The sequence below is a fragment of the Ictalurus punctatus genome, chromosome 3 (genome assembly GCF_001660625.3).
Source record: "Ictalurus punctatus breed USDA103 chromosome 3, Coco_2.0, whole genome shotgun sequence".
In the NCBI taxonomy this organism is placed as follows: Eukaryota; Metazoa; Chordata; class Actinopteri; order Siluriformes; family Ictaluridae; genus Ictalurus; species Ictalurus punctatus.
The window spans coordinates 15,660,660-15,804,838 of record NC_030418.2 but is presented as its reverse complement, the minus strand read 5'-3'; the positions used below and the strand labels follow the sequence as shown (position 1 = coordinate 15,804,838).

At 39.1% G+C, this 144,179-nt stretch overlaps 4 protein-coding genes and 2 long non-coding RNA genes across 16 annotated transcripts in view; 2 read left to right on the top strand and 4 right to left on the bottom strand.

The window, feature by feature from the left end:
* The window catches only part of lzts2a (leucine zipper, putative tumor suppressor 2a), a 49,840-nt gene extending 10,255 nt beyond the window's left edge, over positions 1 to 39,585 (bottom strand). Inside the window, exon 1 of one of the 2 annotated variants that reach the window (XM_017464854.3) lies at positions 39,433 to 39,585. The gene's annotated coding sequence lies outside the window, so the exon portion shown is untranslated. Of the gene's footprint in view, positions 1 to 10,323; positions 10,596 to 39,432 lie in introns of those variants that run through there. The other variant, XM_017464853.3, reaches the window with a different exon arrangement.
* A 26,690-nt stretch (positions 39,586 to 66,275) lies between these two features.
* Positions 66,276 to 99,615, bottom strand: sema4ga (sema domain, immunoglobulin domain (Ig), transmembrane domain (TM) and short cytoplasmic domain, (semaphorin) 4Ga). 3 transcript variants are annotated; one of them, XM_017463741.3, is made up of 16 exons: positions 99,282 to 99,615; positions 89,752 to 90,017; positions 82,676 to 82,821; positions 82,042 to 82,104; positions 81,863 to 81,961; positions 81,642 to 81,735; positions 80,876 to 80,989; positions 80,516 to 80,670; positions 75,712 to 75,887; positions 73,394 to 73,541; positions 72,706 to 72,928; positions 71,842 to 71,957; positions 71,324 to 71,478; positions 70,996 to 71,057; positions 68,018 to 70,031; positions 66,276 to 66,833 (listed from the first exon to the last, which is right to left on the bottom strand). In XM_017463741.3, exons 2-15 carry the CDS (start codon positions 89,882 to 89,884, stop codon positions 69,142 to 69,144), a joined length of 2,574 nt encoding a protein of 857 aa, XP_017319230.1. In that variant the 5' UTR covers positions 89,885 to 90,017; positions 99,282 to 99,615; the 3' UTR covers positions 66,276 to 66,833; positions 68,018 to 69,141. The 3 variants fall into 3 exon arrangements, with proteins under 3 accessions (XP_017319230.1, XP_017319231.1, XP_017319232.1); XM_017463742.3 differs by lacking the exon at positions 99,282 to 99,615 and adding an exon at positions 92,097 to 92,561; XM_017463743.3 differs by lacking the exon at positions 99,282 to 99,615 and adding an exon at positions 90,449 to 90,618.
* Positions 83,316 to 89,743, bottom strand: LOC124627709 (uncharacterized). Its single transcript, XR_006982194.2, has 2 exons — positions 89,322 to 89,743; positions 83,316 to 89,203 (listed from the first exon to the last, which is right to left on the bottom strand). It is a non-coding gene; the product is annotated as an uncharacterized LOC124627709 (long non-coding RNA).
* Positions 99,616 to 101,336: 1,721 nt separating the features above from the next.
* slf2 (SMC5-SMC6 complex localization factor 2) lies at positions 101,337 to 125,076 on the bottom strand. Of its 7 annotated transcripts, none has more exons than XM_053679648.1 (22): positions 125,012 to 125,071; positions 118,476 to 118,557; positions 115,644 to 115,731; positions 114,806 to 115,230; positions 114,279 to 114,497; positions 114,140 to 114,173; positions 109,980 to 110,815; positions 109,112 to 109,191; positions 108,914 to 109,018; positions 108,667 to 108,834; positions 108,430 to 108,532; positions 107,250 to 107,337; positions 107,011 to 107,152; positions 106,834 to 106,921; positions 106,539 to 106,715; positions 105,491 to 105,585; positions 105,310 to 105,397; positions 105,077 to 105,199; positions 104,803 to 104,880; positions 104,173 to 104,259; positions 103,997 to 104,065; positions 101,337 to 103,057 (listed from the first exon to the last, which is right to left on the bottom strand). In XM_053679648.1, the coding sequence occupies exons 3-22, from the start codon at positions 115,678 to 115,680 to the stop codon at positions 102,584 to 102,586; spliced, it is 3,516 nt and encodes a 1,171-aa protein (XP_053535623.1). In that variant the 5' UTR covers positions 115,681 to 115,731; positions 118,476 to 118,557; positions 125,012 to 125,071; the 3' UTR covers positions 101,337 to 102,583. The 7 variants fall into 7 exon arrangements, with proteins under 7 accessions (XP_053535623.1, XP_053535621.1, XP_017319233.1 ...); XM_053679646.1 differs by lacking the exon at positions 125,012 to 125,071 and adding an exon at positions 123,500 to 123,631; XM_017463744.3 differs by lacking the exon at positions 125,012 to 125,071 and adding an exon at positions 119,843 to 119,982.
* Positions 113,622 to 123,503, top strand: LOC108263190 (uncharacterized). The gene is made up of 3 exons (XR_001812106.2): positions 113,622 to 113,837; positions 119,361 to 119,452; positions 122,873 to 123,503. It is a non-coding gene; the product is annotated as an uncharacterized LOC108263190 (long non-coding RNA).
* A 5,582-nt stretch (positions 125,077 to 130,658) lies between the features above and the next one.
* cpxm1a (carboxypeptidase X (M14 family), member 1a) lies at positions 130,659 to 143,790 on the top strand. Of its 2 annotated transcripts, none has more exons than XM_017464839.3 (13): positions 130,659 to 131,114; positions 132,978 to 133,087; positions 133,355 to 133,494; positions 135,507 to 135,591; positions 135,681 to 135,858; positions 135,964 to 136,052; positions 136,639 to 136,762; positions 137,279 to 137,475; positions 138,839 to 139,018; positions 142,164 to 142,458; positions 142,574 to 142,713; positions 142,798 to 142,900; positions 143,014 to 143,790. In XM_017464839.3, the coding sequence occupies exons 1-13, from the start codon at positions 130,853 to 130,855 to the stop codon at positions 143,322 to 143,324; spliced, it is 2,214 nt and encodes a 737-aa protein (XP_017320328.1). In that variant the 5' UTR covers positions 130,659 to 130,852; the 3' UTR covers positions 143,325 to 143,790. The 2 variants fall into 2 exon arrangements, with proteins under 2 accessions (XP_017320328.1, XP_017320329.1); XM_017464840.3 differs by having other exon boundaries at positions 130,660 to 131,114; positions 135,681 to 135,831.
* The last annotated feature ends 389 nt before the right edge of the window (positions 143,791 to 144,179 follow it).

The window sequence follows — 144,179 nt, the reverse complement described above, 5'->3', positions numbered from 1 at the left end:
CCCTTTTTGCATCAGATGGCCTGCTCTGGGGCTGAATTTGCTGGAACGGCCAGTCTTGGACAAATTGGCAGTCGTTTGAAATCTGCACCACTTGAAGATGATGTTCCTTACAATGAATGATGTATTTCAAATAATTTGGAGATCTTTTTAAATCCCTTGTCAGACTCACAGACATCCACAACCTTTTTTTTCTGAAGGCCTTACAGAACTTTTTAGTTCTTGGCATGATGACATCACACACCTTAATAGCAAAGGGAACACCAAACTCTAGATGTGAACAGTTTAAATAAGACAGGTTCCACCTGCACTCCCTGAGCAGGTTCTAATTGCAATCTCCACCTTAGAATTCGTGCCCCCTTATACATTCTCACCACCCCTACCCAAACAGTCTCACTGAGTCTAGAATAATAAGATTAGTGGAACCACAAAGACTGGCTCCTCTCACTGCTTTTTCCTGATTTGACCTCAGGCTCCCGCTTCTGTTACTGATACTCTCATGAAAACACTCTGCTCCATCACTCTATTTGATCCTCCTTAACATGAAACCACCCCAATCAAATTAAAGAGACCCATTTCCAACAATGAAAGCATCAACCTAAACCAAGGGCTGTGCTATTCGTGAAACAGCACATTTTATACACAAACTTTTCAATAGGACAGAGCAAATTGGCAGTATGTTTGGAAACCGAAAACCAGAGCCATCCATTACCTGGCTGAATACCTGTGTCTCCCATCATATAACAGCATCCATGAAGGTAGGAAGAATTCTCTGGAGATTGTGGGATAGTGACATCATTTTCCAAATTACACTAGTAATAACAGTAAGTGGCTTTAAATCATGATTCTACATTATGTCCCTGTTCAGTACTCAGGTACCATGGCAAAAAGGGTGACCAAGGTCCACATGGGTACTTAGCGATGGTATGGGTCATGATAAAATGACCCAAGTTGGTTATGATAAAATGTGGAATCACATTACCATCCTATACTTTATCTTATTGTATCGTCCGTACTGTACCATACTGTCGAAGGGTGCTATTAGATAGGCATTGCAGTATTATTGCACCCAATGGACTCTCATTAGCCAAACAAAACAAGTCAATTAAAGTCATCCAGTGTGCATTTTTATCTCTAGTGTTACAACAGTGAGTTTGCTGAGAGGAACCATTGCAGGTGTTTCTAATCAAATCCACAGCGCCAGCCAGAGCTGTCCACAGAAATCTTGTTATTATAAGTCTTAATAGCTGCAGCGCTGCCGGAAAGGATTAGCTGCGAGGCGTGAATCTCCCAGGAACCATTCAGCTTCGCAGTGGAAGCTGGGGAAGAATGTGTGGAAATGCCGAGGCTGAGCATGAAACACAGCAGAAGTCTCGATCTTGGTGTTAAAATCCCCACAGCTTTAATCCCATTTGGTCACAGTCACTTCTGCTGAGCCAGGTTGTTTGATGTGTATTCAGATCCTGATCAAAGTTTCTTCCCATGGAAACGTTGGCCATGACAGTGTACTGTCCCATACCACTGTTTGCTCTCTAAACAGGATTCTTGGGACCTTGCTTCTTCAGAGTGGTGCATGGTGACTCATCTACATCTAACAATTAATTTCTCCTAGATAACATTAATGAGAGCACATCCCAGAAACTATAACACTGAGTACTGTTATGTAAGTAACTCAGGCATACCATCACAAATAAATGATGCTTAATTTGATTTTCAATGTATTAATTCATCAGATTTTCAGTGCTAACATCACAAAAAATACAGGTGTGGAAATGCCGTAAACACATTGTGTGCTTCTTATATACCATAAACAGAGAGTTACTCTTAATTATTCATTAAATTGGGATCAATAAGTAAACTGGTCATCTGCGAGTGTGTGTTTTACAGCACTGTGAGGATACTTTGACACTTCGACCTCTTCTAGCATACCAGTTTGTCACTCTTTTATTAATTTACTGTTCCTTGGAGTTCAACTCTGAGTCCTTTTGTTTATCACACTGCCTGTCTATAGGTGATGTTTTCCCATTCTTACCTCACTTTCTTTAATAATTAATTTGTTCCCTATTTCCGTTACTTGGAAATCTTCTTTCACACCTGGCTGCCTATTTCCTGCTAGCCATGTCCTTCTTCTGACTTTCCCACTTCCTATTCCGGTAGCATGCTGTTTTTAGACCATTTGATTCTTCACCACAAACATACACACTCCATCCTGCATTCTACAGCATCCTCTTGCTCGCTTTATCATCTTACTCTATTCTCTGAATTTCTGCCCCTTAAAGTCCCCACTGCTGTAACTAGCAGGTGCTTGGTGTAAATCAGTGACAGGAAGGGATATGAATCTGTTGTTATAGTCCCATGCACACCTCTACATTACACCAACTGCTCCAGAGAGCTCTGACTGGACATCCAGCACTGCGCCTCTTTGCTGCGACTTCCTGCCAGCTGCTCCCCTATTGTCTCCCTCCAATGGATAGCAGCTCTATCTAGGGAGAGTCTTGTTATGATACATTAACAATCTTTGGTTTAAACACACAAAGACCCACACGCAGACAAACAAAGATTTCTTTGCATGGCTATAAACATGCTGTCTCATGTCTGTAAGATTAAACATTGCTAGTGATCTCAACAAAAGGTAATAAAACACAGAACAATGCTGCTTGGTATGCAGAAGGAAATGTGTGCACAGAGCACTACTGAGAGTTACTATGTTTGCTCATATACACTATGTGGCCAAAGGTATGTGGACACCTCATCATCACACCCATATATGTTCCTTGAACATGCTATTACAGATTTAGTCCCCCTTTGCTGTTATAACCACCTCCACTTATCTGAGAAAGCTTTCCACTAAATTCTGAAGCATGGATGTTGGGATTTGCCCATACAGTAACAGGAGCATTAGTGAGGTCAGGCTCTGATTTCGGGTCGAGCAAGCCTGGGGCACAATCTGTATTCTAGTTTATCACAAAAGTGTTCAGAAGTTAGGCCTTAAGCAGCACAACTGTATGAAATATACAGCTATAATACTGATCTTTGCACATTCTAAAAGAAATGTACATCTACTAAGAGTAGACAACATCTACACAACTGCATGACTTCTCATTCTGAATCTACAGCAGATAACCTGGAGCAGTATCGAAACAATCTTTCTACTCACAGTGCTATACAATAACTTTGAGATGCCTCTCTGACAGCATTAAAATTTCACCATTTCTACACTGTGGGCCAATGAATTCATTAAGACAGCACAGTGTGTCCTAATCTGAGAGAGGTCAGGAGTCATACTGTGCTCAGAGCACACACTGCTGCTGTTTCCATGACACACAACATTGTGGAGAATAAGCTGCACACAAAATGTAGAACGAAGCTTTTGGACTGCCAGAGAGCTTTGGATTGACTTAAGCTGTTTAGTTTCGGGTAGAATTCATAGACCCAGATACTCAATTATTAATCAGTTTCACCTAGTCCCAGTGTTCTACAGACCACAACTATGGTTTGCATGCTTTATACACACTAATACAAGAATTGAATGTCAGTTTTCTTAACAGTTGAAATCTCCTTGTAGAACAAACTCTCAGTAGAGAACTCTGACTGTCATGTATCCCACGTAATGAAGGTTAGGACGGATGCAAGTGCAGAAAAGAGCTTTTAATAAAGAGGGACAGGCAGACAAATCCAAATCATGAGACAATAGTGTGGTCGAAAAAACAGGCAATGAGTCAGGCGATCTACAAACAGGCATAAACTAGGCAAGGCAAGAAACGAGAACGAGTAACAAGAAACTAGATCAAAGAACATGAATCAAAACAAGGAACAAGGTACAAACGCTCGGTATGGTGATAACACTCAGTACTTTGCCCAGAGTGAAAGTCTTGAGAGTCCTTTTAAACCGTGGTGTGATTGTGTGTGAGATTGGATGCAAGTGTGCGTGATTAGAATGAATGAGTGTCCTGGGAATTGCAGTCCATGATGGCCATGTTTGTAGGCCACAGTGCAGGATGGGAAAAGTAGTCACTGGTTTGCTGTGACATGGACACTGACAGACTAATACTAAACATCAAACAATTTATGGGTTCTGGGTGGCCTAAGAGGAATTATACAACTTTCATTTCATAAATGAAAAAGTCAGTAAGTCATTGCATGCATATCAAAACTCACTGACAGTAAATATTACTTTAGTGGCAGATGTGTAGTGAATGTATCTTTACTTGAGATTAAGTGAATAACAACATAAAAAGCAGAGCAATATCCAAAAATGCACTACTGACTTCAGCAGAGATGAGACATCTGCAACTAGCTGAACTAAACAGAGAGACACAAAAATGATCTCCATTTAGCATAAATGAGCTTCATTGAGCAGCTGGAACTTGGATCACAAAACTCAAGGAGCAGATCCAAATGTTCAGCACAATAACATTACATTTACCTGTTCCAAATCGACCCTTAAAGATTGAACACAAATAACCTACCATGTATATGAGTGACGATATTATTGGATGTTTCTATTGTAAACAAAACAAAAAGAAAAAAAAAAATGTTGAAATGGAGGTCACATCCTTGATTTTTTTTATTATAAATCCAAGCTAAAGGGCAAGCTTCTGAGTCACAAATTCTTCCAGTGTCTGTTCTGTTACAAAGCTGAAAAAACACATTCAAACTTCTCAAACTCCGCTGCCTCTAAAATGCAGCCCCGAAACCAAAAAAACAAGGAGAACATTTCAAGCTGAACACTATAAAGCTCCTAACTTTTCTACATCCCTCTACTATGAGACTTAACCCTGAACAGTTTCCACTCCTCTCTGTGATATTCCTGTATCTCAGTAAAGAAGCACTGGATTAAATTAAAAACCTTGCCTGTAGAACAAGAGTAATTGGTTGACTGTGTTTTATCATTGCCACCCTGTTGCTTTTGCAAGCTTTTGGCTTGTGGCTGTTTGGGGATGTTGCCATGGCATTTGAGGCCTACATGTGTATAACCTGGGGATGAATACTACACCAGAAGAAAAAGGTGGGGTTCAGTAATAAAAACAGTCGGAGTAACAAAATTTGAGTCAGTGAGAGCATTCAAGAGATAAACACAGAAGAGAGAGAGAGAGAGAAGGGAAGAGACTGAAAGAACACTGTGACCCTTTGACCTCATTCCATCGTACCATTTCCTCACTCATTTATTTACTAATTCACTAATCAAACTCCCTATAATCTGTTCATAATCAACTTTTCTCTCTTCTTCAATTTTAAAAGACTCATTCCCTTCTATTTTCTTCTTTTTGCTATGTCCCGAACCCCATACTTAAATCTTCTTTCACACCTGGCTGTCTATTTCCTGCTAGCCATGTCCTTCTACTGTGTCTCTCATTTCTCATTCCTCTATTGTGGTGTTTTTAGAGGCGGGGTGGGGGGTGGGGAGGATAACGTGCGAGACATACAGCGTCTCGTGGTGGGTGGGATGAACAAAAGGGTGTGCGAATACAACACGAAGAAGGGATGTGATAGGGGGTGAGGAGGCTTTTTAGCATCTCAAAGCATATGAGTACTCTGGAGATGCCACACAATTTTCTCACAGACACGGTTTCTTCACTCCATGTCGTATTCTGCCCTCCCTGGGCCTCCCAAAACAGAGCCACCCTGCCACCTTCTCCTATCCAATGCAGCCGGTGACATCCTCTACACAATGCCAGCAAGACACTACCCGTCAGTCAACATAATGGATGGAGCTTTTTCTGCTGTGTGTAAAGCACTACAACCCCAATTCCAGAAAAGTTGGGACAGTATGGGAAATGCCAAAAAAAAAAGCAAAAAGAGTCATGTGAAAATTCAATTCACCCTCTACTATATTGAAAACACATTATTAACAGATTATTTGATGTTTTACTTTGTGAATTTAATCAATTTTTGAAAATATACACTCATTTCAAATATGATGACTGCAACACACTGCAAAAAAGTTGGGACAGTCAACTGTTTACCACTGTGAAACATCACCTTTTCTTTTAATACCACTTAATAAGCATTTGGGCACTGAAGACACTAGTTGGTTAAGTTTAGCAAGCGGAATTTTCCCCCATTAATCCATTATGCATTTCTTCAGCTGAACAACTGTACAGGGCCTTCATCGCCTTATTCTGCGCTTCATAATGCGCCACACATTCTCACTCGGAGACAGGTCAGGACTGCAGGCAGGCCATGCTAGCACCTGTACTCTGCTTATGCAACCATGCACTTTGAAATGTTGACTCGTTGGACCACAAAACACAATCTCAGATGTCCATCTCGGATGAGACCGAGCCCAGAGAAGTCGGAAGCACTTCTGGACAGGGGTGATGTATGGCTTCTGCTTTGCATAGTAAAGCCTTAACTTTTACTAAGAGAGATCATGTGCAGTCAGAAGTGTTTTTTGGCCTTGCCCTTTACGCACCGAGATTTGACCAGATTCCATGAGTCTTTTAATTATATTATGCACTGTAGAAGGTGAAATGCCCAAAATCCTACCGATTTTTCTTTGGGGAATGTGGTTCTCAAAGTGTTGGATAATCTGTTGGCAGATCGGCGAGCCTCGACCCATCCTTGCTCTTGAAGGACTAGGACCTCTTGGAGGCTCCTTATATACTATGATTAGACGATTGCCTCACCTGTTTCACATCACCTTCTTATTTCAACTTTTCACACCGCTGTTAGTCCTAAATTACCCCTGTCTCAACTTTTTTGGAACTTGCTGCATGCATAAATTTCTAAATAAATGTTTATCTTAAAAAACTATGCAGATGATTAGGTAAAACATCAAATACCTTGTCTTTATACGTATTTAAACAAAAAATAAGTCAAAGTACATTTACAAATCACTCCTCTTTGTTTTTATTAGCATTTTCCATACTGACCCAACTTTTTCAGAATTGGGGTTGTACTTGGCCCCAGCTGGCTGTCCCTGTCCAGACTTGTGGCAGGGAGATGTCCAGGATGTGCTTAAAACTGATCACTCTGAATGCACCCAGAGGATCTGTTGTCAACAAGGTGTGATTATAAAGGTCTTATTATGAGTTTTTTTTAAACAAGGGTTAAAGAAACTGTGACTAGAGGTGTGCGCCAGTGTGTTATTAAATAAATCATAAAACCTTACAAAACCAAACACTATTCAACATTACAATTCTATGTGTTTGACATACAGTCAAAAATACATTAGCTAAAACTTTCAGAATTTTGATTATAGTAAAAAACATGTTTTTGTATACCTTTTTTATTAATCAATGTGCATTTCTGGCAATATGTTCAGGATCCAGAAAGGTTATAGTCAGTACGTTTACATGGACAACAATAATCCGATATTACCCCGATTAAGACAATACTCTGATTAAGAAACTATCATGTAAACAGTGATTATTGATGACCTTAACCCGGCTGAAGTCATACTCGAAGTAAACACAAATCGAATTAAGACATGAGGAGTGTTCCTATTTTAGTCGCATCATCGAAGCGCATTACAGACATGTACACACCATAATCGCACTATTACAATTGTGTTGGAGTTTTCACCGCATTTTGCGACAGGACACAATCACACACGGCAGAGCTCAACCGTTTTACAGCAAACAAGAGAGCACGGCTGCGTCCCAAACCGCATACTTACCTACTATATAGGCAGTATTAGGCAAAATACATGTACTATACAGTAGGTATGTACGTTTCGGACGCAGCCCACGGCTTCAAGCAGTCGTCTATTTTCACGTGTAGCATGACAAATAATTAACTGAACTTTAAAATTTTGTAAAATGAAAAATGAAAACACCCAAAGCTGTATCCAGTACCACAATGAAGACGAAATGTACATTGACGTGAAATTCTGGAGGGAACGTCGGACGGCGTGGCGTGGGGACGTAATGACGTGTGCCGTTAATCGATCTATGTTCTATAACGTGTAAAATGGGAACATGAGAGGAATTTCCTAAAAGAAACTCATGTAAACACCTTAAACACAATATTGTCTTATTCAGAATAAGGTCAATAAATAGATTACTGCTGTCAATGTAAACATACTGAGTGTGAACAGCGTGAAAGCAAACTTATGGTAGTGAAAAGTCCTCAGTTGCTCTGTTAGAGCCATTGGAAGCACTGGCCTCAGCTATTCCTGAATACCGCAGCATGAATTTCCAACCGCTAATGATTATTTATCCCAGGCCAGCGGTCAGACAGGCAGACACTAGGAAGAAGAACAGCTAGGAGAGGAGCTGTGGTCACGCCACACTAATGCCCCTTTCCTTGCTCGCTGCTGAGTGGTCATTCTGCTAAGATGCCAGTGATGGGAGGGTAATGAGGCAAAGGAATGCTCTCTTTCAACACAGGGCATTCAAAATGGTCTGGATGGGTCAGTGAGCAGCATTTATTACCGTATTAGATATCAGCTGCAAACAGCAAGAGTGAAAGCAACAAGCAGACCCAAATCTGACCATTATTACTACCAGAGAGTCATAATGGTGCTGTTCATCCATTTTGTCTCTAAAACAGGTATGGACAAAGCTGAGCAAGAGCATGGTTAATATGTGAGGGGGATTAATATCTATTGCACATTACTTAGCTTTTCCAGGTCCTAAACTTGTGCTTATGATGACCCATGATCTTCATCAAGCCACAAGACATCAACAAAGGTTACAGACAATGCAATTTTGCTAAAGCAATTTCAAGTAGCTTACTAAGCCAGATTGGTGTGCTGTGCCTAAATATAAGTCATAGAACAGTAGCACAGAGGAGAGGACCCTGCGGCAAATAAATTCCAGTGTGACCTAAATCAAAAATATGTTGGCATGAATATACAATTTTCAAAGTGCATACACAGTCAAGAATGCGGAAGCCACAAACAACAGGGGGAGAAAGAAAAAAAAAAAACACAGGTTTGGCGTTTGAAAATATGCAAATAAGCCACAGAGCGAACAGCCAAATGGGACTGTGGACTGTGTCACTTCAGATTCCAGGCGAGCTCAGACAGAGAGGAAAAGTATGGCATGGAAAGTTCTGATTCAGCGCAGTCAGCTGGGTCCAAGACAGGGCTAATGAGCTCTCCTTCCTCACACACACACATATCTATATAAATACCTGGCATCTCCTCAACAGGAGAGGAGAGGTTACAGAAAAGAGGAGAGGAGAGGAGAAGAGGAGAGGAGAAGAGAAGAGAAGAGCCAAAGCTTCCATCATCCTACAAGCAGTGCCACCCAAATCGATCATGAAACTTTCAGGGGCCATTTTGAACTCCGTTTGACTACTTAAAACCATGGCCATGTTCTGTTGACCATCAAATTTCCTTAAAAAGACAATGGCAAAGTGAGCATATAAGGGTCCAATTCTCAGCCCTCTCACATACGCGAGTGATTTAACACATCTATTATTTTCCAGCAGAGTGACGCAAGCACCTTCGCCTGGTGATCTCATCTGCTTAAAGCAATGTTTGCAGACTTCTGACTTGTCACAGGCTATGCTATTTTCAGCTCAATCTGTACACAGGTCTACCACTAAGCTCAGTCAGACCACAAAATCCAACTCTTCAATATCAATAAAATCAGGAGGCCCCCAACGGGGAAACTTCATAGCAAGACGTCAGAGTAGACTGCTACCATCACCAGAATAAATACCTGTCAATAGATTGTTAAACACTGTGCTTTTTTGGCATTCTTGTCAAAAAGAATGTCTAGCCTTAAATTGTGTGTGCGTGTATAGTGTCAAATTGCCCTATTTACGCCAGCTGTCCAGAGGATTATGTTGTCCTAGTACTTTACACTGAGTAACGTATACAGTACAGTAAAATAACATCTCGAACCTCGGCTCTTGCCGAGATTATTCAGTTCAGCTCTGTACACTTCCACAAGCAAATCCAACATGAGTATGACCATTACTGGAGATTGGTCCACTTAGAGGATCGGTTCATAACAGCAGACCTCTAACATCAAACTCCCTCTCACAGAAACACACGACAGTCGCAGACAGCAAACACACACAAGCAAGCTGCAATGCCAATACACAGAGAGTGTAGCTAGCACACCACTTTCTGTAACTTTAACGTGCCTTTGTTTTTAGTGTAACACACACCAGCCAATAAACACATGCATCTCATCAACAGAGAACACGGTGCTGCTAACACTCTGCTGTTCTTCATTGTCTTGTAGATGCCCCACCTCCCTGTGTTCAGAAAGTTAATCATTCATCTGGATCACTTCAAAGCACTCAGAGCTTTGTGTCTAAAAAAACCAGCGGTAATCTGAACTCTGCAAAAGACAGAGAGAGAGTGTGAGTGATTTGAGTGAGTGTCTGTGTTTGTATGTGTGAGAGCAGTAATCCCGTACATACCCATAGTGTTCTTCATGGTAACTTCCTCCTGTGTCTGCTTTCTGTCCTGAAGCCAAACTAAGAACACAAACCTAGCCTGCTCATTCTGCTCTTCAGCTTCACTCCCTCTCTTTCTCCTCGTCTCGCACACTCACATGCTCCCGCTCGCTCACATACTCTCTTGCACACACACACTATCTTCCTGCTCCTCCTCCTGCACTCCTTCTCCTCTAGTCAAACTTTCCTCTCTTTGCCCACTGCATAGCCCCTTCCTCTCCTGCACTCTTGCTCTGCTGTCCTAGCACCTCCCCCTCTCCCTGCCCCCTACCTCTCTCACTTTGTGTGCAAGCTCCCCTCCCTCCTTCCCTCCCTCTCTCTCTCTCTCTCTCTCTCTCTCTCTCTCACACACACACACACACACACACACATATATAATCCCATCTCATGCTGGGGCTCAGTCTCTCTCTCTCTCTCTCTCTCGCTCACATTCTCTCTCAGTTTTCAATGTCTTTTTTTCTGGAAAGTGGGGGGCTACATGGATAAACTCACTTCCTGTTTCAAATCTGACACACAGCAGTTGCTGTGATGTAACTAAATGATGTTGACTGATGATGACGTTTCTGTTTCACTCCCTCACAAACTCCTCTCTATGCAATTTCCCACATACTCCCATAGAAAGCCAGGTCATGCTAAAACATACAGGCCACATTACAAAAAAACTAAAATTCAGTCATTCAGATGAGTGAAAGACATAGTGCTGTGAAAAGGTATCTACCTCATCCTGATTTCTTCTGTTTTTGTGTATATCTCTCAGTAAATTGTTTCAGAAATTAAAACAAAATCTAGGCAAAAGATAATCTAAGTAAACACAAACTACAGTTAATGATAAAGTAAATGATAATGTTATTTATTGAAGCAAAAAAGTTATCCCCATGAAAAAAGTTATTTGCCCCCATAGTTACTAATTCCAAAATCTATGAAACTGTATTCATAATTGGGTTCTGCTGGACTAGACACAAGCAGGCCTGATTGCTGCAAACCCTGTTCAATCAGATCAACACTTAAATAGAACTTTTTCAACAGCATGAAGTTGATCAAAAGGTCTTACCCAGTAACACACTATGCCAAAAATGAAAGAAATTCCAGAAATAATGAGGAAGAAGCTGAGTGAAATACATCAGTCTGGGAAGGGTTACAAAGCTATTTCAAAGGTTCCGAGACTCCAAAGAACCACAGTGAGAGCCATTATCTCCAAATGGAAAAACTCACAGAAGTGAACCTTCCCAGAAGTGGCCAACCTTCCAAAATTCCTCCAAGAACACAACAATGACTCATCCAGCAAGTCAAAAAAAAAAGCCAACGACAGCATCCAGGGAACTACAGGCCTCTTTTGCATCAATAAAGGTCACTGTTCATTACTGCACTGTCAGAAAGACACTTGGCAAAAATGGCATCCATGGAAGAGTGGCGAGGCGAAAACCACTGCTAACCCAGAAGAACAGTAAGGCTTACTGCTGCTAAAGGTGGCACAATCAGATTTTAAGCTTAAGGTGGCAGTTAGTTTTTCACATGGGTGATATGTGTTTGATAACCTTTTCTGCTTCAAAATAAATAAACAAACAAACAAAAGCTGTATTGTGTGTTTACTCAGGTTGCCTTTGTTTTATGTCGTACTTTGTTTGAAGATCTAAAACTATTTAGTATAAGATATGCACAAAAACATAAGAAGTCAGGATGGGGCAAATACTGTTTCACAGCACTGTACAGTATATTCACTGTATTACACTATTACTGTATACATGTAATAAAACACACATAATCTAAAAGCAGAACCATGATTTGGCATGACAAGCTTCATCCACAAATGCAGTGCACATTTTCTCTGAACTTTGTCCAATCTAAGCAGCCCACAGGCCATGACTTTTTGTCTAAAGAAGTTTGTAAGGAGGGAAGAGTACATTCATGTGCAAGTTTGCTTTTCAAAGGGCCCCAGTCTCCCTATGTTCCGGCTGTTACCACTCCTCTCCCTCAATTACGGCCTATCGCTGAACTGAACAAAAGCAAAGGAAGCACAGCATGCTAACCTGAGCAGAGAGCCATAAAGCCAGGAGATGCGATGGGGGCATTAAAGAGGACAAGAATACCAGACAAGTAGAGAACTGGACAGATGAGTATTTGAGTGATTAATGGACATCTGTGTCCTCCAGGGAAGTTATCATATAACCATGAACTGCCCATAAACACACCAGGAGGCTTGAGCACATAAAGTGGTGCTTGAACATTTGTGAACCCTTTAGAATTTTCTATATAGCTGCATAAATATGACCTGAAACATCATCAGATTTTCACACACGTCCTAAAAGTAGAGTTTGGACTCCACCAATCCACAGTCAGATAGACTGCATTCAAATGGACGAAATTCAAGATGATTGGTACCCTCACCAGGAGTGGTCAACCAACAAAGATCACTCCAAGAGCAAGGCGTGTAATAATGCACGAGGTCACAAAGGAACCCAGGGTAACTCCTAAGAAACTGTCAATGTTCATGAGTCCACCATCAGGAGAACACTGAACAACAAATGGTGTGCATGCCAGGGTAGCAGGGAGAAAGCCACTGCTCTCCAACAAGAACATTGCTGCCCTTCTGCAGTTTGCAGATCACATGGACAAGCCAGGAGGCTGTTGGAATAATGTTTTGTGGATGGATGCGACCTTAATTTTTTTTTTGTTGTTGTTTAAATGAGCATTACGTTTGGAGAAAGGAAAACACTGCATTCCAGCATAAGAACCTCTTCCCATCGGTGAAACATGCTGGTGGTAGTATCATTGTTTGGGTCTGTTTTACTGCATCTGGGCCAGGACGACTTGCCATCATTGATGGAACAATGAATTCTAAAGTATACCAGAAAATTGGAAAGGAAAATGTGAGGACATCTGTTCATGAACTGTATCTCAAGAGAAAGTGGGTCATGCAGCAAGACAATGTCCCTAAGCACACAAGTTCCAAAAAATGGTTAAAGAAGAATAAAGTTAATATTTCGGAATGGCCAAGTCAAAGTCCTGACCTTAATCCAATAGAAATGTTGTGGAAGAACCTGCAGTAAGTAGTTCATGTGAGGAAACCCACCAACATCCCAGAGTCGAAGCTGCTCTGTACTAAAGAATGGGCGAAAATTCCTCCAAGCCGATGTGCAGGACTGATCAATAGTTACTGGAAATGTTTAGTTGCAGTTGTTGCTGCACAAAGGGGTCACACCTGATACTGAAAGCAAAAGTTCACATACTTTTGCCACTACAGATATAAAATACTGGATCATTTTCCTCAATATATAAATGACAGCGTATAATATTTGTGTCTCACTTGTTTAATTCAGTCCTTTTTTCTACTTTTAGGACTTGTGTAAAAATCTGATGTGGTTTTAGGTCATATTTATGCAGAAACGTAGAAAATTCTAAAGGGTTCACAAACTTTAAGCTTTACTGCAGGTTTATTTTTGAGTAGGGCTTTTATGGAAAGTAAAACAGACTTTTAACTCAGTCCCTTTAATCCCACTCTTGCCTGCACCTGAAGAAATTCTGTCTAAGCCTGCCTGTTCTCCGAGTTATTCTTGCATATACCTGCCCATGGAATTTTCTAATGAACTTTGTTGGTTATGATTTCCAAAATACTGTGTAAACTAAATCATAATTTTAAACCAAAAAAACTCAGATCAGGACAAAGCATTTACTGAAGATGAATGAATGAGCGCCATAAATGGGCACTCAAACAATTCACCATATCCACAGCCAGAATATCATCCTGCAGCCTTCACAACTACTCACCTGTATAAAAGTAAAAACCACCTGCTACCTCAAATACACTATATGGCCAAAAGTATGCGAACACCTGACCTTCACACCCATATGTAGGCCTTCCCCAAACTGTCTTGGGCTCTTGTGGCGGAATGGGCAGAAACAACACTCCAAACTCTTATGCTAAGCTTTCCCAGAATAGTGGAGGCTGTTATAGCAGCAAAGGAGGAGCTATATTAATAGAACGCAATATTAATGTCCATGGATTTGGAATGGGATGTTCAAGTGTCCACATACTTTTGGTCATATAGTATATTTTGTTGAGTCCAGGAAGCTGACCCCAACAAACCTGGAGTAAGAAAAATTATATATGCTTTGGTTATTATATATTTTTACTATCCAGTTAATAATAGGTAATAAATGCCTTGCATAAACAGGATGACTTAGCCTGTGCTTATAGATTCAATATTCAAGATTTAATGTGTCACATACACAATTATATACAGTATATAACTTGCAGTGAAATGAAAACCTGGCCTACTCCTCTTTAGACTGTGCATTACTAAACAGAGTGACCAGGAGTATTGACAAGTGGGCCTCAGAGAGAAAAAAATATGGATGAAGTTGGTTAGAAAGTGACTCAGCAAATGTTCATTTCTATTTTATGCTTTGTTTTAACGACTGTCCACCAAACAGTGCGGTTCGCCATGGCTCAGCCGCAATTGTGAACCCACGACTACATTATTGTATGTCACTTCCCCACAACATAACATTACTTGTGAAAGTAGAAGTGTTTGTTTGGTGCTTATCAGGCACAAGTACTAAAATATCATTCAAAATTCATGAATTTCATTTTAAATGGAACCAAACACATCTCATTTGATTTTAAAACGTGTGAAAGTAGGCACAAGACTCGGGTTTGTTTTAATGGCAACAATTGAATGTGACCATACTTGTATTATTTTACTTTTTTATTTTTACACTGTTTATTGAAAATAAAAATTAATCATTCAAACTTATGCTTTTCAACACAGCCAAGCCAAGGAATTTAAGTGCAAAACATAGCAGACAACACAATTTTCGGGAGGGCATTAGGTAGGTTCAGTAGCTCCATTATGTTTTTGTTATGTCCTAGATTGGAAGCAAACAAAGTGAATAGGAAGCCATTTGGAATTTGCCTAAAGTAGAAGATGAAAAAATGTCAGATCAAGCTACACAGTTATAAGAAAATGTTATTGGGGGAAAGAAAGAAAAATGAATCAGAAACCTTCAACTGTAGCTTCCATTAATGTATGGCTATCTCCATTAAGCCTGTCTGTTTATATATGTACTTTATTTGTACTCTCAGAGTCAGATACGGTCCAATAAATGGGAGAATGCTTTTGTGTAGATTCAGTTACTGAGGCGGCTGCTAGAATGCGTATGTCTATGGCTCAGCTGATAGAGTATGTGTGACAGTACGTTATTGCACACTAATATACATGTGCGTGTATCGGCTGAACATCAACAAACACATACAGCCTGGTCATATGCAAATAACATATCACATGACTGATAGATAGTTTGTTGAAGGTGTTTTTTCAAAATCATACATACAGGCTCAGGGTAACCTCTCCTAACAACTTTCAAGACAAATCTATCCCGTGACTGAGTATAGATATAGGAGGGAGGCCTATAGGAGGCTGTTTCTCAGCGCTCTGTTCCTCTTTCATGGGCTGAACAGACATGAATGGAACTGCTCCAGAAAAACAAATGAAGTGGCTGGTAGAACAAGAAACTTAGCCGTGCTCTAATCCAACATACAACCAGTGATCTGATCAAGCACACAGACTCGCACAGTGGCACAAAGCGAAACACTCGGTCCTCTACAAGACACTTAACCTGTCGTCTACTGGGGGTTGGGGGAATGCAGGAAAGATAGAGACAAAGAGCTAAAGAGAGTGGTGGAGAGTGTAAGGGGGTACTGCAGTAGTAATGAGGTCCACATCACACTGTGCATGTTCCTCCTTTCATGATTTTTATTTCCTCTGCAAACTTTCCCAAAAGATGCCCAAAGATTCAACTGATGCCAGAATTGGATGTGGATCAAACAACACTGGTGGGCAGTAAAGGTGCACACTGTCTAAATTATGGACAATGCTCCAGTTTAGGGGTCAAAGCTACAGTGTGTTTGGTCAATGACTAAACACACTGTAGTAATACATAAACATGTACTCAACATATGGTAATACAGTATATACATGCATATTGCACACATAGAAGTGTGATGACATGTAATGGCCCTGAACTATCTAACATCTGTGTATATATGGCAGCAGGTATCAACTGAAAAACAAGAATTTGGCAGCTTGCCAAGCAACAACACAACAACAGAGAGAGAGAGAGAGAGAGAGAGAGAGAGAGAGAGAGAGAGAGAGAGAGAGAGAGAGAGAGTGTGAAAAGAAAGATTCCCTTTTGTGGAATCACCCTTCAGTCTCCAGAAAGACAAATTGTCCTGAGGCTTGCACAGTTAATGTACATATGACTTATCTGCATACTGGATGAGGAAATAAACATCTTCATTTGAAACAAAGCACGTAATATAGACTTGCTGCTGTGTGAAATGACAAATACCTATTACAAAGCCAGAAAACAGCAAACAAGGTCCAGCTTGCTCCTCAGGCCTTGTCCCCATGTGCTCTTTTCCCATTGCCCTTCAATTAGAGCTTGTATTTAACTAATGAGATGAAGGTGAAGCTCTTTCAGCACGTAGTATACCTTTTCACATCAAGTTTGCTGATGACAATACAGTCGTGGGCCTCATCAGCAACAATAATGAGCCAGCATACAGTAAGGAGGGAAACCAGCTCGCAGAATGGTGTAGAGACAACACTCTATCTCTTAACTTTGATAAGTCTAAAGAAATGATTGTTGACTTCAGGAGAACCCAAGCAGACCACTCACCACTGCACATCAATGGAACAACTGTGGAGAGAGTCAAAAGTTTCTTGATGTGCACATGACAGAGGACCTCTCCTGGACTTTCAACACCACCTGCCTAGTCAAGAAGGCCCAGCAGCATGTCCACTTCTGGCACAAGCTGAAGAGATCAAAACTTCCCCCTCCCATAGTCACCTCCTTCTACAGAGGGACGATAGAGAGCGTCCTGACCAGCTGTCTCACTGTGTGGTAGGGGAACTGCACAGCCTCCGACCACAAGACCCTACCGCGGATGGTGAGAACAGCGGAACAGATCATCGGGCTCTCTCTACCCTCAATCGACACTTCGTTCAACGACCGCTGCATCCACAAAGCCATCAGTATTGCAGACGGCCCCTCTCACCCTTTTCATGGACTGTTCACCCTCCTCCCATCTGGCAGAAGGTACAGGAGCAGCCGTGCCACTACCAGCAGACTCCGCAACAGTTTCTTCCCCGAGGCAGTCAAATTACTCAACACCCTGCTGCCTCCCAACGCTCACCTGGGCTATCCGAACACCAGTAACTTAGTACGACTGATATCACTGCACACACAACCTGCTTCAAACCCACTGCGCACACAACTGCTTCAAACCCGGTGAACTTCAGTACTACTGCACACTGCACTTTACAAACAGTAGCTGCGTCAATCAGTTTATACCATAGAACTTATTGCTGCTGTACTTGTGCTGCTACATTAAAAAATAGCAACAAGTCCATGTTTACAATTACGGTCCATGTTCTGTGTATCCTCTGTCCTGTGTATTTATTGTTTTGTTCTGTGTATTTATTGTTTTGCACACTGTTGTGTATTTGCACTTTATGCAGTCTTCCATACTGTTCCATGTTGTACCATGGTCCTGAAGAAACGCCATTTCGTTCCAATTTATACAAGCTATATAGAGGAATGACAGTAAAAACACACTTGACTTGACTTTTCCACTGATAAGGTGCCAGTACTTGATCTGGAATCATTCCATCTCAAAACGTCCTTAGCAAGCAATATTGGTTCCAAACAAAGACACTGCTGATCAATATGACAAGCAGCTCAAGTTATGTATATGTCATTAAGGCATGAGTATTGATGTGGGTTTTGAAGAACAGTTGGGGAGAAAAACTACATTAAACAATGAGACAACAAATCTGTTATCCTGGGAACAAACACAAATTTGTTTTTGTGGCAATTCTAAAAGTACTTAATATGAGCTACCTTCCTAATATTACATGCAAACATAACTTGCTTTGTGCTGCTTCAAACACAGAAGCAAAAACAATCAAAATGTGTCGGTCATCTTACATGTAATTATTGTTTGAGATACATTTCTGTAGTGTACAGATGCTAAAGGATATGACTTTAGATCTTAATCTGAAGTAATAACTGTAAAACCCCTTTTGGTTATCATTATCTTTATACAATACAGCTTCTATATCTGATTATGTAATGCTTGAGCCCTTAGATCAGTGGAAACAAGGACAGGTTTGTTTGTTTTTGTTTTGTTTTTTTTAAATGTGTGCTAACTTCCTGAAGAATGCCTTGGCCATGCAAAAAGGACCATGTAAACAGACAGTACGGCTGATGACATAAACCATAAGGATGAAAATTAGTCCCGGTCTAGCCCAAAAACTTTAACTAGTGAAATATAAGATAATAGCAAAATATACTATTTGATATAAACCATTAAAAAAAAAAAAAAAAACTACTAACATTACAATTAAATGAGAAATTACAGTAAATACTTATAACCATCTATAGGACAAGTTGTACCCTCACCTCATTAAGCATTTTCATCTATCCTCATCAAACAACCATGGTGGTCATGTGGGCCAAAATAAATGCTCTGTATGGCTGGCTGAGAGGGGAAAGAGCATAAGAGATAGGAGGGAGAATAGAGAGAGATCTGCAGCCGTTCACCACAATGGAGGGAAACAGGTTGCAAATCACTCAAGGACACAGTATCGGCATCAGCTTTCTACTTTTATGGGATACAGCAATGAGGTAACACGTGGCACCTATTAAAAAGCACACACGCACACACAAACTCACATCTGCTCTTTCAGTAAATCTTGAGAACATTGGTAGCAAGCAGTATTTCAGAGCCGGCTTTCTCTACTCCACTGCCCATTCATTTTCCATTAACTCCCAGCATGCACTGTGCTTTTGTTCCTCTGACATATAGTAAGGGGCCAGGGCCACTCTGTGTGCCCGGCCTGCCAGTAGCTAACAGCATGTAAGCATAAGGAGAAGCTTAAAATCAAAAACCCCTAGACACACATGCAGATACATACAAAACCATGCCAAATTCATAGATACATTACACATAGCCAAAATAAGTAAGTCTGGAAGACAGATGTCCTCATACTACTTTCATCACAGCGGCAAACTAGCAGAACCACTTCTGAAGTGTCCTTGATCAAGAATATTGTACCTGTTGTTTATTATAATGTAACGTTGGGTGATTTATTATCAGCACTAGCCTCACAGTGGAGAGGAGAGATAGAATTAAAGAATGTCAGCATTAGTCTGCTGAAGGAAAGAAACAGTTGTGTGGATGGACAGAGCAGCTGCCAAGCAGACCACACACACTCACTCACACACTCCTGGGGAGCTACTGTCAATCATGTGCAGTTAGGGGCTACACACAGGCACTGGGCAAAGCCTCAAGGGCCAGACGTGGACAAAGAAGCGGAACTCCTAGGAGTACTCTGGCAACAAACTTTATCTCTGCAAATGGTGTCTGCATGTTTACAGATGATGAAGTAAAAAATATCTGAGCATATAATGTTTTATGATTTGCTTTACAGGAGGTAACGTGGTGGTAAAAACTTTACCTCTAAACAGCCAGAATGAAAAGCTTCTATGTGAATACTAAAGAGTGTTTGGTTCTTTTGTGAGTATCTGGCTCTGACACGCTCTTCACACAATCTAATTACCGTGTCTCCATCCTGCCCCCTCCCCCTGTCAGTAACAAAACTGTTACTCCAATCACTGAACTCTGACCTCCCAGCCCCTCCTACTTGCCTTAAAGCCCGCCCAAAATTCATTCTGGTTGTCACACCCTGCTCTGGTCATCCATCACCATCCTGACCCCGCAAAAAAAAAATATACTTCAAAGTGCTAACTGGGAGCTTTATTTAAATTTTTACGACGAGGTCTGATTTGACTCGTGAGACCAACACATACTCATGGCATTAATCACTGTCCAGAGCGGGCTGCTTATAATCGGCATACAGCAAACATGCTGGTTAGTTCTGCACATTACCACCATGCTAGTGCATCACATAACCGCTTTGACCTGCCTTGGCTCATAAGCAGATTTTCCCTCGATTTCAACTCCTTTCAGCATTTCCACATTGCATAGAACATTTTAGAGTCAGTGTGGGAACCCATTTGAAATCATGTTTCATAAAATATTTATTTGACTAATAGCATCTAATGAATACTTGCATGGTCAGTAATGAAAGTTACAACAGTCTCTGAAGCATGTATAACACTTATTTGAAGGGATAATACAGGACAATATTGTTAAACTTCATAAACATGACAGTGTTACTTGTTAAATGTCAAAACAATTTATAATAATTTTAACATACATTTAACAACAGTAATACACTGTATTGTGGCCAGACATTTGTGGACACCTGACCATCACAACCATATGTGGGCCTTCCCCAAACTGTTGCCACAAATTTGGAAGTACAGAATTGTCTAGAATGTATTTGTATGCTGTAGCATTAATATTTCCTTATGATGGAACTAAGGGACCTAGTCCAAACCTGCTCCAGCATGACAATGCAACTGTGCACAAAGTGGTCGATAAAGACATGATTTGCAAAAGTTGGTGTGAACTCGAGTGGCCTACACAGAGCCCTGAGCTCAATCGCATTGAACACATTTAGGATGAACTGGAATGCCGACTATGTGCGAGGCCTCCTTGCCCGACATCAGTGCCTGACCTTGCTAATGGTCTTGTGGTTGAATGAGCACAAATCCCCATGACCACATTCCAAAATCTAGTGGGAAGCCTTCACAGAAGAGTGGAAGTTATCATAACAGCAAATGGGGACTAAATCTGGAATGGGATGTTCAGCAAACACATTGTTGTGACTGGTCAGGTGTCCACATACATTTGGTCATTTTATAAAATGATTAACATTTTAGACTATATATATAAAATTTTATATAAGGTGCAACAACTAATCTAAAAAATCGATAATAATCGATTATGAAAATCGTTGTCAATGAATCTCATTATTGATTAGTTGGTCTGCGCACGGTACATTTACTCATTACGTTACTTCTGTTCCGAAAACACGCATCGAAGAGTAAATACTAAAGTTGTGTCCCAAATGACGTACTGTACACTTACACTATGTATTTTATACTCTACGGTCTAGAGCAGTGTTTCTCAACCAGGGTCCGCAGACCCCTAGTGGTCAGTGGTGTAATTGAGAGGGTCCGTAGGAAAGTTTTTAAAATGTTTAAATAAGAGATTATATGCACATATATATTTTAAATTTATCAAAATATTCAAATGGAGATGTTTTAAAATTAATCAATTTGGTTATTCGCAAATATCACGTTAGCTGAGCTGACGATAATTCACGGATGGATTTATTTTAAATTTATTTACAATAATTTGCAAAAACCTACGAGTGGTAGACAAGTTCAAGTGTCGCATTGATGGATAAAATAAATAAAGGATAATTCAGACAGTCAAATTAATTGTCACACCAACAATAAAATGTAAAAAATTCAATCGTGAAATGTTTTGATCAAATTTTAATGTTAATATTATGAATGTTAAATATTAATAAAATAAAGTAACATATATAGAAATGGCTGTTTAATATATAGCCTATAATTGTTGTGGAGAAAGGGGGTCCCTGTGGATTGTTCGAAATATGCTAGGGGTCCAGAGCTCACAAAATGTTGAGAAGCACTGGTCTAGTGGATGAATTTTAGAAAGGAAATATCGTCTCAAATGGAACACATTAGTTTTTCACTAATCCGAAAGTTCGGCCCCAATCCGATTAATCGATAAATAAATAAGTAATAAATCGTCCAACTAATCGATTATGAAAATAATCGTTAGTTGCAGCCCTAATTTTATATATGTATGTGTATGTATATGTGTGTGTGTGTGTGTGTGTGTGTGTGTGTGTGTGTGTGTGTGTGTGTGTGTATATATATATATATATATATATATATATATATATAAAAAATTTTCCCCCAGACAGCTTTTATGAATGCCTTTGACAAAAGAACAACATATTGAAATCATTCTCATGACTGGATTGGGAAGCCGTCATAAGGTTGCAATGGACTTTAACAGGAAACACTGTAAGCACTTTACACAAGACACTGTTCCCAAACTTAGTAATTAAAAATACTGGACATGTTCTGAACTAACCGAGAAGTGGACATCCATGACGATCCACTGACTAGAGCTACTTATTAACACTACATTAGCTATGACAGGTACAAAATAGCAACATTTTGGCTCAGCAGAAAATGATGTCAATTTGATTTTCGTCACCAAACAATTCCCTTAAGTGCTACCTGAGCACTTGCTGAGGAGACTCAGGGCAGGAGGACCTGGAGGAGGAGTATAAACATCCCTAGAATACAACCACAGACCCAGCCTTCTCTTCACACACCTGCAGTGACACACACACACACGCTGGATGATACAACTTGCTGAACACTGCTGAATTGACAACTGCAATACAACAGACAAACACTGTAGCTGGAGCATAGAGGACAGAACAAACAAACACTCAGTCCCTCAAATAAACACACCCATGCACACGCACACAGCAAAGCATTGTGTATCTTCAATGAGCGATATCAAATATCAAGGGCATAGGAAAGCAGAAATAAAAGCTCCAGGGACACTCCCATTACATTTTTTCCTCATGTTATTTTCTAAATGTATGCAAGTTAGATCTAACACACCTGCTCTTGAGTGTTAACCACACAGCAGTGAGATGTAAAGGCTATAATTAGGTTATAGAGAGAACATGATGAGGTCATGGCTGTGGGGAGGCAGCATGTCTGAATCAGTTTCAGCATTTCCCCCGAGGACACAGACCAAGAGTGGGATCAGAGGCAATAATGGACAGAGGGAGGGAGGGAGGAGTCCACTGGCAAACAAAGGTTTTGCCCCGGATAAGCTGCTATGACTAAGTTCCTCAGCACATCTGTTCCTCACTCTAAGCACTAGCAGAGGAGGAACACACTGCCACCCAGTGGACACTTACACACACACGCACGCACTCTCTCTCTCTCACACACACACACACACAAACTCCATCAGTGTCACTCTGAAACCTGAAACAGCCTCTAATATGCACAGATAAGCACTTCAGCAGGCCACAAGGGACAACAGCTATGCTTTTATCAGCAAGAGTGTTGTGCATAGCACATGAGGCAAGAGCCTCTCTCTAACTCAGCTGCATACTCATCCAAAAACAAGCAAATTCCAATAGGGACACTGACTAGCTCTGCATTATGTGTTTGATCTATTTGCTTATACAATGAGAAAGACATGTGGCTTGTGCTTATAAGACACATGTGACCATCTCACTGGTCACTGCGACTGGTTACAACAGACCTGTCTAGCCTGTGAGGTGTGAAAAATCAGATAAAGCCTAGTTCACAAAATCAGCAAAGAAATAAAGACTGGAGAGATAAGTCATTCATCCTTAGTAATTGCTTTATCCTTATCAGGAATCTGGAACCATTGGGAACATGCAGACATGGGGAGAACATGTGAAACTTTACACAGACAGTAATAGGAGCTCATGATTGAACCAGGAGCATCATTATATACAACAGTAGTAAGTTTAGCTACATGCAACGTGTGGTTTGTCTGTTCAAACAAAAACCATTACAGGTCAAACTCTCCAAACTCTGAATTTTTTTTTTTCCTTCTGTTTTTCTTCTCTCCAGAGTGCTTTTCAGACTTCTAGGAAGCAGAAACCATCCTTTACTGGGACTGCCTCCTGTCCCTTCATGTGGGCTATAGAAGCCCGGCACTTTTGAGAGATGAAGACGAGCATAGGAATGTCTGTTAGCTTACCTGTGATAATATCATCTTTGTGCTCAAGCTGTCTGACCGTAGAATGAACATCCACACACACACAAACTGGAGTAAGCGTGCTTGTTAAGACAATTAAAAAAACACACATAGACCCCAGTGCTCATTAGAGCATCCAGTCTGGTGCAGCACAAACACACTGTTGAAAAATCAATTAGTGTCACTGCATGTAAACTGATAAACTACTGCCCATAGATTCTGATTTGACGTCATTGGACTCACTGCATGGCGGTCAATTGGAACAAACCTCAGGTGTTGACCTCTTCAGGACACATATGCTTATTCAACTTTTAATTCTGGTTCTTTAAGAAGAACATGCTGAAAGTTTCCTGAGCTCTGAAGCCCATTGCAGATACAGTGGGTCAGTAAAGAGCTACAATCTAGACTGCCTTTTTTGTCGTTTTTTTTTTTTTTTTTTAAACCCGCCAGCCTTCATTGTGAACCACTAAAGCACAAACCTAATTACAGCTTAATCATAATAAACCGCTTTCACCAGTTTTCTCATGGAGACTGTGGGTTAAATCCATCTGGCCTACCATGTTGACAGAGTTCCTGCTGGGGGACAAATGGTAAGCATCACACTTTAAGGACTCTAGAGAAGGAGCACAAAAAGGAGGAGCAGAAATGAACTCCCTGTTTCCTCATTCCCCCCCCCCCCCCCCAGTGCGGCGAGCTTCTGTGCAGGGCAGCAGGACAATATATACTTCATTACTAATACCCTGTCTGCTTTTAACTTGTAATTAACCTCTTGATTATGTAACACCCTGGACCAATCAGTGGATCCAGATTTATATTCTTCACTCTCATAAATACATACCTCCCATTATAGCTTTACGGTAATTACAGAATAATTTAACCTAGATCAGACAAATAACTGAATTTTTCTATAAAAGACTACTATGCTACTGAGAATTAGCGAGCATAAATGAACCTCATTTAATAAAGATGTGATGATCATTCTCAACTATAGCCATGACATTTATACCAGGACAAACATCTGCTCCTTTCTAACTTGGCCTATTATAATGAATGTGTGAGATGGAGAAAGTGTAACAAAATGTAACCACAGCATTGCAGATCTGTGAGAACCAGATTACCTGTTAACTTACTCAACCCAATTTGTGACCTTCATTGTGGCTTTAGTATTTCAACTAGAGATGGCATGGTATTACTTCTTTTCCGATACAGAAACCTTGAGTATCAGCTAGTAGTGATCACCGCTGTTCACCTTCCAAGCTCTCCTGTCCATCCTCTCTTTCTGCCTCTCCACCATAAAATTTCACTAAACTCTTCTCATTTTGCTCCCTTACATAAATCCATTCTGCTGTGATCTGAGCCCAGTATGTCCGTCATTATTTCATCGGTTATTTCCAGTTTTCCACAGTGCGGGCCCAAATAACAGAAACATTGGCTTCACTGTTATGAATGTAGATTCATGATGATGAATTTAGGAAACTGTAATGCAAGTTAAATCGATTCCCGGTGTTACTGCTGCTGCTGAAACGTATACAAAGACATTACAGTGTATCATTTGAAATAAACTCCGAGTACACGAACCAGAGAACAATGTGAACATGAACATTTCATGGTTTACATTTCCAAATTATCTAAATACAAAGCAAGCAATTATTCATTCACCACTCAACTAAACCTTCTGTAAAGGTTCTTTTTCTTTTAGCACCTAGGACTCAGAAACTCTAATTCAACCTTTCTGTATTGCAAAGTGTACAGATTAAGTGAAAAAATAAAAGAAAATAAGCATGTTGGTGTTTATTTCTTCACCATTTTAAGGCCATTTCTGTTTTGAGCAGTCACAACTATTATTTCCATTTTTAAAAACAAATGTATATCTTTTTGATAAAGTATGTGCAGTATTCCCCCCCTGCATGGGCCAGTGCCTCTGGTTCTTTGATAAGCTTCTGGAATTTTGAAATGCAGATGCTGAGAGTTACATAACCCATAACACCAACTGGAACCGTTTCAATGTGGCCTGCTCACACTTGGAGCTATTTATAGCTTTGGCAGACCTAATGATGCCACAAATGTAATTCCTCTTAATGCCATTTTCAACTTCAGTGTCCTTTAGATTGTGATTCGTTTAAATTCTCTGACTCCATTTATTATTTAACATAACAATAAAGCAAAATAACACTTACAAGAAAACAGAGCAACGCTTTGTCTTACTGTCCCAGTTTCTTGTGGCTTTGTTATGCATGCCACCATACATAAAATATGATGTGCTACTTTATTTTCTGACTTGTGTTCAAATGGAATTTGTTGGGAGACAACACTGGGAGCCAGGAGAGTAAATGAACATGACACTGTCTGTGAGTTGAGAACAGGCTTTAAAAGACTCAATGATCAACACAAACCTATCACAGCTTATGTAACAAGATACGATTTGCCTCTGAGACACCAAACAGTGCAAATGAATGAGCTAACCAAGAGTACAATCTTTACATGGGCCTGGACTGCATTTCTGTTTCATGCCACCAGAGGGAAGACCAATAACGATTTGTGAGCTGTCACTCTTTTAACTACTTTCACGTGAATTTTTTTTTAATAAATTATTTTTGCTCCAAATACATTATGACTTTTGAAACACTTTTTTATTTCACTGTTATTTCTAAACCGTAAAATTATTGCTCAGTTTCTATGTGCTAATATTGTGAATTTAGAAATGCTTTCAGGTAGACAGCATTGTCCCATGTGAATTTTACATTAACAAGCTAATAACCTCTTAAATTTATTATGTGTAATGTTGTCTATGTTTGTAAAGTAAAGTACAGGAGGTGCCAACTCTGCTCTGTGTGAAAAGGATGCCGGGTCAAGGAGGCTGGTCATCTCTCTGCAGGGCCTCTGGGGCTTTCACACACATTCCCTGTTTTACTTTAGTTAGTGTGTGAGAGCAGAAGTATGGAGAAAACTGCTTTGTTATGCACTCCCTTAGACATTCGGCTCGTTTTTCTCAACAGTGCCTGCTTGGTGGGTTGGGACACTTGGTCTGTTTGTGAAAACTGTCTGAATACAAGAGGCTCATACAGAGCAGCTGTTGATGGTGTCCGTGCCTGCCAGACAGCTCTGAGATCATTCTCTCTGTGTGTTTCTCAAACTCTCCTATTTGAACCCCTCCCAATCAAACATTTTCCTGACAAATTTCAAGTAGACAGAATCAAAATCAAATTCACAACGGCACAGTCAGTCATCACAACCCAGTAATGTATAGCCTATACCTTGCTTTCACTAATTAAAATGTACACAAAGGTTGCAAAAATAGGAACAATCAATAGAACAACTGTCATTTAACATTATAAGCACGAGTTATAAGACATAATCATCATGATGTTCTGATGCTTTTATACTGTGCAAAGGGAGCCATAAAAACAGACATGACAAGAGAGAAACAGTAAAAATGAAAAATATTCACCTGGACTGAATACAACAATAACAAAAATCCAAGGTGCATGACTGGCAGAACAGGCCAAGTGAGCAGGGTTTGGCGACTGAGCTCTGTCCTGTACACTGCTACACAGAGAGATTGATTCACAGCAGCCTGCCAAAACTGAACAATCACAGCCTTGTAGAATCCATGACTAGCACATTACACTGTCAAGCTCCTGACAAGTGTCAAACAGGTAATGACTTAACTAAGTTTTTGCTGGAGGAAAAGGACCCAGATTGGCTTCAACCATGACTTATTGGCCGAGATTTATTAAATCAAATACAGTCACTCTGACCTCTGTGTTGAGATTGGTGAAGCCCATGTTCTGCAGTGTGAACTATAAAAACTAGTGGCTCAGTGGTTAAAGGCTCTGCGTTACTGATCAGAAGTTCAGGAGTTCAAGGCCCAGCACTGACAAACTACCACTGATGGGCCCTTGGGTAAGACCCTCGACTGCTCAGTTGTATAAATGTAAGTCGCTCTAGATAAGGGCGTCTGCCAAATGCCATAAATGTAAATACATAAACTTAAGAAAAAAATCTCTCAGAATTCTACTGGGCTTAGACCAACTTGTAAATGTTGGCATTAGCCTCCAGCTGTCATATTGAACATGTTAGTGTTAGAACTCTAAACTCATGTTAGTTCTTGAAGAACTCTAGATAATCTGAAGTGACACACTTGAATATATAAGCAGATACAGAGGTTTGCAGAAGATGAGCTTGCAGTTCATAATAAATAAGATTTGTATAAATAAATGAAAGCTTTACTTTCCGCTGCAAATATTACACCCTTCACCCATTTTTACTATCCAAAGTTTATGCTCTTTTGTCCATGTAGTCAGTTCATCATTGTGGTTTATACCGAATAGTGGGATGGTTTTGTCTCAGCAGAAAGAGGAATGTCTATTGGTTGTTGATTATTTATAAATTCATTCTCCATAAAACTGACGGAATATACATCACTTTCCCATTGCATTGGAAGTCAATGAATATAATACCCAGCCAATGCGGTCACTCAGTATAACTTACATTTATTCTGATCTGGGATAGACATGGCATCCTTAAAGATATGGCGTCCATACTATATAGAACATTGAAACTGTTTAATTATCTAATAAAAAGTCTTAAAACATTTCGGTTCCCCTAGATTTAAATAAATAAGGAGAAACATTTACATATTCACAGAACACAAAACATTCATTTAGCAAATGTCTAAAAGAAGACATCTCAAGAGAAAACAGATACTGCCACACACTAGGCCATTAAACTGCCTGAAAACCAAGTTACAATGCTGCAAACATGCAAAATTAGCAAAGTCTGGGCCATATTGATTTATTAGAATAGTCAAGAGTGCCTTTGCTGTCCTGTATTTCTTTGTATTGAGCACTCATTAGCACTATGCTTTGGTATTAGCATCATCAGCACAGGACTGCACTGGGGTTAGCTAGCGTTACATACAGTGCTGTGAAAAAGTATTTGCTGATTTCTTCTATTTTTGTGTACATCTCATAACTCAGCTGGACTAGACACAAGCAGGCCTAATTACTGCAAACCCTGTTCAATCAAATCAACACTTAATCAGAACTTTTTCAACAGCATGAAGTTGGTTAAAAAGGTCTTACCCACTAACACACTATGCCACAATTGAAAGAAATTCCAGGAATGATGAGGAAGGTGGTGATTGAAATATATCAATCTGGGAAGGGTTACAATGCTATTTCAAAGGCTCTGGGACTCCAAAGAAAAACAGTGAGAGCCATTATCTCCAAATGGAAAAACTCGGCCCAATACAGAACCTTCCCAGAAGTGGCCGACCTTCCAAAATTCCTCCAAGAGCACAACAACGGCTCACCCAGCATGTCACAAAAGAGCCAAGGACAACATCAAAGGACCTACAGGTCTCTCTTGCATCAATAAAGGTCACTGTTCATGACTCCACTATCAGAAAGACACTGGGCAAAAATGCCATCCATGTGGAGAGGTGAAAACCACTGCTAACCCAGAAGAACATTAAGACTCATCTGAATTTTGCCAAAACACACCTTGATGATCCTCAAACTATTTGGGAGTATGTTCTGTGGACTGATGAGTCGAAAGTGGAAATGTTACATTGTTACATCTGGTGTAAACCAAACACAGAATTCCACAAAAAGAACATCATACCTACGGTCAAGCATGGTGGTGGATGTGTGATGGTATAATGTATATGCCAGAACGAACTCGGGACTACGATTCTCAGCACCCACTGCGGTGTCACATGACTAGTTTCACCTGATTCACCTTATGGGTAATGAACACGGGTATTTAAGTCACGATTTGTACAGCACTTAGGGTCTTGCTTTGTTTGTCTTTCTGTGTCACGGTATGCTTTCTTGTCTCTGGTTATTGCCTGATGGTTAGGTTTCTTAGTCCTTCTATCTCTGCCTCATGTTCATAATACTTGTTTTATGTTTGTTTGTTCATTAAACTTTAAATCTGCACTTGCATCCGACTCGCCTGCTCGCCCATTACATGACAGATGGTGTGAGGATGCTTTGCTGCTTCAGGGCCTGGGCAACTTGTAATAATTGAGGGAAACAAATTCTGCTCTCTACCAGAAAATCCAAAAGGAGAATGTCCAGTCTTCAGTCCATCAGTTGAAACTCAAGCGCAACTGGATTATGCAGCAAAATAATGATACAAAGCATAGGCGTAAGTCCTACACCTAGAAGTAACTGAAAGACTGATCGGTTACCAGAAGCATTTGGTTGCAGGTATTGCTGCTAAAGGTGACACAACCAGATCAAGTTTAAGGGGGCCACTAGTTTTTCACATTGGTGATAGGGGATGGATAACTTTTTTTGCCAGGCTAACAGCACATTTCACTGCATATAAATGCCTCTCCTTTGATTTCACTCTCCACACGTTCTCCTTTATCAAAGCACCAAAAGCTTCAATGATCAAATAAACAAAAGAATGGAAATGATTCTATAAACATGAGCCACAATAGGATTCTTAACCAGAGTCACTGTAATACAGATTCCTGTGCATAAGCACGGCAATGCGGAATGTTTTGTAACTGATCAAAATAGTATGCTTCTCTATGGAAGGCCAGGTCACTGTTATTTGAGTCCAGTCTTATCAATTAGAAGCCTCCATAGCAGCCATTTAAAAGTTAACAGGGTCAATGTTCAGCCAATAGGATTCATTTCTCTTTAGGAAAACTGGTGAGGTTTCTGTGGTCTCTCTCTCCCTAACATTTTGATTTATAACAAGCAGGAACAGAACTGTAATGAGATCCTCCTTTCTAAGTCCTATTTATGTATGATTCCCAACCCCCCCAAAAATGATGACACTGCCACATCCCAGATATTTAGCGTATCCACACTTTGTGGTGTGGTGTGTATGGTGCACACTGGATTATTTTATACAGAGATTCCAAATTATTAGATTATTTGGGGTCAATACTCTGTAAAACACTGCGGAGATGAGATAAGTCTCCATATACCCATAAAGCGGCATTTGGCCTGGCAGCATTCCCAAAGACATCTGTCCTGATTTGTACTCTATATTTTATGACTGATACTCCAGTCAGTATGTGATGCTCACATAAACCCTGACCCATTTCTCTACCAATCCCGTCAGACATATTAAGTCAGATTAGCACATACCCTCAATGGAGGGGATATTAACATATTGTTGCTCATTTAGATGATGTGATTAACAGATTCATTACACTTAACAAGAGAAAGCAAAAGTATAGTTTATATAAAAACTACACGTACCGTCAACTTTATTAGGAACATCTGTACACCTGCACATTTATGCAGTTATCTAATCAGACAATCATGAGGCTAGAGCACAATGCATATATTCATGCAGATACAGGTTAAGAGCTTTAGTTAATGTACACATTAAACATGAGAATGAAGAAAAAGTGTGATCTCTGTGACTTTGATCGTGGCATGGATGTTGGTATCAGATATGCTGGTTTGAGTATTTCAAAATCTGCTGATCTACTGGGAAATTTGCACATTATTATTTGCAATTTGCAATCATCCTGTAAGAGGAGGCTGCAGGCTGAAACACCTCGATGATGAGAGAAATAAGAGTAGAATGACCAGACTGGTCTGAGCTGACAGGAAGTCTATAGTAACTCAAGTAATCACTCTTTACAATCGTGGTGAGCAGAAAAGCATCTCAAAATGCACAACACATCAAACCTTGAGGTGAATTTGGCTACAAGAGCATAAGACAACATCAGGTTCCACTCCACAAGAACAAGAATCTGAGGCTATAATGGGCACAGATTCACAAAAACTGGACAGTTAAAGACTGGAAAAAGACCAGGTGAATTTTTTTTCTAATCTTCAGTTTCAACGAGCCTGTCCCAAGGTAGACTCAGATTCTTGCTCTTGGCTGACAGGAGTATAACCTGATGTGGTCTGCTGCTGTTGTAGCTCATCCATCTCAAGGTTTGATATTCTGTGTATGCTGAGATGCTTTTCTGCTCACCATGGATGTAAAAAGTGATTATATGAGTTACTATCCTTCCTGGAAGCATGAAACAATCTACCCATTTTCCTCTGACCTCTATTATGAATAAGTCATTTCCACCAAAAGAACTGTCACTCACTCAATGTTTTTTAGTTGTTGTTTTTTTACTGTTGTGTATGTATAAAATTCCAGGAGATCAGCAGTTTCTGAAATACTCAAACAAGCCCATCTGGCACCAACAAGCATGCAATGGTTAAAATAACAGACATCACACTTTTCTTCATTCTGATATTTAATGTGAATATTAGCTAAAGCTCTTCACCTATATCTGCATGATTGTATGCATTGGGCATAAATGTGAAAAATTTCACCTTTCTTCTTATCAGTCACACACCGATATCTTTAATTCAGACTTTCAGGCCCTCATTCCACACACACACACACACACACACACACACACACACACACACACACACTCATTCCTGGCATATGTAGAAGCCCTCAACAGAACAGCAGCATCATCCAAAACCAATCTTTCAAAAGTACACAGAGGAGCCAGAATGTCAAACAGCAAGAGAGAAAAATAAACCAGAGATATGGTTCCGGAAATCTGCTTTGAGCTACTCTGTTTATTATTACAACTACGACATGGTGATTTGAGCCTGGGAACTCTCAATTTCACAGAAACTCTATGCTGTAAGTCTAATCTTCAGAAAGTGTAATGTGGACACGCTGAGGTGAATCGCCTGCATGTGGATTTTCAGTATAGACCAGGCCAGCTGTTTGGATGAAGAGAGTTACTGCTAGAGCTAGAACTAAACCTTGGAGCTTTCAAGCATAACTGTAAAAACATTGCTAGTAAAAAAAAAGGGGGGGGATTGTGTGAGAGAGGGATGCAGCTGAGGGGGAAAAAAATCTATTTCACTACATTCTTCATATCCCTACAAGTCTGATAAACATGATTAATCTGTACATCTGGGCATTTCACATTTTTATCTGTAAGTTTCCGGCTCCAATTTCTAATAGCTAGAGACAGAGTGAGAGAGAAGTAGGAACTGAAAAGGAGGTGTTATTTGCAGAGCTGTGGGTCAGTTGGTAGCACCTATTGGACACAGGAGGAGGGTAGAGCACTGCAGGCCATCTGACAGTCTTCCATTAACTTCCATCCACAAACACAGAGTGCTCGATAACCCCCTAAGCTGTGTTAAACTAATCTACAGACACTAATCACAATACACGATTTTATCCTTTTAAATTCATTTGACTTTCTTGAGGGTGTAAACAGGAAAATTACCTTAATTTTCCCCGGTTCATGTTTTACAGCGACAGCGATTTACAAAGCACATTGGTGTATCAAAGCTTTGTTCATTCATTCATCTTCAGTAACCACTTTATCCCAGTCAGGGTCAAAACCTATCCCGGGAACACTGGGCACATGGCAGGAATACACCCTGGATGGGATGATTATGGCTTGGCAACAGGTCTTCTGTTATTTTCAGGATTATCCCCACGTTCATTTAAATCAACATTGCAAATGAACTGTAATAGGCAAAAACATGAAAATAACACAAATTTACTAAATCTGATACCAGATTGAAGACCCTTTAGCATAGCCTGGGCAGTTTTTTCAGTGTTAATTCATGCTTTTTTTAATCATTTGAATTTCACCAGAAATGCATTTATAAGTCACAGCAGACAAACCCATGTGAGTATTTTATCTGTACTGGTGCATGCTTTAGTGTGGTGTAACCAGTACTGGAAATTTGCAGTACTGGAAATTTGTAAAGGTATTGTGAGCTACATGCAGACTTAACTAGTCAACAGAAACTACTGCTGCAACTGGGCATATTAAAATTACAGTGGCTTGAATTGTCTTTGTATGGGCCGCATTTGTCCAAAAATGACAATATATATGTTCCTGTCTATATACAATGTCTGAGTGTGAGCCAGAGGAATGTTCGGAAACATTTAAGTTTCATTTATTTCATTGGCATTGTCTCCCACTCATTACACATAAACACTGCCAAGTCTGTGTTGCATCACAGCATTCTTCTCTGAAAGCAGGATAGTTACAGAGAGAGATGTTGTTCTGAGACAGAGGCATGTGCTATGTTGTTATAAATGGAGCACACTAAGGGCCCTGTTCGTCTGGACCACCTTGACCCTGGGAGAAATTGCCCGCTTTGACACTGTGACCTTTGTCCATGACCTTGTTAAACATCCACAGTGGCTTGTGTGAAGCTGTCTCACAAATGGGAACAGCGATGACGTCAATAAGATCAACATCATCATCCACAGCCACTGTGCAGGCATTTGGACAATCGTGTGAACGCAGTGCGTTCACACACATCAGGTTCACACTGCACGTTAAAGCGGTCACCCTTTAACCCAGACAGCAAAGACCATGTTAAGAGCAATGTTGAGACAGCAAGCTCATTTTACAGCACAGAGGAGGAGATCAGTTAGACACTTTGTCCTCAATCAAATTATAATCATATTAACCATATGCCACGCACCTGCACCTAGTCACATGATGTTTAACATTCAAGCATTATTATTAAATGTAACTGAACACAAACACAAATCACATTTGGATGGAATAGGACAGAATGCACTATTGCACAGTAACTTACGATAAGCAGTATGTAATACGTTTGATAAACGTGTATTTTCCTGGTAAAAATGCTGTTTGACGGCTGCAAGTATGATTGACATAAAGCTTAACCTTTACCTACGTAAAGGTACAGTATGCTCATAATGTCCCAGATTTTGGATATAAACCTCTAAGCATAGCCCAGCAATCTAAGCTCCCTTCGCACTTACAGAGCTCCATGTAGAGCTGTTTGGGAACTTGCCATTCCTTGTATGCATTCCTCTTCTGTGCAAATGTTTATTCTCCTAATTACAAGGCAACAGAGGTCATACGTAAGCTGATGACAGGCAATACTTACAATTACGCACAGGTCCGGAACTCAGGAGTGTGTTTGAACACACAGAGAGAGAGAGAGAGAGAGAGAGAGAAGACCTGTTAGGGGCACAGCAGAGAGCATAGTGGGAGAGAGAAATTTCATAGGCATAGACAGAGAGTAGCCTGTCTCATAGCATAAGTCATGGCACATGACTTATGCGAGGATGTGAGCGTCATTATGAACTGAAAATATGAGTAGATATCACACAGTGCCTGACTTTTCAGCAGTGCGAAAAGCACACAAATGTCACGGACATGGGCCATAAAATCAAGTCAGGCACAAACCTGACACACATTTCATAAAGTTTTGCTTTCGGAGCACAATGCTTATTCCTAAAGTGCCTTTTGATAGTGCAGATTCGTGCATAATGAAAAGCAGGCCATGCCCAAGATGGTCTTTTTCTGGGCCTCACTATAAGCTGGACTCTGACGATATTACCACTAAGGCTATGTGGATTCAATATTTACATTTTTGGCTAAAGACAGAAGCCGTTTTCATGAATATCTGAATACAGAGTGCAATGGATAAGAAAAACTCCTAAAAGTCTTAAAGCTGCAAAGACAAACCTTATAATAGTAAGTTAGTGTTCAGTATTCAGCTCACTATATACATGTAAATACAGCTGCCTCTCATGATCACTTCTGGATAATATAACAGAGAGAGGGTGTGTTAACAGCAGTTAATCACACAGCACAAATAAGCTGGAATCAATGTCTGACCCATTAGTGTCTTCTAGCAGATCTAATAACCAGAAATATAAGATTTAGTGTGTTGCCAGATCCAAATATCATTGTGCACATTTTTACATGTGCAGTGGAGACTTCACTTAAATAAGAGAAATAAATCTCAGGAAACAAACAATTGCTGATTCTAATTTCAAGCGGGGGCACTAACTTCATCCCCTTTTATGGTATTCTCTTACAATTATTAAATTTCAACTCAGTGTCATTAAATCATCAAATGAGGCATGAATTCAGAATTTCCGTAAAGGGCAATGGAGGTAAACATATAAATACTCAAGAGAGGAGCACACTACATGGACAGGAAGACCATCTGGATTTTTTTTTTTCAGCTGTTCTAGTAAACTTTGCTCAGCAAAGCCATTAAGTACTATAGGGACTGGGGGTTGCAATAGACACACAATAGAGAAAGAAGTAGTGCGTAACAGTAGTGTTCCGGTTAGTAAATTTGCAAACGAAATTATTAAATGAATTAGGACTTATCACAGAGAAAACAATTAAATATCTTGTATCATAGAGATATTGGTGGATTAGTCCCTTCCCACAACACAATAAGACCTTGCCGCCTAAATCCTCAGGAATACTATCTGGATTTCAGTCTTGAAAAAAAGAAGAAAAAAAAATAAATTACAGGGAACACTGAATATGCTTATATTAAAAAATAAAATACACTATCTGCTAAAACAATTACCTCAAGTCTCAGGGGGGAAAAATTAAATTCCTACAGCTTGTATTCATTCCAGGCAGGGGATAAAAACCTCAGGGCATTGTAGAAATTCTGGTGCTGCTGGACATTTCTAAATAAAGACCTCACCATGCAGGACTGTAGTGCAGTTTGTCATATCTCAGTATGGGTATCTTTATACTGCATGTAGGACGCAAGAGAAGTTTAGAACAGCTTTGCATCAAACTTTTGCTGCAAAACCATCGTATACTTCTCCTGCATACTATATGTAGTCACCTTGCAGTTGACAGAAATCAGAGACACTAGCACAGATATTTTCAAACTTTTTCCCAATGAGGCCCACTTCCCAGGTTTCTGAGAACTTGCACCACCCTCCGACACCACCCAACAAAAACAGAGAGAAAATAGAGGGGTTGGTGAAGGACAATTAGCTGTTGTAACGCATGTGACAATAGGAACTAACTTGTTTCGTGAATATTTCACCACATTAAACAATAAATGTATAAGGTTCCCTGGTGGATTAGTGGCTAACATGTGGCGCTGTCACCGATTCCCAATCAGGGAGACAACCCCAGCCACTGGAGGGTTGCACGAGCCTATGCACGCTGCTTAAGAGCACCCTTGGGGAGGGTTGCAGGAAGGGCATCCGGCATAAAACATGTGCCAGAATCAAAATAAGTGGATGGGTGATCTGCTGTGGCGGCCCCAAATGGGAGCAGTTTCTTCAGTGAAACAGAGCAACCCATACAACTAACAAATGATCACTTAAGTCCCACAAATAATAATTGTTCAACATTTGAATTATTCTTAAGGATAATTATTTCCCCCTGCTGACTGAGCACTAGATAATAGATAACGATCCTCCTGTTGAGACACCTCACAGCTTGACTTGTCAAAAAAAAAGCTCAAAGAACACAGACTATACAGCCCTGCCAATACGTTATTGAATAGCACAACTGCACAATAGTACAATTCTTGGTTTGGCTCTGAATTCAAGCTAACTGAATATGACATTAGTCAGTGACTGGTCTTTGACTGTGAGTTGTGATCGATATGATTCAACCAACATATACATAAATAAATAAAAATAGTACAGCACCTCCACATCGTTATCATTAGTTGATTATATATCCAACATATTGTAATACATAGCCACAAATAATAAAAATGTGTCACTGTTCAGTTACTTCAGGTGTGCACTTAAGCAGCTCAATTTGCTGCTTAATTAACACATTACAGAAAATAAATCAGAACAGCCAGACAATAACACTGAAAAGTATAGGTTTGGTAATAAATTAATAACAGCAGTCTACAGACAAATATTTAAAAGAACAGTTCCCACTATTGGTCCTTAATGGTATTGACATGCCACAAATAGCAAATTACCAGTAGAGGCCCACAGGGACCATTACAGTTTCCATTAAAGTGTACCTATTATAGTTTTAAAATGTGCCTAATTTTGTTTTAAAGGTCTCATACAATACATTTACATGCATCCAAGGTCAAAAACACTTGAATGTACTCATAATTTAAACTTCAGCATTACCACTCCCCAGTGTCACAAACGACTCGTTAAAGGATCCGTTCTAAAAGATTCATTCTAAACTCCTCCTTTCAGAAAGCATACTCTGCTTTGATTGGTCAGATGCCCCAGTCTGCTGTGACTGGTCTACTGCTGTCACCGTGTTTCAAAAAGGAAACGCCCACTACCATAACGAGTTTCAGCTCCCTCTGTTAGAGCAGCGGATGAAGACCAGAGGCGGGGCTTTTTGTTAAAAACCTACGTAGGTTCGTACAGGAAGTAAAATCTGGAATTACTAACGACTCGTTTCAGCTGTTCAGACTCGGTTCCTTCTTTTGGGAGTCAATAACTCAGTTTGTCCTGCGCTTTGATTTTTGAAATGTTGCAGACGTTTTTACAATCACAAACAGCTCTATAACACACTACATGAAAGGTCATATTTGAAAAACCATAATAAGTGCACTTTAAAATGAATAAAATTTCCATTTTAACCAATACAAATTCCATGATTGTTTCTATTGTTTTGTTCTTTTTTTCTCCCAGCAGGATAGGTCCTGCAAAAATGGCTCCAGATGAGCAGTGGTAGTTCAGTGGTTAAGGTTAGGATTACTGTTGGGAAAGTCATGACTTCAAATCCCAGCATTGCCAAACTGCCACTGCAGGACCCTTGAGCAAGGCCCTTAATCCCCAACTGCTAGGTTGTACAAATTAGATAAATGTAAATAACTCTGGATAGGGGGGATGTGCAAAGCTGATAGAGACATATCCCAAAAGACCTGCAGCTGTATAGACCCATGGGGGTAAATACTTTTGCAACCAAAAAAAAATCATTTGTACCTTTAAATATTGGTCATGTGGTTGTGTAAAGCAGATGGTAAAAATCCGAGTTTAGTCCATTTCCATTCCAGGTTGTAACACTACAAAATGTGGAAAAGTGCAGCTGGGGTAAATACTTACACAGTTCTACCGGCGTTGTCGTCATAAATTACCATGAACATAAATATTACTAAAAACTATAATCACGTGCAAAGGGGACAGTATTCTGCTTGAAGTATACACACACACACACACACACACACACACACTACTCTCACAGCCAAATACAGACGCACAGCGCGGTAAACAACTCAGCATTAGTCGACTCGTATGGATTTAATTAATTAGCTTTACAACCGAAGCTGTGACAATGGCAAATTAACGCCAAAATTGTGCAAGTCTGTATTAGGATACTTTATTACTTTTTATTATGTAAGTTAGCCAGCGGTCAGATGTGAAATGCCTCACAGCCCGCAATTCAAACCGTCAACAAAAAACAAGGTTTTGTACACAAATACAGCTAAGTATACAGTTAAACACTGCTCAACAAACTGGTTTTAATTGTACATTTGCGTTGTATCCTATACTGAAACCTGCAGGAAAGTTCAACAAACCAATAACAGTGAACTTACCACATGCTACGGGGACGCCTCGACAACACCGTTTAAAAACCCAACTTCAGCGTGTTTTCAGTGCGGCTGTTTCAGTCAAAGCTCGCTCCTCTTCTCTCCAGTGGAGGAGAAGCAGCAGAACGGGCGCATCCTCTGTACCGCACACTCACTGGATATGGAAAGCCACCAGTGTCTAAACGTCTAGAACATGAAATCAGTACATACTCCAAACACGCCCCCTTAATCTGCTCTTACTGCTCTTTACTATGGATATACAAGGCCGCTATACATAGCTGATGATGTCATTCTGTACATTGAGACGTGTAACCACATAAGAGTACTTACACGTTTGCAGGTGGTCCAGAAAGCAGTGCCTAGACTGTTAACATGATCATATCACTCCAATTCTAGCTTGTCTTCATTGGCTTCTGGCCTTTTTAGAGAATCCAATTCAAGATTTTGCTGATTGTTGTTAAGGCCCTGTTTACACTAGTGTGTTTTCGTTTTAAACTGAACATGATCCTCATACACACTGGTGTTTCCGCTGTGTTTCAGAAACGACCTCCGTCCACACTACACGACCGAATACGCATGTCACATGACTATTCATGCACACTGGGCATGTACATACACATGTAAACTGGAAGTTGGTTGCTAATCCAAACCAGCTTTCCATGTAGGACTTACGCCGCTTAAAATGATATTTGTTGCCGATTGCTCTAATCATAGCTCGCCTCTTGCGCATGTAGGCAGCTGCAGTATTATAAAATACAGAATTTAATTGCACAATGGCTTCTAAGAATGACAACAAAGCCAGCAAAACTTGCGGTTCAGTCTCCGTGTTGTTGTGTATACAATCAAGGTAGCGTAATGGTCATATGGTAGGGGCTTGATGAATCAGGGAAGGATATGCAATGATCCAGAAGAACCAATCGGGGGCGAATGTGGGCGAAGCCACGCCTTCATTTTCAAAAGTCTTCGTTTTGGTCTGTTTACACTGAAACGTGTGCCTGGAGATTTCAAACTAAAAATGGGGTCGGTGTTTCCAAAAGTCTCTGTTTTTGAGGGTCGTAAACACCGGAGTAGTGTAGAGGACAGGCGTAACCATAGCACAAGTTATGCATTTTTAAAACAAATACTTCTGACCTAAATTATTTGCATTAAACTCCCAAGTCTCTCAGGTCTGCCAATAAAGCTTTCTTACATACCCCACGGTCACATCTTAAATTAAAAGGTGACGGAGCATTTGCAGTTGCTGCTCCACGTTTATGGAATCAATTGCTACCTGACATTAGAGTGCTCTCTCAATCTCTTAACACACATTTTTACTCTTTGCCCTTCCCTGGCTATTAACTTGTTAATTAGTAACTGTTATCTTTTATTTTTTATTTTATTTCATTGTACATTTTATTGTATGTTATAATTGTTTCTGTACAGCACTTTGGTCAGTGTAAGCTAAATTTAAATGTGCTTTGTAAATAGAATTTACTTACTGACTGACTGACTTACTGCTTTTCAGTGGAGCTAAACTCTGTAGATTTGATGATCCCTTTGATAGAGCATGCTTCATTGTTGCCAATATCAAATGTAGTAACATTTTAGACTTCATTGACCAGTTTAAACTATTGTACACCAATCATAAACATAATTACTGTAAAATACTGCTCATTTTTATTATTTGTTATGCTTATACTGGTGCATCTCAAAACAATTAGAATATCGTGGAAAAGTAAATTTTTTCTTTAATATATTTCAAACTCAACAGACTCAATATTGACACATTTCCAAAAAAAATATCATAAATAATGAAAATGTAATATTTTCCTTATACAGTACCAGTAAGTGTTGTAGTGATTACTTTCTGTGTAAGAATTCATGTAATAGTTTTACTTTGTTCCATTAAAAATATCAAAGAATAACTAATGTTTTGGCATGTATTGTTTAATGTTGCTTTAAGAATCAATACCTAAGAAAGAAATCATTAGCACAGGAAAACATTTCTAGTTAATGGCATCTTTGTATAGTAAAAATACATTATATTAAGAACAATTAAATGTTCCATTTGGACAAGCAAACATTTGATCATCTTTGAAACAGTGCCTATTAATGAAGTTGATATACTTGAAAAAAAAAATCACAAGGAAAATTAACTTTTTCAATTAGTTATTCAACAGAAATACCAACAGATGTGAAAAAGTAAGTACCCCTTGGCCTCAGAAGCTAGTATTGCCCCCTTTTATCAGAAATAACTTCTTATAGGAATTTTGTATAATTTTCCACCAGTCTCTGACTTCGGCTTGCTTTCATTTTCTGACCACTCTTCCATGCAATAATCTTTCAGTTGCAAGATGTTTGAGGGTTTTCTTGCATGTACTGCCCGTTTCAAATCCCCCCACAACATTTAAATGGGATTCAAATCCGGCTTTGACTAGGCCATTCCATAATCCTCCATTTCTTCTTTTTGACCCATTCCTTGGTGGATTTGCTAGTGTGCTTAGGATCATTATCCTGTTGAAAGGTTCACTTTTGGTTCATCGTCAAGCACTCTTTGTGATGCAGAATTCAATTCAATTCAATTCAGTTTTATTTGTATAACGCTTTTAACAATGGACAGTGTCCCAAAGCAGCTTTACAGAAATATATATATTCATAATACAGATTTTAATTGTATGAATTTATCCCTAATGAGCAAGCTAGGGGTGACTGTGGCAAGGAAAAACTCCCTGAGACGAAATGAGTAAGAAACCTTGAGAGGAACCAGGCTCAAAAGGGAACCTATCCTCATCTGGGTGACACCTGTGCAATTATAAATAAAAACCTTCTATAAATGCACTAATACTACATGGTCAAATAGTGCAGTTGGAAGACATGAGTGCAAAACTGTTTGTGGCAATTGCAGTCCTAAAGCTATTATAGCAATTGTAGTACTAAGCCATCATAGCATAACTGTTCATATGAATTGAGGTCCAAAGCCATTTTATGGTTTTTAAGTGGTACCATCCTCAGTAATCTCAATGATGTTTAGCCTGCACCATGTGGGGCCATCCTCAGCAGCAGCATGTGACTTCCAATTGATAAGAACTCCAAACAGAAGTAGGGCATCAGGATGGATCAGAATTCATAGTTGAAACAATGATTGCAAGCTGTCTAGTCCCCGAGGCAGTGAAGCAACCCAAAACCATAACATTTCTACCACCACACTTCACAGTTGGTATGTGATTCTTCTCCTGAAAAGCTGTCTTTGGTCTGAGCCAAACATGTCTGCTGTTACTCTGGCCAAACAACTCTATCTTTGATTCAGCCTGGTCTGGTCTTTGCCTTTATGCTCATTGGCAAACTGTAGTCTTGCAAAGGGTTTTTCCTGGCACACCTCCCATGCAGGTCAAATTTGTGCAATCTCTTTCTAATTGTAGAAGCATGCACTTTGACACCAACAGTTGCGAGACTTACTAGCAGATCCTGTGATGACATTTTGGGAATTCTTGGAGACTTCTTTTTGCATCAGACAGTCTGCTCTTGGGCTGAATTTGCTGGGATGGCCAGTCCTGGATAAATTGGTAGTCATTTGAAATTATTTTCCTTACAGTGGAATGATGTATTTCAAATCATTTGGAGATCTTTTTCAATCCCTTGCCAGACTCGAACCGCTAGCACCCAAGCTAGATGTAAGGCCACAATCAGAGACCCACTCATCCCACCACCAGAGGGAGCCCTCTCCTGAATATTGACTCCATCCCACCTCCTCTTGAACGGCTTCCGGATTGTAGGTTTATAAGCCAAGTGCTCTGTAAGCCTCATTGCGAAGTATTGCCACGGAGTGAGTGTCTATTGGTATTCTTTTGCTCCATGTTATGACCCTTCGTTTGGTTTTCCAGATTACCTGTCTGTTCTGTCAACCCGTTATTGAACACTGGCTGTTTCATAGACCATGTTTGAGCCTGGTGTTTTGGATTTGTTTAATAAAAACTTCAGCAACATGGATTCCAATGTGGATTCCAAGTGATAAATGTATGGGGTGTACTTACTTTTTCCATATGACTAATCTGCTTTTTGTTCATTTAAATTGTGAAATTTACTACAAAATGTCAACTTTGTTCCATTTGCTAGAATGTATCAACTTTATTAATAGGCACTGTTTCAAAGAGGATCAAATGTTTTCTTGTCCAAATATGTAAAAATAAATATATAAATAAATAAATAAAAATAATAAAATAAAAATTTCCACGGGGTGTACTTATGGTGAAAAAAAACCTGACTGTATATATAATATACTATAGTGATGAGCTTTAAAACTTTATTGTAACATATGGAAAATGAACAATGTGTAGTAATTACTTGTTCCATTTAAATATTAACTTGTGAGATTATACTGCATGAAAAAGTAGTCATTGTGTATTATCTAGTTATGTCTATTGAGTCAAGAGACTGCTTACTATGCAAAGGCTTCATGGCATCTTTTATTCATCAGCTCTCCAACGTGAAAACACAATTCACATGTTGATGGACAAACAGGTGCAAGCTGAGATTGCAGCATATTTTTATTGAGACATTCTCATTGCTGACACCTATGACAGGCAAAATGATTTCTGTAACACAATCTTTGGCAAGACATCTCATTAATTCAAGCTGCACAAATAAACCTGAGTTAATGCCAGTGACACAAAGTCATCTTTGAAATATGACATCTTTCAGTTTGAATGGATTTCTATTACAGAGGTGCCAAGTCACCAAAGAAATGCATGCGAAGAGAAGACCATTACTGAATATAAATGAGAAGTGGAATCTTCTGAAATATTTCCATCATTCCTCACCTTCTTTCAATTTATGCTGATTATTTGTGTACTTTTTAATCTGTTCTGTAATATCCGTACATTACCATGATTCTCTTGTTTAATGGAGCATGCAAAAAAAAAAAAACCCTTCATGTAAGCATACAATCACAACGTCGTGATTCATCTGTAAACAATGTTTTATTTACTTTTTTGGGTTGCTTTTACAATTTATAGCAAGTTCTCAGTATGACTGTAAGAAAAGAATAATAAAGGCCAGTACAACCGTTGCAAATAAGTGCAGACTAGTCAAGCAGCCATACATTAGTGACTAGTATCTCAGCTCTCTAAGACAGGAACCAGTGTGTAACTAAAGTAAGCAATCTGGCATCTGATTAAATCCACCCCTCATGAAAGCACAGCCAGTTGTGTCCTAAAAAGCCCAGACTCCACATATGCCAAGTGGTAACTGAAACCCAGCTTAGGACTCAAACGTGTTCTATATGTTTCTATAATGTGGACAGTAGGATTTGCTTTCCACAAGTGCTAAGCTCAAAAAAAAAATTCACAATTATATAGATAATAAAGCATGACATTTTCTGAATACTGTTTTCTGGATGGTGAAATGTATTTCGTTTGTGAATTGAGTAATCTTTTCTTCTTCTTTTTTTAAATCACTGCAACATTCAAAGATCTAAATAAGGCGAACCATAACCTTTAATTAAAGACATTGATCAAGCCTAAATATGGTATCAACTAACACATTTACATCAACTATGATAAGACATACATGTGGAATCTAGATTTATTATATTTTTACCATCATTGCAGAATTTCAATCATGGATATTAAAGAAATCAAACTGACCACCATTCACTTCTGAGATGTTCTCACCCTTTTCTTTACTTTCACTCTAACATAATTAAGACATGAAGTAGCACTCTGTTTCTATTCAAACATTCTACAAAGTACCAAGTTTTGCATTTGAATCATTCAAATGAACAAAATGAGTATGAATTCCTTTGTTTATAAATAAATAAATAAATAAATAAATAAATAAATAAATAGGTATGGCATGTGACCCAAATTGATGCGCAGAAGAACATGGCAGGCCTTTAGGCAAGGGCTTCATTTGCATATATTAAAAATCATTCAAATCAGTGGAGTGGCCCAGAGCATGAACACGCTGTCGGAAATACTGTACTGTGGTGTAATGTATGTTCCTTTAAAACACTATCCCTTTTTTTGGTTTGTGATTACCTAAAAAGGGAACCAGGGCACTGAACCAGCTTATTCTGGTCTTCTAGCACTAGCTCTGTTAATAGTGATCACTGGTTTGGTAAATATGTATACTGAAATCATCATTTCCCATAGATATACGTAATATTACTTATTTATTTTATATTTATATATCACATTTATATTTCAACATTTGTTTTTGTTTTTATCCACTTACACCTGTGACAGTATACATTAAAAACACCGAGCTGTTTGAGGAGCTGAACAGCTACACAAAATGGTAATAGTTAGTGGGAGTACATAGAAGCACTATAAACATCAACATAAAATAGTCGGTTAAATTATGAAAATATTTAATAAGACACAGTAATATCAGTAAAGGAGTAATATCAGTTACCACAAAATCTTTCATTTTAAAATTGATGCTCCTGTGGCAAAACACACTTGGATAGACATCTAAAGAGATACACATGTTCAGGTACAGAGAGCTAATGGAATTTCGGATTAATGGCCAGATGCTCTCTGAAGTGCTGAGGGAATTTGCACAGTAAATGAAGTCGGGTAGTTTGTCCCACATTCATGAAACTACAAGTTCATGGTTTTACATGTAGCCATGCAGTGGATTGACATTAATTAGCCTTTCCACTGTGAGCCAAAATTGGTGGTTGAACATGATTGCAGAGTTCCTGATCCCTTTGGGAAGGATCTATAGGAGATGGTTTTAGTTTATGGATGCATTTGCCTTCAAATATTTGCATAGATTAGCAATTTGGCAAATGTTGCTATCAGAAACAGCTCATAGCTTTTTAATGTAATGGATGTCAAAATGTGGCATCCTAAATATCACTCATTTTTTCTATGTTCGCAGGTTTGGTGCTGGTTTCAGAGGCACTTCAATGGAAATGCACCCGTAATTATTGCCTGTGCACACATAACTGTTCATAACAAAAAATGCCACAGTAGAAAAGGTCACTATTAGGAACTGTCTACTATAACGTTATTCTAGTTGAAAAATACAGGGTGTGCCAAAAGTTTTCATACAAAGGGGACTATGTTTGCCATCACCACATCGATTGTGACTTTGTCAGTGGATGTTCGTGGGAGTCCACCTCTCGGTCGGTCCAAAACACTTCCAGACTTTGAATTTGTTAATAGGTTTGGTAACAGTGTCATGTGTGGTGTGCCTGCCATGTTTCCTGTTAAAGTCCATCACAACTTCATTACACCTTCCCGATTCAGCCATGAGAATGATTTCAATACGTTCTACTTTTTTCAAAGGCATTCTCAAAGGCTATATATACATATATAATATAAACTACGTATATATACGTAAGAAAACTAACTAAGTAAGTATATACGTAAGAAAACTAACTAAGTAAAACATTTTGGAAGACATTTTGGGGAAAAAAAGTACTAATTTTCCATATGTATGGAGAATTTTGTGACACCCTGTAGTGACCTGTTGTAAGAAAGTTATCCGAATTGCGAAATAATACACATGCTCATTCAAGCACTTTCTTCCATCTGTCTGTTTTCCATACCACTAATCCTACACATGGTTATGGGGAGCCTGAATCCTATCCCAGGGGACTTGGGGCACAAGGTGGGGAACACCATGGATGGGATGCCAACCTATCACAGGGCACAATCGCACACACTCTCACACACCCATTCAAACTTTACGGACAATTTAAAGATGCCAATCAGTCTACAATGCATGTTTTTAGACTAAGGGAGGAAACTGGAATACACAGAGGAAACCCCCGAAGCAACCCTGGAGGTGAGAGGCAAATGTGCTAACCACTAATCCACTTTATGAAAATAAAGATTTTTTTAAATGACATATTTCAGGTTTTTACATATTAATTTCAGACTTAATATGTAAAACAACAACAAACAGACTTTAGATGATATTCATAAAAGTTGGCATTTGCAGTCATGAGACTACCTGCACAGCTTGAGCCTTTAAATAATATCTGCATTTAATCTCTCCTTCTATCACGTGTCATAGCTTCACTCAACTTTAATGACAAACAAGAACCAGTAAAATCAGTTCAGTGTATGAAGAAAATGAGTCGCAGTGATAACAGTCAAGTATACAAAAAACATCTCAACAGCAAGGATTATTAAATATGTCTATCATCAGAGAGTGATTGATTTTTCCTCATCTCTGTATATTTGTAAGCACATTCAGAGGACACTGCTTCATTGCCAATTTATTTATAAGAGTGTGTTTATTGTGCTGAGTGATGGGAGAGAGAAAACGGACGCAAAAAAAAAGTAAAGAGAGAGACGCATTGCACCATGACACAATGCTTTAGATGTATTAGGGACAGTTTAATGGCACTGTGCTGGACAGGCAGAGTTTTACATGAAGGGAATGATATATTTGTGATTGTTCATAGAAAGCTGGACTGGACTAACTGAATACAAATGCACAAATGAAAATGCAATATTAAACGACTAATTCCTTGTAATTCATTTGTTAGAAATTCCTGCAAAAACTGTAGTCTTCCCCATTGTAACGCAGAGGCAAAAAATTATAATCAAGTTCAGAATTTATAGCACATCTTTCAGAAGTTATCATTCTGTATCCCATAAGAGAGCCTAGCTGGATTCTAGCAAAGCTGGATAATTGCTTATTGCATAACAATGTTATGTTTAATGTACGCATACCACCTCTTCATGAGCAGAGGTGCATTATAACAATCAGAATCAAATCATTTTAATTTCATCAACTGACTTGAAAGTGGAAATATACTGTATGTGTTCATAGGAATTTGTGTGCTTAAATATTCTGCCGTGTTCTAGGCAGCAATTGAATTAGTTTTCTTACACATTTACTTAATTTACATTCCTCTTGCATTCAGCTGCAAAATTAAATTACACACTTACTTTAAAGTGAAGGTTTTCTGTCAGGCCTGTTTCGGTGTACCACAGTGCCGAGCCAGTGGACCGTAAACAGTCAGGTTTAACAGATTAGCTCAGAGGCGCTCACTTTAAAGTAGGGTCCTGAGTGTAGCTAATTTAAGCACCCCTTTGATTCATAGGAGTCGTCTGGGTGGGCCTCCAATCCACAAAGGTCTTTGTGTGTGGTGGGGAGTGAGGGGAGAGGGGGGCGGGTTGCAATTGTCTGGCCTGAGTATCTTTCATGATTATCTGAATAAACCATTGTGAAACAAATGGGACAGTGAATACATTTGGAACATCTCTAACAAGATTTAATGAGTTAAGTCATGTTTAGAATTTCTTTTCATTAATATAATGCTGTATAGACTGATTAATACTAAAAAAAAAAAAAAAAAAAAGAAAGAAAGAGAGAGAAAAAAAGGTAATTTGTTGAAGGGTCCTGTTTGACATGTTTATCTAATTCTAATCCACATGTTTTGAAAGTGTTTGAGATGTATAAAACAGGAAATTCTTATAATATAAAGGTTTTCAACTGTATACTGCAAGACAAATGTGCAGTTGTGTTTGTGTGTGTGTGTGGGGTGGGGGGTGGGGGGGGGTTTAACTGATAAACTTTTGAAAGAAGATTAAGAATGTCTTCAAACACTCTCAGACTCTCTCAATTGTGAATGTATGGGACAGACAACATGCAGAGAGCTAATCTTTTACTTTGTGTGTATTTGCATGTGTAAGAGCTTCCTACAGTGTGTGTGCAGAACTGTGAGAGATTCAGGGCCTGCTCACTGTGTAGGTGGACTGATAGTGTGTAAACACATACACAGAGGATCAGTGACAGCCGTAAACAGAGGCAAACGCAAACACACACACACACACACACACACACACACACACACACAAACACAGATGCAGCATTCCCATCTGTCTCAGAGCACACTAGCAGTCAAGGCCAGGTCAGCTCAGATCCACATATGTTCTATATGTATGTCTCCGAAACCAAAGCTTTTTATGTTTGAATTCAGATGAGTTTGTGAACTATGAGCAATTCAGTATAGGCTTTTTGAATAAATCACGGAACAAGTGTTAGCACATCAAGAACAAAGGAAACCTCCATATGAATTATAGCTACATGAAAGCGAGATTAACATCAAAATAGCATTTCTGTGGCAAATGGAGGCTCTTCTCTCAAACGTTATTTAACTAGGGAAGAAGTATGAAGGCCTTGTCTTAGAAGTATCAATGGCATACAGATTTCCTTTTCTCCTGCTGATAATAAGATCCTGGGGCGAGGGCAATAATGAAGACAGATAGTAGACAAGATAGCAATATGCTCTGGGATTTGGGCAGATTTATATGCACTACAGTTGAAAAGAATCTAAATAGAAAAAATGGAAAGAGTTTTTCCTATATGGTCCCATTTAGTAACAGTCCCACTATGCAACACACACTCTGTGCGTAGCAGAAAGTATTGACTAAAAGGGTGCCAATAATTGTTGAACACCTATATTTAACAAAGATATTTGTTTATAAACCTATGTTATGTTTGCAATTGTTTGATATCCATGAAAACAGAGTATTTTTTTGAATTGTTTGAACAAAATAGCAAAAGGTTAAACAATGAAGACCATTTTTCACAGCCTTCTTTGCTCACATTTACCAAGGGTGCCAATATTAGTGGAGGGCACTGTATATAGCACTTTACACTAAGCAGCCATAACATTAAAACCACTTGCCTAATATTGTGTAGGTCCCCCTTGTGCCGCCAAAACAGCTCTGTCTCGTTGAGGCATGGACTCCACAAGACCTCTGAAGGTGTGCTATGGTATCTTACACCAAGATTTTAGCAGCAGAGCCTTTAAGTCCTGTAAGTTGTGAGGTGGGGCCTCTATGGATCGGACTTGTTTGTCCAGCACATCCCGCAGATGCTGGATCGGATTGAGATCTGGGGAATTTCGAGGCCAAATCAACACCTTGAACTCTTTGTCGTGTTCCTCAAACCATTCGTGAACAATTTTTGCAGTGTGGCAGGGCGCATTATCCTGCTGAAAGAGGCCACTGCTATTAGAGAATACCACTGCCATGAAGGGGTGTACATGAAGGTAGGTGGTACATGTCAAATAACATCCACCTGGGTGGCTAGAACCCAGTTTCCCAGCAGAACATCGTCCAGCGCAACATGCTACATCTGCCGGCTTGCCTTGTTCCTATAGTGCATCCTGGTGCCATCTCTTCCACAGGTAAAAGGGGCACACACACTCTGTCTGTCCACATAATGTAAAAGAAAAATATAATATGATTAATTAGACCAGGCCACCTTCTTCCATTGCTCCATGGTCCAGTTCTCATGCTCACGTTCCCATTGTAGGTGCTTTCGATGGTGGACAGGGGTTAGGATAAGTACTCTGACTGGCCTGTGGCTACGCAGCCCCATACACAGGAAGCTCTGATGCACTGTGTGTTCTGACGCCTTTCTGTCATAACCAGCATTAACTTTTTCAGCAATTTATGCTACAGTAGCTCTTCTGTAGGATCAGACCAGGTGGGCTAGCCTTCACTCCTCATGAGCATCAATTACCCTTGAGTGCCCATGACCCTGTCACACCGGTTGTCCTTCCTTGGACCACGTTCGGTAGGTATTAACCACTGCATACCAGTACCACCCCACAAGACCTGCTGTTTTGGAGATGCTCTGACCCAGCTGTCTAGCCATCACAATTTGGCCCTTGTCAAAGTCACTCAGATCCTTACACTTGCCTATTTCTCCTGCTTCCAACACATCAACTTCGAGAAATGACTGTTCAGTTCATAATATATACGCATAATATATCCCACCCATTGACAGGTGCCATTAATAAGATAATCAAAGTTATTCCCTTGTCAGTGGTTTTAATGTTATGGCTGATTGGTGTAAATAGTCATTTACAAACTCATTTACATGTGAAATACAAAAGAAAAAAAAACAAACAAAGTACCTAAATGATAGAACATGCTGTGGAACATAGTATAGTTACCTCAAATGTACTATGGAAAATAAGAACAAGACAAGCATTAGGGCATTAGGACAACAGACAGAAGAAAAGAGTTCAATTCAGGGGCAGAGAGGGTATGTGTATGGTGAAGACCTTCATGGTGCAGTGGACTACAGCAGCATTCTGCCCACTGCACTGATGAAATGAGACAGGCACAGAGGCTTGGGAGCATCTGTTTTTAGAACCTGACTTTTCCTACTCAGCTTCGATGTCCTTCCATTTCGGCGGTCCTCTCAGCAACCCTTTGACACTTCACACATGCTCAGCAGGGAACCTACCACCACTATCTCACACACACTTTTAAAAAAAAAAAAAAAAAAAAAAAAAAAAAAAAAAAAAAAGAAAACTCTCAGAGTTGTCACAGGGTCAGCAGAGGACCGACTCATTACTGCAAGTGAAGCTACATGTATAGCTGCAGTGTTATGTGATATTTTATGCAAAGGTGTGTTATATATCAGCCTCCACGGGTTTTGCTATAAGGTGAAAAACATAATGATTAGCAGGTGAAACGGGCTGCAAGAGACCGCACGAGGCAGTTAAAGATGTCTGTACTCATGAGACCAAAAAGAAAAAGAGGTATTATTATAACAGGGATTATCCCCTTTGGAAAAAGCTCTTAAATAAACAACAACAAAATGAGGAAGTTATTTTGTTGTTAACAATGTAGAGATATAGCAAGAAGAAATACAAAGCCTTAAAAGTATCTACCAAGCAAATAAAATCAACATAAACAAAGTAAACTACAAAAAAGTAAATGAACATTGAAACATACAAGCTAAATATACAACAAATACTGCAGTGTGACAAAAACGTGGCCATCTAAATAGGATTCAGAGGTGGGGAAGGACAAGCACAAGTCTTTGGATAGAGGACGAGTGAGGTTAATAGTAGATATCTACAGGAATAGGAAAGAAATGGTAAAGTAGAATAAAATAGTTTAGCAAAGCCAGTGCTGCTTCAAATGGACAAATTTGTGAGTTTGAGAAGTCTTAAACTCCCATCCTCACTGGCAACAGCACTGAAAAACACTGCTGATGTTTTTCCTGACGATGACAATGAGCTCATTATGAATTTATGGATTAGCTAAGGTCCTCCAGGACTAGGAACTTGAGAGAAATCTTATGTGCATGTAATTTAGATAACATTCAGGACACAAGCTTCAAACAAGTTTGTGTTCGAATATCTAGTGAAACATATTGATGACAGTAGTTTTATCTATTTAGTCACCTTAGTTCTAACTAATTAGACGTTCTATGACTAATAAGAGGACCTTCAGGGTAGTATCCTTTGAAAGTAGTGCTCATTTCCTAGCCAAGTACTACCTCCTGATCATAAGCTCATGTGTGTGTAGCCTATAAAAGACTCCAGCAATGTCATGCTCATGACTCTGGTCATTCTCATCAACCCAAGTTGACCTGAGTAGTCTGAGGTTCCTTCATTTAGTTGTAGAACCACAGTTACAGACTGCCATGATGGTTTCCTTCCAGTGTTGACTGCATATCAAATTAGTCATGATGATGCTGAGACCACTTTCTATAGGCAACGATGACCACTCAAATGATCTATACTGCTCCCTCTTGTGGATAGTCATCCAAGCATGATGCTGATCCTTACTGATCTGCTCAAGTACAGATACTGATCTTATTTGACCATATGAATTATGGGTAAGGATAGACAAGTCATTCAAGTACTCAAGTATGCAAAGACAGGGAGAAGAGTCACTCAAGTACTGATACTGTGCTCTATTGATGTAAATCACTGCTCTATTGATTTGAATCACTCAATCCATTAATATTGTAGTTTGCTGAGGATGAGAATATCATTCAAATGCTGGTACTGATCTTAATTGAGAATCATTCAAACTCAAGCACATGTGATTTGAGGACAACGATTAGTTTGAAGCACAATTAGTGCACATTATGCAAATTGATGGCTGGGTGTTATATTTTTATTTTTTGCAAAGGTTTATCCAGCGTAAGGAGTGTTTCCTGTCTTTTAGGTTACCATAAAGTATAAGGATTGCATTGAGAAATTGTTGTGAAATCTTTTTTTCTTTTCAAACAACATGATCTGAATCCCCCCTGGTGAAAAATATTTTTAAACATGAGCCGGAGTGTGGTTATACTGAATGTCGGCACGGCAGTGATTTGCCCGTAGGCACAACCCCCCCAGGCCGACTGCCATAGGTAGTCCCAGCAGTGCCGATATTCACTATAAACTTTAATACAAAAGGTTATTTTGCTTTTATACAACAGTTTTATAAACAAGAAATTAGTATTGAGTAAATGACATTTCAGACACAATATGGCCAAATGTACTGCTTGTTCTTGCTTTGCTAGCGGAAACAGATCCAGAAGAAGCTACAGTAACTTTATAGCACGTTGGCTAGCTAGTTAACTCACATTGATTTGTACATTCCTGTTAAAGGTGGCAAATTGGTGTCCCTTCTTCCTTTTCTGATCTGATGAGCTTTACAGTATATTTTAAAGTCAAAAGTTATATTTCTGAAACATATTATTTGCCACGTCATTGATGATGTCACTAATACTACTGTAGTAACTGTTTCGGACTAGGAAGTAATTTTATGTAGTGAGCAGACTGATACAGTGAAATGTCCTAATGCAGTTATACACAATACAAGCACTCTTGGAATCTTGCTCGATCAGTCAAATTAGTGGACAGGAACTAACTATTGTATATGATTTTTACTACATAAGGGGAATTCAAATGTTATTTTCTTATGAGTTTATGTTCTATGTTGTAAAATAACAGTTCTACTGTACGCCATGGTCTTAATTAATCTCTGGCAGAAGTCACCATCTAAGAGCGCATTTGTCCTCAATACAGATTACAGAACATGAATTCTTTGAGTTGCAAATTCTTTGTGAACCAGTCTAGTGTAAGACAAGCTCTCCACTCCATGCTAGTGTGTGGAAAAAGCAGTAAAGCAGAGTCAGTCAGTCTCCTCCCAGGCCAGGGGGATTATGTTATGCCTAAAAGCACTTTTGAGCGTAAAATGGCCCTCCTGCATGTGCTTAGGGTGGATTCTTTTGAGATCAGCGTGATCAGTGAGATCAGTGTCTGTACTACAGACAAGACAATGACAAACTTGAACTCCATCAACAAGAAATACCATGACCAGTCCTGGTTGGAGTTATAGAGGATCAGTGTAAAATAGCAAGAGGAGGAAAGTGGAATGATAACACTGTTTCCACATCGATTCCCAAGTTGTGCAATGATGCTTCATTGCTTCAGTCCTACATAGTATATAACCCACAATGAAGAGAAATTTGTAAAAATCTAGTCAGAGATACAACCTACTTTAAATTGCGGATGGGTGACTTATTTATTTGGGTACAACCTCAGTTGAAATGTGTAATACACTGAATCCAACAATTATAAGTTGTTATATAACTGTTTGAGAAAAACTGGACCACCAGTGTTACTATTTCAGCAACACATTTTTGACATAATATATGCATGATTGCAGAATCTGTCACTATCTTCAAAAAACAGCTAAAGACCCACCTCTTCAGTGAGCATGTAACTAACCCCTAAAAGGCCAACCCCACATTATCCTTAAAAAAATGAAACAAAAAAAAAACTTTACTCTGGTTTCTACACCTCTACTCTTTGCACTTTGCTTCTCTAGAACTCAATTATAAATCTTGTATAGTTGCACTACTTGTATTGTTCTCCGCGTGATATATCGCTTTCCTTGTATTTCCTCATTTGCAAGTCGCTTTGGATAAAAGCGTCTGCTAAATGAATAAATGTTCTTCGATTTATAGGGTGCATGTTTTCAGTGAATCCTCTTAACAGGTGTGTATATGTGAATGTCTACTTTTCCTCATTGAAGTGTCTGACTGTGTGTATGTGTATTTTACCCCAGCCCATGATGATGTACGTATTGGCCTGGTTGTTGCTTTGGTCTGCAATGCTACATCCAGTAGTGGAAAAAATGGGTGGGTGGGATACAGGATAACTTCCAGTGCAGCTGTTCATTTTTTCCCTCTATTTGAAGCCTTCTCACTTTTCTCATGACTAAAGATCAAACCTAGTAGGCTTTCATCAGGAATGAAAATAACAGCTACAACACACTCCAAAGGGCACTTTTTCTGTGCACCCCAAAGCTGGGTTGAGCTTGTACCATATGGAAATTCTGAGATGCGTCATTCTGTCCATTCTCCTGAGACTGGAGCTAGGTCGGGCTCGCTCTCTCTCTCTCTCTCTCTCTCTCTCTCTCTCTCTCTCACTCAAAGTTCTCACATCATTTTGTGGTTTTCACATACAAGATTTCTAGATTCCAGCCCCATAGAGACCTATTATAAATGTAAAAATGAAAACTTAGAGCCAAACATGAACACTTTTAAATGTTTTTTTTTCAGCATACCAGAGCACCAAGTCTCTTCTCTATAAGGTTCCTACACAAGTATGACAGAGTCTGCAAGTCTGAATTAGACTGGTTGAATGGAGAGAAAATTGGGACTGGCTAGTGTTTACATAAAGCTCCATGGCCACTCACCATAACCTCTCCCCCTGTTACACAAATCTTCAGACAACGTGCACAAGCAAATGTGATACTTGTGCAAAACGAGCATGCAGACAGTCAGTCCTCAAGGATGACTGTGCAAGCTCACTGTGTCTAAAAGGCTAACAGCAATTTTCAATTTTCCTCTGGCACACACAAACACTTGCATTGTCCCAAGATTCCAGTGACTCGACCGGTTTCCTGAGAACTGTCATTAGCGAGGCCCTGATTCCACTTGGATTGGCACTCAGACAAAAAAAAAAAAAGGGCTGTTGTGATGGAGACAGAGATAACAACCAAGAAAGAATACAACTTAATATAAAGGCATACCATGTTTCAACCCTTCCACAAATGTGGTTCCACAAATGACCAAAAATAACCACTTTAGTCTTTAGCAATACTCAAAGGTCACCACGGAAATAATGGTAAGCTTAAACTGTTTGCACTCACTGATCCATACTGCAAATTTAAAGGCACTGATGCTTGTTATGAGGAGAGCATGAGAGAAAATGTATTAGATGCTCCAGCAAAAAGCCAGTAGTTTATTTGCTAAATGTTATTCATTTCAAAAAAAGAGGGATCATTAAAATTGTACTTTGGGGTTTTTTTTTGGTACTGCACTGAATAAGCTATTTCACATAACAGATATTTACATATAGTCCACAAGACACAATAATAACTGAATTTACACAAATTGGTTACCAGTACCCTTGATTTATGCTGTGTGTTGTTACCTGGATGATCAGCGACTGTTTTAATGTTCTGTGATAGCTGTTCATGAGTCCCTTGTTTGTCCTGACCAGTTAAACTACTCATTGTTCTTAAGAAAAATCCTCCAGGTCCTGCACATTATTTGCTTTTCCAGCATCTTCTACATATTTAACCTCTTTCCAACAGTGGCTATATGACGTTGAGATCCATCTTTTCACACTGAGGACAACTGAGGGACTCGTACACAACTATTACACAAGGTGCAAACATTCACTGATGCTCAAGAAAGCTATACATTACACTGAGAGCCTGGGGATTGTAAACTTTTGGATCTCACTTTGATTTCTTAACATATACCATTTGCTTAAAAATATACCATATTATCATGGTCTCTTTCTCAACTCCTAAAAATATACTCAACAAAAAAAGAAACGTCCCTTTTTCAGGAGACTGTAATTTTGTCAAATCCAAATAAGCTTTATAGATATTTATTGGAAAGGGTTTTAAACAATGTTTTTCATCGTTGTTCAATGAACCATAAACAATTATTGCACATGCACCTGTGGAACAGTCCTTAAGACAGGTGGTAGGCAATTAAGATCACAGTTACAATAACTTAGGACACTAAAGAGACCTTTCTACTGACTCTGAAAAACACCAGAAGAAAGATGTCTGGGGTTCCTGCTCACCTGCGTGAACATGCCATACGCCTGCTGCAGGGATGCATGAGGACTGCAGATGTGGCCAGAGCAATAAACTGCAATGTCTGTAATGTAAGACACCTAAGACAGTGCTACAGGGAGACAGGAAGGACAACTGATCATCCTTGCAGTGGAAAATTACGTGTAACCATGTGTCCCCCCAGACATGATCGAGAACTTGCAAATGCCTTGGTGGAAGAGTGGGGTCCAGAGAGACACAGCGGTAGCACAAAAACTATTGCAACATTATATATTATAAAAAGGTAAATGGTGGCCCTCATGTCACAACCCTATAACATTTTAAATTAATTTCCCTGTCTAACTGCATTAGATGCTAAAATTATAGGCTAAGCTATAGCACATACATTTACATTTATTCATTTAGCAGACGATTTTATCCAAAGCGACTTACAAATGAGGAAATACAAGCAAAGCGATATATCAAGCGGAGAACAATACAAGTAGTGCAACTATACAAGATTTATAATTGAGTTCTAGAGAAGCAAAGAGCTTTTTTTTATAATGTGGAGGTTGGCATTTTAGGGGTTAATTAAATGTTCAAGGAAGAGGTGGGTCTTTAGCTGTTTTTTGAAAATAGTGACAGATTCTGCGGTCCAGATTGAGGTTGGAAGTTCATTCCACCACTGAGGGACAGTTAGTTTAAAGGTTCTGGAAAGGGACCTTGAGCCATGCTGAGTAGGTACTACTGAGTCGGTCGTTAATCGATCGCAGATTGAGTAAGGGAACGTAAGCCTTCAGGAGAAAGTTGAGGTAGGAGGGTGCTGTTCCAGACAAGGTCTTATACGTGAGCATCAAGGCCTTGAATTTGATACGTACAGCTACAAGAAGTCAGGTGAAGACGGGTGTGACATGGGTTCTTTTGGGCTGGTTGAAGACGAGACGTGCTGCTGCATTCTGAATCATTTAAAGGGGTTTGATGGAGCTGGCTGGGAGACCCATGCAAGAGAGTAACGCACTGCAGTAGTCCAGTTTTGAGATGAAAAGAGTCTGGACTAATATCTGTGTAGCCTGTTTGGTGAGACAGGGTCTGATTTTCTTGATGTTATACAGAATGAACCTACAGGATCATGCAGTTGTTCAAATGTGGTCTGTAAAGGTCCAAATGTAATCAAACGTCACCCAAGGTTCCTGGCTATCCTGGTTGGCTTGAGTGTAGTTGAGCTGAGTTGTTCAGTGAGGGGTGGTTGAATGTGTCATGAGGTGTGTGTATATAGTAGGTAGACCTTTGGTTCATGTTGGGGAAATCCAAATTCCACATTGTGAATTTGTTTTTCTGGGTGCACTCTGATTTGAGACTGACTGATTAACATCAAAGCAGATACATGCAATGGCTTTTCTGAACACTTCAGCAATGAACCCAACCATAAAGTTCAAGAGGTGGGACACACAAAAAACAAAGTAGTGTCCTTTCCCAACCTTGCTGCATTCTAAATTAAGAACATAGTAGTGTTGTTCTTCTGGTTTTACAATATGCTGTTCCACATGCTGTGGAATTGTGGAATTGTGTATTGCTGTGCAAAGATGGATTCTGTTTTATTAGAATTGCAAAAATTCCCAACCCCCCCCGAAAAAAAAGTCACAGTTTACCTGTTCTGTTGCTGAAATGTGACATCATCTGCAACCATCCGCCACACTGCAAAAATGATTTAACAAGTGGACATCTTGAATGAAGGAAACATTATCCAATACTGAGACAACTGAGATAATTGTATCACAAATATAAGACTATTAAGCCTACTTATAGCCATCGTTATTTATTTCAATCTTAACATTGTTTTATTCTGTTGGCAGTTACTTTTGCTTTTTTGAAACAAGGACATTTCCCACACTGTGGATTATGGATTTCTTCAGGATGTGGCCCACTTCCAGCATGCACCACACTAAGTGCTTAGACGAAAACAAGACGGAGGTGCAAAAATTCTGCATGATGATCATCAGAGTGGGAATTGTTCAACAGCAGAACTGTGTCAAGGCCCACTGAAAGTTCATTCAGTGCTTTAATACAAACTGTTTTAAAAGGAGCAAATAAAAAAGGGAAAGGTTTTAAGGGAAGCAAAGGGAAACTATTTATTTATAGAAATATTTATTTCAATATTTATGTATTATTTAAAGATTGTAAATCTGTGTGATATTAGACAAACTAATTATTTCACAAAGAATTGTGCCCCAGTTACAATGTAGCACCAATGTTCTATGCCCTAAAATATGAACAAAAATGTTTGTTTGAAGTCATCAAGGTTTTTTTCATGTGGTCATAATTTGTGCAGTTACTTTTCATTTCTGACCAGTCCTAATGGTGCTCATTGCTTTGAATATGTTTCTGCAGTATTCTTGAGTTATTACTGATCCCTAGTGGAGAAAATACACAGATGCAACATTTCTTTTTGTACTATCCCAAAACCATTATGGACAATGGGTATATAATGGAATATTCACAGCTCCCTATAGTAAACAAACAAACAAACAAACACACAAACAAACAAACAAACAATCAAACAAGTGTGCTAATGTAAGGCTAAAGAACAAAAATTTGTGGACTTTAGAGTTAAAGGAAAAATCCACAGTGATTGTCTTGCACATCAGTATTTATAACCATTATGTAATTTTCAACTGTGCAAAAGATTTATTCTATGATTCAGATTTAAGTTTACTTTTTTTTTTGACTAGTTTATTTTCACTTTGTCTGCCGGTTTCCTATATTACCCACAATGCAATACGACTGCATGCTTAAAGTGATGCCAGTGGGGATTTAACTATACCTAAAATGAGCGATGCAGGAGCGCTTTAGTCCTTTAGTTTGTTTAGGTCTCTCGCCTCCTTATCTGTATTCTTTGCTCAAACAGGTAAGGCTCCAAAGTTTCAACTTCATCTTCTCATAGAATGCTAACTGGCCGAGCAGAGTCTCTGCCATAAGTCAAAAATCCTGCATCATATACTTGCATTACATTCTGGAACTTGAAACATTTGCTGTCTCCATGACTACATTGAATTTCAATGAAAAATGGTGAGTGAAAAGAAAGCTCTTACTCTCTTGTTTTTAAGGGCTAGCAGCAAAACCTGACTGTTAGTAGTTATGGTTGAGCTCAATTAAGCACCATGCAGTGTCCCCCTGTGGCATCAAAGCAATACACAACCTCTAACTTCTGACAGAAACAGCAAACAAACAAACAAACAAAAAAAAAACAGCATACAACAAAGTAGCACCAGAATTGTTAAGTACATCACATATATTTAGACATAAACATATTTAATGTGTTTCAGGGTGGATTTTCTTTAAAATGTGTCCAGTTTACAGTAAATACAGTTCCAAATATAATGGTTCCCAAATAGAGTTGTGAGTTCCTCACTCTTTCCACCATCATATAAGAAATAGACCAGCAGAACAAATATTTGGGGTTGTCCATGTCTACAAAACATACATTATCAGAGGCCATCGCCCCTTAAACAATGCTTTTTTGTTTTTGTTAGACAAAAACCCACAAAGGACAGAGTTATATGTCAATCATGTAAGTTATCCAAGCTGTGTGGAAAGAGCACTGGTACATATTACTCGGGCTGTTCTGGAAAGTAAAACCAAATTATGGCAGTACTGACTTTCAAAGAAGCTAGACATTTTAGCTAAACTTATATTATTTATAAAGGTGTACTTCCATGACTGACAATTAAGCTTTATGTATATGTATTTACATGTGAATCTCAACAGATGGCAGCATCACAGCATCTCTTCAGTCTCCTCTTCAGGAGGTGAAATGCATGCTCAATTGAAAAATAAGGTCTGGTGACTTGGTTGACTAAGTCTGGTTGACTTGGCCAGTCTAAAACCTTCCACTTTTCCCCCCAGATAAGACTTTGTTGAGTTGGCAGTGTGTTTTGGATCATTGTATTGCTGCATAATAAAGTTCTTCCTTGTTAATTTGGATGTAATTCTCTGTAAATTGGCAGACAAAATGTTCCAATAAATAAACTTCGGAATGAATTCTGCTGTTCCAGAACAGTACAAGCCCAAGTATGACACTACCTTCATCATGTTTCACAGATGAGCTTGTATGTTTTGGATCATGAGCAGATCCTTTCTTTCTCCACACTTAACATTGAAACCACTTGCCAAATATTGTGTAGGTCCCCCTTGGGCCGCCAAAACAGTTCTGATCCGTCAAGGCTTGAACTCCACAAGACCTCTGAAGGTATGCTGTGGTATCTTACACCAAGATGTTAGTAGCAGATCCTTTAAGTCCTGTAAGTTGCAACGTGGGGCCTCCATGGACCTGACATGTTTGTCCAGCATATCCTACAGACACTCGATCAGATTGAGATCTTTTTTTTGACACCAAGTCAACACCTTGAACTCTGTTCCTCAAACCATTTCTGAGCAATCTATGCAGTGTGGCAGGGCGCATTATCCTGCTGAAAGAGACCACTGCCGTTAGGGTACACTGTTGTCACGAGTAAGTGTACTTGGTCTACAACAATGTTTAGGTAGGTGGTACGTGTCAAAGTAACATCCACATGAATGCCAGGACCCAAAGTTTCCCAGCAGCCCAGACAATCACACTGCTTCTGCTGGTTTGCATACTTCCAATAGTATATCCTAGTGCATATGATGTAATAGAAAACATGATTAATCAGACCAGAACACCTTCTTCCATTGCTCCATTTTTCAGTTCTGATGCTCACGTTCCCACTGTAGGCACTTTCAGTGGTGAACAGGGGTCAGCATGGGCACTTTGACCGGTCTGCTGCTACACAGCCCCATATTCAGCAAGCTGTAATGCACTGTATGTTCTTACACCTTTCTGTCATAGCCAGCATTAACCTTTTCAGCAATTTGTGCTACAGTAGCTCTTCTGTGGGATAGGGATCAGACAGGCTAGCCTTCACTCCCCACGCTCAATAGTGAGCCTTGGACGCCCTGTCACACTGCAAAAATTGTTCAGGAATGGTTTAGAGAAACATGACAGAGTTCAAGGTGTTGATTTGGCCTCGAAATTCCCCAGATCTCAATCCGATCGAGTGTCTGTGGGATGTGCTGGACAAACAAGTCTGATCCATGGTGGCCCCACCTCCCAACTTACAGGACTTAAAGGATCTGCTTTTAACGCATTGGTACCAGATACCACAGCACACCTTCAGAGGTCTTGTGGAGTCCATACTTTTATATATATATATATATATATATATATATATATATATATATATATATATATATATATATATATATATATATATATATATATATATATATATATAATTAATGAGCTATAATTTGGAAAGCCAATACTCCAAATGTACTCAAAGAATAAAAGTCTCTTGTTGTTTTGACACAGGCCTGTCAAGCGAAGGGGGAAAAGGTGGGGATGTTCTGGTTTTTCTGGTCGAGTTGTGGGTGTTCACAGGTATAAGAAAATACATGTGTGTTTTGATGTGTAAAAAAACAGGTTCAAATGTTTAAACTGTCAAACTGGAGTTACTGGAGTGAGAAGTGTATTGCGTGCAAACTCTGTTTGGTTCATTGCAATGGAAAATGTGACAGCACTATTGTTTTCTACTGCATAGTAACAAACAGTGAAAGTATACAGAACAGCATCAGTACAGGAGCCAGAGGAAAAGCATCATCCCAAATTTAAATCACAAGGTGTTTCAATAGTCTCTTTTCCTTTTGGTCCCAGATCAGTGTAGGTAAAATCAGCTCATATTTGTCATTAAGCCCATCCACTCATACAGAGCCCAGCAGAACTTGGACATGCACACCACAACATTTCTAAACTAAAGGAGTTTTCAGAGTGAGGTTGCTTAGCAACTAGTCTGTACAGTATGAGCCCCTGCAGTTCCCTCCAGAGTGTGTGTTTTGCCTGTCTCAGCAAGGCAGCCCTGAATCCTGTTCCATGGCTCAGCCAGAGCCTTGAAAACCAAATGAGAAGGTGATACCTGAAGTGCAGCTGCGTTGGTGACATTTGCAGCACTATGTGGGAGGGCTCACTGCTACAAGAACTCATCACCCCACTGTAATTTTAAACGATGACACATGAAATTCACTCGGATCTCTGGAAAAAGAAGAAACTCTGGTGAAATAAGTGGAAGCAGGGGTGGACAAAGCACTGGCCTAGGCGTCCGACATAAGCAGATTACGTGCCTGGGCTATTCGTTTTTAACGAATTTGTAGTTACCCTGAAGACAAGTATACTATATACGCACACACTATAATAGTGTTTCCAGTTTTGCTCTACATTGCCCTGTAATTATTTATTTTGCACATTCTGAGTTACAGAGAATGTGAAATGACCCTTAAATGTGACTACAGAAACAAATACATTAACACTGAAACAGACCAAAGTTTTAGCACTTCAATATGTCTGCATAGTACACACATGATTTCTGAAAAACTAGTTTTTAAAACCCAAACACGGCATTTTATGTCTTGTAACCCTGAATTCACTCTGGATGTGTCACGTAGGCTCAGCACCCAAAAAAAACAAAAAAAACCCCAAAACAAACAAACAAAAACAAAAAAACCCTCCTCCTTAATGACTTTCACAATACAATGTTCATTTAGCGTGTTTAAGCTCGTTTCGTGTGTTTCACTCTGGCGTAACACACCTCAATGCTGTAACTATAGCAGAACAACCAAAGAGTGATTTGTCTGATGGTAAAATGGTATTTATTAAATGAATTAATTAGCATGTCTGAAAGACAGAAGAACTTTTCAAAATCAGGAACACACTGTTATGTGCAAAATAAAGCTTTCCACAATTCTGTCATATAACTCTCCTGCTAGCACAACATGCATTCACTTCATGGTTAAACAAGTCAACAGAATATAGCTAGCCAGACGTGAATAATATATTTTTACATGAGATGCCAAGGCAGAACACCAAATCTCATCACTAAAACTCATTTTGTTGAGGGCACAAACACAATGTGCTACATTTGAAACTTAGTTAGAAGAGGATAATATCATATACATATTTGTTTCATTTAGTCTGAATTAACTAGGTGGTCACGCATTATTACATTACCAGTAACCAGTTTGGTTTCCAGGCAACCAACACATAAGACTGGGCAGCATACTGGAGATTTCACTTGCCCATTGGTCTGACTAATCAAAGTCCTTCAAGGATTTGTGCGGCTGCAGAAGTGAATGCAAAATCAAGGAAACACCGGAATATTCTAAAGGAGCTTGCGATTTTTCAAAATTACCGCAGATTTTGGCCGGGACACGTCATGTGACATCATCACAACGCGCATTCAGCCAAAGCCCTCTTCGATTCATGTGCGTCGAACATGAGTATAGCTCAAAGGTCTCATTTACCAACAAACATCACTGTGAAAGACTATTTCGTTCAATTGCAATTTCGCCACTTCAAGTAGTTTTCTGCTAAAAAGCGCAACAATCTCATCACACATTTTGAAAGAAAGAAAAAAAAAAAGCCGCAGCAAAATCAAGCATTTTTGGCAGTAATAATCAGAAGAAGAAAAAAAAAAATCAACAAAATCCTGTACGGACTGATTAATGAAATTGTATTTTGTCCACCACTGGGAGCGTACAAATATGAATTACAAACTAGTTGGATTGACAAGAGGTTTTATAACAGCATTTTGTAAATGAGGCACAGGCCAGGAGCCGGAGCTCCACACACACAGCTCAGATTTTGCAGCCTTTGTTGCATGTTAGTTTATCTGAATCCTTGCTAGGAAAACACGGCACACGCCCGCGCTGCAAGTGAAAAGCTTGACTGACAACTGACAACACAAGAGTTATGTTTTGACTGAGACTGCTGTGCTAAATATGAATCTGTTATGCTGAATAATGAGTCACACTACACAGACAGATGCTAATTAACCTTCCCTCTTATAATGAAGGTAACCCTGAGTGTTTATGAACCTAGATATTCATCAATCCATTACACAAGCACACTCCTTGGCGCAATCAACTTCACCATGGTTTCAGTGACGCAAACTGAGATGTCTGAGATGTTCATATCGGTGCAGCTTCTTTCTGTCTCGGTCCCAGAGGATAGTGAGTGTGCGGTGCAGTGTGAAGGTGTAATACGGTGTAGAACTCCTGGTCTTACATAACCCTCCTAGCTCAAGCCCCAGAAATGAGCACAGTCTCAACAGCGAGTTGTGTCTGATAAATCCCAATGATGCAAGCTTGATTCCACCAGTAATTCACCACGTAAATGCTGTTGGTAGAAATTACATTTTTGAGACATCTACCCAAGATTTTGTTATATGCGAACATATACAGCACACGTTAGCATGCTGAAAACAAACCTGTAACACAGAGGAGTGGATGAATGTTTGTTAAGGAAGATGTATTGAGAGTGTCTCTCCCTGCAGCAATTTGGGAGTAAACAGATCTGATACAGCATGAATATGAAACACGTAACAGGCAGAACAAGCTGGTCCGGCTCAATTGCCTTAAACATACTAGATTGTAGCCTCAACCTTAATTCTGTTTACTACTGAAAATGTTATTAACAGGACAACAAAATATGTATTGCATAGGTAATAGACATTTTACCTGCCAAGGATAATACCATATTGCTGACTGTTATTCTTAAAGATAGATTTAAGTTAACCTCATAATAACCAATGTATAGTCTGTGGGATTAATTGGGAATAAAATGTAAACTTTCAATGAATTCAATTTACACATACCTCAGCTCACTGTTAATTGTGTTATCAGCACTGAAGCACAAAGAGCCACTCGGTATTCTCTCTGGAGTCCTATTCACTTCCATATTTAGCCTGTGGTGTTGAGTACAGACCTGTCTGGACACACATAGCTCTGGGTGACTGAGTGTTTCCCACAGAGCATGTCAGAACCATATACACCGACTATAATGTCTTCCAGTCTTGTCCAGGCATAACTCTAAACTGCTTCTACATGCAGATCCAGAGACAGCCTACACACTCCTGCCTACCACTCACAAGGCATACAACCATTTTCTCAAGAGAGCCTGAAATATAGGTTTTTATTACAAGCTCTGAATACATGATGTACAGTTTGCACTTTATGGAGGCCTAAATCATTCAAAATAAAGAGAATATCTGATGCCAGGGTTATGATTTTGTTACAGAACTTTAAAAAAACAAAAACAAACAAAAAAAAAACAAACAAAAAAAAACCCACACAACACAACTTTAGACATACATCATTAGTTGTACGTATGTTTAATAAAATAAATAATAAAATATAAAACGTATAAGAATATGATATAAACACTGACCCATTTTAACACCCACTGTAAAAGGATAAAGTTGGAGATGGGCAAAGATCAGATTCAGATTGATTTTCTACTCTTGTAAACTCAGGAAGGCATTGTAGTACAGAGCTGCAGAACTCCCCAATTATTTAAAAACACATGTGCTTCCATTGTTTCGCACTGATAAATCCATCACTAGATGCTGAAAGTCCATTGTTTCTAAAGTGCTTCATTTCTCTGACACTGGCTTATTGGAGATTCCCTCCATTGTGGCAAAGCATGAGCTGGCAGCAAACTGATCGTTGAACCTGCAAAAAAGGGAATTAAAAAAAAAAAAAAGGAAAACAAAAAGGAAAATATGATTTACAGTCATGCTCAGAATAACTCACACAGCAAAGTCTATGACATAATGTGAGTAAATGCTTTGGGAATATCCAGTCAGTTCTGCATGTCTCCTGTAACACCCCTGTACCTAATCACGAACAAACTGCTGCCGAACCTCTAATGACCTTTTCTTAAGCAGTCTCTGTTCTTTTTCATTTTCTTTAATGTGGCTTAGTTTCTACTGCCTTTGGTTTGAAGAACACATTCAAGATACAGTCATGTCCTGGCATGCTAGATGCAATCTCACATCTTTCTCACTACTAAGCTGGATCTGGGAGATGTCAAACATCACATGTGGTGCCTGAACAACCAGCTTGTGAGCACATGTGCCTCAGAGGGTGCATAATGCAGGCACACATCTGTTCCCGTCATCACAGCATTGGAAGAAAATGGAAGCAATTTGTGAGATAAGTAGATGTGAGCAGGGACAGGGCAGGAGGTGTGTGTGTGTGTGTGTGTGTGTGTGGGGGGGGGGGGGGGGTTGTTGAGAGGGTGATAGGAGGACCAACAAAACAGGAAATATTTGAAAAGGAAAAGGAGTAATTGATTGTGGATTTAGTGCACTTTAAGGAGAAAGACAAACACACGCTGAAGAAAGAGAAGAGAGAGAGGAGAGAGACAGAAAGAGATAGAGAGAGAGAGAAAAGGATGGCTCAGCATAGCTAATCTCAGCTGTGCCCTGAACCCATGGCCTCGATGTTTCCGTCTTAACATTACTGCAATCTGTGCATTTCCACAGAAATAGCAGAGCTTTTCTGGCCCCGACCCTCCCACCACTCTTTCTCTCTCTCTCTCTCGCAGAAGAGAGGCCAAACTGGTACTCATCCATTTACGCAATAAATACAGTACATTTCCTGGAAGAAATTCATTTGAATAACTGTGAAAACCAAAGTACAATAGTATTTGTTCTCCTATAAACACATTATTGTAAGAGTGTCTACTTCTCAGCTATTTTAAATAGTAATAATTCCTGTGCATAGAATCCAATTTGTCATTACTGTTTTGTTCTAATTCACTCTTCCGTCTAAAGATTAAAAAGCCTGTCTGGATGATGGGTTGTAATTGGCTGTCTCGAGAGAATATTTGCAAAACATCAACATCAGCTTACCGCTGCTTCTCTGTCGTCATGGTTAACTGGCACTCTGAAGTTCCAGCGATGTCCGATGGGAACTGCACCAACGCTCAGTCATAAGCTAACCACCTGAGACACAGAATGGCTCTGAACCAGAGAAGAATTACGGTTTACTGTTTACAATTCATTTAGTCTGGGTTATGAGTTGTGGAATGTCTTATTATTGTTGTACTCTTTTTTTTTTTCTTTTTTTTTTCTAAAAAACAAAAAACAAACATGTTCATATAGTGGTTAGTTAAGCATTTGACTCTGACCCAGCAATGGTGTTGATTTTTGAAGAATCCTCAATTTATCCTACAAAAGCAGGATTTCCATTCTGACACTCACAGCATGCGCCATCTCTTTCAGAACAAGCATCATTTACAACAAATGCCTTTCGCTCTTAAAGTGCATCCCAGAAATTAATACTATCACACTCATGCTCTCCCTCAAAAATCGAGCTATAAAAACTGAAGTCATAATGTTAGTGTCTTTCAGTGTTCATTGGTGCATTAAAAATGCAGTTAGATGAGTCATCAGTGTAGTCAGTGGTGACATAAATATCGCAAAGTTTATCTCAGTAGAAAATACCAACATTTAGTGCAGTTCAGCTATATTGCTCAAAAGCATCCACATCAAGATTAAAAGTTTTTTTTTTCTTTCTGAAATTAATAGACTCCAGCCAGCAGTTTCTTTAACCAATGAAAAATAATTCCAAAACCCTGCATGTTCCTGTTTGGACCTTTTCCTCTGTATTTCCTATGAAGCTTTTATGCTTTCACTCTGCTTTCTGTGCTGAAGTACCTGCTATTCCTCACCACCTCCCATCTCACACTCCCAGTTGAACGCAGTGCTATTATTATAGCAACAATCTTCCGAGGTAGATTACGCATTGTGTGTTTGTGACACTACTTTTGTTCTGTTCTTGTTTTTCGTGTTCATTGAATCCGTTCTCTTCAAAATAAGAGACGATTTAAAAAAATGTCACTAGACAGGAAAATATGAAACAGAATCTTTCATCAGCCAGCCTATTATCCATTTCAGTTTGTATGCAATATTAGCTGTAGCTGGAACAAAATCCTTTCCAACCTTTAACCAGGTAGCGTATTGTTTCTGAAGTGTTATACAGAACTCTCATCAGGTTTGCTACACAGCTGTGTGTGCTTCCTCTTTTCTAGAATCCTGTTGAGCTCCTCGGTGAAAGAGTGGTACAGCGGTGACGTGGCGTCTCCATCGGTTTGTCTGAGTAACACATAACTATTGCCGTTCATTTTACGTAAGACGCTGGGCAGTGTGGCTGAGAACCCATTGGTGTAGTCCAACTCAGAGTTTGGTAGAGGTGGTGGGAGTGGAGGAGCAGGAAGAAGCTCTTTAGGGGAGGAAACCTGGGCCTCTCCGGGAACAATCTGTAGCAGTCCATCGTGTGTGTTTGCTTTTCCGTTACAGTTGCTGGAGACAGTCTTCAGCTCCATGCGCTCATTCCTATTCCTCTTTCTGTCAGTTTGGGCTGCTGCACGGAGAGAGTACTTCCCCCGTTTGCTCTGCACACAGAAACCCACATACAGCAGTACTACAGTCAGGACCAGGCACAATCCAGCAAAGATGGTGATCAAAGAGATGTACATGGCCTCCATGTTCCTCATGGACTGGAACTGCGGGGGAAGGGGATAGGGCAGCTGGGGTGATGGATTACTGCCGTTGGGGTTTTTGGGTTGGAGGGTTGAGTGGGGTGGTGGTGGTATGTATTGGTGCACAATCAAAGTATAGATCACTACATGGATGCGGACGCCGTTCTCCAGGGCGAAGCAACTGTAGTTGCCACTTTGCTCTGGTCTTGCCTCAATCACCAGCAAGCCATCAGTGCCAATGCGATAGCCTGAGTTCAGCCCATAGCCGTGCAGCTGCTGCTTATTCCTCGTCCACTGTGGGGTTGCGAGATTAGAGCTCAACTCACACTGCAGAAGCACGTCGTCCCCACCCATCACTGAGCGAATCCGATGGAGCACCAGGTCTGAAAACGAAAGCATGGCAGTTAGCTGTTACAGTTTCATGTACAGGTGTTAATGAGTAAAGGTGCAGTTTGAGTGTAATCTAAAAGAGGTCTGTTCATTATCAAGGTTGAGTGCTTCAAAACTGCACAATGATTCTGAAAATAAGCATAAAAAATTACAACTTTTTTGTACATTATTAGAATGATAGGAACGTTGGCATCAATACTTGTATGCAGCAATAGCTTATTGCTTAACTTCAGGGAGTCCCAAAATTCTTGTGTGTGTGTGTATGTGTGTTATATATATATATATATATATATATATATATATATATATATATATATATATATATATATATATATATATATATATATATATATATATAAAAAAACGGGAAGTTGTCACAAGGTTGCAATGGACTTTTAACAGGACACATGGCAAGCACATCAGACACAACATTGTCACCAAACTTATTAACAAATTCAAAAAGATCGGAAGTGTTACAGACTAACTGAAGTGGACGTCCACGAACATTCACTGGCGAAAGCACAACCGACGTGGTGCTGGCAAACAATCAACATGGAGACTTTTGGGTCACGTTGTATATAGCCCACATTACTTAAAGATATCAATAATGATCTTTGTATTAATATACAAGAGTATTATCTATCTTGTAAATCGATTATAAATTGCAATCCATGCCTGCACAGCAAGGTGTTGAAACGTGTTAATATTCTGCATTTACATTTTCTACATTTAGAAGATGCCTTTATCCAAGCAAATTAGAGAAGTGCTTTGTAGCCCCTATAAAATATATAATACAATCAAGCCAAACACTTTTTCACCTTTATTCACAACCATGCACTAGATATTATACTTATATAAAAAGTTGAAGCCATTTGAAATTGTATACTTTAAGCAATGAATGCACCCCCTGTTACATTGCTCTGGTGATTTTGAGATCTGGTAAATCAGTATGCATACCATCTGCTGCAGGTTTTGCACAGCCTTCATTCCCATTAAGGATGTCTTGAGTCAGATTGGATCTGCACATAAAAATAATAATAATAATTTAAAAAAAAGACAAGATAATTAGTTCTGGTTGAATCCATCTAGAACTGCTGAGAAATCTTACTACATTTCAAATCCCCAACTTGTTTTCAATGCATTAGTCTGTAAAGCAACTAATAATAATAATATTGAAGACATGTGTAGATTAAAACATCAATGCATCTCAAAACAGAGACATGGCCCTTAGAGACATGGCCCATAGAGGGATCTGGAATTACACAACCAAAAGCTAGACATGTACCTGTCTGTGCGCAAGGTGATCTCGACACATTCAACACCATCCCAAGCACAGAAAGGGTCCCGTGCTAACACGCAATCAAAGCAGGACGCATATCTGTGACATGTGGACAAGGGCAGCTGCACAACACCTGAGGGTGAGCCCACATACACGCTCATCTAGAGGTGAAACAACAACCAGACACAACGTAAATATGGAGCGGAAAATTTTTATATGAAATATCTATGTTTTGTTACAAGAAAAAACAAAACAAAAAAACTATAGAAACTCTCATAGAATTTGTAATGGTTTTAATGGTTATGATGGGAATTGTATTGGTTTAGAGACCTTGTGGGTCTCTAAACACTGGTGGCATGTTATCTCTAGTAGATACCATTAAGGACCAATAATGGTTTTAATGGTTAGCTGATATTTTGTAAAGGTATTTGTAGTGGAAACCATTAGAATTTCTATGATGGTTCTACTGTTTTATTTTTCATTAGGTATGGGCTATATCCTGTCCATTTTGTCCATTTACTAACCTGTTTCTGAGAGATGACTATACTGTCCACAGGCTGTGGCTCCTCAAACAGCTGCAGCTCTTCGATAATGTGAAGCTGATCTTTAACTTCTACTGCTCTCTGGAGCCATCCTTCATCTGCAGCATGCAAACATCCAACATTATCAACGGAACAGAAGAACAGAACAGAATACCACAATCATATGCCATATGACTACACAGACCTGGGCCACCTCCCATGTGTCAGTAATGCAAATTTCTAATAGATCGATCTGAAGTGACGAAGAGAAGTAGTGCTTTCACATATGCAGAGTTCAGTCTATTTGAATTAAAACCCATTTGCCCCGCCCCCCCCCCCCACCTGGCCGATTCATTCAGGCAGGTGAGAACACAGCAATGACACTCACAAACCAAAACAACCAGTCTCGGAGTCTAGTGAGAAAGATATTTGGTGCTTAATCAGCCTAAGTGTGGGAAGTGAAGCAAGCATGGCGTGTGTTTTGGGTTATGGATGACATTTTTAGTAGATGCAAGCTGCTCGACTGATTTGCAAGATGCAAATGGAGCCAAAGGACAAAAGTGTAGTGTTCTGGATTTTTCAACTGGCAAACAAAAAAAGAGAAAATAAATATTGGATGTGATACACACAGTGTTGGACATGTGTTCTCTGTGCGTTCTACACACACCTAGCAAAGGTTTGTTGACGTTTTTCCATTGCCTTCTTTCTGAACAATAAATTAAAGCATTTTATGAGTTGTTTTAATGCTTTCTGGTTTGCCATGTGAAACCAAAGCAAACCAAATCGCTAACAAACCTAAAGTATCCAATTTTCTCTCTCCGGACTGAACAAACGGACTAATAGTTGCGAGAGCATCCTATAACACACCTGTCCCAATGAAGAGCATGTGGTATGTCTGGCCATCTAGAGCAGTCACTCTGTGCACCACTATTTTAGTGTAGTCCACAGTCCTGCGAAACAACAGAGGACGCTGTCCTAGAGGGGGAATCTGTCGAGACATTAGTGGATGACGACGTACAAAGTGCAGCACATCGTCTGGCAAGTCAGTGGAGAAGTTGATGCCTCTTTCCCTTAGTCGATCCGTGATGCACTGAGGAGCAAAGACAGGTACACCATGTTTACACTAAACATTACACCATGCACCACCTATTGCATTGCCTTCATGTAAATGTTGAGGTTGTAATCAACTAAGGCTCACAGGCTTAAAGCACCAAATAAAGACAGCAAAACTCTATTCTCACAAGTTGGTAGACAAGCTAAACAGTTATTGAATCTGAGATATGAAATGTCACATAGCCGCAGAGGCACTCATTATAAATGTCTTGTCATCTTGACATCTCTTTTATTCTTGATCCTAATCTCCATGGCAATGAGTTATTATGCTGTAAGATTCTCATCTTTGAAGCTTCATGCTCACATTGCTCTCCTCAGTCTAATTGCAACTCTCTGTCCAGGCTACATATGTCGCGTAGGAGCACAAAGCGAGCAGGTGGAGCCGGATGGATCAAGATAAGCAGGCAAGAGTAAGAGGAGACGGCAGAGCTGCAGAGCTTACCGAGCCAGGTCTCGGATCAGGCACCTTTCCTGTGTATTCAGTCAGTTTGGCGCCAGCGTCCTCCTGATTTTCCATGTAGGGCCCTTCAAAGACCTGCTGGACGTCTTTGATTGAGTAGCGGCAGATGGCCGAAGCTTTGACGTTTTTCCTGTGAAACAAAAACAGTGTTTAATGCAAACTCAAAGCAGAAGTAATGCAAGAGGTTTAAGCGTCAATTCAACTAAAAACCCAAGCAAATGCTCACAAATATGAACGGGTAAATTAATTAATACGTTCTATCATTATTTGAATGTTTCTAGGCAACAGAGTCTAGGAGGATAAAGAATGAACAAAGCTTCGTATCAAAGTTTTGAATCAGTCAGTACAGTTTGTAGTGGGTGGGCTTGCTTCAGCAGCTCAAGAGGTACTCTGCCTCTGAGCCTCGGCTGATCTCTTTGTTTCTCAAGGTCTTGGCATGTTGGCACAGAGGCTCCATGAGCCCAGAGTGTAGCCATGGCAACATGAAAATAGATTACAGATGTATAAAAAAAGACGTCAAAGAGATATAAAGGAAGGTAGAGGGACAGGGGGCGAGACACTGAGACAGACAAAACTCATCAAGAGCGGCAGTAAATTCTTTCGACAAGATGCTAGAAAGAGGACTGAGACATATCAAAATAAGCACATATAACTAGTGACTGAAGAAGAGGGAAGAGAGGGAACATTAGGTGAGGACTAAAAGATAGAAACAGAAATGACCAATTAAAATAAATAAATAAATAAAACAAAGAAGTGTTACCAGCACTCTTTGCAAGTAGTGCCTCTAGTTACTGAAATGATCACAAATGAACATAGTCAAATTCCTGCTGAAAGCTGACTGGCTGATGGTGGTATTGTTGTTAAGTAATCACTTCATCATTATATACATTCATCACTGTACATATATACAATATCACTCAATGAGACTTAAGCTTCCTGAGAAACAGTTATTTAAATTGAACCCCGCCCCTATGGATGATCACAACCCAAACTTTGCAACATTAACCTCTTCAGAATCTTGAACATGGCTTTCATGTTTCATGAGTTACAGCTATTTGAGTAAACCAAAGTCTACTCCACTAGGATTAATTGGAATGTGGTGGCCATGTAGTTTACAAATGTCATATCATTTGCACAAACTTAAGTTCGAGTATGTGGAACTAAATGAACGGAACGACTTTTTTTTTTTCTTACAGCTTGAGCCAATGAATCCTTTTGACTGTAGACCTTTTTTTTTTTTTTTTTTTTTTTAAAAGAGATATCTGTTTTTAATTGCCAGTGGCCAATTTGTGTTGTGAGGTTCCGGAGGTTACTAGAGGGTGCTTACATGGCCAGGTTTGGTGATGAGAGCTCAATGTTAACCCTCTCAAATGCTTGCTGAAATCTGATTGGCCAATGGTGACCCTGTTTTTCTCACCAGATCCACAAGAGCACACAAATATTGTATAATCAATGAAACACACATACAAAACACATTCTGGTCAAGTTCTTGGCCACCATAAAAATCTGACCTGAACTTGAAGGTCAGCACAAGCAGCTCTTTCACCTTTCTGAGTCATCAGACACCAAGCTTTTCTCTGTCCAGTTATCTGTCCCCCATTTCTTCATCAGTTTGCAGTTCACATGTCAAATCTCACACCAGCCTGCCAGCTCATCAAAACCGCTCTTCTCATAACTAACAAAAGGATAGCCTGAGCGCAACTGAAAGCAATGCTTTTTTCCCATGTTATGGACACAAAACATATTTAATACTTGTAATTTTTTGTTAAACTAAAGACAGACAGGAGCAGCACTTCAGAGATTCTCCATGGTTCATCCTCAAATCTGACTGACCTGCCTATGAATAAAAGATAACAGACTTCAGGCAGCTAGAAAACCTGTCAGGCATTCTTCCTGGGATTATGCTGCTGGAGCGAGCTTCTGAGTGCTTGGGTGCAGATACATCAAGCATGAGGTTCATGGACAAATGGACATATGCACTCATGAACAGACTAGCACCTTACTACATTCATCAATGCTTACTGTTCCCTGGAATGATCCTCTGTGGTGTCTGCCTTCTATCAAACACTCATCTACCTGAGCAAACTCGGGATCAAAACTCCTGCAGATTTCTTGTATAACTGCAGAAATGAGTCATGTGTGAGCTACTTGCCTTTGCCTCAGCTGCCTGCTTGATTCAATCAAGAGTTCGTATTGAAAAAGTTGGGCTTTTGTTTTCAATGGAAAGCAATCAAGCCTCCAATGAATCAGACCATTAAGATGCCAAATCAAATCAAACTCTACAGACTTATTGTACTTACCATTCCAGGCCAAAGATACCATATAGCATAGTGTCCTCGGTCCTGGGGCCCTCCAGCACAAACATGCTGCGTAAAACATTGAAGTGGAACTCGTAGTCAGGCAGCGAGCAGACCAGCCTAGCCTTCAGGAAAGACGTCCACTTCTTTTGCAGGGTCAGGCGACCTCCTCTGTCGCTCTGCAGAAGAAGAGAATAGAGAATTGGGGGAAAAACTATCTGACAGGATGCACGCATTACTGAATCCTACTCGTTTAGTATTTTTTTTTTTAACACAAAATATTTAATAGGTATTTACTGCTTTGTTTGTATTTACAAACAAATTGTATACAGTTGAGGTCATGAGTTTACATATGCCTTGCAGAATTTGCAAAATGTTAACAAAAATAACCAAAAAAAAAAAAGGAGATCATAAAAATGGCATTTTGTTTTTTCTTTAGTACTGCCCTGAAGAAGCTATTTCACATAACAGATGTTTACAGTCCACAAGACATAATAATAACTGAATTTATACAAATGAACCAGTTCAAAATTTCCATACGCTTCATTCTGTATACTGTGTGTTGTTACCTGGATGATCAATGATTTTATGGATATTATGCTCTGAGATAGCTGTTCATGAGTCCCTTGTTTGTCCTGACCAGTTAAACTCACCATTATTCTTCAGAAAAATCCTCCAGGTCCTGCACATTATTTACTTTTCCAGCATCTTCTGCATATTTAACCCCTTTCCAACAGTGACTATATGATGTTGAGATCTATCTTTTCACACTGAGGACTCGTTTACAACTATTACACAAGGTGCAAACATTCACTGATGCTCAAGAAAGCAACACACTACATTAAGAGCCTGGGGTGTGTAAACTTTTGAACAGGATCGTGGATGTAACTGATTATTTTGTCTCCTGGGAAACATTTAAATGTCTTATGTAGCTTCTGAAGGGCATTGCTAAATTAACAAAAAAAAGATCTTTAAACAAAATAATAACATGACTTCTGCAAACTTCAGGTTTATAATGTATACATGAAACTTTTAGCACAACACTAACAAACCTATCATTAAAGGCAATCATACTATTACTCAATTATTATTATTATTATTATTAGTAGTAGTAGTAGTAGTAAAGAAAAGTCAACAGTACTATTACATTATAATTCTATTATAGAAAACTAAGACGGAGGTCAAATGCACAATACACTTACAGTAAGTCAAGCATGAATCACTTATTAGCTCTTGGCAGTATCACTTTTCTGCAGCAAGTGTGATCATGGGAAATTAGACCAGGTTGGACTGGGTGGGAAAAGATATTGTACATGCTGTGGGTTGGATTTAGCAAATTTAATTTACACCCTGATTCCCCTGAGGAAAACAGCTCTTATTGGACACGACACCAAATGCCTCTGCATGCAGTTTTCTCCCAGCTGGGCACCTCCCCTGAGCCAGTGTGTTTAAACAAGCCTTGCACACTGAGCTGTACAGAAATACACTAGGCCTTATACCCTCTACAATAAACAGGTAAAAGTGAGGAGACACTGCATCTCCGGTAGCTGAGTCTTTCTGAATCACCATCAAAATAATATCTTTATCTAAAAATGGGTACTCCTCCACCTCACAAATGTGCACTCCAAGTAGAAACTATTTTTAATGTTTTGAATTTTTCATGCTTGATCAAAAACTGTGATCATGCTTGGAAAATAATACACGCACATCCTCATTAGGAATGAATGAAGAGAATATGAAAGAAGAAACACATTTCTCAGCATGCGTGTGTATTCAGATAGTTAGTAACATACTCCTTTTAACATGTGAAGAACCTTAGTTAGTCTGTGTGTGCAGTGTATTTCGCTGCTAGCATGACGATAATGAAAGATAATCTTCTCATTAAAGTGACCCTGCTGTGTGGACCGGCAAAGAGCGATCACGAGTCCGCCCACAGTCCACACAGCTCAATATATATGGAGCACTACTGCAAGAGTCACCACGTTTCGGGTTAAGGACATATATAATGTCTTCATTTAATTGCAATTCACAGATCTATAAGCAGCCTACTGGTAACGCTGTTAAACAGGCTTATAACCTTGGAAACGATTCAGATTGAAACAGTCAGTGAAAATTCCGCCTTAATGTGGCCCCTCACTAAGTCTTCCATGAATGTTAGATGAGTTTCAATTGAACTCTATTGCAGTGATTACATCAGGCTGATGGGATTTGCAGTTCACTGTAGACTCGGCATTGCAAACGCAGTAAATAACTAGGCAAGTGCATCCTGACCTTGAACACAGTGCCAAACTTCTAATGAGAACCATGGCAGAACATCCTGGCTGAATAAACAGGGTTCTGCTTTAATAAGCTTTGCCTGGATGAGGAACATGCACTACTTTACATCACACTGATTGCCGAGGATGGAGAGCAACAGTGTGATGGATGAATAAATTCTTATAAAGAAAGAACTGCAAAGCTGAGAGTCACTGAGTGAGAGCAATGAGCTTACAGTAATCTGAGACTGGCACTTTGAGTGGAGTGTGTGGGGTGGAGGGGGTTGGGGGGAGCAGCATGTGAGAGAGAGACACACAGAGAGACAGAGAGAGAGACTTGGCAACTACAGCAACTGCACTGATGTGAAAACTCTATTAAGGACCATGTTAAGCTGCAAAGAAAAGGGAACTAAAGAGGTTTCAGCATTCTGCTGTGAAGAAAATGGTTTGGTGCACGCACACACACACAGACACACACACACACCATGTTTTACTATCCTTGCATTCTTCCATTGATATAATTAATGCTAAATTAAAGGTAATTATTGCTATACGTACACCTACATCTAACCTTAACAACAGGAAACCTTTTGACACACACACAAAAACCAAGGGGCAGAACACATAAAATCCAGTAGGTTAGCTAACTAACCATTAACCTGTAGGATTAATAATGCGCTAAGAACCTAATAGAAAAATTTATAAACTGAACAACTCTGACCGCTGCTCTGAACAACTTTTGCATGATAAACACTGGTCATCATACCTGTTTTTCTTTTGTGTTTGTAATAAATCCACAGCCCTTGTTGTAATATTCTCTTTCCTATAGTCACTCTATAAAACACTCCACAGCATCACTGATTAAATGCGCACATTTCTACACAACCACCTCCTCGCTGGGCGTCTGCATGCTTTACACAGATCGTGTGTTCATTGGTTTTACATGAAGTGCTTCCAATTCATACAAGGTAAATCGGGGGGATGTCTTAAATATGGATGTAATTAAATTATTGATAACACGGGTACTGGCAACAATCAAACAGAATTCAAAGGGAATGAAAAAGGGATTAATGATGTACTGTGATTTTTTAGAACTGCGTAGTGGAGGTGGCTAAATACCCCTTAATTTGAGCGTTGCATATAAGTATGTGTGTGGTTTGAGAGAAAGAGGAGGAGAAGGAGAGAGAGAGAGAATTAAAACAGAATTCTGGGGCCTCATTCATCAACCGTGAATACATATAGTTTTGTGCATAAACTGTGCGTTTGTATGCATTAAATGGGATTGATATATTTTTGCTTATGCATGAGATGTCGTCATTTCAGTACACTCCTGTCCATGTGCACACACAAACCCCTAAAGTTAGAAAAGTGTAATAACAGGTAAAATGACCATGCAGTGCTTCTATATCACGTACCGCCAGTCATTTCTTCACGTACTGCAAGTCAAGACTTATTTATGAAATTATTCGAAAAACTACTCGTAAAAGTGCCAAAAGTGCCTCTTTTTTCTCGGACCAATAGAAAAGGTACATCTTATCTTTGTGGACCTTTTGACACTTTCCATGTCATCAGAACCACGAGCAAGCTATTGTGCTTTTTAAAGGGAAGTTTACAATATATGACAATTTCGGCGGCTTTCGTTATGAAAACGAGTGTGGCCGTGCATGAGCACATCCAATTCAATTCAATTTAATTTGATTTGTAAAGCGCTTTTAACACTGGACATTGTCACAAAGCAGCTTAACGGAAATATATAAATTCCGTGTATAAATGTTAAATTTGTCCCCACTGAGCAAGCCCGAGACGACGGTGGCAAGGAAAACCTCCCTAAGAGGACATGAGGATGAAACCTTGAGAGGAATCAGACTCAAAAGGGACCCCATCCTCATCTGGGTGACAGCGGATAGTCCGATTATAAATATTCCCCTTCTATAACTGCGTGCTATATAGTCAAATAGTGCAATTGCGTAACCGGGAAATTCATTATAGTTTTAACATGAAGTTTATTTTGTTGAAGTTATCAACCGTTCACTGATGGAGACATGATTGAAAAATTGTTCGTATCAATTGCAGTCCAAAGCCATCTTCATGGTTTCTAAGTTATACCAATGTATCTTTAGGGTGTCCATATGGGACCGTCCTCAGCAGCAGTGAGTGGTTTCTTGGAGTGATGAGAACTCCAACCAGAAGTAGGGCACCAGGATGGATCAGGCAGGTCCAGAGAGCAGAAGCGGTCAGGATCAATGGTATCTCACAAGTAGAATGTGTAGCACATCAATTTAGACGGTGCAGGATTTATCAATGGCCACTGTGTACAACTGTGTGTACAGACATAGGATAAATACCAATTTTTAGTACTTGTTCTATGCACACTTTGATAAGAGACCCCTGGTACTAAGTGAATGTGTATTAAATCTATTTGTAAGCATATGAAGATGTGTTCGAAGTAAAAAAAAAAATTAAAAATGTAACTTTCAACACCTCTGTCATGAGAGAGCAGAGGGCTACAGGTTAAGAATGTGTGCTGAGAACTGGAGTGGCTCAAGTTTTACCTTACAAACCCGGGCCACACGGGCCACCCGGCTGTAGCTGGAGTACAGACTGTGTTCCTGACTCTTCTCCGTGAAGAAGAAATAGATTTTATCGTCATCTCCGACCGAGCTATTCACACTCTCCTTCACCAGCGCCGACTCCACAAAGTCAGCCTCTGCACAGGACCGAACATTTCTCTGTTAATATGACGTCATGAGCTCAGTGTGAAGAACATGACCTTAATCCCAACTGGAAAAACTTATGGAAAACATCACTATACAAATCCATGGAAAGCCATTCAACTGGAAAGTATCAGTCTATAAATACACTGATAATAACTGCAGAGCAGATGTATTTTCCATATGCTGTATTGCACTGACCATAAAGCCAGCGAGTAGGGGCTTCCTCTGTTCTCAGCATGGGGTTTGGAGAGTTCCTACGAATGTCTGGAGAACTCCAGAACTCGTACTGAGATGCCGTGTACATTTGGCCATCTGAGAAAAAGAATAGGATTATGATTATGCACGAAAGGTTTATGACCATACAAGATACCACAGGAAAGATATTTTCACCACGCCGGTAGTTATGTACGAGTATGTAGCTATGAGCATATTAATATTATATTATTTAGCAGTAATATGTTATTCTATAAAACTCAACCTGAAACTATTGCCCTGTGTTCACACTAGCAAGTAAAGTCACTGGTGTTGCTCCAGGTTTCTCTCTTGTGAAAATGAAAGTGTGTAATTTATATACAGCTCCATGATACTTTTGTTACTTTTGTTTAAACTGTTTTTGAATATTGGAGTAAAAGCCATGAAAAGATAATCTTCTCTTTCATTTTGCAGTTCCAAACACTGTTGATTCTAAACTAATCCCAAGTAAGAAGTGAAGAAAATTGGGCAAGCACTGAACATCCTGCAGTACAGATTCATTCTAACAGCCAATCTTGATTCAATCTTTGATTAACAGCTTTACTACTAATTACAAATTTCCATAAAACGTAAAGTTACTCGTCTATGTTGCTGTAGTTGCTCCAACCCCCAAACTTGCATAGACAATTTGTGGTTGTCTGCTGCTGGTGTGAATGTAGGGTAACGCTAAATCTTACGCAGTGTAAAAAACTGGTGCTGATTACTTCCTTACCAATAAGCAGGCCTGTGTAGCCTTTAGCAGGGTCATAAGGGCACCTTTCTCGACCCTCCTCAAACATTGAAGACATTTGAAACTCCTTACTATCCTGCAAAAACACAGAAAATAGACACGTCGAAGAATCTGTAATGCTATAAAGACAAAAGTTGTAAGCCTCAAACAAAAATATGAAACCTAAGGTGTGGACTCATAGCTTTTTCCGATATTTTACTTACAATATATGCACACTGTGGTTTAAATGCATGGGTTCCACAAGTATATAAGTGGGTGCTGTTGAATCGCTGCAGGAATCGGATGTGGTTAAAACATTCAGTCTGTAATAGAGTATAACCATGTCAGTAAATTGGAACAGGATAAAAAGATATTTATCTAAGTGTGTATGGATGAAATTAACCTTGTTATCTTTTGCTTGGCTCTGACAGAGCTTCTTCTGGTCTGCAGGTGCCTCCCAGTCGATCTGTATGAGGAAAAGATTAACATGCGTATTTAATAAGCAAAGTGTCTTTCGCTTACCTTGAGATATCTACATTCACAATACACTTGAATACAAACACCTGTACACCGGCTTATTCATGCAATTATCCAATCAGCCAATCATGTGCCAGCAGTGCAATGTATAATACTATGCCGATAGTCCTGCTATAGAGCTTGATCTGGTTTCTGGTGCCAGACTGGGCTGGTTTGAGTAAAAGATACTGCTGATTTCCTGGGATTTTCACACATACAATAGTCTTTACAGAGAATGGTGCGAAAAACAAAAAACATCCCACAATAGTGGCAGTTCTGTGTGTGCAGAAGCACTTTGTTAATGAGAGGTGTTAGAGGAGAATGGCCAGACTGGTTCGAGCTGACAGGAACGCTACGGCAAACAACGTCGCTTTACAACTGAGTACAGGTGTTCCTAATAATGTGAACGTATATGCTGTCTTTGTAACTGTCATTTTCTATTCTGATAGCAGAAACTCTCCGAGGATGTTTTTTTTTCTTCTTCTTCACAAAAATCTATGACATGCCAGTGGAGCACTCACTGTGTAACTGGAGCTGGAGATATTGGAGGCCTGCAGGGCATACAGCGCTCCTCTAGCTCCCACATACAGCAAACCTGGCTCCTCCTCCAGCAGTAGGGTACTGTAGTTCAAAGCAGAGCCACTGAAGCGTTGGCACCCCCATAGCTCTGATGCACACAACACACATACACACAGGTCATACTAAAGCCTCAAACAGGTATAATATTCAAATCATTGATGTAATTTGTGCCAAAGTTTTTACACAAACAGTAGGTACATGCTAGGAAACTAGTAAACAGTCCATCCAGGATTTTGTGATCGCAGAAATGAATGCAAAATCAAGCAAACTCCATTATATTCACAGGAGCTTGCAATGTTTCATAATTACCGTTGATTTTCTGCAGATTTGGGGCAAGACACGTCATGTGACGTCATCGCAACGCGCGTGCAGCCGACACCCTCTTTGGTTTACGTGTGTCGAACATGTGTATAGCTAAATTTACCAACAAACATCACTGCGAAAGACCGTGCAAAACAAGTTCATCCAATTGCAATTGCGCAGACAGAGCAGCCCATCCTCCATTTATACAGCACCATTTCTTTTGTCGTAATTGCATAATTATTCCTATTAGTCTTAATTTGTGGGTTTGTGTTGGCTCGCTTTCTTCTTTTTTTCTCCATAGTGTTTAATTAAAGCCAGTAATATAAAATGCCTGGTTATCACAAACATTTCTCAATGGTATTCTTAATCCCTAGTGAACCTAGTGAAGGTTCCCTAGTTCCCTACTCCGCAGACCTAGGGAACTAGTCTGAGGATGTGTTTTTCATAGAGACTCCAAAGCACTTCTGTAGGCTGCTCTGGATAACGGCGTCTACTTAGACGTAATAAAAACTTGACTAAGTTTAAAAGGACAGTAACCCATGCAAAATACATGATTTTGAAGTCGTTCAAATCGAGGTTTATTCCGAAGTTATTCTGAATTTCCGGGATTTTCACGTGTAAACGCTCGTACGAACTGTTTACGAATAAATCCGTACGTATCCAGCTTGACAACTGAGGGCCAATGTGTGTATAATGGTTTATTATTTTATATAGGAAAACATTTGAATGGTGATGGCTTGCTTATGTGGTACTGTTTTTCCAATGATATTGTACACCATGTACACACTTTGTACACACTTTAAAACATTTCTTTTCTCCAGTGTGGGTGTCTCTGGTGGGAAGAGCTTTAGAGGCAGTAACAGGAAAAAGTGTATGCTGCTTTAGGAATGCTTTAGCAATCAACTGAAGGGACACAGATGTCAAACAATGGCAGAGAGTGACAGAGTGGAGTTAGTTTCAGAGAGAGAGAGAGAGAGAGAGAGAGAGATACAGAGAGAGAAAAAGAGAGAGAGAGAGAGAGAGAGAGAGAGAGAGAGAGAGAGAGACACTGTGCTTTATGACTCCCTGCTGACGCTGCTCTCTATTTTACCTATAAATCACTTGATGCAAACACATTATTCATGGTTCTCTCTCTCTCTCAGTGAAGACAGTCTTGTTGTTATCCCTCAACCAGGGTGCGTATGTGCGCCTTATCTACAAAAAAATGGGTCAAACGTTTAAACCAATGACACAGGCAGCACACTTCAATTGTGCAAAACACCACAGAAAAGTGAGTCAGCAACGCAATCTCCAACCAGCCCTTAGGAAATCAAAGTTCACCACTATCATGTCACATCACATGGGCAGAGACTAGAAGTGTGATGTGTCTCAATTCGTTTCCTCCTATAGTACGGTATACAGTGCTTTATTTACTGTGCATTTGTTCTGTGGACAAATTGTACTCCCAGGATTGTACTTCCTACATTATTACCCACAGTGCACCATAAATCCAGTACACAACCAATGCTCACTACTTAGTACCACACTAAATGCTACCACAATACTGGGGGCCGTGATGGCTTGACGGTTAAGGCTCTGGGTTACTGATCGGAAGGTCGTGGGTTTAAGCCCCAGCGCTGCCAAGCTGCCACTGTTGGGCCCTTGACCAAGGCCCTTAATCCTCTCTGCTCCAGGGGCGCTGTATCATGGCTGACCCTGCACTCTGACCCCAGCTTCCTAACATGCTGGGGTATGCGAAGAAAAGAATTTCACTGTGCTGTAATGTACATGTGACCAATAAAGACTCATTATCATTAATACAATTTCTTCAATTGTATTAATGCAATTTCTTTCAGCTCGCATTTTACAGGTCAGGATGGATACATGCACAAACAGCCTCATGCTATAAATATAAATAAGAATTGTTGTTTAACCTCCTCTAAAGTCAACAGGCAGTTGTTAGTTGTGTATTTAATACAGAAAACGTTAAAACTTGGGAAGTTGTAATGGTAACTGCTGAGTAATTTGTAACGTCCACTTTGTTTATGTACAGTAAGTGCGGGTCATGATGATGTGTTTCCACTGCACTCACAAGCAAGTGTCTGGATTCAGTCCCTCACTGCTGCCTTATATAGTGCTCTTTACAGTACAGCCTAGGGGCGAAACACAATTATGCTATCTTTTATTGTGCAAAATATTTCTAAATAATCTCTAGCTTGATCAACATTTGGAAAACACTGTAAAAACCTTCTTCTAGAGTTCTTTCTCACGCTAGTTCACAACTGAGAACTAGCAAACTGCTCACACATTATTATTATTATTATTATTATTATTATTATTTTTGTTTGCATGCACCCATAATATTTTCTAGTGAATTTAGTTAGAAACCTATTTGGATCTATTTCCTAATATATAAACAAACTAGGAGCATAATCTAAAACACTGCAATCATGACCAGACATATTCAATGCTCACACCCTCCTACTTGCGCAATTTAAAAATAAAAGAATTTTACATCCTGGTGCACACCTCCAGGCTCAACCTGATGCCCTGTAAACCTTTCTAGCATGTTTTCTTCAAAATAAATAAATAACTAAAATAAGCAATATTCAAACAAAAAACAAAGGAATAATGCACCTACTATTCATATCTATATTTGTATCTGTTCAATCTAAGTAAGATATTCATATTTGGTCTCATTTTTAGAAATCTATTTATTAAATATAACATATAGTAACAGACTGGCTTTTTAAAGAATATCACCCAAAGTAGTGCTTATTTCCTTATTCTCATAGTATTATTCTTATCTCTTTATTTCATGGTAAGCCGGAATTCAAGGGAAAACATAGGTATGACTAATGTTAAAAATGGTGGACTGTGGCCTTGACAGTGCCAGTAATGAGAGATCTCATTTCCTTGAGTCTTGAAGTAGAACAATACAACTGTGAGCCCTATCCTTGTAGGGGCAGTGAGAGTCTCAGTCTCTCTCTCTCTCTCTCTCTCATGTGTGTGAAAAGCACTACGAGTACTAAAGTGTTCAGTCACGCAGTTAATTTGTAATATCCTGTAGTAAAAGATCAAGCCAAGGTGGCTTGTAATATAATCTTTAAGATCTTCCAATCCACGTACTACTGCAAGAATTATGCATGTACTGTATATACATGCCCACATACTGTATACCTCAGATCCATACATTCCTACAGCTACATAACATGCCCATACCCACACGTGGCCAACATGCCCACACATGCGGCCGTTCATGGCAGAACCTTTATTAGTATAACACACAGACAGGTATGTCAAATGCAGGCTGCCTAGACCTGGATTCAGTAAAGCCGTCAAATAAACCGGGTTTAAATCTGCTACACGAATTCCAAACCGAGGTTATCCAAACCAGACTCTGATTACAAGAGCACAAGTCACTGGCTCAATGGCTTCCACACGATCACCACCCTGAAGAGGGCAAGGCAAAGCAAGCAATGAGTACAAACAAGCATGGAGAGAGGTGAAAGAACATACACCCAATCCAACCACAACAACAACTACCACACACACGCGCAAACAGGGCAGTCCAGGCACGTCTATTCTCAGACCTGCTCCTGAACATCTGGCTTTCAATCACCTTAGTGAAGAACTTATGACTCATATTAATAGCAGGGTTGTGAGAGAATGCAAATATCAGTGCAGCAAACACATGATACAATACTATTTCGTTCACAGCTTGGATTACAGAATACTACTTCATACCCCATTCCAGTCAAAAACTAACACACTGTCCAGAGGAACTCCCTCTACCTTTATTCTGACAAGTAGCTTCATCATCAAAACTGCAAATACGGGGTTTAATGACACCCATGCAAAAGTTCATGTGCAAAAGACATTTATTTTCCCTGACGTTTGGATGACTGTGCTAAATCACAGTGTAGTCTTCAGCATGGAGTCAGAGGTGTGTGCTGGCTCTGTAACACTCGTGAGCGTGAATACAAAAATAAGTGCTGTGGAACTGAAGCTGCTACAATGCGAGTGTTACGACAGTGTTGCACAGCATAACACTTTGGGAAGATTATATAACGAGTGATCACATTTTCTGCCTCCCATCCATACACACACTGTGATAGTCCTGCCTGCTGAATTCCAATAAGTTACAAAATCACTGAGCGGGCAGCTGCGAGATAATACGTGCACTTGTAGGATAGAAAGAGAGATACAGAAGTTAAACAAAAAGCAAATGCTGAAAAAAGCTTTCTATAAAATTGATCACTATATACATGAACAACAGAAAGTCAGAGAGAGAGAGAGAGAGAGAGAGAGAGAGACAGACACACACACAGAAAGATAGCAGAGAATGTGTGTCGCCACAAAGGAATGTTTTCTGAGTAAACATCTCTGAAGGTCTCATGAGGACCCGAACAGGGCAGAACATAGTGTTCACTGTGACATTTTCTTTTCCATCATTCAGAAACTGAACTTTGAGGAATTATTGAGTGCACGTCAGATTGTGTACATGCTGTGCTCACCTATGTATTCGGTTGGCATTGCTCTCTATTCGCTAGTGTGACTATACTCTGAGCATGCCAGATAAACTCTTGCCCATTCGAGTCTTGCGTAACAGTTAACTTTAGCCACAAATGGTGCTGTTCAGCCCTGCCTATTAATTACTACACCCAGAACGACGTGTCTTCCCACAGTGACTCACTCTTAGCAAAATCCCTGTGTAAAGATGAAGTTTTCTCCTAGAAAGAAAAAAAAAAACAAGAAGACAAAACAGCATACAGCCTGAATTTACTCTCACATTAATAACTGTCACTCCCTCCCACACGACTCTGGTAGTTCTGAATATCAAAAGCGCTCAAACTTTTTATCTGGCTACAGTACAAGTAATCTACATTTTTACACAGCCTCGTCAGCTCTTTCATGGAGACATCATTTGGCCATTTTTAGATGCTTTTAACCCAATCATTCCAACCTTGAACATGATACTGACTTCATTTTGCTGGGACATTGTACATCAAATGACTACAGTGGTATGTTATGGTAGTGCTGCGAGATCTGCGTGTGCGTGCGTGCGTGTACTATGCGGAGGAGCACCGAGTGATGATGACATCCATCTACGGCTGCTTTGCCAGCTTTGTTCCAGCTAAAGTAATTACACACGCAAAGAGAAGCCCACACAGATGGCCTTGGGGAACCCACACAAATGACCTTTCCATCTTAAATGTGTTGTCTCTTTTGGAACAAATACAGTTTTATCCCGCTTAAAATTCATTTCTTCATTCTCTGTTCAACAATCCAATATTCTACCCCCTTATCCCTTACATCATTTCTGCGTTACTGGTACAAGTGTCCAAAAACACCATTCTGACAAAGGATTTAAATTAGTTGTAGCTCACAAAAAGATGCAGATCAAACGAATAAACAGAAACAGCTGTAGTATATATTATAGATTCAATAATATGAGAATAAGCCATCATTGTATCCCCTGGATATCCATTTGTTCCTCCCTTTCACTGGGAGTTACAGATTCTGTTAATGTGCACGACAGATTAAACGATGTCATTTTAAGCGCAGAGCCCCTCGTATCTAAGCACGCAGAATGATTGAATGAAATGGCTGAGGTGGAGAGAGAGAGAGAGAGACACACCGGTGTACCATCGGATACTTTTCTATACTGAACAAGTTGCTAAGAAACTCGATGAATAGGTTTGACTAAGTTAGGGGCTGATATAAAAAGCCCAGATACATGCATCAGGAGGAGGTGAGATAGAGTAGAGAAAACAAAGCCTAGTATGTGGGTGGATAGAAGATGAATGATGGGGAGATATCATTACATGCACGTACTTGCATAATATGACTACACACATTGCTTGCGTCAGCACTAGCGTCACTCGTTTCTAGCAGTTTAAAAACATACATTTTCGTTCTGTTTTGCCTGCGTGTTTGCTAAGCCTTCTGGTCGTCAAAGCAATAGGTCATCCTTGAGCGCGTCAGGAATGGAAGCCAGCTTGTCCGCATGTCCACAGAGTCAGAGCTGTCGTGCACTGGGTTCTTTCTGCTCTGAGGAATGCTGCAACACTCTGCACTGTTGCTCCAAGTCTGACCGTGACAGGCCTGGGAAAGATTTCCCCTTGTCATATGTTTTCAAATTAAACATGTGCCTTGGGACTTTCGACATCCACGCTTGCTTAACTCTGAATAAAAGATGAAAGGAGAGCCCGAGTTGGTTCGAGTGACTCTGCTCAATACACCATGTGCAAAAAGAGTGCAGTCAAGCCCAGCTCTCTCACAAGGAAAGATGACATTCCTCACCATCCGAGTAAGAGCAGCCAATCTTGAGGATCTAGTGCTCTCCTCTAAGCATAATGTGCGTGAAAACATTTGAAAAGGCGTCCTGGTGGGCCTCACATACTTCAGAGGAAGCATGTATTAGCACTCCTCCCTTCTACATTGGAATTTGCAGTAAGAGAATAATGGATGATACTTGCAAAACTAAATTGAGAGGAAATGGGATAAAAACAAAGCAACAACAGAAAAGCACACTTTTCTACATGTAACCCTGCAAATCTATTCCTTTGCGTCTACCTCTTGATATTTCATGCATTACTGCTAAAAGTAAACAGTGACTGAATAGGAACATCCAATATAAAGTTATATCTCTTACAGGAAAAACAATGTCGTCTGTTGCATTGCTGTTTACTTCATTTGTTCTGAGTGCAAAACTAGTGGATGTGGCTCATACCACTGAAAAGGACAGTAGTTCTGGGAGTGACATCCAGGTCCAGAGGAGGTGTGAGGGGATAAGCAGTCAGTGTAGACACAGCGCACAGCAGTTGCAGGCAGGACAGCCATGCCACGTTGCTCCTCATCCTCATTGCCACTTGTTTCGGCCCAGATAAGAGGGGAGCGCCTCAAATCCACACTTTCACACTCAGTGATCTTGTGTCTTGTCTCCACAACAAGGTCCCAGCAATCCAAACTACCTCATCATCCTTCTGGACACTTGACCTAAAAACAAAGACAAAAACAAAGGGTTAGTGAAGGCAGCAAAATACGAATGAATCGCTGAGGCTGTGGAAGAAACAGAAAAAAAAAAAAACAGTCACACTAGAAACTAGGATTAATGAAAATAACCAGCTGAGATTTTCAACCAGAGCTGTCAAGTGAGAATGTTCAAAACACACCTGAAGTCTGATATACCTGTTTTTAAGTAATATAATGGATGGTTAATAGAATAATCAATGGGAGCTGTAAGCCTTTAGATATCTCACTCCATCTCCACTACAATCAACAGACATATTGGTGCACTTCCCAGTTTTTTGAGAACTCACAAAGTTAACTACATCCTTTAATGGCACCTAAATCGAACATATCTTAAACATGTCTGATACAGTCATTTTCAATATTTAGTTTGTGGTATTTTCCACTTCACCACTTACCCACGCCTCCCTTGCAACTGCTCCACAGTTTGAATTCCTCGGACATAGATAATCAGCCCAGCATCCACTGCACATTCCTTGTAAATGTTAAAATTCTCTCTACACATCTACTTCCATAACATCCCTCAATTCATTAGTGTGATACAAATTCAGCTTATTTTCTTGCACTGAAGAATTCCTAACATATCTGTACTTAAAATGTAATTATTCCTGGGTTTGTGTTCAAAATGGATTCTTCTCAGTTTTAAGATTTGCTTTAAAAAAAAAAAAAAAAAAAAAAAAAAAAAAGATTTTGTAAATTGATTCCATTTTTTGAAGTCAGAACGCACATATTCAAGTGTATTAGTGACTACTATAAAACTTTGAAGCAAAAGTTTAAAATCAAGTATTTGATGATTTTAGCATGCATGTTGCATGATGTTCAATGGTGGTCATAACATTCCCTATATTAGAAAGGAAGGGATTAGGGACAAAATGGCATACTGAGATACTACTGCTATACACTGTGTAGTAATACATCAAACCCAGCCAGTGACTCTGTGATGTGTCATGGTGAAAGACTGGCCTTCATTCATTTGACCAATACAAATTTTAACTTTATTTGTACCAATGCCACAATATATCACACAGCAGAACACTGATCTCTGTTCAGCAAAATATAATGTCATTTGCAACAGTACTGTCCATCCATCCATTTTCTGTACCATCCAATTTCTACAGTCACAGTGAGCCTGGAGTCTATCCCAGGGAACTCGGGTCACAAGACATGGATAGGGTGCCAACCCAACACAGGGCATAATCGCACAAACAGTCACACACTACAGACAATTTATAGATGCCAATCAGCCTACATGTCTTTGGGCTGGAGGAAAAACCAGAGTACCTGGAGGAGACCCCCGAAGCATGAGGAGAGCACGCAAGCTCCGCGCACACAGGGCGAAGATGGTAATCGAACCCTCAACCGACCCTAGAGGTACGAGGCAAGTGTGTTAACCACTAAGCCAACGTGCCCCCCAAATAATTTAATGTTTTTTAAACATTTGATGCTACACAGTATGTAATAATTAACATAAAAATAAAGTATAAAGCCCAAGTTCAAGTAACAAAGAAAGACTAGACTAAATTAATCAAACTTACAAAAAAAACTGCTTGAATACTAACATGCTTGTATTTATTGAGAATAATGCTGCATCTTCATCAACCACATTGATTAATCTCATGCCTGCAGGTACAGGCATTCACGTAGAATCCAAAGCTGTGTCCCAAATCGCACAACACCTAAACAGTAATGACTTCAGTGGTGTAATAACATACTCTTTAGTACGAGAGTAAGCTTGTGCGGCCTAAGTGTGCACGACTCATCACCGCTCAGCATTATAGACGTGTTATGAGAATAAAACCTGCACATCAACTGTGACTGTAATAGTTACTGAGCACTCAGATGAAAGAGCAAAACTCTCAGTAAGATCTTGTCTTTTATTTGTCCACAGCTGAGTAGATTACTGTGGTCTGCCTGATTAAGCAGCAATTCCCATGCATCAACAACCTGCTGCAGTGTAACTGTGCTCAATTTGTGGGATCATAAACAGAACATATCCTAGAGAATGATCTTGTCACATAGCTAGCTAGCTACAAACAATGATCTTACCTGTTCAGCAAGAAAAAGGCTCAAACGTCATCAATTCAAAGTGTAGAATCAGATTCCCTCTTTCACTCCCATTAGCTTTGTTTTCATTCAAGTGATCACGCACATACTCTCTCTCACGTGATTGGCTGACGCTCCTGCCAATGACCATGTAGTCAAACTTCTTTCGTGCCTGAAGTTAAGACATGATTATGTATGATATATGCATAGAAATGTCCCACTACCTCCACCCACGACACTCGCACCCGACTTGCAGCAGCTCAGAAACATGCAATGAGAGACGTTTTTTTTTAAACCTCTGATTCATTCATCATAGTTGTTTTCATTTTTAACAGAAAAAAATTCATATCTACTTTAGCTTTTAAAAGAACTAGAAGCATGACTATCAATGTTTGATGGTTGCACAAGAGTACACGAACTCTGAAACACACACGCACACACACGTACTGCACGATGTGATTTAGAGGGACAGTTGTTCTACCCTCCCACTGTTCCCTTCACCTCTCTCCCCATCGTTCTTACACACTCTGTCCTGCCCTTCTATAAACACTCCAGAACACTCCCTCTCTGTCTAAGATAAACACACGCTTGTTCCCATTAAACAAGCTTACGCACCAGATGAGAGCTGTTTTCTTTTCCGTCCTAACCCCTGTCGCTCCCTAAGAGGCCATGCACCCAGTACCCTCTTAGTCTCTTTCTCCAGAAATCCCACACAAATAAATACAAGCATCTGTGCGAATCTCTCTCTCTCTCACGCACACCTGCTGCATTACAGGAATCAGCATTACACGACGCTGAACAGTTACGTTGTTGCTTCAGCATCAGCTGCTGTGCATCTCCATGGCTACTGTTGGGCTGTCTCAGCAGGTTGCGAGTGTGGCGTACAGGTGCGGTGTAACCGGCTTTTAATAACAAGCTGTTGCACAAGCAAAACAGGATGTGACAGGAGCCCAGGAATTTCTAGCACAATTACAACCAGTGCCAAAATAACATCTAATCCCTTACTAGAAAGAGCAACCAGTGGAACCGCAGCAACTTGCACGTCTGCTTCAAACAAACAACTAGGCATTCGTGACGCCAGTTATTTGTAAACTTTTGTACATCTTTGCATCTTATGCTAAGGTCTCGGAATGTTGCGCTTGACCAGCATGGAATATTTCACACAAACATTTCACAACAAACATATTGTCAAGGTTGTAAGAAACCCTTTACAGTCTGTACAGGATTTTGCAGAGGTTGTTTATGATTGTTGCGGATTGATGCTTGATTTCACTGCGGCTTTTTTCAAAAGTTGCAATTTAATCTGCGGCGTTTTGAATTGGCGAAATTGCAATTGCACGAAATTGTGTCTTTCGCAGTCAATGAGACCTTTTAGCTGTACTTGTGTTCGATGCGCGCGAAACGAAATGGCACCTCTGGGCCAAAACCGCGGAAAATCTGAGGTAATTTTGAAAAACTGCAACTCCTCCGAATGTTGCGGAGTTTTCCTTGATTTTTAGTTCATTTCTGCGCTTGCAAAAACGCTAAATCCTGGAGGGACTCTTGCTTTCTTTAGGAAAAGGAATAGATGTTTAGGATAGCTGTTAACTTTTAAAAAAAATAAATAAATAAATACTGTACAAAATTTCAATCTACAGGATGTCTGGAAACTCCAGAACCAGTGGGGATATGTTGAGAAAAACATGTTGATACTAATATGTCGTGCAAATCCGCAAAAACATTGTACGGCAGCTGAGAAAATGCGTAGAGTGTAAAGAGGAAGATGTAGCGCATATGATTTAAATAAAAAACACAAAATGATGTACATGTAGGTTTACACTCATTTGTTCCTGACTTTTTGGACACGCTGTATTTATAGTTATGTAACAACTACAGTGATACCACGTTTTAAGCGAACGACAAAGTTCACACTTAATATTGCATTGTAAGTTTCGACTTTACAATACAGCTGCTGGTTTAGGCCATGACAACAAATGTTTCTCTCTTTTCTTTTTTCCTTCTGATGATTTTGAAATGTAAAGATGATCTTGATACTAATCACTCACTGTGAAAGGTTTGACAGACAAATTGCATAGCCAGATTTCATGGGCTAACTTTTTTTTTTTTTAATTCCAAAATAGTAAGCGTTAGAACATTTCTATCTATATGTTAATAATGAAATAGTCACAGAATATAAAAGACAGTTTGAACTTTTTCAATGAAAAATTAGTTTGGAAGTTTTGATTCAAATCTTGTAAGATTTTTTTTCATGCCTGCTCGGTGTTTAGTCACAGCTCAAAGTCCTGAGATAATATATCCACAGGGCGTAAACAAATAGAGTTTATCTATTTATAATCTGCAGTGTAAATCATAAGCGAAGGTATAAAGAATCCAAGAGGTTTCAAAATGGCTCTCTCACAAACTGTGTGAATAAAATATGGCAATATTTTGCTGTTACAGTCATCTACAGATGTCTAGAGACATTATTATAGAAGTCAGTCCAGAAATTCTACACACAGCATCTAGCAGGAATCTCTCACACGCAACACTGTCGAACAGTCCTAAAGCGAGGATATAAACAGGGTGGAGGAGGAAAAAGAAATTCAATTGTCAGTATTACAAAAGCTGCCCACATTGGGTTTCATGCCCACAGCGATAACCCCTCCGAACGTGGCCAGAAAAGGTGCAAAAGAGAATGTTTGAGAAAACTCAGCTCCTCTAATATTTCAAGTGTACTGTATTCAAACCTGACATTTCAGATTGTGTAGAAAGATACACAGATCTTTCTAAATCTGAGAAACTGTGAACCTGATAATACTCCATGCATTCGACCCCAAGACAGATTTAGCCCAATTTTAGATGGCCATAAAATACCAGCTTATCATCATCATCATCATCATCAGAGCTACATTATTTAACATTTTAAAAGCCTCACACAGAATCCAGGTTAATCAGTGGGGGGGGGAACCTACTCTGCAAAGTATGAACTTGAATGGAGCAAGTGGCGTCTGTGAGCAGCTCAGCTGGGACGAGAAGCCTCATGTATGTTTAATAAGCTGTCTGTCACACTGAATACATACATCCTGACTTCTGTAAGGTCAGTCCTCCATCACCCGCTCACATAGAAAGAGCTCGTATTAACCCCAGCTTCCCTTCACACTGTCAGTACACCAACATTTTGAATAGAAGCAGTGGAATAGTAACTGCAGTGAAATCTTTTAGATAACATTAACAATTTACTATTTAGAAAAGAAACACTATTGTAGAAGAATAAATATAGTTCCAATCTGATCAGTCTGCACATGATTTCGCTGAGTTTTTTGGTGATTGTTGTAGCCAAAAATGTTTGATTTCGCTGCAACTTGCAGATTTTTTGTACTTTTTTTGTGAGAAATCTACTTGAATTGGCGAAATTGCAACTGCAAGAAATTGCTTTGCATGGACTTTCACAGTAACTACGTTTACATGGACAGCAGTAATCTAATTATTGACCTTATTTTGAGTAAGACAATATTGTGATTAAGGTGTTTACATGAGTGGCTTTTGGGAGATTCCTTTCATGTACCCGTTTTACATGTTATAGAACATAGATCAATTAACGGCACACATCATTACGTACCCACACCATGCCGTCCCCTCCAGAATTTCACGTATCAACGTACAGTTCGTCTTCATTATCGTACCGTATACACTTTTGGGTGTTTTTATTTTTAATTTTACGAAAGCTTCAAGTGCAGTTAATTATTTGTCATGCTATACGTGCAAAAAGAAGCTGTGGGATGTGTCCAAAACCGTGTACTTACCTACTATATAGGCAAGTACGCGGTTTGGGACGCAGCCGTGCTCTCTTGATTGCCGTGAAAAGGTGAAGCACTGCCGTGTGTGACCTTGTCCTGTCACAAAATGCGGTGAAAACTTCCACATGATGTTAATAGTGTGATTAAGGTGTGTACATGTCTATAATGCACGTCGATAATACGACTAAAACTGCAATACTCCACATGTCCTAATTCGATCTGTGTTTACTTCAAGTATGACTTAAGCAGGATTAAGGTAATCAATAATCACTGTTTACATGGTAGTTTCTTAATCAGAGTATTGTCTTAATCGGATTAATATCGGATTATTGTTGTCCATGTAAACATACTGAGTGATAGTTGTTTGTAAATGAGACCTTTTAGCTGTACTCATGTTTGACGCACATGAATCCAAGAGGGGTCTGCCTGAATGCACGTTGTGTTGATGCCGCACGATGCGTCTTGGCCCAAATCTGCTGTAATTTGGAAATAAAACATTTTGCATTCAGTTCTGCCATCACAAGATCCTGAGGGACTGTCTGATACCCATTAATACTAACAAAAAAAAAAAAAACTGAATCAGCTATGGTGAATAAAATGATGAGTGACATTATTAACAAAAGTGGCTTTGACATGTTAAAACTATAACATTACTGATTAAGAAAGCCTTTCTTCGTTAGTTTTAATGAAAGCTCTATGTATCTGACAGAATCTTTTCTTGAACATGACTCAAAACAAGGCACTGTGCTTGCTTGTCTTGATACAAAATGATCCACACTTATTTATTGACTCCAGAGCCTGGGAAGCCTTGTCCTTTTCCCATAAAGGATTGAAAAGGGACTCTGGTGAGCTATAAATGGAATTAATGGAGACAAAGAGGTCACATTAGCAGTTCTTTGGCAAAAAAATAAATAAATAAATAAATAAGAATGATGTCTTTCTGTTTCTCTCTATGGTGCTCTCTCAGGCTAAAATAATTACTCCCCCAAACATACAGCTTTATTTTTATAAACTTTAATTAACGGTTAATTATATTTTGGCCGTTTTGCCACATTATGTAGTCACTCGAAGCTCCCTATGTTAAAAACTCAAAGTAGAAAATAAAGCCTACAACTAGTGCCGGTGTTAGCATGATTAAACCTTTTTCTATGCGGTTTTAAAAAGGATGACAGATTTGTGGGTCTATGAAGTTATTACGCTTCAGATGACAAGCTTCTATTTTGAGCAGCATCCGTATAATGCGAGACAGAAGGGCCACTTCACATCACTTTTGGAGCATGTTGAGCTTAACAAGGCAGGATGCATGAAGGAATATTTCAGTCAGAGAAACCTAGAACCTGCTCAAGTTATCTTCTAGGTCTGGTGTGAAGCTCAACCGCATACCAGGAAAATGTTCTGCTGTTCGATAGCTTATGCCTTTCATGAATGGTCTACATAAAATTACATAAATAAAACCTACACCCTGAGTAAAGTCAGAACACTTATGTAATCGTTTAAACAGGTGACTGAGGTGTTGGATAAATATTTTCCTGCGGTGCTTCAAAATGGGTTTTATATTGAATTTCAGTGCAACTAAATTGAATTCTTTCTAAAAATAAATAAATAAAAAAAGCTTCCCGTCACTGCTAGAATAATAATGTTATTACAGTGATTATCATTCCCCAGTACTGTGGACAAAAAGCGCTGCAGTTTTGTATACCAGACTGCCTACTATTATACAGTAAGTACATTTACCACACCTGATTTAACTCTACGTATTACCGAGCCTGTTGTGAGGTCAACTAGGTGTGACAGAGCAAAGATAACACAATGAATATCCGGTACTGGGTTTGGGAACAGTTCCTCTATCGCACGCTAGCACTGGCCAGTGCTTATCTGATACATAGACAAGACAAGGTGACAATAACGTATCCTGGGAGTTGATGAAAGGTGTCAGAGTAAATTTAGTTTTGTACGAGGAAAAAAAAAAAAAAGTGTAAAGACTTTATATCAAGACCAGTACAATGGTGCGGCAGGTAACGTTGCTGCCTCACCTCACAGCTCCGGGGTCCCGGGTTCGATCTTGAGCTCGGGTTACTGTCTGTGTGGAGTATCACGTGTTTTCTCTATGTTCGTGTGGATTTCGTCTGGGTTCTCTGATTTCCACCTACCCTGGATTGGTAACTCTAAATTAAACAGGTGGGGTGTGTGTGTGTGTGTGTGTTGCCCTGTGATGAACAGGTGTCCTCATATTCCCACCTCTCACGCAGTTTTCCTGGGATAGTCTCTGGATCCACTACACCCCTGACCAGTATTAAACAGCTACAGGACATAGATGGGTAGAAGCATTCAGAAAATATTGACATTATTGTATATGCATTAAAAAAACCTTCTAAATCCAGACAACAACGCAAAGCAGTGTACGTTAATAAAGTAGGCTCTGGTAGTTCAAAGCTTCCAAGTTCAAATCCTACTGCCCCAAAAAAGCCACCGCTAGACGTTTACAAGACCCGTTTCAGCTCAGTGTTTGGACTGTACTCTACATTTCCTCACTGGAATATCTATTTTGTATTAAACTTTCTGCTAAATAAATCATAAATGCAGGAACCTGGACCTGCCAGCACTTTTTCCTCTACACGCAGCTCAGTGTTGTCTTGAAGAGACACAGAGCCGCATGCAAAGTCTGTTATGCTCTGACCCCGTGCTCATCATATAAACACCAGAGGCAGATCCAACAATGAGCAATGCAAATACAGTATCAATGCATTATCAAGTTCAGTCTGGTTAAGAAGAATTTGCTTGCCAAATCCAAAAAGCAAGAACTGATCACATATTAGAATATATATCAAAATATACTGAACTAACAAATAAAGTCAGCACTGCAAAATGCCCATCATTATCATCATCATCATCGAGTAAGTATAGTGTACAATAAGTGTAATTACAGTACTCATTACAGTTTACATTACAGACAATCCTCTATTTGCACTGCAGTTTCGCTTGTATTTGAGCTGCACCGAGAAGGTAAATAAGACTAAACTCGGTTACTCAATCAGTCAGCTAAACACTATCTACTTTCCAGTAATGATTAACCGAGTCTCATTGGGATTACAGGGTAAAGGGCTTGATCGATCATCAACGTGACGAATTTAAAAAAGAAAAAGAACAAAAGGGGGGGGGCACATTTTAAAGTTAATTCGAGAGTTTAAAGGACGCAGTTATACAGTTTGTGAGCAACGCAATCATCTGATCCTGAATTAAGCCCAAGGCTAGAACATGCAGTTGTGAAATACCGGTACACTAAAAAGCAGCCTCGTTTCTAATTAAACAACAACAACGTTAACGAAAGTTCATTTGATTCTAAAACTGAATTAATTATAAACTATGACGTTTATAATATATATATATATTTTTTAAACCGTGTTCAACCTACCTTGCAATGGTTCAGAAATGTTTTCACGCTCGAATTCTAGAGCAGAAAGTCCACACTAAAATAAAGCTCCTAAGATTTGAACAGGGAATCAAACGGCGACGCGTCTCAAGCTGAAGATTTTCTCCTGTCTGTCTGTGTCTCTCTATTTCTCTCTCTCTCCCTCTCTCTCTCACTCACTCACTCACTGCGTTACTAGCGTGAAAGTCAGGCTCAAACCCAAACGCCTTCCTATTGGACGCAAAGTGCGCTATCTAGTGTGGCCATTATTTCATATGCGATACAGTATACACAGAGTAGATCCTAGCACTAGGAGCGGTTTCGCTTCAGGCGTGGACGGTTAGCCACTCAGGTGAGTAATTAAGCCACGCCCTCCTACACAACCGCCACTTTCGCAACCGGTTAAATAAATAAATAAAGCAAGCAGGTGCTCGTTCAAAAGCCTCCCGCGAAAACAGACTCGAAGCAAAGTTATGGGGGTAAAGAAAATAAATAAATTATTTTTTTTTTAAAAAAGGAAAAAAAAAACGCTGACACGAGAAAGGAAAAGATTCTCAAATCAAACGCACGAGAGGGACATATAGTAGTGTAGCTCAGTGCTAACCTTGTTGGAGTAACTTCCCTACAGGTACGAGGCGGAACCTTTCACAGAGAAGAAAATGATAGAAGAATAACAGAAACCTAATACAACCTAGTCTCACCGAACACACTGAAGGAAAAAAGAAAAAGAAAAAACAATACTAAACGTCACTTTTCCTTGCCACTGGGGTGACACCCTAATCTTTGATATGATTTTTCACCTGGAAACGGATATAGTGTACCTTTAAAATGATCCGAGGTGCACAAGAAACTTTAAAAAGTGCACTACGTGCATCTTTCTGTAGAACATACTTACTAATGGTACAAAAAATGTACCCTTATTATTTTAACTTTAACATTTATACAATATAACACAAACACATTGCCATAAATATAGACCCACCGTCCACTTTATAAAGAACAGCTGTAGCGGGGGGAGGGGTAAAACTCTAGAGTTTACACAGAGTGGTGCGAAAAAGAAATGAAAAAAACAAAACATGCTGGCTGTGTGTGTGGAAGGTCTGCAGGCTGAAACAACTTGTTGATGACCGAGATCATAGGAGAATGACCAGACTGGTTTAAACTGACAGGAAATTTATAGGAACTCAAATAAGCACTCTTTGCAACTGTGGTGAGCAGAAAAGCATCTCAGAACGCATAATACTTCAGACCTTGAGCAGACGACCACATCGGGTTCCACTTATGTCAGCCAAGAACAAGAATCGGAGGCTATCATGGGCACAGAGTCACCCAAACCGGACAGTTGAAATATATTTTTTTTTCTCCTAATCTTTCACTGTCCAGTTTTGGTGAGCCTCAGATTCTTGCTCTTGGCTGACAGGAGTGGAACCTGATGTGGTCTTCTGCTGTTGTAACCCATCCACCTCATGGTTTGATGTTACGTGCATGCCGAGATGCTTTTCTGCTCACTACGGTTGTAAAGTGTGATTATATGAGTCACTATAACCTTCCTGGCAGCTTGAACCAATCTGGTCATTTTCCTCTGATCTTTCTTATCAGCAAGGCGTTTCCACCCACAGAACTGTTGCTCACTCAATGTTTTTTGAACCATTATGTGTAAACTCTAGAGACTGTTGAGTGTGAAAATCCCAGGAGATCAGCAGTTTCTGAAATACAAACCAGCCCATCTGGCACCAACAACTATATCACGATCAAATTCAGAGATCGCACTTTTTCTTCATTGCTGATGTCTGATGTGAACATTAACTGAAGCTCTTGACCTGTATCTGCATGTTTTGGTTTTTTTTGGCATTGTGCTGCTGCCTCATGATTGGCTGATTAGATAACTGCATGAATGTGCAGGTGTACAGATGTTCCTGATAAAGTGGATGGCGAGTATATACACCTCAAAAAACATTAGTCATGAAAGCAAAAAAGAAGCCCATAAAAGCTATATTGTGCTGAGTAATGCACAAATATTCGGCTTATTGTATTTATACTTAGAGAAAAAGACATGCATTAATACAAAAATGTAATTATTTTTATTTTACAAATGATATGTATAATATTCCCATGACAAAAATTTGAATATAACAAAGAAACAGCACTGGACAACGAAAGTAAAACAGTGAAGCAGCTGTTTTAAGATCATGCCATTAGTACACATTCAGTCACACCCAGTGCAATAGTATTGATATATTACACATACATAGCAAAACATATTTGATCTGGTATTTTCTATGCCACATTTTATATACATCATAGTTATAGTTAAAGCTGAAGATTGCAGATGTATTTATGCAAGATTTCCCCAAGAAAGTCACTGAATCAAGAGGCCACGGTTTCATCCAACCAAAGCGGCATCAAAGTAAAGCACTGCACTACTGATTTTAAATGGAAACTTCAAAGAAATTTATAATAAAAAATAACTTTAATAAATGTACAATTTATCAATATAAAAATGACTTCTCTAGTTGTATCTACCATCCAATATTAGCCTCATCAATTATATATTATTCTGCCAGCAGTTATACCTTCCTTTGCATACTACAATAAATGTAAACAGATTTATTGGGCCAATTATTTGACCATTAAAAATATTTTTAACATTATGTAAAAAAGTGCTTTAAAATTTATCTTCAGATATGTCCTCAACTGTGTATCTATTTTCTATGGCTGTAAACCGGCCACAGAAACAAATTAAGGTGAATTAATTTTGCTCTTTATTATTTTCCCGCTACGTCAGATACCTCAGCAAAGTGTAAAAAAGCAAAACATAAATAAAAATCACCAAGGTATCAGCAGCTTAAAGATGAGAAACCCTGTGCCAATGACTGAATAAGGAAAAAGCCCCCTCTACAGGGTTGTTAAGGCAGTACAGTGAATCATACTTATTACTTAATATAAAAATCTGCTAGAAAATAATTGTTCTTTCACACTATAGCACAGTGATTTGAACCAAGCAAGTAAGCGCCTGGTACAGTTGTACTGAGAAATACAAGGAGGAAATATGTGGACAGCCTAAAACTCCCTAAAGAGTGAAATGGGGAAACCTGCTCTTCACTCATTGACAAATTCTTAGGACAGCATAGCTTCAACTCTGTGTGAGGCTTCCTTCTATATTTGTGTTATACCACCCTTTCATATAACATTAGATATGTTTAGGTGATACAGGAAAGAGAGGCAACCATGTCCAGATGTCAATAAATGACTCAATTCAACTAAGAGCAACTTATTTGTTTTCTTGAACATATCTTCCCTGAAAGCTATATATTCTTAGGCTCATCATTTTCTTCCCCCACAAGATCTCCATTTCTATCTATAAACTCATCATCTTTAAGAAGCTCTTCTTCTCTTTTAATGAGGTCTTCATCATCATCACTCTCTACTGACCCATCAGAACTTCCTCCTAGAAGTTCTTCATCTATTGCCATATCATCGTTCGTCTCCTCTGCATCTTCGTCATCCCGGTTTATCAAGCTTTGTTTCTCTTTTAGGTCAACAGAAACCTCCTGTAACTCTTCAATCTTCTCTTGAATCGTTTCTACACTGTCCTCTAGCTTTTCCTCACTCTCCACTGATACTTCATCTTTCTCCTCCATGCACTCTTCCTCATCTGACTGGACAATGTCAGACTCCTCACTCAGTGACTCCTCTGTGTCTTCCATCTCAGAGGATTGGTTCTCTTTCTTGGGCATTTCATCCTCAGGAAGAGGTTTCCAGTAATCATACAGCTTTCCCTGGGTTAAAAACAAATAAAGTGTACAATAATTTTTTTTTTAAAAAACACACACACACACACACACACACACACACACACACACACACACACACACACACACACACACACACACAAAAGTGAGAATGACTGAAATCACAAATACATCTGACTGACGGACCAGCACTACACTGACAGCAATCACAGTTTGAGCAATGTCTGGATCATTATCTGACCCTAGTTTTGAGTGCTGCCTGGTCACTTAACTGCTTACAATAAAATAAATCCCTCATGTCTTAAAGAAGATTGACTGCACAATACAGCAGTGTAGTGAGCTTTGGTAGCCTGTAGGGATGTGACGGTGAGGAAATTTTCCCAATAGATGTGTGACAACACCGGTAATACCGGTATCACTGAGGGGCGGGTTCCCCCTTGCTTCTGAATGCTCGCGTGGTCGTGTGCATTTTACTTTCGTGTTCGAATTAGCGCCAATTACTTGAATGGTGGGTTCATTATTATTCTTAATGAAAAACACACCAACTACAAAACAGTACACAGTGACAAATTCCCTTATATTAAACAGAGAACTTTTTAAACCAAATATTCCGGAATCGTTTTGTCAGTCAGCTCGCCTCACTCTCGTTACGTGACAAATGAAACCTGCTAATCAGTGTTGCAACTCTGACTCATTCGGCTCATGCTGAATTGAGCAGACGCGTTCAGTTTTTAATGGGAGTGTCCGTTCTCTAACTGAACTAAACGATTTTTATTACTAAAAAGCCAAAATGACGGTGGGGCAGTGCCGTGTTGGGCAAATGATGTGAACGGTATGCAGGACCAAACACCGGTAACACCGGCTATCGAAGCAAGCCTAGTAGCCTGGTAATCAAGAATACTGGAAAAACTGAAATACTGGTCATATATGATAACAGGAATCATCAGATACACAAATAAATCATACCTCTTGGGGTCTTGATCTTTGGAGAAGCACCTGCCATTTGGTGTATATTCTAGCAACAAAGTCTTTCACCTGAAAAAAAGCAAAGAAATATGTGATCATTATGGTTTTCTTTTCTTTTTAATGGAAGATCAATAGTTAAGGGAATCATGTATGGGAGTTTAAGGACATTACTGTACCTTACTCCTGTAAAGCATTTTCTCACTCTCCCTGATGTCACACTTAACATGTTTCTCCAATTCAGCAGACAGTAGTAGCAGCTCGTTCTGAATGACAGACAGACAGCACTGTGTATAACTGCCTAACTACAACTCCTACAGTACACAGGGAAGTATTGTGTTCTTGTAACAGGCCGCATTATAAAAACTAACACCTCTTTACAATTAAATGAACTATGCACATTCTGTTAGTTATGCCAAACCAAAATGGTGGACTGTGAGTAAGGCTACTATTCCTTTATCAGTGTAAAAAGACAAGCAATAACTGTTTACAGTGTCTCCAGTGCTCAAAAGACCAGAACTGCTCTATGGTTGTTTGACTATGGTATTTAAATCTGACATTGAATCCTTACATTGCAGAGAACACATTTAAAACTCACAAAATTCCACCCTTCCACCCACAGCCCTTACATTAGCATACGATTTATAAACTTGAGCAATTTATTCAAGTACCTTCTTAGATTTTTTTAAAAGGATAAACGTCGTCGAGAGAGACAAAGCGCAGCTGCCTCTACTGACAGGACTATTTAGTGTCTCATTAAAACACATACACACAAACAAAGAGATACTGAACAGAGTTGTGACACTTACTCTCTGGTTTGAGGGTAAAAACTCAAAATTGGAGGCTTCGTTTGTCAAAGCCAAAAGGCTATAGCAGAGGTAATAAGCCTAAAGAAAACAAGCATTTCATGCACAAGATAAATGTAGAACAACAAATTCTTGTGTGCTGCAATTTTAAGGTAATCATAAATAGCACTGTTAATAAATAAATGTCTATCTATCTATCTCTCTTACACACACACACTTTTTAAATTAAGACACCTTTTAAAAAATTGAGGACAAATGTAACGCAGCCCACATTCACCTGTTGGTCTGGAGTGGTGGCACAGTCATCAGTCTCCTGTGGCTCTGTGGTCTTTGCAGCCATTAAGCCCTTTAACAGCAAGGAGGGACGCATTCGAGGTAGGTAATATCTCAGCTCAGACAGCTGTGAGCAGGACACAAATGTAAGAATACCTCTTGTATACTCATGGTAGTAATCTACTAATGTTAAATAACCTAATCACAATACAAGAAAATTATTCAGATTCTTCTAACCTGAAATTCTGTGCATGAGGGTGTATAAGTGCATCTGTGGTTTAACAGTTTTGAGATGATCGATACGCTTACGTGTCTCCTCAATTGCCTTCCCAGGGACAAAAATAAAAAAAGAATGTTGAATATATTAAACGATATAAAAAAAGCATACTTGTTTTCACAGAATAACAAAATCACTCACTTTCCGCGGTCACTGTGAGGTAAAAGCTGTACCAGCCGTCTGAGGTTGTGGTGATCGTCACTCAGATTGGTAATGGCCTGGCAAACCTGAGACAACTGCACATACAGAGAAGACTAGAGTGAGAGATAAAGAAATGCATGCGGTATGTGTTTATCGGTCTGTACAGTCAACGCTTGCAAAGCAAAACTAGATCAAAGTGTACAAAAGCCTGAATGGTGGTAGATTAAGGACTTTAAAATGCTACCGCCAGTGCTTCCCACACACAGGCGCTGGTACATTGGCTTTGTGCCCAGGTATACTGATGACCTCAAAAGTATATTTTCTCCTACTTAAATAAATATGCATTATTACAGAAAGCAATGTTCCTTCGTTCCAATCATGTGGCAATGAATGCAGCATGGGGTCAGGGAAAGGGAGAGGGGGAGAGAGAGAGAGAGGGGGGGGGGGGGGGGGGGGGGTCAGGGGGAAGGGAAAAGCAGTAGCAACAGAAACAAACAGAAGAACCAGTTCCCTGTTAAATCTTGGATGTAAATTATCCAGTGATTTCTAACTAGTAATTTGCGATTATAAGAAATCTGATCAACTGCGCTACATTAGCAATTTGCCCATTCACGTTCCAGTGAGCCATATTCATCTCTGATATTCTGTGCACTTTACAGAAAATGATCAACAGAGGACAGTCCACTGGAATACCATAATATTGTTTTAAAACATTAAGTTAAATTGTAGAAAGACAAATTCTTAGTGTGCTGCAATTTTAAGGTATGACAACAAATAAATGTCTTAAAAGGACAAACGGCAGATTTAGTAACTCCAGTAATTATAGTTTAAATAATCTTTTTATGTAAAAATCACAATTGCCATCAACAATGCGAATAAAGAGGAAATAAAGCTAAAAATTTAGGGGATGTGTCAATTTAAGGAGCTCAACTTACAGGTGAGCTAAAATGAGTTGGGTGGGTGGAAGAAAGAGACAGCAAAGAGATCCTCAGATATTAAAGTTATATGATTATGATAGCACAGATCTTGTTCTGGTACAGTGCCTAACCTGCATTTCCCAGTCTGCCATGTTGTTGAGCAGGTGCTGTAGCAGGCAGCTGAGGTCTCCAGTCGGCAGCAGCTGTAAACGTGTCTCCAGACTGACTCTACACACCACTGTCAACATCAATAGCAGCTCTCCATCACTGTAAACCCTTGGACACAGTGCTGAACATAGTGCCAGGTACTACATGAGGACACGCACGCACAAACACACACACACACAAACGGTAACAATAAACACATTTTATTAAATTCGGAATTCTGAAAACGTACAAATCATACTGTATCTTTTCTAAAATTACCTTAATTATGTTCTCAAAATTGTGCTCTGGAAATGTATCACCACCTTTCTCACTTCTTGTACCATCAGGCTGGATCTCCAAACTTTCTCTAGCAAAGAACATTCAACTAATTAAACACTATTTACCCCTATTTACCACCATTTCTGATTTCCAGTGGAGCAGAAGCTCATTACTCACAGCAGGTCTCCCTCGGTGAAAGGGGGTTGTAGAGCCTCCAATGGAAACAAATTGACAAATGACACACCCATGTTAAGGAAGACTAGTGCAAGATCCTGTATACTGGGCACCCACACCTCAAACTTCTTACTGCTTTTCTCCACTACAACACATGAACAGCAGAAATTGTAAATACACCCACTAGTAAGAGTACTTTTCAGAGTACTTTAAGAGTACTTTTCAGTCACATCATAGCATACCTATATGTTGAGCAGCAGATATGGCAATAGTCATCATGGCCTGAAGAATCTGGGCACAGACAATGGGGCTTGGGTGGACTGACATCATCTGTCATTTAATTAAAGAGTCGATGTTATTACAAAAATGCATAACTGCACAATCTAAACAGACAACAAAGGAAATACAGCATATAAGATATAATTACATCTCATGCATAAGAGTCTTCTCAGGAATATGAGATAAATAAGCCTACATTTGCTTAATAGAATGCACTATTCACCTAAGACCTGCATCATCATCACTTTAAGACATTTACTGCCGTAGTGTAATGGCTGTTACTGTGTATTCACATTGTATAGTCATGCCTGTTAAAAATTAACTGACAATTCAACAGTGCTTAGGCTTCAACAGTTTTACAAGTAAGCAACAAAAGGTGTCAAAATGCTTATACATAATGACCGCTCAAACATTACATATGGATAGAGATTACAGTGGATAGAGATTAGACTGAAAAATACCGGAGTATTTCATTAATGTGCAAGCATATTGACTAAGCATGGGCATTTCGCTCATTTTGTCTACCTGATGTAATTGCGAGTACCCGTTGAGTACTCAGGAGCTCTACATGTTCATTCACTGTAACATGGACGTCTTTTGCTTCTGCAACGCATCGTGCTGTTTCAGCGTCTCGCTTGTTCAATATTACAGGCTGTTATAATGTTGTTTGTTACAAAAAAAAAAAAAAGTACAAAAAAACAGCATAATAAAAATAGCACCATATATTGTCATAATGTGAAGACCCACTGGCCAAAATCAATAAATTATTGCAGAGAAAGCAGGTCTCTGCTTTTTCACTGGTTACCATAATTATAGTAGTATGCACCCACTGCTGTTTGCGTGGCTGACAGGAATGTGTAACAGTGTGACAGTGTTGTGCCGCAGAGTTTGCATAACAATCCCCCCCCCCCAGTTGAAAATAGTTATTTTAAAATAACCAGCCATAAACACTTTTAAAAGGTGGTAAAAATGTATTTATTTATTTATTTTAAATGTACGATCATTGTTTTGATGATCGATCACTGATGTCTCTTCCGAGTACTCGTACCCATCCCTAATATTGACTCAATTTAGTGCACCTTGTATGACTGTATGGAACAGTATGTGTATGTCCCGAATATTGTGTGATGTCGATCTCGTTACCTGAAAAAGCCAGCGGGTGACCTGAGGCTGGCAGGGGGAAGACAAGTAAGCTCTTCTAAACAAGCCTGCACTCAACAGTGTCAGAAGCTGTTCTGAATTTGCTCTGCACAGAGAAAAGCAAGTGTTCAGCACAAAGAAGTCTCATTGGCCATGTATGTCTTAGACTGTCAAATCAGGTTGTGTAGAATAAGAAAATAAGCTTTGACATCTATAGGCATAAAGCATTTTTGAGCTTACTGTAGCAGAGTCTGCTGTGCCCTATTGTTCGGGGTAACATCCATCTTCCTCAAGTCCAGACTCTGATGGTTGAAGAGTCGGCCAGACTTGGTAAGAGTGAACACTTCCTCTCCAGGGTGGATGTCTCTTATTACACATGAGGTTACTGAGAATCTCTGTAAGAATTCCCTAAAGCACAAGGACAGATGACAATTTGCTTAACTGTTTCAAACTCAATACCCCACTTTGTAAACACTAACAAAAATACCTTTGCTCATGTGAAAGTCCTTCTTCTGCATTTTCATCCTCTTCGTCCAGTTTTAAAAGGTCTTCTTTACAAGCTTGAAGCAGCTGCATTTCAAGCTCCTTAGATCTACAAAAGTATGAAGTAAAGTATGCGTTATGAGAAATGGCTTGTTTACATGTTGTGCATGATTAGTAATGTACAACACATTTCCTGACTTACTTTCGATTCTGCTCTTTCTCCTTCAGCATTTGCTCCAGTGTGTTCTTGTACCTTGTAGCCTTAGTTTTAAGATCCTCTGGCTAAAAGAAAAGAAATAATTGTAGATCAAAATCCTCTGCCCCTTTTCTACTTTTTGGGATATGTTGTCTCAAAAGGTTAGTAAAACTTGAGATAAATTATTACGGTTGTTCTTTATATTGAATACATTGAACTACTTTGATTATTTAAAATTATGAAATTCAAAAGTGAAAAGCTTGATTATGATTTTTTTAAGCCTTTGTAAAAGTTTAGGAAATAGCAAACATTCAAAGGGTCATTTGTTTAAAGGTATAGGCAACAAATTCATATGTTAATTGAAGCTAGCTATTTTAAAATCATAAAGTCAAGCAAATCCAGCACCTTCCTCCAGTGTTTTCTCCAAAGTCACATCTACAAAACTGAAGCTAAAGCTAGAATGCCTGAATGCAAGTGCAAGAGGGGGAACTTTAAGAATTGACGGGTAACGTGACCGGCCCAAATGGTTGACTGTTGGTAGTTAACATAATTTGTTTCTCTCCCTTTTACAGAGCCTGGGGAATCCACATAATGTTATTCTTCTGAGTAGATATTTTATAGCTTGTTAAAATGTGAAAAGAATGTCACAAAACGTTTTCTGAACTGACTAAATGGCTGGCCCTTCCTTTACAACTTGACGCCAACATTCATCATGGCCTGCAGAATCTGTGCAGTTGAATTAGGGATGCTATGATGTATAGGGCATTAAGTGATTTTCATCAGTTCATCAATCAGTTTTTCAACTATATTCATTAACAATGCACCACTACTTTGTTAATATATTCATTTAAAATGTGTGCTGATGTGAGCTTACAGCAACTTTAAGGCCTGGAGTGCTGGGCTCAGAGAAGGTCACCTTCTCTGGAGTGATGGGCACATGGGTGCTGCACTCCAGGATCTCCTGAAAAGACGGCAGATGATCCTCCTCACTACTCTGGCTGCTGCTGAGGCTGAGAACACAGCTCTCCAACACATCCTCTCCCAACTCCAAATCTAGAGGATCCTTCCACACCAGGTCTCTCTTTTCCTGTTCATCCTTCCTGGATTTGGTAGTGGTCTTTGAATTGTGCAAGTCTGTGATGTCCAGAGAGCTGGATGAAGTAACTTTTGGTAGCTGGAGAGGACAGCTGATCTCAAACTTATCCGTTAGGCCAGGCAAAAAACTTGTGTGTGAGGAGACAGAGAAACCAACTTCTTGTTTCTGGTCAAGTTTGCTGGAAAGTGTGGGGCAAGGGTCAGCAGTGGCTGTGTTACCTATAAGACATTTATTTTCAGTAGACCTTCTCATCTCTTCTTTTTGTTGACCTGTTCCATGGACCATAGTGCTCAGAGTTGCTGTCTGGTGTTTATGACTTTCTGTCCTTGGTTCTTGAAAAAGCTGTTTGGCTACATTGTTTGAAGCCTTTGTCCTGTCTTCAGTATAATTATTTAATGTTGGGGAGCGTTTCTCATTTAGAGTCAGCACAGGCTCATTAAATGTCTTCAAAAAGGCACGTTTGATAAACTTTGGTGGTGAGCTGACATGGAAAGAACTACCACTACTAGAAGATGGGGTAAGTCCAATGTCTTCCAGACACAATCTCTTGGCCTCCCCATATCTTTCTGCACTGGGTTCTCTTCGTCTCTTCAAGGATAGAGATCTGCCACCTACTACAAAAAAGACAAAATGGTGCCTTACTCTTTATTCTCTATAAACCCACATTTTACAGTGGAGTTTGAAAGTTCATGAACACTTTAGAATTTTAGAACCTTATCCCATTTGTGAAACATGGTGGTGGTCATATGGTTTGGACGTGTATTGTGCATCTGGGCTGGGGCGGCTTGCAATAAATTCTGAAGTATACCAGCGAATTCTAAAGGAAAATGTCAGTATATCTATCCATGAACTGAATCTCAAGAGAAAGTGGGTCATGCAGCAAGACAACAAACCTAAGCACACAAGTTGTTCTACCAAAGAATGGTTAAAGAAGAATAAAGTTAATGTTTTGTCAAGTTCTGAACTTAATCCAATAGAAATACAATTAATCCAATAGAAATGTTGTGGAAGGACCTGCAGCAAGCAGTTCATGTGAGGAAACCCGCCAACATCCCAGAGTTGAAGCTGTCCTGTACTGAGAAATGGGCTAAAATTCCTCCAAGCTGATGTGCAGGACTACAATAGTTAGTTTACACGTTTACACATTTAGCTGCAGTTATTGCTGCACAAGGGGGTCACACCAGATTCTGAATTAAAGGTACTCATACATTTGACACACACAGATATGTAATATTGGATCATTTCCTTCAATAAATAAATGACCAAGTACAATATTTTTGTCTCATTTGTTTAACTGGGTTCTCTTTGTCTAGCTTTAGGACTTCTAAAATTCTGTTTTATATCATATTCATGTAGATATATAGACAATTCTAAAGGGTTCGCAAATTTTCTAGCACCGCTGCATATCTATCTATAGTAGTATTGTGGATAAAATCATGCTGTACATCAAAGGACTGAACACAAAAGAGAAAGATGTTTGTTTGCCTTCACAAGAGAATTAATGTATATGAAGAAACACAACAGTGTCAAGGTGTAAAATACTAGTGGCAAAAGAAGATCACAGTTTCAGAATTGCATAGTGTAGTTGATTCCTCGGGTTGTTCAGTTTAAAAATAAACTGTTGAAAAGAGAAGCCCTTCCTGATAGCAAGCCACAACATACAGCAGCTGAACTTTGCTTTGCTTCTTTAGATTGCAGCTGTAATTGTGTCATGTGATCAGAAAACCTACCATTTTAGCTGGTAGCACCATCAGCATGTTGAGCATGACATACAAGAAAAAAGATCTTTTTCCCCTTAAGTTAGCAGTTTTATTATTTTTCCCGCATAACTGTGGCTGAAATTGTTTCATGAAATCTTACTCTACCATCTAACCAACAACATAACATTACTTTGTATTTTTTTTTAAACTATATAAATAATTGTAAGATCAGCGAGGCTGTCCAAATGTGAATTGGCAAATAATTCATTTTATTGTGCCTATTCTATCTGTGCTTCATTTCCATTCATTTATATTTTGTAACTGATCCGGTTACACCTCAAAGATCCGACTCTTTCCCGAACGACACATCACTCCGTTACAAAAGTGATACGAGGTGGCTGGTTTAACATTCACTCTCTCGTTACTGTTAGAGCTGTGCCTACTGTATATCTACGGTCATGTCAGGTAACCCAAAACTTATCTACTTTTTTATACAACATCATTAAAGCTAACAAAAATCTATTCCCATGTGTATTCAGCTACTAAGATAATGTTTAACACAGAACGCGGAAAATAATTAGTTTGAACTAATTCTGTGATAAAGTGTAAACTGAGAGTTAGCAATAGTACTGTAACCTCAATTTTTTTTTAAATTAGTCTATTTGCAAATTTAATTGAGACCAACATTACTATAGTGTATCTGTCAAAGAATACATCTTTTAGTGTTATATTAATATTAAACTTTTAGTGTTATAAGTTAATATTATAACTTTTGTGTTTTAGCGTACATGTCTCGGCTCACACAGGACAAGGATACAATTTTTGCTGAATGTTTACTGTCTACATATTGGGGGGGGGTATCTGGTAAACAACACAAAGAAGTAAAGGTAACCAAAATGATTTAGTGGTAAACTTTCAAGCACCACTGTGTAGTTATACTCTATCCACATACAAAGTAAAGTACGGGTATTCTCTGCCCTCGGGTGTAACATTTTGACAATAAACTATTGCTGTGCTTTGTGGGGTTTTATAAACACATTCTCCACACTGCTTTCAGAAAACCCATAAATTACTACTCCATATAATGGATATGACAGTTTTAGACATACAGTCAGACATAATTAAATATTGTATTGCTATGGAATGTATGTACAACCCATGTACAAACACTGTATATTATTAATTAATTCATCTTCAGTAACTGCTCTATCCTGATCAGGATCATGGTAGACACAGAACCTATACCAGAAACACTGGGCACCGGGCAGAAGAAGTTTCACCCCAGATGGAACAGCAGTCAATCATAGGGCACCATTCTCACACTCATTCCCACCTAGCGACAATTTAGCCTAGCCAATCCACCTACCTGCAAGTTTTTAGACAGTGGGAGTGAAAGAAAATTCTCTTATATCATGTACTCTTTCATTATGAACTGCTATTAAGACACCTTGGATACGGGGAATACTGGGTTATAGTTTCTGTTTGTGTGTCTCTGTGCTATCAAATACCTATGACGCATGTATACATTTAATTACCTCTTTGAATAAGCTGGTCACCTGCCATCTTTATTATAATAGACTTATTTTGTAGTATGACCCTGTGTGCTGTGTGTTTTTTCTAAATCTGTCTGGCACCTGCACCAGTAGAAACCGTCCAAACACTGCTGTTATCAGTGTGTATAAATACTTCTGTTTTGCATGAATAAACCGGACGTCTCTATGAGCATGCATGTGTCGGTGTGTGTTCATCTTAGACTCCCCAGATCGATCTGAAACGCTCTGAGGAAAACAACACTTTCTAAGCACAGAACTAAAAGTTAATAGAAGTAATTATAAAACAGGCTGAAAGGGCTGACAGAGATCTGAAGACATGAGATTCCTGAGATTCTTGGAAATCTAATAATTTGGTGTCAGAAGTGCAAGTACTCCGGATCAGGGTAAGTGTTTTTCGTTCTTCCCTGGTGCGGTGTATTCGCGTACCGTTGTAGTTGAAAGTTGAATTGAGTGATTATCTCTGAAGTAAAAAAAAAAGGCTGGAAGGCATGACGGAAGATCTGAAAGACATAATCTGAGATTCCTGAGATACATGGAAATCTAACAGGGAGGAAACCGGAAAACTGGGGGGAAACCCATGCTATCATGGTACTCCGTAACAAATATCCAAAAATGGAATCTTCATACAGAAACTGCATGAAGTGCATGTAGTGTCAAACTGTAAGATCTTAAAGAAGGGATATACCTGGTGTAGTTGCCTGGTGATGCACGTGTTCTCCCTACAGTACAACACAATGAAAAACATGATCATATTAAAGATACATGATCCATATTAAATCATGGTGAAAGAATTACTTTTAACATGACTCAGAAAGCTCTCTTACCTGGCTAAATGAAGATGAGCTATGATCGTTCGGTTTGTCCATCTTTTCAACAGGCTGCTGGCTTTGCTGAGTCACACTACTGTCAAGACTCTGTCTTTTCTGAAAGTTTGTTAGAGCAGGTGCTTTTTGGCACTCAGACATAGATGAGGAAATGAGCGCAGGATGCACAGAAGGCATTTTATGCCGAGTATTCTCTATGTGCTGCGCAGGCCTTACAACCTAATATCACAGATTAGGGTAGATCTGTTAAAAAAAGTTCATATTGCTATACATATATAAATTTAATATAAATACAAATTACAGTACTTATAAAAGCCTGATGAATTTTATTATGGCAAACCTAAAGTAAAACTGAGTTAGAAATAAAGAAATAAAAGATATATAATAGCTAATGCCAGTCTAATTAACATAGAACTATATAACAACAAACATTACAGACAGGTAGATTTCTGCTATTATGAAGAGAATAAAAAAATTTTTTTTTAAAAAAACGGTATCTGAGGAACATCTGAATATCTTTTAGTTACCTTCAAATTCTCATTCAGCTGCTTACAGAAAGCAAAGGCAAATTCTTTCTGTTCATCATATGAACCCTGCCTTTGTAAAGGAGCATCTTTTTTACCAGCAGACTGGCATGATCCATCATTATTTAAGTGGTGGTTGTTGTTTAATTGTACTTTTCCCATTGGTACATTGTAATTGGAGAGACTCTCCTGGCCTCCTGCAAAGATCTTTTTGGAGCTTGAAGGAACAGCTATAGCAGATCTATTCCTCCTTTCCAGCACAGAAGTTTGGTGAGGAGGTGTGCATTGTAAGAGTGGGTATAAATGTTTCAGAGTATGTGCAGGCTTTTTATTTGTCTCCTGAGATAAGCATTGTGGCACTGGGTGAGCTCTTCCTCTATCCTTGGCTCTGTGACATGGCGGACCACCAAGTGGAATTATGTCTTTCACTAGAATAGAACAAAGAGAAGGAGGAGTGACGTTTGCTCTGTTCTTGTGTGATGCATTAGCTAAAGAAAGCAATATGCCACCCAGGAAACCCTGCACCACACAACCTAGCCTGAAGATCAGTTATGCTGAAATGCTTAGGTTTACATCCAGCAGCTGAACCTTGAGGTCAGAAGCATGCCCTTGCCATGCATGAACAGAAGGTCAGGGGTAGAGACTGCATGCGCAACAAGTCACAGCACCCGCGCTGGTTAGTCACCATATACCGTTTGCTGTATGTTGCTGCCATTAGCTGATACACAAATTGGATACATGCTGCACCATGAACTTTATTCAGCTAATTATATTTAAGGTAGGAAAACTAACAAACTAAACAGTATTTCATGTATATGCAACACTGAAGTGCATCTCTCACCCATAGAGGTGATGTGCTGCCTGAGGTTACTTTGCATTTTAAATTCGAAGAAAGCAAAGTTGGTGTCCTTAGAAGTCTTCTAATTCATCTGAACAGAGACAAAGGCAAGTAAGTAAGAGAAAACACCATAGGACGACACTTTTACATTATTTTGTCTTGCACTGTCTTGTCAAAACATTTCTGCATTGGTTTGACAGTTAAGAAAAGGTAACTATTATCACTTTAGGAATGAGGACAACAATCTAAAGTATTAAGGAAACAAACATCTTATTTAATCTTGGACAAAAACCTAGTGATTAACTATAATGGTGAATGAATAGCTCATTGTCATATACACAAGAGCACTTTTTCTTTTTTTTAACTAAATTTCTCATTAAATGCTCTCTATGAATGAGGATACAGTTTTAAAATGGCGTTAAAGTTTAACACTGGGATGAGTGCATCAGGAACTGCAAAGCTGCTTGTATTTTCAGCAGTGTTCTGTGTGTCTCTGTACTGGTCCACTATCTAAAAACACAGCCACCTAATTAAAAGGGTCAGTAACATCTAAAGGGTCACTGATACAAGAGATTAAAAATGACTAGTACAAACTGTGCTGATCAACAGACAACCTACAATCAGACAAGTTGACAGTCCAAAGGGGGTGCACCATTATTCATAAAATAAGCAATTCAACAGATCACAAGACCCCACCGCTTACTGTCCAGTGCCACAAGTATGCAGTTGCAATCAAAATTATTCAACCCCCATTGCAAATCAGGTTTATTGTCAACATTTACAGACTTTCAGCTGTTTGAATTAAACAAATCAAACAAAAGCAATTGAAATAGTTCAATACAACAAAGGCTTCAAGTGGTTTCCCAAAAATTCAAATCAAAATGCAACTTATAATGAATTCTCCAGTCTTAAAATTATTCAACCCACTGAATAGAATCCCTCACAACAGCACAAATATGCAAAACAGGTGTTGTCTCAAGCACACCTGATGCGACTAAGCAAGGGCTTCATTAGTTGCACCTAGAGATGCACCGATACTAAATTTTTCAGCCGATTACCAATACCGATAATTCTGCCTTTTATACCTTCTTTTAAATTAATTATGATTAATTTAAAAGAATTTTGAAAGAAATGCAAATAAAAACTTTATTCTCTCCATTTCAACAAGTTGTTTCACAGTAACTGTTCTCATAAACAGAAAAAATATTACTGAAATTAACATTAACACATGAAAATTCTGAAGATTAAAGTAAGATTTCTTAACTTATTGATTGTTATTAATTCATATTAACATTGACTGAATTCAAAAATACCTCCTGTTAGTCTCACATTCACTCACCACAAACAAAAGCATTTCTACTTCATCACTGAACATCAAACTGGTAATATATAATATAATTTTTTTTATATATATTAACATTAACTGTATATGAAATATACTACTCTATAAATATTTTTATGGCCAATATATACTTTTCTGTCAATTCATCTTCAACTTAAATCTTTCAACGGTGTACTGGCCCTTTAATTCAGAACGAGGGCGAGCGGGCGGGGGGGGGGGGGGGGGGTGGGGATTGACTCGACAGCAAAACTTCTGCGCTGTAAAATTTATTTCCGTTGTAAAATTTTAGCAGTGCAGAGATTACAGACATTACAATATGCAGGTTTGTCAACATCCCACATGAGAGAAATCATTACACACAGCACGAAATCGATGCATTTTCCCGCCCTCTTTTGATTGACAAGATATAATCGGCTCTGATCATCGGACGTTTCTAAAGTATCGGCGGATAGCGGGAAAAATAGCCTTTATTGGCCAATACATCGGTGCATCTCTAGTTGCACCAGGTGTGCTTGAGCTGGTACACATGAAATACCTGAACTACCTAGGGGCAGAAAATACATAAAATACTTGGACGAGGCAGAAAAAGGAAGCGATCGATGGCTGCAACCAGATTTCTGAGAAGGCAGGTTGTGAAAAACCCTCGAGTGACTGCAAAAGACCTGCAGCAAGACTTGGTGGCACTAAGGTTTCAGTGAGCACAGTAAGGCGTGTACTAAAGGTTTGCATGCCAGAACTCCAAGATGTACACCACTACTGAACCAAACGCACCAGAAAATTCAGCTCAAAATCATATAAATGAACCACAGAAGTTTTGGGATTCTGTACTGTGGAGCAATGAAACAAAACTTTTCGGCACGATGGATCAGCCGTATGTCTGGAGGAAGAAGAATAAAGAAAGAACACTGTCCACCGTCAAGCATGGTGGTGGCTCGGTGATGCTCTGAGGCTGCTTTGCATTCACTGGCACTGGAAACCTGCAGCATGTGGAAGGCAAGATGGATTCATTAAAGTATCAGGAAATCCTAGGAGAGAATATCATGCCATCTGTGAGGAAGCTGAAGCTTGGATGTCATTGGACCTTCCAATAGGACAGTGATCCCAAGCATACCTCGAATTCCACCAAGGCTTGGTTGCAGAAGTAGTCCTCAAAGATCCTACAAGGCCATCACAGTCATCTGACTTGAACCCCATAGAAAATCTCTGGTGGGATTTGAAGAAGGCTGAACTGAACTGAACTGAACTGGAGGCCATTGCTCATGAGGAATGGGCTAAGATTCCTCAGGAACGCTGCCAGAAGCTATTTATCTTATTTGCAGCAGGTCATAACAGCAAAAGGGTGCTCTACTAAGTACTAAAGAAGCTTGCCCTGAAGAGGTTGAATAATTTTGAAACCGGAGAAATCATTATAAGTTGCATTTTCAGTTCAATTTTGACAATAAACCTGACAGGAAAAAGGCAGTCAGAATTACTTTGTAATGATTTGTACTGACCTTCCCTCTAATGGGACAAGTGGAAGAATATAGGCAAAATCCCCCAGAACAAAAAGTCAGCTGCTTTTCCTTCAGATTAAACCTGTTTAAACACATGGAAAGATAGGAATGCACAATCACTTGCTGTTACTTTATTATGGTTATAAATATGTCCAAAGTGCACCTTGTTGTGAATTCTAAACCCGTCTGATTACTGTTAATATTTCTGTAAGAATGGACCCTAAAATATAGTCCGATATTCATAATAAAACCAGTAATAACTATAAATAACAAGCCACACACACACACCATGTCGTCAGAATGTACTTGTCTGTGTTTATCATGACACATTTTTTCTAACTTTTTTTTTTTTTTTTTTCCTTTTAACTAGCAGTTATGGACTCTGGATTTAATGTTCAAGTTTTGCAGTTTTAAATCTTTAAAATTGTAACATTTTACACAAGTTTTCATTTTTATCCATTTTAGTTGTCAACTTTTTTCTTTTTTAATGTATTAAAAAAAAAAAAAAAAAACACCTTTATCATATCATGATGCATATCGCAGGTCATAGAAATGTCTTCTAGTATTGAGATATTTTGGTCACATCAGCCAGCCCCATTTTACAGAACAAATTATTTAAATACTTAAAGTCTCTAATGTTAAAAAGTATGTGAATTCTCCATATTTTTTAAACTAATATTTAGTAGAAATCATGTTAATTTCAATAACACACACACCTACAGCAGAAGCAGTTAGAAGGTATTTTGGCCCAGCCCTCTGTACCGTATAATGACTATTAATGATGTAATGTAATGAAAGTTTTATATAACATTATCTACAGGTTTACTTTTGCACTCTACAGTCTGCAGAAGTGCATTAAACAGTATCTTTTAACTGCATTTTCAGTGTTGCAGCCATGAAGAAGTCATCCAGATCAATCACACGCCCTCGGTCATCAGACCCAACTGAATTTAAACATTTCAGCCCAGCACATGCAGGTAAAGTTACTGTAAATATTCTACAAAGAATCAAAACCCCATTCTGCACTTTTCTATAGTTACAGAGTAATGTTAGCTGACAGTGCTGCTGAACCCCGAGTTACCGAATCGGTTAACTAACTTTCGCGGCTACGGAAAAAGACAACGAGTTCAGCTTTATATTATATTGCAGTACGCAACAAACACTATTTTCTTAAACAATTAAATTAATTCATACGCTTGGTGAATCAGTAATTGCTAGAGAATGCAAAGTATGTCCTCCTGTCTATGTAAACACTAGCTAGTTTGTGTTAGCCACTCGGCTAAGTAAGTAGGTGAGGTTCGCAGAGTATACACAGCCGAGCTAGTTCCTTCAGCTACATTTGTTTTAATGACAAAATTAATTCGTACCTTCACTACATTCTCGTTTCAGTGACAGTTATTTCCCAAACGTGCGTCTGAATGACATCTGTATCAAATAAACTAAATTTCTCCCTCACTCTAAGAAGCCGCCATCTGTGAGTGGGCGGAGTCAGCGCATTATTTCCGTTTCAGTTTCCGAAAAAAAAGTCCCGCTTCATACGGGGATTGGCTACTGATATGCCGCACACCGATTGGACGGTTCGGACGTCCTTCACAACACAGTGGTCATGGCGACAATATAGTGCAGCTAGTTGAAATGGTGCCCTTTTCGCTACTAACGACTAAATGTTATGTTTCGTTGTTTGGACGATAATTTATTACAGTACACTGTGGGATTTCAGAAGAGCACAGGAAATTATCAACAATGCATTCATGAGCAGGGTTGTGAGGGTTATTTTAAAAATGTATTCATTTACAAATTACTTCATAAAATGTCATCAGTAATGTAATCCAAGTATCACAACATGAAAGTAATGTAATCTGATTATTTTTGGATTACTTCATGGTCAAGTAAATAAAGTCAAGAGAAAAGCAATATGATCTAAAATACTTTTATTTTAGATCTTAAAAGCATGTTCAATGTTTGGATTTGTCCTAATAATTAAATAAATACATAAAAGATCACTGTCACTGATAGTGACTGAGAGTAACATTACATCACAAGAGCTAAAATGACCTTATTCTAGTTTTCCAAAAAGAGTTACTATGAATGCAGACTTTGATACACTGAAAAAGACACACTATTAGCATCACATAAATATATATATTATATATAAATAAAATTGGTTTCATTATGCCCACTTGTGACAATTTTTCGTCCATTCTTTTGAATGTCCATGGAATAAAATAAAATATGAGATGCCACAAGTGTACCTTTGAATGACCATGTAATTATAGTATATTTGTAAAGCAAATGGTTTATATTAAAAATAAATCATTGAGTGCATCAGCATGTTAAGGTTAAACAATCAAAAGTAAGACCAATCATGTGTGACCAACATATAAGGTATTAAAAGAGAAATCAGTATGTTAATTAAAAAAACAAAGATCATTTCAGGCCAAACTGGTGAGATCATTGAATACATACAGTTACAAATGTGTCTTTTCTTTTAGGCCTAAACTGTTATTTCTCAAGAAGAAATCATACTCTGTTTTAATCTGTATCTTTTTTACCAACTTGATTTTAATGACTTCTTTAGATGTATGGTGGAAACCATGACATAAGTCAGTACAATAAAAACTTTTTAAAAAATAAGCTGAATGAATTTGCACCGCAGTTATAGATAAGATGTAGAGAAAGAAACATAATTTTGGCAAGAATTTGGCCAATAGTTGCTGCAAGCCTTTTATAATCGAACAATTGATGTGCGAGATGGCGGGAATTAAAGAGAGGGATTAAATCAATGCACACATGTGCACACATGATGCATTATTAGACCATAAGCACATCATAATGAAACTAAATCTGAAACCCGGACATTTTCTCAAATTTAGACACTTATTTAAGGTCTGAGGACATGTCCAGGAAAAAGAGGACGTATGGTCACCATAACAAAAGCATTTCAGAGAACAATTAGCGTTCATTTATTCCAAATTAACTTTGGCAAAACATATATAACTTTGCGCATGCACCAGGGTGTTGCTCATGTGAACCACGACTGGCGCGAGAGAAACAGAACTATAATCAAGCGGCTGTCTATATTGTGTTATATGTCAAAAGATTCATTTATTTGGTTTTAAATGAAAAAAATATATATAATCCTGATATTATTCCCATTTTTTAAATAAAATGTACCTGTAATCTGATTACTTTGTTTTTTGATGTAACTGTAACAGATTAGAGATACCAGTTATTCCCCAGTCTGTTCATGAGTGACTACTTTTACACCTTCATATTCAAAATAAAGTATGCTGCAGATAATATACTCATCAAAAAAAAAGAAACGTCCCGTTTTCAGGAGACTGTATTTAAAGATAATTTTGTAAAATCCAAATAAACTTTACAGATCTTTATTGGAAAGGGTTTAAACAATGTTTTTCATGCTTGTTCAATGAACCATATACAATTATTGCACATGTATTGCACAAAACTGAAATATGAATTCAAAGTTTTTTGAATCGCACACAAAATCATGTTTTCCTTGGTTATATTACTCTGTTTTTTTGTGTGTGTTCTCTGACATTTTCTGCTCCTGATTTCTTTTTTTTGAATGCTTATGCTGTTTTTCCCTTCGCGCTTGTTTTCACATTCTCCGCTTGGTTTTCCAAATGTTGACCTGCAACCCAGCAGCCAACGCAACGTTTCTCTATGTCTATGAACACAACAGCCATGAGTCGCAGCAGAGTGACGTCAGGAAGAGCTGTAGTGGACCAATGGTGATGCTAAAGCCCACCCTGATTTACATGAAACTCGAAGTGCAACATTTGCAAAACCAAGCGGCGAGTGTGGAAACAAGCACGAAGGGGAAAACAGAATACACGTTCAAACAATAGTAATATAACCAAGGAGAACATGATTTTGTGTGCGATTCAGAAAACTTTGAATTCCTGTTTCAGTTTTGTGCAATAGAATTGTAAATGCGTTTTTAAATTTTTGATTCACGCTTATTATTTTTCGATCCCTCACCACGTTGTTTGCTATTCTGATAACTTTGCATTTATTTATCAGTTTTTTGTACAATATATTTTTACATGTGTTTTTAAATGTTTAATTAACGCTTATTATTTGTTTGATCCATGACCACAGTACATTTGACGCAAAATTAATCCCATAATAGTGCATTGCACCACCTAGTGTGCAGGCGTATGATGCATTCTCAATCAGCGCTACCTATCATGCAGGTGTGAATTAGCTGAAGGCGATCAATCGTTTCGCATTCAGTGTGAAAGCACAGTTCGCTTCGCTTTATCACATCGCTCTCATTATGAAAGGACCTTAAAACAGTACTACAGAGAGACAGGAAGGACAGCTGATCGTCCTTGCAGTGGAAAATTACATGTAACAATGTGACCCCCCAGATGTGATCGAGAACTTGCAAATGCCTTGGTGGAAGAGTGGCGTAACATCTCACAGCAAGAACTGACAAATCTGGTGCAGTCCATGAGGATGAGATACACTGTAGTATTTAAAGCAGCTGGAGGCTTCACCAAATACTGACTGTTACTTTTAATTTTGAACCTGACTTTGTTCAGGGACTCATTATTCCATTTCTGTTCATCAAATGGCTGTGGAACTTGTTCAGTTTATGTCTCATTTTTATGTTAATACAAATATTTACGCATTTTAAAAAGTTGCTGGAAATCAAAGCAGTTGAATGTGAGAGGACATTTATTTTTTGCTGAGTATATATTTCCCATGGTGACCCCTGTCCTCCACCAAGGAACCTACAATGGGCACATGAGCATTAAAACTTGACCATGGAGCAATGGAAGAAGGTGGCCTGGTCTGATAAATCCTATTTTCTATTACATCATGTGGACAACTGGGTGTGTGTGCATCAGCTACCAGGGGAAGAGATGGCACCAGGATGCACTATGGGAAGAAGGTAAGCCGGCGGAGGTAGTGTGATGCCCTGGGCAATGTTCTGCTGGGAAACCTTGGGTCCTGGCATTCATGTGGATGTTACTTTGACATGTACCACCTACCTAAACATTGTTGCAGACCAAGTATACTTCATCATGGCAGTGGTATTCCCTAATAGCAGTGTCCTCTTTCAGCAGGATAATGCGCCCTGTCACACTGCAAAAATTGCTCAGGAATGGTTTGAGGAACATGACAAAGAGTTCAAGGTGTTGATTTGGCCTCCAAATTCCCCAGATCTCAGTCCGATCCAGCGTCTGTGGGATGTGCTGGACAAACAAGTCCGTTCCATGGAGGCCCCACCTACCAACTTACAGGACTTAAAGGATCTGCTGCTAAAGTCTTGGTACCAGATACCACAGCACACCTTCAGCGGTCTTGTGGAGTCCATGCCTCCACGGGACACTGTAAACCGTATGCCATACAAGTTATTTTCCTATATAGGTTCCTATTATTATTATTATTATTATTATTATTAAATAAATAATTCCCATTCATGATTTAATGTTCAGACCACTGATTAATGGGTTACAACATATTGGGCCACTAAAAATGACCACAAGCTGAAAGTACAACATGTCTTAAAAATAGGATAAATTGTCTCCACCCTTGGCCAAAGTCTTCCTCACGTTACACTCACATGAAAATAAAACTATTAAAATAGTCACTGTTTGGGGAATATCAAGGAAATACAGCTGCGGCCCCTCTTGTTTTTATAAAATATGCTACAATACTATTAAGAGAAAATATACACATCTGGTTTAATTTGGCACATTATGACTTTTTTGTCATACATGTCTTAAATGTCCTAAATGTCTCACACCTTATGTTAAAGTAATTTATTACAACGTTGAAAATGGTTTAAGCAAGAAGGGCTTCCCCCCCCCCGAATTCGTTATAACGAGAAAAAACAAATTCAAATTATAATACATTTGTGCAACTGATGACTGAGTGTCGTTTCACACGCTGGTTTCATTTTTAACGACTAATGACTGCCCTCTACAGGCACAAACTTGTACCTGCAACATCATTTGACAGGGAACTGCCTATTTGAATCAGTAGCTACCTTCATCCTTGTAAACTATTTAAATAGTGCACTATGTATTAGCAGGGTGGTGTTTCTGGATATACAGTGTCCCTTTAGCACCTTCGGAGAAATCAGGGTCTGGATAGGAGATTACCACTAAATCATTTTGGTTATCTTTACTTCTTTGTTGTGTTGTTTACCAGACATCCCCCTGCCCCCAAATAAGTAGAGAGTAAACATTCAGCAAAAACTGTATCCTCGTTCTGTTTGAGCCATGTACGCTAAAACACAAAAGGAATAAAAAATACTTTGACAAATACACTATAGTAATGTTGGTCTCAATTAAATCTGCAAATAGACTAATTTAAAAAAAAATGATTGCTATTTTTTTTTGCTAATTTTCAGTAGCTAACACTTTACCACAGAATTAGTTCAAGCTAATTATTTTCCGCGTTCTTTGTTAAACATTATCTTAGTAGCTGAATACACATGGGAATAGATTTTTGTTCTCTTTAATGATGTATAAAAATGTAGATAAGTTTTGGGTTACCTGACATGACCGTAGATATACAGTAGGCACAGCTCTAACAGTAACGAGAGAGTGAATGTTAAACCAGCCACCTCGTATCACCTTTGTAACGGAGTGATGTGTCGTTCGGGAAAGAGTCGGCTCTTTGAGTCGGATCTTTGAGGTGTAACCGGATCAGTTACAAAATATAAATGAATGGAAATGAAGCACAGATACAATAGGCACAATAAAATGAATTATTTGCCAATTCACGTTTGGACAGCCTCGCTGATCTTACAATTATTTATATAGTTTAAAAAAAAATACAAAGTAATGTTATGTTGTTGGTTAGATGGTAGAGTAAGATTTTATGAAACAATTTCAGCCACAGTTATGCGGGAAAACTAATAAGACTGCAACCGCTAACTTAAGGGGAAAAAGATCTTTTTTCTTGTATGTCATGCTCAACATGCTGATGGTGCTACCAGCTAAAATGGTAGGTTTTCTGATCACATGACACAATTACAGCTGCAATCTAAAGAAGCAAAGCAAAGTTCAGCTGTTGTATGTTGTGGCTTGCTATCAGGAAGGGCTTCTCTTTTCAACAGTTTATTTTTAAACTGAACAACCCGAGGAATCAACTACGCTATGCAATTCTGAAACTGTGATCTTCTTTTGCCACTAGTATTTTATGCCTTGACACTGTTGTGTTTCTTCATATACATTAATTCTCTTGTGAAGGCAAACAAGCATCTTTCTCTTTTGTGTTCAGTCCTTTGATATACATGATTTTACACATAATACTACCCCCATAGAAATAAGATCAGATACTATAGATATATCAGATAATACAACGGTGCTAGAAAATTTGTGAACCCTTTAGAATTGTCTATATAGCTACATAAATATGATGTATAACAGAATTTTAGAAGTCATAAAACTAGACAAAGAGAACCCAGTTAAACAAATGAGACAAAAATATTGTACTTGGTCATTTATTTATTGAAGGCAATGATCCAATATTACACATCAATGAGTGTCAAATGTATATGAACATCTAGGATTAGCAGTTAATTTGAAGGTGAAATTAAAGTCATGTTTTTTAATTAATGGGATGACAATCTTTTGAGTGTGAGCACCATGTTTTATTTACAGAACAGGAATCTATCAGAGTCTGATCTTCACAACACATGTTTGTAGAAGTGTACCATGGCACGAACAAAGGAGCTTTCTGAGGACAACAGAAAGAGAGTTGTTGATGCTCATCAGGCTGGAAAAGGTTACAGAACCATCTCTAAAGAGTTTGGACTCCAGCAACTTACAGTCATAAAGATTGTGTACAAATGGAGGACATTCAAGACCACTGTTACCCTTCCTAAGCGTGGACAACCAATGAAGATCACTGCAAGAGCAAGACTTGTAATAGTCCATGAGGTCACAAAGCTCAACTGTTGACCAACAGTTACTGGAAAAGTTTAGTTGCAGTTATGGCTGCACAAAGGGGTCACACCAGATACTGAAAGCAAAGGTTCACATACTTTTGTCACTCACAGATATGTAATATTGCTTCATTTTTCTTAATAAACAAATGACCAAGTATAATATTTTTGTCTCCTTTGTTTAATTGGGTTCTCTTTATCTAAATGGTAAATGGCACACTTATATAGCACTGGTATCCCAAGTGCTTTATGCTGTCTCATTCACACACACTCACACCAATACTGGGAGAGCCACCATGCAAGGCGTTAACTTGTCACTGGGAGCAACTTGGGAATGTCTTGCCCAAGGACACTTTGGCATGTGGAGTTGTGTGGGCCGGGAATCGAACCACCAACCCTACGATTAGTGGACAACCCGCTCTACCACCTGATCCACAGCCACCCATCTACTTTTAGGACTTCTAAAAATCTGATGATGTTTTACATCATAATTATGCAGATATATGGACAATTCTATAGGGTTTATAAAATTTGAAGCACCACTGTACATATAAATGAAAATCTGTATGAACACTTTCATTTCCTGATTTTTACATCTAGATGTGTTAAACAACTTAGGCCATGGCATCTTTTGTTTGAACCCACCCATTTTTAAGTGACCAAAATACTAGTGTGACTGACAGGTGTTTCTTGTTACTCAGATGTTACATTGTTAGATTGATTGTTTAAACAATTAATAGCTCTGAATATCTTGGTTTGAGCGGTTTTATCTGTGAAGACTGCATTTCTTGTTAAAAAATAATAAACAAACATGAAGACCAGCAAGTTGGCTATGGGAGAAAACCAAGCCATTTTGAAGCTGAGAAAATAAGGAAAATCAATCAGAGACATGGTGCAAACATTGGGCATAGCCAATACAACCATTTATAATGTCCTGAAAAAAGAAAGAAAGAAACCACTGGTGTACTGAGCAACAGACACCAAGTGGGTCAGCCAAGGAAAACAGCAGCAGATGACAGAAACATTGTGTGAGCTATCAAGAAAAACCCCAAAACCAACAGTCAGTGACATCACCAACAACCTCCAAAGGGCACGGTGAAGATATCACAATCCAATGTTGAAAGATAAATTCAGAGGTATTATTTTGTATTATATACAAAAATATAGAAGCCATAATCATCAGCAGTAAGAATCAGAAAGACAGATTTGAATTCGTGAAGAAATACAGAAATGAGCCACAAAAGTTGTGGAACCAAGATTAATCTCAACCAAAGTGATGGAAAGGCAAAGAAAGAAAGGATCTGCTCATGATCCAAGGCATACAAGTGCACTGGTCAAGCATGGTGGAGGTAATGCCATGGCTTGGGCTTGCATGGATGCTTCTAGAATGGGCTCACTAATCTTTATTGATGATGCGACTCATGATGGTAGCAGCAGAATGAATTAAGAAGTCTACAGAAACATTCCTGTCTGACAATTTACAGAGAAATGCATCCCATATAATTGGTATGAACTTCATAATACAGCAAGACAATGACCCAAAACACAACAAACACAACAAAGGACTTTATCAGGGGGGGGGGGGGGGTAGAAGGTTTTAGACTGGCCAAGTCAATCACTAGACCTTAACATAATTAAGCATTCATTACACATTCATTTTCATGAAGAGTGACTCAAATTCTGCAGCTGTAATCCTCAAAATAACACTTGGATGTTGAGGAGTCATTTTGTTTTTAAAGATTTTTCATTTCTTTAAGGGTGCCAGTAATTCTGGAGTTGACTGTAATTCTAAACATTCTGTTATTGTATGTGTTTGTTACATTTCTGTAGCTGCAATAAGTTATGTAACTGCTAGATCAAAACTTAAAATGGTGCTTTCTGGATCATAATGGTACACAAGGCTACCAGTGCACAGTAGTGTGTGTATGTGTTTGGAGGAGGGGCTTTGGAGAGAGGTTTGAATGGAGAGCGTGGAACTGAAGAAAGTGGGTGGACTTTTCCAGTGGTTCAGTCTGGTGGGAGCAAGGAAGCCAACATTGTCTTTATTGTTAAGCACAAAGAAAACTACATGTTCTAATAGCTTTACAAAATGAAATGTGCTTTTTTCATGATCTGAAAGTATATTGTCTAAACGAGATCTCATGTTGGAATAATGACAATAAAACTGATATTCAATTTCAGAGAGTTGCTTATTCATTTAGAACACCATAATATGAACTCCCCTGCTACTCCATAAAATAAAAATAAGAAACATGGGTTGGTTAGTGCATGGTTATTAGAGGACACAAGATTGTACATGTTACTTGTTTATATGAAACATTCTTCTGAACCAAATCATATATATTCATCTCAAGTGGTTAATACAGTTATTTTTAGCACCTCACCTACACTTGAATTATAATTTAACATGAATAATTTAACCTAACAATAACCATGTATGTTACTGAAAAGTCACACAAGCATGTTGTTCCACACATAATTTTTTTCCTCAGGCAGACTTTTCACATGTAATGCATGTTTTCAAATTTCCACGTGTAATTTTTCCACATGATTCATATTCTACCCTTACATTATGGAAAGCCAAATGGGTCATTATTCTCGTGGATCGTTATGCCGTTTTAAGTTTAAAAGCACCGTTTTTTATCGCTGTCAGGCGTCAGACCTTATTAATGAATTGCTTAGCTGGGTCTTCAGGCTATGCAGTCTGTTAGTTTACCTCACCTCTCGATCCGAGTCATGCATTCTTTTGTCACATCACATTTGTCACATCTGTTCCCCGGAAACAGAAATGATTAGTTCACCTCTCGAGTCCTTGGGTTAGAGTCATTCATTCATCCCATGACCGCCCCATAGGCTGAATGCAGTGGGGCTGTGACGTGAACCCGAGAAGTGAACTAATCATTTCTGTATTTCTGTTTCCAGTACAGAACCTATGGGGATGTGGCAGCACATGTGCGGTCAACACAAAATGAACAAACCACTCTCTGGGACAAATTGTTGTTCCCGAGTCATATTAAAGATTTATTCAAAATAAATGAATCGCTCATGAACGACACATCACTACCCTCTCCTGTGCTTGAGGAATCTATGGCTAGTCAGATCATTCAATCGGCAAAACACCAAGATGGCGAGAAGGAACTTTGTTTTACAATGCAAGCAGACAATGAATGACTGCACCTCACTTCTGTTGTCTGATAATCCTGGACCTGATGTCCTTCAATCATTACTAAATAATGAATAATATTTAGGGATAGCAGAGACAAAATCCTTACCTATTTAATGCTTATTTCGCCATTGTTGGTGTTTTGCCGATGGAATGATCCGACTTGCCATAGATTCATTCATTCAACACACAGCACATTCAAAACGTCAACGATGGTGAGCTAAAACAATGTAGTAAAGCAAGTAGTAGTAGTAGTCTCTGCTTTGTAATACGCAAATGAATGTGCCTATTAAGGAATGTGTCGCATTAACTTAATACCTGGTGGCAATTAGGAAATGGCATTTTTAAACTTAAAGTGCACCTATTATGGTTTTTGAAATATTACCTTTGATGTAGTGAGTTAGAGCTGTCTGTGAATGTAAAAAGTCTGCAAAGTTTCAAAGCGCACGACAAATGGAGTTATTGACTCCCAAAAGAAGGAACCGATTCTGAACAGCTGAAACGAGTCGTTAGTGATTCCAGATTTTACTTCCTGTACGAACCTACGTAGGTTTTTAACAAAAATCCTTGCCTCTGGTCTTCATCGACAGACAGACAGAGCTGAAATTGGATATGGTAGTGGGCGTTTCCTTTTCGACACACGCTGTCAGCAGTAGACCAATCATAACAGACTGAGACATCTGACCAATCATAGCAGAGTATGCTCTCTGAAAGGCGGAGTTTAGAATGAATCCTTTAGAATTGATCATTTAACGAGTCGGTTTTGGCATTCGGGGGGAAAAGGTAATTCTGCAATTTAAATTATGAGCACATTAAAGTGTTTTTTTTTTACCTTGAATGCATGTAAATCTATTGTATGAGACCACTAAAACAAAATTAAACTATAATAGGTGCGCTTTAAAACGGCGTAACGATGCACCCATTTGGCTTTCCATATTACATGTTTTGTGTGTGTGTGTGTGTGTGTGTGTGTGTGTGTGTGTGTGTGTGTGTGTGTGTGATTTACAATATGTCACGTGTTTACGTAAATTTCTAGGAACACCATGGTGAAATACCCCGTCACGTTTTTGCACATGTGATATTAATATTTCTGGAGCTATGCACTACATGATTGTGGTGAATAAATCGAAATCAAACCCAGTAAATAAAGGGTTGGCTATTTATCACTTCGGCTACTATACACTTTACGGTAACAGTTGTATTATGTTACCGCGCTTGTCTTCTACGGTCTTGTAGATTTAAAGTTCTTGTCGGAGCCAAAAACATTGTTGCAGAGGCACAATGCTCGGCCGAGGTGTGCGCGTGAATGTGGCAACAGTGCTGCTGTATTTTGGACTCGTTACGTCCTTTCAGAATGAGACCGTACAAAGCAATGTGACTTTTAATGATAAGGAATTCTTTTTAACAACTCCTCGTACTGACAGTAAAAATAATGGCATTGAACTGGAGCGCGCCACCAGGACTCCAGCTGTGGGGGATAGGGAGCAAAAAATCTCTGATGTGCAGAAGGAAAAGTCGGACACAGGACACATTACTAAACCTGGTGAGTGAAAAACTTTAATAATTTTTTTTTTAGGGGATAGGATGGAGAGTAGGACTTCACCATAAAGTATGAATTGCATGTTGTATTGTTCTTCGGTTGATGCATATTGTAAGAATGTGATATGCACTGAGCTTGAACAGTATGGTGAAGCCTTGATGTAGGAGAATGTCCTACGATAAATAGGCTAATTAATCTAAATGCATGGTGACTTAATGGTCAGTACGTTTGGCTCGCTCCTACATTGTTGGGGGTTTGATTCCAGCCTCCGACCAGTGTGCATGACGCTTGCATGTTCTCCCGTGCTTCAGGGGTTTCCTCTGGGTACTCCGGTTTCCTCCCCCAGTCTGAAGACATGCGTTGTAGGCTGATTGGCATCTCTAAAATGTCTTGTGTGAATGGGTGTGTGTGTGTGTGTGTGTGTGTGTGCGATTGTGTCCTGAGACGGGTTGGCACCCCGTCCAGGGTGTCTCCCACCTTGTGCCCTGAGAAACCTGGGATAGGCTCCAGGCTCCCCACGACCTTATGTAGGTTAAGCGGTATGGAAAATGGATGTATGGATGGATTTACACTGGATTATTCATCTGTTGTTTGGTACAGACTAGAAATCTGTAAACAAATGACTAGTGTAAAACTTGGAGGCTGATTATATAGTGTTTGCAGATTATTAAGCACTATATATATATATATATATATATATATATATATATATATATATATATATAATATTTAAGACTATGTCTTTGGAGAATGTACTGTTTCTTGTGTGATTTAGAGAAAAGATATGTTTTGCCTGACAAACAAGCACGCTTATGAATCACTTGTTTTCTGAGAAATGTTTATTTCATTGTACCTGTCTTGCCAAAGCTTCCCTGCAAGTTGTACAGAAAATTTTAACAGTGTCGAGTGTTTGAGAACTCAACAGATGTAAAGAGACTTTTCCACAGAAAGGACCAGTGATATCAACTTGCCTGCATTCACACCATTTATAAGTAGGTTTTCATAAAAGTACTGACACAAATTGTTACATGATAACAGTCTGTAATGATTAAAGGACTTGTGTGCATGTTACACAATACCACACCATACCGATGTTGTGCAGTGGGTACGTGCGCAATATGAAGCGGATCTTCTTTCCACTCTGTAAACAAAAATGTTCAAAACAACACATGGCTGTTGAGAAGTCATTTTATTCACAGTTTTACACCACCAGTTCTGTTCTGGACTTGACTGTAATTCCACACATGCAGTAAGTTGTTGGAGGGGTGTTGAATAGACGGGTTATCGGGTGTTAAAAACATGTAAAGTTGTGGTGTACTGTATATAAGATTGGCAGTATGAAATATTTTGTCACATATTATATGGTTTAAAAAACATATGGTAAACTACTTTAAGGTACTGGAATCTGGAAATATGTTATTATATCATTTTCAGCTCATCATTTATCATTCCAAAGTACTTTTTAGTTTGCTGACATCAAACATGTCTGACACCAAATTACATGAGTCAAGTCATGAGTCAAAGCACATAGTCAAGAAAAATCCTTCCACATTCAGAGAGTGTATGTTTAATAAGTCTCTCTTGACCAAATCACTCAAATCTATGTTAACTGTGTTTTAGATTACAGACAGACCTGTTGGAAAAATATTCAAACCAATTTTATTAATAACATTTCATCATTTCTAGATTAGAGATTGAAACCCTTCTTTTGTCTTTGTAAGTAAGTTTTCTGTAACTCTTCTTCCAGCTAATGACTAAATGTTTGTCTATTTCTGCCTCGAGGGCTCACTCTTTACTCCCATTCTCTGCCTTTCTACATTTCTTTACTCCCATTCTCTGCCTTTCTGCTCTGTCTCCCCCCTACAGACTGTCCACCAGTGGGTTTGGAGTCTCTGAGAGTGTCTGATTACCAGCTACAAGCTTCGACATCACTGAGCAGTGGGTTAGGCCCCCACCGAGGACGCCTCAACATACAGGTCAGCCAACATTCTATAAGTGTATTTTTTTATTGTGATGGGGATTTTGGAAAATTAATAATCTATTAGCAGACTTGTGTATTTAGCACAGAGTACTGACCTCATTGTAAAATCAATGCACCAGACTACAGACGCTTCATGCAGTGTCATACACAGCACTTTTGAAACAAAAAATAAGGAAACATTACATAGTCTGGTGATCATCTATGATGCTGAAGCATGTTAATATATAGTCATAGGAGGCAAATGAGTATAACTGGTTTACAGTCAGGTCTAGAGGACGGAGATGAGTATGATGGAGCATGGTGTGCTGGGATGGAGGATAAAGAGCAGTGGTTGATGTTGGATGCTCTCAGGCCAACACTCTTCACTGGGGTCATTCTGCAGGGAAGAAGCTCCATCTGGAGGTCAGTGTGAACTTTTTATTTATTTCAGCACAAGACAAATTCTCTTCCAGATTGCCTGCCAGATAAGGCTTATTGTTTAATATAATCAGCGCTCTGAGTATTGTCTACTGCTCAGTAATGATATCGTTATCCTTTTAGTAACCGAGGCAAAGGTTTATTTGGCTGAGTTACGTGGGTGGGTGCTGGAGAGGGTGCTTTAAGCCAGGTTTTTTTTTCTGTGCTCACATGTGTGTCATGTCAATCAACAGCACATGTGTTCACAGCATAAAATACATCACTGAATCAGCTCGTAATATATATGTCAAATCTGAATCCATACCAATCCAGCAATTTAAGCCAATATCTGCACTATTACCAATACTCAGTAATAGATCAGTGTCTGTATATCTCAAGTTTAATTATTTGTGTTGTACCTTGTATACATTTTTGTCTATCGATCTATCTACATTACCGATCAAAAGTTTTAGAACACCCCCATTTTTCCAGTTTTTATTGAAATTTAAGCAGTTCATGTCCATGAATGACCTGAAATGGTACAATGGTAAGTGGTGAACTGCCTGAGGTTAAACAATTTTACCTTTTTCAGGGAACAAGTAATTGGTTAACAACTTACAGCTGTTTTGCAGAAATTTAAGTAAATGAAGCCTTGAAAGGTGATGCTAACATTTCCTATAATTTCCCCAACTTTTGTTGATTACATTTTTGTTGGAACATACTGTGTTACTACACCCTCTTAAGCAGTATTTGGACAGTGGTGTATTGCAGGAAGTAGTATATTGCTCTCATAATGGCAAGAAAAAAGGTAATTAACAAAGGAAGACAGACAGATCATTACAACCATTAAACGTGTAGGTCTTTCCTTTAGAGAAATTGCAAAGAAAGCCAAGGTGTCAGTGAGAACAGTTTCATATACCATCAAAAGGCACTTGTAAACTGGAGGAAACTCTGACAGGAAGAGGTCTGGCAGACCCAAAGCCACAACAGAATCAGAAGACAGGTTTTTGACAGTCAACAGCTTGCGTAATTGGCAGTTCACAGGACAACAGCTTCAAGTACAGCTTAACACTGGTCGAAGTAAGCAAGTCTCAGTTTCAACTGTGAATATAAGACTTCGAGCTGCAGGTTTGAAAGGTCGAGTGGCGGTAAGAAAGCCATTGCTAAGATGACAAAATAAGAAAAAGAGGCTTGCCTGGGCGATGAAGCACTGCCAGTGGACCACTGAAGACTGGAAGAAGGTCTTATGGCCTGATGAATCAAAATTTTTAATCTTTTGTTCATCACGCAGGGTTTTTGTACGTCGTCGAGTAGGCAAAAAGATGGTTCCTCTGCGTGTGACACTAACTGTCAAACATTGAGGAGGATGTGTGATGGTCTGGGGCTCTTTTGCTGGATACAGAGTCAGCGACTTCCACAGAGTGAGTGGCACCCTGAATCAGTGACATGCAATACCCTCTGGTATACGCCTAGTTGGTCAGGGGTTCATCCTACAGCAAGATAATGACCCAAAACATACCTCCAGGCTGTGTCAGAACTACCTTAGAAGAAAAAACAAGATGGTAGGCTTCAAATCATGGAATGGCCAGCACAGTCTCCAGACTTAAACCCCATTGAGTTGGTTTTGGGATGAACTGGACAGAAGGGTGAAAGCAAAGCAACCTACAAGTGCAACACATTTGTGGGAACTTCTACAACAGTGTTGGGAAGAACTTTCCCAACAATATTTAATTTCCATTGTAGAAAGAATGCCACGAATGTGCTTGGCTGTTATATCTGCAAAAGGTGGCTACTTTTGATGAGTCTTAAATTTAGATAAAATTTCGTTCAACAAAACAATTCCATGATTTCTTTTTTTTTTTTTCTCCAATTGTCTTTTTGTTCTATGCTTTAATTTCAGAGTACATTGAGACGTTACATTGCATAAATTTCCATAAAAAACTGAAAAATTGAGGTGTTCTAAAATGTTTGACTGGTAGTGCATGTGTGTATATATACGTGTGTGTGTGTGTGTGCAGCTTGCATTGGGTCACACAGTATAAGGTGCAGTTCAGTAATGACTCTGTGACGTGGCAGCCCTGCATGAATGGATCACAAGAAGCAGTGAGTTGAGGATTATGAAAACTGCGTCTATAATTAATAGCAAAGACGTCGTTCTACCAGCCTGTTATTTCATGTATATCTATGTATAGGTGTTCGTCGGGAATCAGAACCAGGAGACTCCTGTTCTGGCTCTGCTCACTGAACCCAAAGTGGCCCAGTACATTCGCATCAACCCACAGAGCTGGTTCAGCAATGGCACTATCTGCCTTAGAGCTGAAATCCTGGGCTGCCCTATGCCAGGTTCAGTTTTACACCAACACAGCAATGGTGAAGAATTATTATTTAACAGTAATATTCATACATTATAGCAACTCCTATATTTGTGTGTGTGTGTGTGTGTGTGTGTGTGTGTGTGTGTGTGTGTGCACGTAGATCCTAACAACCAATACACCTGGGAATCAGCAAGGGGTTCTACTGACAAATTAGACTTTAGACACCATAATTATGTTGAAATGAGAAAGGTAAGAGTGTTTCTTTCCTATGTGGTCTTCGTTACTGTATATTCATTTTGAATTCCCTTATTTACTTGGAGCTTGATATATTGAAAAGCTATTGAAAAGCTTAAAAAATACTTCTTACACCACATTCATCCAGCAGATTCTTAAGATCTTCTTTTATTTAAAAAAGGGGGGTTGAAAGCATATCTCTTCTCCCAGGTGTTTTAATCTCATTTTTACTATTGTCTATTGTCTGTCTCTATTTGGTTTTTTTCTGTTTTCCATTTTACCTTTTCTTATTCTGTTCAGCACATTGGTCAGCTTTGCTGTGTGTTAAATGTGATATATAAACAAAATTGACTTACTTACATACTTACTTACTTAAAAATACTTTCACACCAGTGAACTGAGATCTCTGTATAGTTACTGTACATTTGGTTACTGTTATTGTTCTCTGTGTAGTTACTGTACATTTACTGTTATTGTTCTCTGTGTAGTTACTGTACATTTACTGTTATTGTTCTCTGTATAGTTACTGTACATTTAGTTACTGTTATTGTTCTCCATTTAGTTACCGTACATTTAGTTACTGCTATTGTTCGCCGTATAGTTACTAAAGGCAGTGAATGAGGAGTGTCCTGATATTACACGCATCTACACTATTGGGAAGAGTTACACTGGACTTAAACTCTATGTCATGGAGATTTCAGACAACCCTGGAAAACATGAACTGGGTGAGTGATACTGAGATTTGACAGCTTACTTCAAAATGCTGCAATATACACATGATTTTAATATACTTAATTTGATGTTATGGGTAATTTGATTTGAATTGTTACTGAGCTGTGCTACATTATACTGCAGCGTAGTGGCAAATATATCAGCTCTTGTAACAGACCACACACGCATTCCTATGTAACCAGCACTAAGATTATAGTGTTTATATAAGAGAGAGGCCTATTCCTTGCCTCCCTTTGAGAAAATACAGATATCAACACATGATGTACTTTTGAGCCAGATTATTTAGTCATGCATAGTGCTTGCGTGTGATATATTTTTGTAAACATCTGTTTTTTTATTATCGATATGAGCTAGTGAAGACTCTGGATGTTCTTTAGGAAACAGGAGAATCTTTCTTCACTCTGAGAGAACAGAACATTTTTAAGCCGTACCCAAAATGTTTGATAGTTTCAGATCACAGTTGAGAACATTTCCAAGTTGCTGATCCTTTCATTGTGTAATACATGTAGGAGAGCCAGAGTTCCGCTACGTTGCTGGAATGCATGGAAATGAGGCTTTGGGTCGGGAACTGGTGTTGAACCTTATGCAGTACCTCTGCCACGAGTACAAACGGGGCAATCAGCGGATAGTTCGGCTGGTGAAAGACACACGTATTCACCTTTTACCATCCTTCAACCCTGATGGATACGAGTCAGCATATGAGAAGGTAACAGTCTAATGACAGTGATGGAATTGTGTTCTGCAGTACATTAACAAATATTTCTTGACATTTGATAGTATTCAAGTAGGACAGGATAGCATGATCAGGAAAAATGGTATACCATTACTTATGCTATCAAGGCATTGTGGCATTATTTCAAGGTTTGTACATCATTTGAAATGTCCTTTATTATTATTATTATTATTATTATTATTATTATTATTATTATTATTATTCAGTGTGTCAGCCCTTGCCACAAAATTGTGTTGGACTGGTAAATTTACTTTCACTGCCTAATCTTTAACAATTCGGATTAAATCAAGGCATTCATTGTCTGCATTTGGTGTGTTAGTGGAGGGAAAACTCTCTGTGGCCCAGTTTAATGTCCCAGAACTTCCTTTGGCTAACTTCTGTCATTACACTGTTCGGTTAAACACTTCACAATGACAGTTCATAAATACTCATGCACTAATACCTGAATTAATATGAACTAATGATGAGTTAAGGCAAGTACTAATAACAAACTAATGAAGAACTAACCTTAACTATGCCGTGAATCTTATGAATTCATGCATGAATACAGTCATATAGTAGTTATAAGCATTAACTCAGTTATGTTGAAACTAGAACTGATTCTGTAGAGATTAAATCCTGAATGAATGGACTGACCAGACTAGTTTAATTGGACCACTAATCTATCAAAATCATAGCTAGAAGGAAGCATAACTAGTAGAGATGCACTGTTGTATTGGCCGATAATCTGTATCGGCTGATAAAGACAATTTTTCCCGCTATCGGTTATCGGCCGATAATTTAAAGATATCCGATGATCAGGGTCGATTATATCCTGTCAATGAAAAGAGGGCGGGAAAACATGCCAATTTTGTAAAGAAGATGTCTCTTGTGTGGAATGATAACAAAACTGCAGTTTGTAAGCTCTGTAATCTCTGCATTGCTAAAATTTTACACCAGAAGTAAGCAGCAGTGAAGAGTTTTGGCATCGAGGTTTTTTAGAATTGAGTCAATTAATTCTGTTAATATGAATTAATAAAATTCAATAAATTAAGAAATCTTACTTTAATCTTCAGAATTTAGTTCATGTGTTAAAGTTAGAGTAATGTGTTCTGTTTATGAGACCAGTTACTATGAAACAACTTGTTGAAATGGAGAGAATAAAGTTTTTATTTGCATTTCTTTCTGAATTGTGGAATTAATTATTATTAATTTAAATGAAGGTATAAAAGGCAGAGCTATCGGTATCGGTTATCAGCATCGGCCGATCTGAGGATTTCTTTTTATCTGAGGATCTCATGCTCGTTTCAGAACTACAGTTCCACTGTAATGTGTGGTGTGTGTTTCTGTGTCTCAGGGGTCTGAGCTTTCTGGTTGGGCTTTAGGTCGCTACAGCTATGAGGGCATTGACATGAACCATAACTTTCCAGACCTCAACAACCTCATGTGGGATGCTCAGGACCTGGCAACAGACAAAAAGAAAGTCAGCAACCATTACATCCCCATGCCAGAGTACTACACCACAACTCAAGCAATGGTATGTATAACGTTTAACTGTCATTTCTGAGTTATATACGGTACAGCAAGAATAATATATCTGGGTTTGTCCAGATGTCTGATTGAGTATTTAAAATTTTGTCTGTCTTTATACCTGTTTGTCCCTTTTTTATTGTTTGTCTTATTTTAAAATATATTCAAACTATTTAAGATAAGTAGTACAAAAATGGGTACATGCCCATGACTATTTCACACCTGACTATTGACCTACAATATCATTTAGTCAAAGTGATTTAACAGCACTAGATTTAATTACTAGATTGAATTAATTAACAAAGAAATTTCTCATGGTAACGTAATAAAAATGCTCAAATCAGGTACAGAGATCTTTTAAAGTCTGGTTCACAAAATATAGATGAACAAGAACATTTATGCATTTTTTTACCGGAGCACTGAGCTGCTCCACATAGAGGACCAAGGTGAGATTAAAATAATAGTTTTGCAGCTAAGTAAAGCTGTAAAGTCTGAGTCATCATACCTGGTCATTTAAACTTCACATAAATGGCCTAGGAAGATAATGTAAAAGCTACCATATAGATTTGATTTAATAAATAGCCAATTAGACAAAATATTAGACAAATAGGCAATTATCTGGTATATAATTTAGTTTGACACTCAGTAGATCTCTTATGATGTGATCTGTTATGCAGAATAGATTTAAAATTTTTTGTTTAACAGAAGTGGTTAATGAAACAAAAAGTCAGATTTCATGTGTGCAAAAATATCTGAACCCATTTAGTCAATAGCTTGTGGCACCTTCATTAGCAACAGTAAGTTGGAGTAAACATCTCCTATACACTAATCAGTCTAGTTCTGATATCTGTCGAGGGATTTTTATCTTCTGCTGCTTCAGTTCCTACCACAGCATCTTAATCGGATTCCAATCAGGACTTTGACTTGGTCAATCCAAAATCTAAATCTTTTTTCTCCTGAGTTGCCTGAATGCTTTGGGTTGTTGGATGACCTACTTTCAGCCCAGTTTTAGCTTCTTAACTGATTTCTCTTCAAGAATCTCCTGGTACACCTTAGAACTCATCCATCCATCCATCCATTCATCCATTTTCTGCACCGCTTATCCTTACTGGTTCGCAGGGAAACCTGGAGCCTATCCCAGCGAGCTTGGGGCCACATGGACAGGGTACCATTCCATCGCAGTGCCTACCTTAGAATTTATGGTTCCTTTAATGATGTGAAGTTGTCCTGGTCCAGATGAGTAAAAGCAGCCACAGATCTAGAAATTCCCAGCATGCCTTACTGTTGGGATATGGTTCTTTCGGTGGTAGGCACTATCATTTTGATCAATTTTGGACCCGTTTGTCCAGAGAATGGACTTGCACAAACTTTTGAGATTGTCCAGATGTTCTCTGGCAAAATGAAGGCAGTTTGGTTCTGCCAAAGAAGCAGAGGCTTCTTCCTGGCAACCCTCCATTAAATGCCATTTCCATTCAGTGTTGTTCTTATCGATGAAGCATGCACATTTTACCCGAGGGAGGTCTGCAAATCTCTAGATGTCATGTTTGGAATGGCTTTTACCTGATTTTATTATTTTTCTTGTAGCTCTGGGTTGTATGTTTGGAAGAACGTCCGTTTCTAAGCATTGTTGTCATGTTAAATGCTTTCCATTTGTAAATCGCCTCCCAATGGACTGATGGAGCTCAAACCTTTTCAAGATGGTTTTATAGCCTTCTAATGACTGATATGCTTTCACTACCCTCTTCCTGATGTCTGTGAGATCTCCTTTTCTCTTGGCATGGTGTGTTTTGCATTACTTATATGGGTAACACCAAACTGACAGGTTTTACTCCTTTATATGATCTCTCCTTTGATTGGTCAGTTATGTTCCCAGTTATTTATACACATGACTATTTACTCACTTGATTTAACCAGTGCAACTTATTGTTCAATTAGTTTTTACATGTACATGTTCCATTAAACCAACAGATGGATTTGGTAAATACAATCCTAGTATGAGATTTAAAAAAAAAAAAAAAAAAAAAAAAGTTCTTTGCAAGTGAACATTTCATATTGTAACTATACATTGATAAGCTATAGCAAAAAAATAGCACTAAACATAATGAGACAGGACTTTTAAGGCTCTACTCAATATTGTTTTGACCTTGTGTACATTGTGGATTAAAATGAATTACCTGCACTGGCAGATTATTAATGCCATGCCTTTTGTTGTACCGTTCCTCCAACATCAGTGCAGGTGCATTACTTCTGATATGCCTTGCTATAATTTACATTTTCATGAGCTCTGCTCTTCGGTCGTATAGACAACATGTTCATATTGGTGGTTGCATCTTTTCTTAAATCTAAGCAACTGAACCTCATTTGCACTCAGCAATCTCCACTTGGCTCCAAGCAATTGCTTTAATTTACTTTAACTTTGTCATTAGATGAGGCAGTGCATGCAACTGGAATCTTTTCTCTTTTTTTTCAGTTAATGCACAGTTAATTCTTTTCCGGTTTAAAGGACTTTTAATTGTTCTAGAATTAAAATAAAATCAGTAATACCAGTCTGTTATTTATTGGAAAAAAAAAAAAGAAAAGCACTCATATTGCGTTGCTCCATTTGTATCCAGCATTAAATTAAGTTGAGGATTTGAAAAATTATCTGCAGTGATTTCGGTTTTTGAGTGCACTAAACCCCTGGAATACAAACAAGCCTGCACACCACAAACATACACTGGGGAGTCAGGGTCACACAGATCTTTAAAGAATGTGAGCACTTCCTTTCTGAACCGCCCTGTGCTGAGGCCTCCCACAAAAATAACTTCAGAGAGAGTAACACAGCAAGGAGTAGCACACAAAATCGCTTTGTTGAGGTATGATAAATAGAGTAATAATTACTCTATGAGGTTTTTTTTGGTTCAGCAATGTTGTTTTAGTGAATGTATCAAGCGTTTTTTTTGTTTTGCTTTTTTTGTTATCAAGATTTTGATTGTGACTTAAGCCTTGCCAAATGTTCATAGTTTAACATTTTCCCAAATATTTGTCTATGCACACTTTACTGATAACACTTACCAACTTCTTCTTGCTTGCTCTTCCTTTAGCAGTTACATGTTTAATATATTATTTTCATTATGGGATGCCTTTTTCTACCCTGCATCACTGTGTGTAAGGTTGCTCCAGAGACACGAGCAGTGATAAGTTGGATGCAGGACATTCCGTTTGTTCTGAGCGCTAACCTGCATGGAGGAGAGCTGGTGGTCACTTACCCGTTCGACTGCACGCGAGACTGGATCCCCCGTCAGGACACACCTACTGCAGATAACGACTTCTTCCGCTGGCTGGCAGCTGTTTATGCCTCCACCAATCTGGTGATGGCCAACCCTGACCGCAGAATGTGTCATTTTGAGGACTTCCAGCGTTATAACAATATTATTAATGGAGCCGACTGGCACACTGTCCCAGGAAGTAAGGAAACACGCACATCGACTAAAGTTTTGTTTATTCACTTAATATTACATTATAACAATCTACCACAGCGTTCATCATTTATCATCCCAGTTTAATCTCCCTGTGTTTGCAGGCATGAATGACTTCAGCTACTTGCACACGAATTGCTTTGAGATAACTGTAGAGTTGTCGTGCGATAAATTCCCTCATGCCAGTGAGCTTCCTGTTGAATGGGAGAATAACAAGGAGTCTCTTCTGCTCTATATAGAGCAGGTCAGTTTCTTTTTGTCCTCCCACGCATTGCACTTAGACCACTGTTCCATACTGTGCTACTGACACATGCTCTGGCTCTTTCAGGTTCACAGAGGCATAAAAGGTGTGGTCAGGGATAAAGACACTAAACTTGGTATTGCAAATGCTATTGTTAAAATCGAGGACCTGGACCATGACATTAGATCAGGTATGCATATTACATATTTTCAATTGTTCTGTTATTGAACATATTGGAGAATGTGTCTAATCTAAGCAGCTCTCGACATGATTAGAAACATGATGTTTCCTTGCTCTATTTAGCTACTGATGGTGATTACTGGCGCCTGTTGAACCCTGGTGAGTATAAAGTGATTGTGTGGGCGGAGGGCTACTTTCCTGCTATGCGTCACTGCACTGTAGGCTCAGAACCACAGGCCACCATCTGCGACTTCAACCTTACGAGAACACCACAAGAGCGCATCAAGCAGATCCTGGCCAAAGGTGGGAAGATCCCCCGGGATGAGCATCTCCGCATCAGAGCCTTGAGAATGCGTAAACTCAGAGTCAGCACGAAGATTCTGAACCGCCGGCGTGAGCAGCAGCAGCGGCATGCCAAAGTCAAGACAAAGTGAATGGCATGCTGTAAAATCACAAAACACAGACGCGAGCCAATCCCTGCTTACAGAATCAGAATGTGAGGAGGCTTCGATAGATGGAAAGAAGAAGTGTGTAAGCAAGTATCTTACCTTCCCAACATGATGCACTATTCATTCTGGCCTCTAAACTCAAGGGCCAGTCTGTTTAAATTTGAACTTTAAAACTGGGTAAAAGGAACCCAAGTATTTTATTCCTTGAAAAGGGTGTGGTGTTCACTATTAAATTAGCCCATCTCTGCTCTGCGCATAAAGTATACCTGTGAGCAGCATTTACACACTGAATGTTTTTATAATGAATGCAAATGTGGAGAACACACCAGTGAAAATAGGGTGTAGCTGGTTTTCTACACCCATAGTAATTTTGCATCAGCAACATGTAACAAATTAGACCTTTTCTTATTCTACATTTTAATTAAAAAGAAATAAATAATCTTGTAGGAAATTTTGCATGATGGAACTTACTTTAATCATCGCAACATGGTATCAGTTGCAATAGTTTTATCTGAAATCAACAATGTCAAAATGCACTGTTGAAAAGAAAAGTTCTGGTGGATCCAGAGAACACCGGGCATGAGATGGGAATACACCGTGGATGGGACACCAGTCCATGGCCGGGCACCATGCACAGGGCGGCTGTGGTTCAGGTGGTAGAGCGGGTCGTCCACTAATTGTAGGGTTGGTGGTTCGATTCCCAGCCCACATGACTCCACATGTGGAGTGTCCTTGGGCAAGACGCTGAACCCCAGGTTGCTCCCGATGGCAAGTTAGCACCTTGTAGGGCAGCTCTGCTAGCATTGGTGTGTGTGTGTGTGTGTGTGTGTGTGTGTATGT

Excerpts from the sequence above, each read along its gene's own strand:
- slf2 (XM_017463745.3), bottom strand. The coding sequence starts at position 115,680 with ATGCAAAGTAACCTCAGGCAGCACATCACCTCTATGG. Across the intron at positions 114,498-114,805 it reads AGCTGAATGAGAATTTGAAG|GTTGTAAGGCCTGCGCAGCA; the intron begins GTAACTAAAAGA and ends CTGTGATATTAG. Across the intron at positions 110,816-114,139 it reads TCACCAGGCAACTACACCAG|TAGGTGGCAGATCTCTATCC; the intron begins GTATATCCCTTC and ends TCTTTTTTGTAG.
- cpxm1a (XM_017464839.3), top strand. The coding sequence starts at position 130,853 with ATGCTCGGCCGAGGTGTGCGCGTGAATGTGGCAACAGTGCTGCTGTAT. Across the intron at positions 133,088-133,354 it reads GAGGACGCCTCAACATACAG|TCAGGTCTAGAGGACGGAGA; the intron begins GTCAGCCAACAT and ends ACTGGTTTACAG. Across the intron at positions 142,901-143,013 it reads GGACCATGACATTAGATCAG|CTACTGATGGTGATTACTGG; the intron begins GTATGCATATTA and ends TGCTCTATTTAG.
- sema4ga (XM_017463741.3), bottom strand. The coding sequence starts at position 89,884 with ATGAGGATGAGGAGCAACGTGGCATGGCTGTCCTGCCTGCAACTGCTG. Across the intron at positions 82,822-89,751 it reads AACTACTGTCCTTTTCAGTG|AGCTATGGGGGTGCCAACGC; the intron begins GTATGAGCCACA and ends TGTGTGCATCAG. Across the intron at positions 82,105-82,675 it reads TCTCCAGCTCCAGTTACACA|ATCGACTGGGAGGCACCTGC; the intron begins GTGAGTGCTCCA and ends TTCCTCATACAG.